The sequence below is a fragment of the Taurulus bubalis genome (genome assembly GCF_910589615.1).
Source record: "Taurulus bubalis genome assembly, chromosome: 1".
Lineage (NCBI taxonomy): Eukaryota > Metazoa > Chordata > Actinopteri > Perciformes > Cottidae > Taurulus > Taurulus bubalis.
The window spans coordinates 30,384,293-30,528,471 of NC_136589.1; the positions used below are offsets into that span (position 1 = coordinate 30,384,293).

The window sequence follows — 144,179 nt, forward strand, 5'->3', positions numbered from 1 at the left end:
TGCGAATATTCCAACGTTTTTGCAACATTGTTGCCGTGAACGCAACTTTAACATCGCCCCGCTGCGAGACATGAGCGTCGCTAATATATCAGACAAGTTAAATGCGTCAGTGTTGAGAAAATGTATCGGCTAATTTGAAGTGCTTCATCACCCAAATCAATCAGATTATATTTACGAATAAATATATACTTATGAGGATATATGTACTGTATGCACGTATGAATCATGTACTATATGTGTGTATATTTAGTTTGAATATGTGTATGGGCGGAAATTGTGTGTGATTCTCTGTATTCTCATCACGATCACCTTAATTATGTTCGACAATAATGATATGTATGGTGTACTAATAGCACTTACATATAATTATGAGTGCTTTCAACACATCCATAAGTCTCTTAAGAGCTAAATAAACTTAAGAACAGCGGCATGCAGCGGCTGATGGTCTGTGTCTGAGACGGGCGATCAGCTGCGCCTGTGGTGATCAATGTCCGCGGCTCGAGAAGCTCTCGTCAATAAATGATTTCTTGCCGGCAAAATCTATAGCGCCGCGTACAGGAAGTCATGATAATGTAAAGGATGGATCCTGGCGATCTGAAAGAACTCTCTCCCTATAAAACTAATATAACTAATATCGCTCCTTCATCAATGAGGAAGTGAGCTGCCTTTTTTGTCCGTGGGAGTGGCCAGCTTATCCAGTGAATTTCAGTAAGCCTGCCCGGGAGCAGGTTTAAATTTTTGGATGTGTTGCTATGGTGATTTATCTAAGCTTGCTTCGAGATACCGAGAAAGCCTGACCTACGTCATCTTATCCTGACAATTAGCCCGCTAACTCAGTAAGCCAGGTACGAGAAATAGGGCCCTGGTTAGTGGGAATGCTAGCCTTGCAAGTTATATATTTTGGACAACGGATGCCCTCATATTAATATGAGTATAATGCAGTGCAAAATAAATGGGCATGGGCAATCTAGTTGTGTCACTTGGGTTTAATGTAGTCCCACTTTGACTTCAGATGAGAAACACATTGAAACACTTAGAATGTGGGGCTATCACATATATATTTGAGGGAAAACACTATTGATATGCGTGTTGTTTGAGAAGTGGCCAAGTGTGGTAAAGCAACTAATACTGCACCATGAACGGCTAAATTTGTACTTATAGGTTTGCGATTTGGTTAACCTGACCCTTTTACGTTTGGTGTAAAGAGAGTTTTTGAGCTGCAAGTCTGTGTAAACTGTTACACCGTCTCTGTGTGCGTACAGTATATCTTGTTGGGTTCGCAGCTTGGCAGACATCTTTTTGCAACATTTGCGGTCTTGCATTTCTGCATTAATTTCTGGGAGCAGCATCTACATTCCTGACTGTTGGTTCAAAGGTCACGTCACTTTGGCCCTCAGGGGTATCTCTCAGACAGACACACACCCTGAAGTGGAAATGATAGGCATGTGCAGCATATCTTTAAGTGCATAGTTTGTTCAAATGATATTCTATTGTAAATTACCGATTAATTGTCCATATTCTGCTGCAATTTGATGAAGTAAGGGTAAACTTGCATGAATGTCGACAAAGAACAAGTCCAGTGTCTGGGAGTTGAAATCCCCAGAAGCACTGGAGCAGCGTTAAAGTAAGATTAGGCAAGCCTATCCGTACTGGAGAGCTCAAATGTACTGATGCGACTGAAATAAATGTCGAAGTGGACATTACCACCTGTATAATAGGGTTACTTTTGACACGGACATCCGTGATCAGTACATGTATGCGATTCAATAAGAAAAGTGACTCAAAAAGCTTGACTTAAATGAAGACAAAAAGCAACAAACAAAACTATTTCAGGACAAAACTATTGATTAACAGCTCTGTGTTTATCTCAGCTTTTCACACACACAGTTTACAAGCACCCTTTATTTGACAAGCCTAATCTTTACCAACACAAAAGTGACAATAAGAAGGCACAGTGCCCTAATTAAATGGACTTTCATTCAAATTAACACACACTCTCACTTTCTCTCTCACACACAACCCTCTGATGACCCATTAGCCGCACAATGGCCAGAACAATGTGTCACAGAGACACACACACACACACACACACACACACACAGTTCTCCAGGGGGTAAAGCTGGGTTTAGATTTAGGAATGTCATATAAGTGTGTGTGTGTGTGTGTGTGTGTGTGTGTGTGTGTGTGTGTGTGTGTGTGTGTGTGTGTGTGTGTGTGTGTGTGTGTGTGTCTTTCAAAATCTCTGTAAACACTCTCTAGATAAGACAACTAGTTGCATATAGTGAATCTCTCAGGGTACTGACACTTTCATCTCCCTATATCTGCAACAGCCATCCCCCCCAACCCCAAAGAGCTGCACATTTACAAGCAGATTCGTCACTTATCTCTTAAAGCTCTTATCCAGGGCTGCTGTGCGTCCTCCCCTCGCCTTTATCTGCATTTGACCCTGGGCTTTTTAGCGTGGCAGGGGTGTGAAAGTCGGTTTGACCTCTCGGGGTAACCTCGAACACAAATCACGATGTGCTCCACAAAGCGCTGAGACAGAGAGCCTTGAGCAAATGAGCAATGACCACAAAACTGTAACCTTTATCTCTCGTACAATGAGCCGTTCTCAAGCGGGCTGCTCCCACACATGTGAGATCAAAGTGTGTTATTTCAATGGGAAAAATACAGCCTCCCTTTGAGAAATAAAGCCCAGCTCTCTGGCATTTTGCGCGGCTTCTTATAACGTGTACCGCAATGACAAAACTCCCCCCGCCCCAACATTTGATTGCTTTCTCAAAGACAAAAGGACAGGCAGGAGCTCTGCTTGTATCTGTTGCAAGGCTTTGGGGTAATCTGGTATTGTCGGAGGGCTTCTTGAGGCCTTGGGGTCATGCTCTCTACATCTCTGAGGAGAGAGATCCTCCACATCCTTCCTGTGTGTGCGTGTGTGTGTGCATACTGCCCCACACAGCCCACTCTCTTTGCTCTTTGACTCCAATGGCCATATAAGGCAGCCAGCACCATGGAAACCGCAGGGCTTGAATAGCAGTGTCAAATCCCTGTAAGCACACACACACACACACACACACACACACACACACACACACACACACACACACACACACACACACACAGCCCCCTCCCCCTCTGCACACATTCTCCTCCCTCTCTCCCTCCCTCCCTCCCTCCCTCGCTTTGCTTGATCTCTCTCTCTCTCAACACACACAAATAGGTTGGAGGAAAACAGACAAGGGGAAAGAGCGGAGAGGAGAAAAAAAAAAAGAGGCAAATGCTGAGAAATCCAGCCTGTCTCCGGCTGTGGCCATTTTCTTCAATCATAATTTGATTTGTGGACTCTGAAGCCTGAGAGAGACCGAGGGGGGAAGAGAAGCACCCGTCCCTTCAACCCCCACCTCCTGTTTGCCTGAGCCATAGGGAAAGGCTTTACACACACACACACACACACACACACACACACACACACACACACACGAAAAGCAGCACACTGGGCTAGGCCGCAAGTCATTAGTTCTTGGTGGACAAGCACTGACAAAAGGCTGGGGGAGAGGAGCCCGCATGAGTGCCTGGAGAGCAACCACAGGAACTATGGAGGGCTGAGCAGACAGACACTCTGCTGCCTTCTTGATTTTTTTTTTTTGTTATGGGAAGGAAGCAACGCGGAAGATATCGTCACAACCGAGCACTCGTGCTACAACGAGCAGGGAAGCGAGAGCGATCACTTCCTTGTGTTGAGGATCTACTTGTGTATTTTGGAGGCGAGAGCAAGGAGGTCCACGTCGCCTCGTCTGCTGCCACTGCAGCCGGCGGCGCCCCGAATAAGAAGAAGCCCACGACCACATGAAAGCGATGTTGTTGTTGTTGCGTGGACATCAACTTGTTTTTGCGTGATGTGGGATGTCTTCATTGTGGGTCACAGTGCTGCTGCCGCGGGCAGGATTATGGCAGAATAGGAGAGCTGTGTCTGTGCTCTCAGACTCGCTGGATGGAAGGAAGATCTAGAGCAAGAAAAGGATTTATTTCCCAGTGGGGGAAGCCATAGCCACAGCACATTAACATCGAGGTAAGCTCGACATCATTTTTAGAGGGATTTAGAGGTGAATTTTTCGGTAGACAGCTGCCTTCTATGATCGAGGACAGATTGAGTGTTAGGGGTGCTTTAAGAGGGACGGTCAAAGCCTCTCCAGGCATGTGCTGAGGAGAGCTACACAGAGGTCCTTTTTCAGCCATTACTGTTGCTACAGAGAAAGAGAGAGAGAGAGAGAGAGAGAGAGAGAGAGAGATTTTCACCTCATGTCATTTGCTAGCAATTCTTGTCTGCCATTGCAGCTCTCTTTTAGGAGAATGTGTGCAGCATATGCTTGACTCATTGTTTTTCTGTGGAAGGTTCCCCGGCTGGAGGTGACACCGGTCGACCGGCTAGTGATCCAGAAGGCTGCTCTTGAGCAGGAGTCTGTCGAGAGGAAAGGACAAAACAACACAGAGGCTGCGGGCTGGAGAAGAGAAGATTTAAATCCACAGGCATGCAACACTAAAAGTTGCCACACTGCAGACTGTTTCCAGGTCATAGTGGAGTGGGAGGAGACTGAACGGCTCTTTTTTTTTTGCCAAACACCCTCCTCCTAAATGCTGTAGCCTATTTTATTTCTCATTGACACTGGCTTTATTTAGCTTGAGGACTTATTTTTTATATTGCATGCTCAAAAGACTTGCCAAATGAGAGCACGGGTGAGCAGATACTACTGATCGTCTCCAGGTGAGGGCAAACACAGTCTGGACTTTTTCATATTTATGTTACCTTGACAGCAGCCAGACATCTTGGCTGCCTGTCCCATTTTCTTCCGCCGTGGTTCGGTGACCAAGCGATGGCCATGGTGAGTGGGGGCTGGGGAGATCCTAATGGGGGCACCAACGGGCTGGGGGACAAGAGCTACCTGAGGGGGGAGGAGGAGGACGGCTCTCCGCAGGCGGGAGGCAGCGACATGGAGGCCGGAGACGATGACAAGTCCTGCGTGGTGGACTGCGTGGTGTGCGGGGACAAGTCCAGCGGGAAGCACTACGGCGTGTTCACGTGCGAGGGCTGCAAGAGCTTCTTCAAGAGGAGCGTCAGACGCAACCTCAGCTACACCTGCAGGTGAGAGGGGCATCATGGGAAATGTGTTTCTTCTGTTTAGTGGTCTGATAATCCTTTTTTTTTTATCGTGCTGAAAGCTGAACGTGTAGCCAACAATGTTACCTAATTTATAGCCACACAAGCGACGGGGAGTGTTAAATGCATTGTTTCCATGCGGCTGCGGTGTCTAACGTAGTTCTTACAACGTGCAGTTGAGTCTTGTGTAGCCTAAATTTGAATATGCCTTCTTTTTAAAAAAAAATGAAATATTGCTCAATGAATCATGCATAAAGAAAAGTGAACCGTGTGCAGATCTGTTACAGTTACACACGTGTGTCTTGTGTGGTAAATATTATATGTGTGTGTGTATGTATGTATGTATATATGTATGTATATATATACACACACACACACACACACACACACACACACACACACACACACACACACACACACACACGTGATCATTTGCAGCCTTTTCTGTCTTCTTATGATAGTACACTGAATATAGTTTGTGTTTTATACTCTTGGTCAGATAAAACAATATGTTACCTTCAGCTCCAGCAGGGCAAACGATGAATTGATTAATTGTTAAATTTGTGGCAGGTTTATTGTCAATTGCAGCTTTGCTACAGTATGTTTGTAAATCATGCCACACACGGAAGGAACTATGCATAAAGATGTCTCTAGTCTCGCGCTATATCCACATCCAAAAAGTTAAAATTAAACAAAGACGGTTCATGGCTCTATACATACAGTTTTAAGTTCCATATTATGAGTTTAATCTTTGTATTTTTTTATAATTGATTTTTATCATTCAAGTCTATGGACTGTCAATAACTAGTGAAACAATTAAAAATGTTCAGAGCCCATGTGATATCTTCACATGGCTTGTTTTGTTTGACCAAAAAAGTCCCACATGTAAACGTTACATTTAAAATTATATAAGAAAAGAAAAGCAGCTGCCAACACATTAAAAACAATGAGATGCAGAGAATATTAGGCATGTTCTTCTTGAGAAAAGAATGAAACGATGAACTGATTATCCTAAAGGTTGCAACATTTTTTTTCTTCTGTTGATTGAGTTATTGATCAAGTAACAGTGAATGATGCAATCATCTGTTTTCTAAGCATGCTAAAGTTGCCTGTGGCCTTATAGTAAATCTGATGCAATATTAATGTTCAAGAGCACTTTAATAGGAAGTGAAGACTTTGCATCACTGAGGAGTAAAGCAGGATTGGTTCCACATCTGGCATTAGGTTTGGATAATTTTGATCATCGGTGAGAAAACCAGCGTAAAATCAGAAAACCCCTCATTATGGTCTAAGCAGATCATGCAGTCTTGACACTGCATTAGTACAAAGTCATTCATTTACGTTCCTAAAGCTAAAAAAAGTTAGCTAACAACAACACCTATAGTCCGTTAATCAAATGTTTATGTTCTCAGGTCAAACAGAGAGTGTCAGATTGACCAGCACCACAGGAACCAGTGCCAGTACTGTCGACTGAAGAAGTGTTTCCGTGTTGGCATGCGCAAAGAAGGTATCTGTCCACCCTGATTCATAAATCCGCCATCCATTTTGATCCCTTTTGAAAAGGATTGGAGACACTGTGGGACACATTGTCATTGTACTTGTGCAGTATTGCAAATACTGCAATTGAATTGATATACAAAAGTAATTGATATGTCTTCAGTGAGCAGTTCCATTACTTCAATCAGCTGCTCTAAGAAGATACAAACATTTGCCTTTGTCATTATCTTGCCTCTTCTGCTCCATAAACTCCACAGTGCGGAGAAAATGGCACACATGTCTGCTGGCTTGGCCCTATCATGGCTAAGCAAGCCATGCGTGTCAGCTCAATGCCATGTACTAAGTGGCTTAATCTAGTGCCTGTGTGAGAGTGGCTGAGAGGGATGCTGTGCTAAGACACCTGTGTCCCAGAGCATTAAGCCTCTGGTTGAAGCCGCAGAAACCCTCTGCCATGTTGGTTCGATCAGTCAGAATCCAATATGGTGATTTCACCTGAAGTGATGGCACCCGTACTGAGGCATCATTCAGCGTCATGGCGATAGATGCACAGAAACCAATCATGTAGTTTAAATGAAGGTTTGTGATTTTAAATACAAGGGTTTCTGATGTGTCTCATACTCGCACATCGTAAAGTATGCTAATGAGACACATTATGGCTCTTTGGCTCTGTTGGCCACCTCCACCGAGAGGTCAGGGTCAGATGCAGAGCGGCATTCCTGGGCCTGGAGTGGAATCAGTGTCTTGCTCAAGACAAGATGCTTACCACATAAATTCACATCCCCAAATAGACTTATCTGTAATCAATAGTCTGCCCAGCTGTCTTGGTTTTGCCAATAACACTGTCGATGTGGTTTCTGCAATAGCATGTTGTAAATCTCCTCCAGAAGGAATATTTTAGAGATTTAAAATTTGAAGGGAGAGTGAATTCTTATCTCAGAGTCTTTGTTTTATTTCCATAGATAACCTTCATCTAGGGAAGAAGAATATTTCTCCTCACTTTCATGCTGCTCTTGAGGAATCAGTATTGGCTTAATTGTGCCTTTTTAATCTTGAAGAATAGTTTCCGAATTGAGTCGAGTCTGTCTGCTGATAATCTGACATACACTGCTGGCTGAACTCAGTTTTAAGTTTTTGTTCTCTCCGTTTTCTTCTCCAAATCCCCTCATATACCTCTCCTTGTCCTTCGCCCCCTTTTCTCCTCTCTTTATCTACTTCACAACCCCCTTTCTTTCATCTCCTTCATGTGTCCTCCTCTCCTCCCCTTTGTACCCCAACCAAACTACAGCAGTTCAACGCGGTCGCATCCCACCTCAGCCGAGCCTCAGCCCCTCCATCACGCCAATAGGTGGCGCCAGTGGCCTTGGAGGTGGCGACTTCTATAACAACAACAACAATGGAGGAAGTGGCGGCGGTCAGCCGGTGTCAGAGCTCATTTCCCAGCTGCTGCGTGCCGAACCGTACCCCAGCAGTCGATTTGGACACCAGTACAACCAACAAGCCGGTCCAGATAACGCCATGGGGATTGATAACATCTGTGAACTGGCTGCCAGGCTACTCTTCAGTACCGTGGAGTGGGCCAGAAGCATCCCTTATTTCCCTGAGCTGCCCGTGTCAGATCAGGTTCGTAGATTAGTTTTGATTTCAAACCTGGTTTGATGTGTTTGGGTGTTATTTCCTTGTTATCAGATGGTAACAGGATAGGTTGTGTCCATCAAAACATAAATATACAATGACTATAGTGAACATTCAAAATGGATGATGACAGTGAAGGTCAATATGATTAACACACTAACAAATCTGCAGGTGGCTCTGCTGAGGCTGAGCTGGAGCGAGCTGTTCATCCTCAACGCGGCCCAGTCGGCCCTGCCACTCCACATGGCTCCCTTGTTGGCCGCAGCCGGCTTCCACTCCTCGCCCATGTCTGCGGAGCGTGTGGTGTCCTTCATGGACCAGGTGAGGGTGTTCCAGGACCAGGTGGATAAGCTGACCCGGCTGCAGGTGGACTCTGCAGAGTACAGCTGCCTCAAGGCCATCGCGCTCTTCTCACCAGGTGATTGTTGCTGCCCTTCTGTTTTGAATGGTAAAAATGAGTGCAGCTGCGGCTCAGATTAATTTATACTTAGTCTCCAGCATCTCCAAAAAAACTGGATCCTTTATTTCCCATAATGCAACTCAATAGCATCTTTCATCAGACCCCTCTGCCCCGAAAACTCTCAAATCTTTCAAACGTAACATAAAGCTTTATGTTAGAAATGTGCAGACTCCAAGTCTACGGCGAGAAAAAAACTGAAGACATCACTGTCATCAACAGGGTTATGTTTTCCCACTTGACAAAGTTCCCGCAAAGCCACAGAAGACATTAAACAACTGTATTCCCAGGCTAGGTATGACTAAGTAAGACTAGAAAACTGATCGTGATGTGCAAAATAGCTGGCCTGCCTCTCTTATAGACAACCATGAAAAGCACATTACAGGCCAGTAAAACTATAGATCTTAAAATTAATGAGTATCCGGAAAGCCGCAGGTAAATATGCAACTTTGATCTGGGAATTCACCCACTTTGGCACCATCTCCTGGTTTATTACTGAAAATGCAGTAATGCACTATGTGCTGTATAATTTACTGCTGTCACTGATCATCAGGCAGCACTGGGCATTTTAAGATTTTGTTTAAATAAACTCTGATGATCAGGGTTTATAGGTTTGACATGTTTTTCTTTTTATAATGTAGACATGTTGAGGCATTACATGTGAATGTGTTCCCCTCATGGGCATTTTATCACATCTGCTGGGATTTTAACATTCCTCTCGGTTCATCACGACTCTTTATGTAACTCGCCCACACGATTAAGTAACCGCCTCCTACTCTCTCCCGCTCAGACGCCTGTGGTCTAACAGACCCAGTCCACGTGGAGTCTCTGCAGGAGAAGGCTCAGGTGGCTCTGACAGAGTACGAGAGGATGCAGTACCCGAGTCAGCCTCAGCGATTCGGACGCCTGCTGCTGCGCCTCCCCGCCCTGCGCGCCGTTCCCGCCAGCCTCATCTCACAGCTCTTTTTCATGCGCCTGGTAGGAAAGACACCCATCGAGACGCTGATCCGTGACATGCAGCTCTCTGGAAGCTCAATCAGCTGGCCGTATGTCCCAGGACAGTAGCCCCCTTATGGACGAGGTCCCCGTTTGGGATTAGTGACGACAAGGACCCACAGGAAACCTCCTGACTCATCACTATCCATCTGTGTGGTTAACAAACTGCAGTGCCAGCTGGCCGTCATATGTACTGTACTGTAACCGCTCTATTCCCCCTCATGAAACAAGCCCTCTGTCTCCATGCGGGCCTCCAGTGAAGAGAGGAGCCAGTGCCAGGCTGGATATGTCTTGTTGCCAGCCCAGTCGTTCTGGTGCCAGGCCTCCGGCCAGAGAACAGCTTTTCATGCTGGGCTCCGATATGGCCACCACAGACAGTCATGTCACCACCCACATGCCATAATGACTAAAGACGCTGCAGTTTCATGTAGAGAGCAGCAGCACCCTGCTACAAAAACATCTAGAGGACAAAACTGTGCCACCGCTGAAAATCAGCAGAACATTTTCCCCACAGTGGGCTCATTTTCCATGGCTCACCATTTGTGATACAGTGACCTTTTTAAATCACAAAACTGACAATATGACAATACCGTATAATGATTAGAATGGATCTAATTGAACAATGGTGAACTGAATAGACGACAAAGTCAAGGCTTCATTGAATTCAGTGCTCTCTTGGCTCGGCACTGAGGAAGAAGCTAAGGAGCCAATCAAATGGAACCGAACGAAAACAAAACCAAGGAAAAATCACCAAAGTCTATCATATCATCCTCTGAGATGTTTTTTTTTAAAAATAGAATGATTAGCAAAGAGAGAAATGGACTCTTGTGACTGCCTGACCATCAAGTGAACAATGCATTTAAATTCATTCACAGGGCTCACTGTTGTTACATGAGAGTGGAGTAATACCTCAGTAGACATCAGAATGCTTCAGTCTGATATTTCCTAAACACAAACCTCTGTAAATGTTGTTCACCAGAAACCGCCTTCTTTTTGACAACTGCCTTCTTATTCATTATGAATTTGGAACACATAAAATATGAAATGAGCACCACAAACATTCGTCTAGTATCTTTTAAAAAAAAAGATCCCCAAAGTGACTTCCACTCTTGTGTTTGGAATATGAGTTTTGACTGACTGAATAAGGAAAATTCAGCTATCACGCATTGTTTGGATCACGTTTTATTATTATAATTATTATTGAGAAACGGCAGGCTGACATTAACTAAACAAACAACTCAAGATGTAATAATTAGTTATAGTTGGTGGTGAGAGTTTATAACTGACACTACTAATTAAATACTAGTTTACGGCGACCATTGCTGTTTCTGGGGGCATTGACCCCTTGAAAATGTATTGAAATGTGTATATATATTGAGGCCAACTTTGTCTTTTTGCATGTTCAAATGTTGTTTTGGATCTCTGCTAAGTGGAGACTGTTTCATTCTTTTACATTATGTACTTCAAGGTTCATTTAAATATTGCTTTCACTGTTAGCGCCTAAATGTTTTTTTCTATATGTATTTACATAACAATACCTCTGTCATCTGTTTAGATGTCAAAAAAGAAGTTTATCTTCATACCATGTCAGCTGGTATGACAGAGAGATGCTCTGAGTGAGGCTCTACTGTTATGAATGATGTGAGAGATACTGTAATGGAAGAAAATCTGGTGGAAAAACTGCACTTGGAGGATATTCAATGCCAAAACATTACACTATCTGTGTGAGTTAAAAGGAGATGGGCCCTGATTTGCTGGTTGACCAGGATTTACCTCAAAAAGGTAATTCAAGAGGCGAGTTTACAAAATCACAAGTAAAAGATTATTCGGAAAGAACAAAATCAACTCCAAATACAACATATTTTAGCATTTAGTGTTTTTAAACACAAAGTGGAAGGCTGTAACTCTGCTTCATGATCTGCCGCCGGGCCTTTTGGAAGTTGTTTGGATATTCTTCTTTGAGGCAACAACTCACACAACTTTGTCATTGAGAAAAAAAAAGAAGATAAATATGCTATTAATGTTTTCTTATCTTTGTGTTACTGAGTTTTTGAAATTTCATGTGTATGGCAACGTTATTAAAAGAATCAAAAGATGACGATGTGTCTTTTATGTTTTTGTTTTTGCAAACTACTTGAAAAAGTGTTATTACATCTGTATGAAGAATGCCAAATAAACACTGCAACATGTACCATAAATGTATGTGTTTTACTGAATGTGAATTCATCTTAACTGCTCATTCATTTAAATAATGTATATTCATATCCTCATTCACGACATTATTTCTGTATAAAAACTGACATTCATTTCTTACCATACTATAACATTCTGTAACAATTAAAACATTCATTGTAAAATCAACACAACAAATGCACATGTTAAAGCCATGTTGTTATAACCACACAGAAACATATCTCTATTCAGACAGGAATTGACTGACAGCTGCAAAAGTAATACAGAAGTTGTAAACATTGGGGGGGGGAAACAGTAACGGTTCATTGACTGAGGTCGGTTTGAGGGCCATGTTGGGCCGAACTGTTTCACAATTCAAATAGCAAAGCAGTAAAACTGAAGACAAAGTAGAGGATACATCCTTCTTTCAGGTTTAACCTGTCAGTGTTCTTTCTCAGCTGTTTGGACAAATTTTAAACACTAACAAAGACCTTGGTCAAAGATTTTCACCAGACGTTTGATGTGGAAAAGTTTTTTCCGAAGCTCTTTGCACTGCTTCTTCTTTGCTTGATAATCTGACGTCTAGAAGAAAAAATAAATTGAAACAAGCCCATATTAAAGGATCAGTTCACTCCAAAATCGAAAATACACATTTTTCCTGAGTAACCCACAACTGCTCACAAAAAGACACTTGAGTAATCGGGTCATGATTTCTGGACCTTATGTACCAAAATGGGTTATTTCCTGTGTTTTGTCTTAGAGTTTACGGCCCATGTTAGTTGCCATTTAAATTTGATACGGTTTTAACAGTTGAGACACAAATACATGTGACCTTCGGACAGAGGCCAGCTGTTTCTCCCTGCTTCCAGTCGTTATGCTAAGCTAAGCTAACAGGCTGGCTGTAGCGTAATCATAATCGTACGAGAGAGTGGTATCGATCTTCCCAACTCTCGACAAGAAAGAGAATAAGCATATTTCCCAAAGTATGTTGTAACGTAATCGCACATGTTGATCCCACAGATGTGATTCCACTCACCCTCTTCAGTACTTTCAGTCGGTTATACTCGTCTGCCACACCCTGAAAAATGGAAATACAAATGATTTCACCGAATTGATTACATAAACAATGTAAGACAATTATGATACTGTAGCACAAAAGTGAAGTGCGGCTGTGTTCTTTCTCATACTGAGGATGACCGAAGTGGTTGAGATATCATTGAAACAGCTGTGCCTCTATATTCTCTTGGCAGTGGGCCCTGAATCTTTCCACTCTACAATCCTGCCTTCTTCTTTTCTCTACCTGGTACTTCATGGAGTCCTCGTCCAACATGTCCAGTTCTCGGCTCAGTTTGTGCATCTGGTCACTGATGTCATCCATTTCGGCACAGAGGCTCTTATAGCAGGCCAGATCGGAGTCAAACTCCTTCTTGTACTGCCGGCGCTGCTCTTCTGAAGTTATCTCTGGGTACAGCCTGGGGTGGGATATTAACATGACAACATGACATTATTATTACATTTAATCTATTATAGAGGCAGTCTGGCAAAAAGCGAAGGGGGCTTTTATGTCAGTCTTCTTTGCAATTTTTAAATTAAATAATTTAAACCATTGGCCAAGTTGCCTTGAATGTAGTGATGCTTGATAGTATTTGTATTATTAAAGTATTTTCTTCAAAAATAATATGAATACTCGTTCAGGGCAGAGCACATTCTCTTCATTAATATTGTGATTAGTAGGAATACGTCAGTAAAGCTTCCTCTCAGATTGGTATTACATTCTTACATTTGCGTTCAACTAAGGCTTATTTTTTTAAATTACACTGAGCTTTTCTTGCTTCAAATAGCCAACATAGCGTTTTCCTGCCCTAAACCACAAATACATTATATATATATATATATATATATATATATATATATATATATATATATATATATATTATATATATTATATATATATATATATATATATATATATAATTAACATTCTATTATTTTCAAGGGAGAACAAGTATCTGAATAAGCAAGTAGACAATCTACAGATCTTCTACAGTGAAACTCAATGAAATAAAAGTATTTCAGCTGGATTACTCACTTTTTGGTTTGCGGTCTGTAATACTTTTTCATCATTTATTTTCTTAATTAAAAAATAACTTCTCTTTTAATTTGAGTTTCATGTTGTATTTCCTGTTTTTTGCTTTAATTAATTATGGAAAACCAATTGGCCCCTGTGTCGTATGTGCTGTACGAATAAACATGCTTTGCCAAAATACCCAGATGCCAAACACACCAAGATTGCAGCATTGACTGGCAGCATAGTCGCGGCCCACCTGTAGAGGTAATCTGTGTGGTCCCCGTCCAGCTCATTGGCAGTGTCTCCGGTGGTGTAACCAGTTTCATACGGGGACTCCATCCTCTCCTGAGCAGCAGACCTGGGCACTCGGCCCTTTCTCTGTTCCTTCTCCACACGATAAGGAGGAGGTTTCCTGATGCTGTCAGCGTCGTCTGAGGAGCTGCTGGAGCAAACCGGGACCCTGCTGTTCTGGTACAAAGGCTCTGCGGCCCGATGATTACTGTTGTCGGCAGGGGAACTATGAATAAGCAAGACAAAGGTATTACATGATCCATCGTGTGTTTGTGCTTGATTGTCTGCTGCAGCTGCATTAATTTATGTCGTTTTTTAGTTTATGTTCAAGTCAAATTCAGTTGTCATGCAGAGCAAATAGGGCTTGAGTGTATAACATGTATATATTTGGAGATTTAAGAGCTCGAAAACACTATCCTCGCAAAATATTAAGCTGCAGGCCACATGCAGCTGAATACTTATGAAATCAAGAAGTGTTTTCACTGAGCTGAAGAATATTCCAGGCAGAAGAAGCTCTATAAAAAACTCTTCTCATCATACATTTTGTTAGTGGACATGACACCAGATGGCGAGTGCTCACTTAAACCTATGACAAAAAAAAACCAATGTTTAGTTTGTTTTTCTAATTAAAAAAAAGTGGTGTATTATTCTAAATGGCATTTTTCAGGAATAACAGATTTTAATTTAGCCTCACCAGTTTGTCATAAGACTCATTTATCAACCTCTCACATACAAAAACAAAACAATGAAGAACTAATCTGCTCTGTTCTGTGAACTTGAACAATTGACCGAACATCATCAATGTTAACAAAAGATGGAACGTAATATGCAGAACATTTCCTTGAAATTGCAACTCCCTCGCCTATTGTGGAAACAATGTGATCAATGTGATCAAACCATAACAGCAAATGATCTAATTTAACATCCCCTAATTTGGTTTTGGTCCACTTCTTGTTCCACTTCTTCTAATATAAAACAATTAGGGCTTTCCCCTCTCGTCAGTGAGTCGACTAATCAGCTGTGTTGGTCTCCGTCTAATACGATTTCTTTAGTAGATAAGGCAATTTTTCTTCTTTTTTTCATGCTGAATGACTTATTTCCGAGAAACCTCTGACACATTTCTTGTTAACACAAGATTCAAAGTGGTGCTTTTGTGTGATCCCATTAAATAAACATCATCAATAAAATCATATGAGGTGTGACTAATGATTTGTTTGAGGAAAGCCGGAAAAGCAATTCCTCATCACATATTAGTTAGAACTTTAATGAAGATCAAAATGAGACAACAGATCACAAGAAGTATTTGTTTTTTATTATTATCTCATAACTGTCGGGAGAGCAGCCAAACATGAGGCATCAATCCTGACAGGAAGTAAGATGAGTAGATTTTAAGGTTCAGGACAGAATATTTTTTTAACACAATCCTCCTGTGCTGTCCTGAGGGCTCTGCGACCATCCCTCACCTTTTGTTTTGATAATTTCCCTCACTGTGAATGCTAACTGTTCCGTTGCTGTAGGAGACCACGCTGTTCCCCGCCCTCAGGTCAGGTGCTGCTCTCTCCGATACAACAACAGTTGGCGCCTGCTGAGTGCTGCGCACCTCTCCAACAAGGTTCACCTATCAGACAATATCAAGAGACCAAGATCAGAATCGATTCATTTAATATCGGACTTTGTTCCAACGCAGTGCAGATCATTTGATTCCAATCGTGCAGAAATGCATCAGACAAAATCAGAAAATACCCAATATGTATTATTCTGAAACATAATGCCATATATAGCAATTAGATACATGTGAGAAAGTCCTCAAGAGAAGTCAAATGCATTTGTATGCTGAAAAGAAAGAAGCTTTTCTGCACTAAATCTGTCACAGTGAAGTACAGAACTGGAGAGCTCTCTGCACTCAAAAACACTCAGATGAGAGAAGCACACACACACGCACACACACACACACACACACACACACACACACACACACACACACTAGACTTGGAGCAGAAGTCCATTCCCGCTGATCAGTGTCTCATCTCAAATCCTTTCTTTCAACAACTATCAAAACCAGTTAATTGGATGGAAACACACAAAACCAATTGTATGAACTGTGTCTGACATAAAATGCATGTGAGCAGTGGAGGTGTGTGTGTGTGTGTGTGTGTGTGTGTGTGTGTGTGTGTGTGTGTGTGTCACCATGAGCACACTGAGAAAGGTTGAGCCAGGAGTGAAATCAGTGGAACAAACATTTCTGGTGTTCCATGTTTCTGTACTATCAGGTAAACATGCAGCAGAGCACAGCAGTGAGGGAAAAGCATTGCAAAAAATGCGTGGTCATAATAAAAACTCCTCCTAAAGAGAATACCAAACACAAAAACTGCATTATGTCTCATGTAATCTACTGTTACACTGTGTAATGCATCATTAATGACTTCTAGTCTTTGACCTATTTCTGGATCGGCCCCAGTGAGCTGATGCAAATGTCTGGAAAAAGCAGCCTGTGAAATAGATCTCATGAATGTGGAGTTGGTGGATGATCCTCTATGTGGAAACAAACTCCCAGAAAGATGCAGGGAATCTGGTACAGAAAGGTGCTGTGACAGCCACTGCGTTGTGCAATTCCAGTGTTTTTAATTCCCACGCTGTTGAGTCCGTGTTTTTGAAAGTGACACTTTCTACTCAAATCCAAAGTACTGCGACAGAAGACGGAGAGGGGGAGATTTTAGTTTCCCTTTTCATTACATCTGGATTAGTAATTCATTGATTATCAAAACCGTTGATGATAAATATAGTTGATCAATCAATAAATGAATCAACTAATTGTTTCAGCTCAAGACCCCAAAGTGATGTCCTCACTTGAGAATCTATAACTAGCAATAATTTTACGTCATGAAAGATCATCATTTAATAATCATGATAATCATTTATCAACTTTAAAAATTCTGTTGATTTGATTTTAAAAATATATTTCTTCATTGTACATACACCATTCTAGGATAGTCAATCTGCAAGGAAGAGCTGCACACTTAACACCTCATCACTTCATCATGTTTATAGTCCTATTTCTGTTCTCCTCTTCGACTTGAGGGCGGATTTCTCATGTTGATCAATTGTAATTGGACTGTCCTGTTAAATTCAATCAACATACAATTTTCAAACATTCTGCTGTGTTTGCTATGAATCTCTTTATCCTTTGCTCTCAATTACCACTCTTTTCCTAGTTCTGTTAAATACGAATTAAGCACAAAACTCAAGGAAATTACTTCTTTGCCAGGAGTCTGATCTGCGGCAGACCCTTCGCATACTGAATCATTTAGCGCCACCACAGTCTGGAGGGATTCACACAGCAACACTGAGGAAACTCAACCCTTTTTATACATTATACATGCCACATACATTATATATGCCTCCCTGCAAGGCAAGCATCTTCACTGCAATACAAGAGTGCCCCAGAATAGGGCCTGCATCTCGATGAAGTGACTCGCTTCACCCTTTGCACTGAGAGGCAGTATGTAGGCCAAGGCCTCGCTGGATAAACTGATTGAATATGTTTCTTTCCTTTCAATAACGAGTTATGGTGAACATGATACATTCATAGTACACTACGACTAGTAGATTATTCACTGCTAAATGCCACACTAACGCTGTGAAGTGCAAACCGTACAGCTTTCACAGAGCTCTACAACAGCATACCTGCTAAATGCTGATTTGAGCACTGATGGTCTGGGACAGTGACTTATATATTTATGCTTTATGCATCCATAATATCAAACCTTTACTGTCTTCTGAAAACAAAGATTTGGAGTTGGAATAAACTACCAAAGCTGTCATTTTTCTGAGGAGAAAAGTCATTAAAAATCACCAAAATCATGAGTCATTTGAAACATTTGAACAATGACCCGTGCTGTCAACTTTATGGTGAACGGGTCTTATGTGTGGATATGTTTTCTTTATGTTGCCACACCTGCCAATTCCCACAGGATGCTTGGACACTTTAATGCTCTGCCTCAATCTGTGCATCTGTAGCATTTACTGTAGCTTCACCTCATTTCCAATGTGACAAAAAAAAGGTGTACAAAATGTATGCAGCGCATAAACAAAAGCTTATCTAACCCACATCATGACCGCAAGCAAAAAAATGTGAACTGCCAAATTGCTGCAGGTCTTGTGGGCCCTCTGGTTGGATGAAATTCCAAATCACCAGACAATATGTGTACGGTAGAGGGAATCTAAAAGTTAGGAACAAAACTTTTATGTGGATACTGTACTTGTCTAATGTTTTGGATTGCAGATATGCAAATGGTGAACAGGAAAGGTTTGCCAACAACAATCAATTTGAGCTCTTGTTCATTTTAATCTTACACAGCATCTATTAGACTGATTTCATCAAATACTGCTTTTCTTCTTTGGTAAAGAACACAGTGAATCATTTACAACCTTCTTTGACTGGTTTCAAATGCTTAAATTGATCCTTAAACGTGTGATCATGACTGTGTGCAGGAAAAGCACGTGTGAACATTTCTGCTCAAACAAAAACAAAACCTGGCTCTTAACCATGAGCTAAATTACGATGAAAGAGTCTCATGACCTGTTTCCTTTCACAGGAAACCATATAATGTTGCTTATTGCTAATTTGTAAATGGTGTCTATGCAGCTATTATCACTAGTCTGGTTAATGATCAGTCAGAGTGATACCTGGGTGTGCCAAAGATAAACAGCAACGCTCTCTGACTCAACAGCAGCAGGGTAATGAGAGTTTGTGAGACCAAAAGGTCACTAGCAAGAACTGAGAGACTTGACATTTTGTGTATATTGGATTTTGTTGTGTTATCTGGCTGGAATATAGAGAAATAAATATAAACCACAACTCTTTAGTGGACTTACTGTAATTAGTATATTATCTTAACTCAAACATTGACACAACACAAACCACATTCATCCTCTCTTAAAATATCATGAAGAAAGAAATCATGAAACATAAGAGACATTAATCACCCAATCCTGTACATTCTGGCTCTCTGTCGACCTGACCAGCGCCTCGTCCCAGTAGATGTTAGCTTTGCCGTGACGCCAAATCTTGCAGCGGGTCTTGTAGGCGTAGTAAGCAGACAGGGACAGGGCCAACACCACCATCAGACCCAGCACTAAGGCAACCGCCTGACAGAAGAGGGAAGATTATAGATTTGTATAGAATAGATTAGAAGAAACTAGAATGAAATAGAATAATCCCACTAACTTCCTCGGGGTCCATGTAGCAGTAGTGGTGCAGGTATTGATTGTACATGGGGAACCCCCCTGGAAAACCGGCCCCCACGCTGCCGCTGAGGCTGGGGCTGCCCTGGATGTTCTGGCACATCATCAGCATGGGATTGTACAGCATACTCTGAGAGCTCTGAGACATCGGGTTCACCCCGATCACAAAGATGATGTCGATGATGCCCTTGGAGTCAAAAGAAAGGCACATTTATTCAACATGGTCAAGACTTTCTCTGTAACATTCAGAGCATTAATATGGCCTAAAACCAGGCCGGCCACGTGTGCCTTTTAGTGCATGTGAGCTTATTAGCACTGAGCTAATATGCTGTTAATATATATTTTTCACATACATTAACAAATGGATGTAAATAATTGGTATATGAAAAGGGTCGCTTGATGAAACCACACAGAACTATAACCTTAATATGTAATTTTAGTTACCCTCACCTCAAGTGAGCTTTTAAGCACCTTTCAGCTCATTGTTTTGATTTTCTGTCCTGAAACTTTGTTGTTTTCATTCATTCACACTCTACGTTTTTCTATTCTCTTATAATCATAATCACTACCTGCTCAGCACTAAACAACAGATAGACACAGTTAACAACTAGCTGTTGAACACAGTGGATCATTTAGCTGCTGAAGAGCCGGATATTGATCTCAGAAGTTGGTGGAGACCAAAAGTAGAGCTAAAAGGACAGTACTTTTTGGACCCACATTCATTAAATGGCTAGAAACACAACTTCAAATTCTTCTTTGTATCTTCTGGATTTGTAATAAGCTGCTGTAATATTTGGTGAGACTTACCTGAAGGACAGCTAAGATGAGATCACAAATGAACACAGTGAGGTAGAACCTGCAACCCCTCATGATCCGAGACCGTGAGAAACTCCCCACCAGGAAGCCCAGAGAAACTAGGAAGTTAATTGCTGCCATGGAAATCATCGCCGACTTGGCAGATTGTGGCGTCATGTAGGAGCCACCATAGCCGTAGCTACCTCCATAATATCCTGACTTCATCCCTGCGACCGCCCCTGCAGCCCCGACACCGTAGCCCCCGAAGCCCCCGAAGCCCCCGTAGCCGAACCCATTCATGTCCCACACCAGAGTCGAAGCCACGAGGGCGAAGATGAGAAAACACATGAGTACTGTGGCTCCTTGGAAGGTTTTGACGAAACCAGGAGGAGAAAACCAGCGGTAGAAGTGTTGAGGCTTCTCCTCAATGTAGTTGGAGTCAGGCGGGGCATTGTAGGTGTAGGGGACATTCTGGCTCTGGGGCGAGTGGATGCTCCTCGGGGGATAGTAGCTCTGGGAGTTGGTGCTGTAAGGCGGGCTGTACACAGGGGGGCTGTCGTAGTACCGAGGCTCATACATGGTTTTGAGGGTTTTGCTGTAATTTCACCTAGAAGAGGGAGGGGGAAATTAATTCTAGAAAAAATGGAAAAAAACAATTTCCATGTCATCTCTTCACGTCACTTGTACATGTTTCATCAAGCCTTGCCTACTACTCATTATATGAATAATTTCTGTCACATTCATTGAATGTGCTGTAACTCCGTTACGTTATTCATTCTGGTCACATGACATCTATTGCTTCTGTCCATCCGGGGAGAGGGATCCTCCTCTGTTGCTTTCCCTCAGGTTTCTTCCCCTTTTTTTCCCTGTGAAAGGGTTTTTACTATCTTTTTGGGGGAGTTTTTCCTGATCCGATGTGAGGTCCCGGGACAGGGATGTCATGTGTACAGATTGTAAAGCCCTCCGAGGCAAACTTGCATTTGTGATGTTGGGCTATATGAAATAAACTGAACAAAATGACTAAATTGAACAGCGGCATTAAAAGGTATTCAATTATATGTTGTCTCAATCCTCTGGAGTGATGCCTTCAAGAGTAACAAATTACTAATTAATTGACACTTAGAATTGAAAATATGAATGCAGAAAAGAAAATGCTCCATATGCCTGTTTGTTTTGTTAATTTGATGTTGACAGGTTTTTAAGCACCTCTTTGCCCTTCATTCACCTCTACATCCCTGAACCCTCTCGCTGGTATCGCTGACCCACGCTTCATTACTCCAGAGGAACTCAACCCAGCAGCTTTCAATAATTCAGAAAGAAAGCAGATAAGAGACGGGCAGACCCACATACATGTATGTTACCTGAGAGCACCTGCTGAGTGTCAGCCAACTAAGAGAAAGGGGAAGCTACAGGAGAAGCCCAGTCGACTGTGGCATATTTTTGTTTTACATTTTTCTCTCAGAAAGCAGAAAAAACAAAAGTAACTCAATGTGTTTCTTTTGATGGGATAAAAGCGCATCAAAACTAACCAAAATACAATTCTGAAATATTTAGCTTTTGTCCACTTTCCACTCCAAGTTTAGGATCTGATCAACACGTTAAACGTCCATTTTTAATGGAACATCTTCTTGAAACATCCAACAGATCAGACAATGGATTAAATGAAAAAAGAAATATAACTGCGACCCTTCTAAACGCGTAAATAATTAAATAATCCGGTATAGGCTGTCATAATACACAACTTACTTCGCTCTGTTGAAAGCGTTCCTCAACTTTGCTCCCGTCAGTTGATCTCATATCGCTAATCTCCTGTCCAACAGCGCGGGGTCCTCTTTATACTTCACCGACGGTCGTAAACTGAGTCATTTCTCCTGATGGAGACTTTCCATTAAATGAAACCTGCGGAGCGGCTGTGAGCCTCAGCAGCAGCACAGTTCACCCTGCTGACCCGACGGCTGCACGTGCTCTCTGGTAGATCCTTTACAGACTATTGTACCTTCAAATTAAAGATTAAACACTGCATCACGTTGAGTATACTCTATTCATGTAATACATTGGATACGTTTAAAGTTCATGAATATTTCAAAGCACAACATATAGTAGAAGGTTTACTCTAAACAACAACTTCATTGAATTAATACTTACTGGCACAGCACTTGTGATAGGTTTGTATAACACAAATGGCTTCATGGTGTGTGTTTGTACTGTCTGGTTACCGAGCTTATTTACGGTTGGTTCAGACTTGAACGCGGAGCAGCTAGAATGCAAAGTCTTGATTTATAGGGTTTCAAGGGATGTCGGTCCAGAAACAAGCAAAGGTATCCACAAAAACACGAGGCAGGATTTAAGTCAAAGTGCTGCAGACTCGTCTGATAAACACTGTAAATTCACAAGGAACAGAAAGGCTTGTCCACTCACTGATGCACAGATGAACTGGCCCACACAAAGGGGAGCACACAGACTAAACACACAATAAAGGAGGGCGATAGCGAGGGGCAGGTGACCGCAGGTGGAAACTAAAAGGGCTCGGCAGACAAACACACAAGAGCAGGAAGTGAAAATAGAGACGAAGATGAGTGTACCAAAATAAAACTGGAAAAGATAACAAAAAAACAAAAAAACTAACCTTAGTGCAAGAGCACTCCACTTAATATTACACCTAGGAATTGTATCTATTTATTTTTTTCTGAAGCCAAATGGAAGTATATTATAAGATGAAGGCAATAAACCATGGACATTTAGGAGGTATGAGCAAAGCAAAGTAGCCCACATAGGTAGTAAGATAAACTAACTGTTTACTAGGGATGGGTATCGTTTGGGTTTTTTCCGATACCGGTGCTAAACCGATACTTTTAAAACGATACCGGTGCCTAAATGGTGCCTGAACCAATACTTTTTTATTGCCAAGGCAATTTTTTTTCTTCAAATTGAACAATATTATTAACTGTTTAAAGTATACTATAGATATAAATAAATAAGTACATACAAAACACACTTCAAACTACAGCTTCAAACCTTTTAACTTCAAACTATAAAAATATATATTTAAAAAAAGAACAGACACCAGTCCAATCAGGTGGCCTGATGGGACCTTGTGCAACAGAACTCAGTCACTGTTGGATACGTCATCATTAATATCAACTGGAGAGATTTGTTCCATCAAGCCGAGGACGGACGTTCAAAAGCTCGTGCTCGTGTCTCCAGCGATCTCTGTGTGCGCGCACTGTGTGTGTGAGCGCTGGAAGCCACGCCCCCTCGAGACCCGCTCTGCATGCAGGCAGACAGAGAGCAGGGCAGCGAGTGTGCTCTGATCCGCGCTATTTTAATAATCGTTTTTAGCGTGCGGGTACCGCGCTACCTTTTTAGTATCTATATACCGTGCAACTTTACAGAGTAGTAGTGTGAAAAAGTAGTGTAAAAAAAAAAGTATTTAAATCGGCTCAGGCACCGGAAGGAAGCACCGAAATCTGCGTTGCTTTTCGGTCCAGTAGGTACCGGACGTGTTGGAATCGGTGCCATACTGGCACCGGTTCTCGGTACCCAACCCTACTGTTTACACAGAGTCAAAAATATGTTGTTGAGAAAACACAAAATAACATTGACAAAAGTGCAAATACGAAACAGCAATATATGTTTGTAAAAAATAGCCTTTATCACACAAACATATGTTTTTAATAGAAATTGCAATCACTGACAGAAATTTGATTTAAAACATACACTGAATCAACATGTTGTTCCTCCGTGGTGACACAAATGAGGAATATAACGAAAAAAACGTGAGATAGCATGTAGTGAAAGTCATACACAAAAGGAGTGGAACATTTAGCCCTTATAATGTTGTAGCTCAGGTGTTATAAACCAGGTTTCATGTCATGCTGACGCTGATACAAAGATTGTACATTATGATTTCATTCAAAATAAATATATATTCAATACGATCAATATACTGACGAAAAAACACACAAAAAAGTGACAAAAAGAAAAATCAATGATAGAAAAGGTTATTTGTTTTGTCCGCTCATCGGGTGCTGCATGTATTTCTCTCTGTTCTTCTTCATGTCCGACCATTTTCCATGTATTCCTGGTCAAAAGTGCGTATTCTGTTTTTGATGTGACTTAATTTAGCTTTTAAATAGTCACAGCGCTCCTTTTTCTCTAGGAAGCCAGGATCCTGTGAAAACACACACACACACACACACACACACACACACACACACACACACACACACACACACACACACACACACACAAATCAAATAATCTATTGATTAATGACAGCAACCTCTATTACCTAAGTGTGTCTTTTTTTCTTCTCAATCTCTTTTCCTCTTCCTCTGTTAACTGTCGTCTTGCCTGATTCATTCTGTAATGTAGCTTCTTTAAATGAGAATTTCCAAGTCAGTTTCATGGTGGAAGCAATATTATTTGCATCAGTGGACAGCTTTATTAAGGACAAACAAATGTTACCTGGGTGTTTGCACAACAGTAGCAATTCTTTAATTGTTTGAAAGTGAGCAGATGAAAAACATGATGGGACTAGTGCCCTCACTGATTAACAAACTTACACTTTTCTTTTGCTGATACTTCTTCAAAATGCTTTGAATCCTCTGCCGATCCTAAATGATAAATATAATATTTACAAAAATGTTTTGCATAGATTGTGACACAAAACACTCATCCAATGTATCACAATTGCATTGTGGAGAAATAGACATGTTTAACATGTCTGTGCAAGGAGACCTAATCATGACCTTTTCACCCCAAATTATATCCCGGAAGCCCATCACAGAAATGATTTATACGGTTAATGGACATGATTAAATGAAGGTTGTTTTACATTCATCTCACCTCTTGGCTTTTTCCATCTCTGGGGAGTCGTGCCATCATGGCATCCAGCTGCATGAACTTATCCAGGGTGGTGCCGATGTCTCTGTGGAGGTCCTTGTATTCCTGATACTGGTCATTGAAAACTGCTTTGTATTTTTCCTTTTCTTCCACACAGCTGATCCCTGGATACTTTCTGTTGGGAAGGATTTTAGGGAACATGAATACGTGGCAAACAGTAAACAGTATATATAACTTAGAATATTAACCATGCATAGTTTAAATGTTCACTCACATGATGTAGTCTGCAATGATGTGTACTTTTGGGGTGTATTCAGACACCACGGCTCTGTTCACACTGACGGGATTCTTATGGACTTCAGAAATGAGGGCATTTTGATTGAGATAATCCTTACTCAGAGACTTATCTTTTTCATCCTTGAATGATATGTGCTTTGTTTTTTGAGTGGTTAGTGGGATGGACTGGTGAAACTCCTCCTTTGGCTGAAGGTAAAAGACAAAAAGGATTATGGAAACAATGTGAATTCATTATTTACTGACTATACACCACTGTGTGCCTGTGTCATCAAACACTGTTTAGTTTTGACAAGCTAAGCCTCTGAAGTTGCATCACCTCAGCTGGGAGATTAAATCATCATGTTCACTCCTGGCCTCTCACCCTTTCTTTTTTTTTACATCAAACCTATTGCCTGACCATGCTGTTTGTCACCTATAGGTGGTGGCTGTGATGCTGGATAACATGGACTATATTTGCAAACAGTAGTATGTTTGCTGAGGCATTTCCGGTGGCACATCTCAGATGCTGGGGCACCTCCGAGCTGCTGGAGCAGTCACCACTACTTTAGAGGCAGCACTCCCGGCACCTACGAGTTGCCACTCATGTGCCACTAGTTTTTGAGGCAGATTCTACTATTTGTGGCAGCTGCCTCTGTTTGGGAGACAGGTGCTGCAACTTGCTTGAGGTCCTGGAAGGTATAATATGTGTGAATACATTAAGGTCCTGGAAGGTATATATTCCTACGTCCCAACTGACTCTGTTTGAAGTGCCGCTGTTTTGGAAAGGTTCTGCGACAGTTTAACCTTTATTTGTCGTTATTTGACAATACATTAAGGTCCTGGAAGGTATGACTGTTGTTAGTTGTAAAAGAATAATAAAAAATGCCGAGTTGTGCAACCCAACCCTGTCTTCTAAAAATTACAATCAACATATATTTGTGTTATTGTTTTTATTTTCATGCTTTCCCGCTGAATTTAAGCATATTTGAATTTCTAAGCTCTGCGGAGGAAAAGAAACTAACAGGATTCCCTCAGTAGCAGCAAGCGAAGAGGGGCGGGGTGAAGCCGGTAACGGGGCCGGTCGCGCTGGGTACAGTCTTCTCTGAGTCGGGTTGTTTGGGAATGCATCCCCAAGAGGGTGGTGAACTCCATCTAGGACATTATAATACGGGTAGATCAAATCAAGCATTCTGATTGGTTGAGAGTGAGTCACGAGGTGTAGTTTATTCAGCCATAAAGTACTGTACAGCCTGTTTACATTTAGAGCGTTCCATATCAGTGCGCACTTAAAAATAACAGGTAGATTTAAAAAAAACTTAAAAGTAATAAATAATAAAAAAAACAGCTCAAATCAAAATAAATAGTGTTAACTTAGTTGTCATTTCAAGCTTGACAGTTACCAAACACGTTCATGTAAACTTTGATATTGTAACGTCCGCAGTAACGACTCGCATACGTTGGTTTCCTTAACTTGCAGGTTTATTGCTTGAGTGTTCACAGTATTGCAACGGGGCTCTTCGCTAACAGTAACGTCAGCTCAAACGGAACAGCTAACAAGCTCACGTAGCATCCCCCACACTAGCATAACGAACGACAACACAACGTCACTTCCTCCCTAAAATGAGATGAGGAATGAAAAGGGTTTGACCACAAAATCATGGTAATTTCTAGTGAGAGATAATTACGTCGGTAATTTCCTGACGCGAGGCAAGTTCTCTAAACATCATGGAGGAGAAAAATGACGGAGAAAAGACGGACAGAAGCAGCGAGAGCACTTCTTTACATCGGTGGCTGCGTGTCATCCTCCACCCTGCTTCCAACCGGCCTGGTCAGGCAGTCCCTTTTATAGTCCCGTATGTGCGTCCCGGGACTATTTTCTCTGTCGCTGAAATGCGATACACAACGTTTGGTGGCTACAACTATTTTGTGCTGAAAGGGAGCTTACTATTACTATTTATAAAGTCGCAGGTACCCGTATTATAAAAGCAATAAGGTACTTGAGGCAGTACTGTGTCTACAATAATGTACAGTTCAAGGGTTTGCCGGCCCTCCGCTGCGCGTCGGGCCTAACAACTCCCTTGAACAGTACATTATTGCACGACACAGTACTGCCTCTCGTACCTTATTGCTTAAGTATACCACTGCAGTCAACTCAGCAGACACTCGGATCTTCGTGGTCAAATCACAGACACTGACATTTCAGGAAACACATTCAAGCGAGCGGAGAGATCCACGTGACACAACATCCGGTTTTCAATTCAGATGTTTTACAAAGTAAAAGTTCTACGTCCCAAAATCTAATTTCAAAATATTTAATAACATGATAACATGTTTTAACTTTTTTGGATGTAGGACTTTTACTTTGTAAAATATCTGAATTGGTACAGTTAAGATGTTTGGATGTGTTCTGAACACATTCATATCAGTCAATATTTTGAAAACCACGTGGATCTCTCCGCTCGCTTGAATGTGTTTCCGGAAATGTCAGTGTCTGTGATTTGACCACGGAGATCCAAGACTGTTACCAGCGGCACTCTCAAACAGAACCTTAATGCATGACAAATGAAGGATAAACTGTTGTGGAACCTCTCCAAAACAGTAGCAGCTGCAGCGGGAAGTAGTGGCAGATGCCTCAAACAGTAGAAACTGCCGCAAAAACTAGTGGCAGCTGCCGCAAAGTTGTGGCAACTGCCGCAAAAACTACTGGCAGCTCGTAGGTGCCGCGGCACCTGATAGGTGCCACAGGAAGTGCCTATACGAGGTGCTGGTGCCACGATTTGAGCTTGCTCCTACTGCATTTCGGCCATCTGTGTAAATTTTCGTAGCTGAAAATGTACTAGGCACAACATTAAATATACTTCTGTAGAGTCTAATGCTTTAACATATTGGATTGGATGTGTAATGGATTGCTGGTCATAATTGGGCTAATTGAATTGGATCAGATACCAATGGCCACAGGAGCATATCTATGTTAGGGTTTTATGTTCCCCAGCTTACTCTCCTCTTAATATGACTTATTAACGAGACCTTTCACAGGGTTTTATGTTCTCAGCACCCACATACAGCTTATAGCCTACTGATATACTCCTCAAACCTACTCCCTCAAATTTGTTTCCTTTCTTTTTTCTTTAGACATTGATACAAACTGTATTTGAAACGTGAACACCCTTCATTTGTAATTGGAACCATAGGACCTTTATAAGAAAACCCATAGGACAGTGGGAACATAAGGATGACCTCAGAAATCTCGGGTTGTCGCTCAGCCATTCAGTACAGACTAAAATATCTCAACAACTCACTAAACTAAGATGGTAAATATACTAAAGTACATGCTCAACATGGCATGTTAGTATTGTCAATATGAGCATGTTAGCACACTAACACAAGCCTTTAGCTCAAATCACTGCCGTTAATAAAGCCTCACAGAGCCGGTAGCGGGGCTGTAGACTCATCTTGTTAACCTGCCTCTGGGTAAATGACATGGCCTTCACATAGTTGTGTTGATGTTGCTATAACATTTTATATTGTTTTCTACTCAGAGTGGTGGAGATGCTTGAATATCTTGTGCATTATTAAACTTCTCCCTGTAGATTCTAAAGACACAGGCAGTAGCAACTTTGTATGGATAGTAAATCCACACTAATGTATTTATTATGTTTGCTTGGTGGTATTAGCAAATGTTTTTCAGATTACGTTCCGCTGAAAAAGCATCACACACGTGGTTGCAAAACCGGAACGTCTACTTCATATTTAACTCGTCTATTTCTGGCCAACTCATACAGAGAGGACTCCATGGTCAATACAGTTAGGAAAAACACAGTTTACAGCTTTGGGACGAATCCTGGTTGACTGCCAGCAGAAAAAAGATGACATATCAATACTGACAAATGGCATACTCACTGGACATTATCCTGACTGACTGAACATTTTTTATTGGATTTGATCTTCCACTGTTGTTTTGGGGCTGTCGTTGGCTCATTTGCAATCAATAATAGTATCCCTGACTGTTGTCAACAATAAATAGGATGTTTGATATGTCATATATACTTAAAATAACTTTGAAAGGGGAGCGTGTGTGACACAGTAGCACAGATAGAGTAAACACATGAAGGAGATAAAACATGTCAGAGCTGAACATTTACAAAAGCTGAGACCAAAACCTGTGAACACTTGCACCCATAGCTCTCCCCTGAATTCATGATCACTTTCCAAATCCAGAGAAATGCAACTTTTGAATAAGACACTTCATTATTTTAATGAAGATGATTTTCATCCCAATTTAAATTTAGAAGCGTTGAGATTTTGACATTGGATTAATTACCTCTACCTTGTTCTCAAAGTACTCTTTCTCCCTTCGTGCAGCCTCATGCCTCCACATCTTCAGACACACCAGGAAGCTTCCCAAATACATTGCCATGTTGATGAAGATGCACGCCGTTCCCGCCATCTGTCCCCCATCAACCCGGCACAGATTGGCCATGATGGGGTTGACGCCTATTGTCGTGAAGCACAGCCCGCCGCGGTTCAAGTCGTTCAGGTAGACAATCCCGGCTGCCATGTAGAGCAGGAACAGCGCCACGTTGATGAAGGCCTCCGTCAGAGGCCACCAGGGCGCGTCAAGGAGGATAGTGCGATAATACATGGTCAGTCCCATCACTAAAAGAACGAGGGTTATAATCCAGGTAACTCCAGCTATAGCCAGTACAAAGGGAGTCATGGGGCCTCTGTAGCTGTATCCAGACATGCCTTGCCCATTGTTATATGCACCGTTATAGAGTCCGTAGCTGTTGGACCACTCACTGTCTTTCTGGATGTACGCGATGACGCAGGCAAAGACCATGCCTCCAAAAAGAAGCTGAAGTCCCGCAAGAAGTCTGAGCAACCCTGGCCAGGATTTTAAATAAGAGTACTTCAGGTTATAGACCTCCAGCTTCTCAGCGTAGTACTCTGCAGGGTGGATACTGGTCAGGAGAGATTCCTCTCGTGGGGCCTGATACAAGAGATCATCAGAGGGGCTCTCCCTTAACAATGGCTGATGAGAGTTCTGGCTGGAGTTGCCAAGGGATTCACCCCATTTCCTGCGATCCCGCAGGGGACTTACAGGAGGACTCACTCTGCTACCATTGGGAAGGATCTGGATCTTACTGGTGCTGGCTTCAGAGTCATTACAACTGTCACTTTCCTTTGTCCATTTATGGATGATGCCTCCCCATGACTGAGGGATGAAGGATTTCAGTCCGTCCTTCATGCTACCTTTACTGTCCTCCTTCTCAGCATACGGTGGAGTGCTGGAAGTTTGGCCCGTGGAGCTTGTCTCACCATCCTCTGTGCTATTATCTGGTGTGGGTGTGTGAGTAACCCACACAGGCACTGGTGGACCACTAATGGAGTTTCTCTTGCTTGAGGAGGACTCAACCACACTGCCAGGGTCTTGTCTCTTGAATTTGCTGCTCAAGCTTTTCATGCTGCAGGCTGAGTTTGGTGATTCATTGAGAAAAAAAGAATCATATAGTCCTTATGAGGCATGGATAGGGAGAAACTGGGAAGAAGATAGATACATTATTAGTTGTGTATAATAAGCATAAAAGCATATGTGTCATAATGATATACTGTAAAGCAGTGGCGGGCCGTCAGGGCCTGCTAAGCCTTCTCTGCTTGCCTAAACAGAATCACAAAGTTATACCTATTTTATAATTTAAATGTTTTTATATATTTATTGTATTTTTATTTCTTTCATAATTAAAAGCTATAGCTATTTTATAAAACATTTTTTTATATTATAATTATTTTCCCTACTAGCTTATTTTCTCATCGCAGATTTATGAGCATAACACTTGTATATCACCTTCCATTTACCACTCAAAAAAGAGACATGATTGTAAAATCCTGATTTTACTTCCTCCTCTCAGTTTAAGTTATTAAGTCAAACGTGTCACCAAACATTTCCCTATTTACACAACCAGCAGATAACGGCGCAACATGAGCATTTAATTAGAGTCTTGTTTGTGTCCACCTTGATGCTATAAGTCAAATATTCACTTTTAGCTCTGTTTTGGTTTCAAACCACTTCTTTGGGAAATATTTGTCTCTTTAGCTGCAGAATGCTCCACTATGTTCACCAGCTGGTTGCTCATTGTGTCTGTCTGCTGATTGTTGCTGAGCAGGTAGCAGCCATTTTAATTAATTCTTGGTGCTTTTTCACTGGAAACAGCAGCCTTCTTTGTCTGACGAGAACAGTGAAAGTGAAATAAAACAGTAAAGTTTGGGGTTGAAACATCCCTCACACAGAGCTGAGGAGAGCTGCAGAGACAGGTGATAATTATATGTGAGTTCATAATATGTTTTGCATAATATATTACACATAATCTGTGTCTGTTATCTGGATATACCAGGTGTTGCAGGTAATGCATACAGACTAATGCAAAGACCCATGTTATAGTTCAGATAATGTATTCTGATACAGATCACATGTTAATACCAGGTGGAAACCTAGCCAACCAGCTAGTATTTGATTCATTGTTAAAATAAAGATATTCAACATAGCATCTTTAAAGTTGTTTGACTTTCCATGTGGTCTGTTTTATCATGATATGAGCATGCTGTAAGACTTATCTTAAGGGTTTGCTAATAGATTTTCATATTGAACATAAATTAAGGAAGTGTTTGGATGGTCAAAATACAAATTCAAAAACACACAAGTGTTGTTTACAGCAGAACTACTCCGAGAGGGACCACAACACGACTACAGTACAGCTCGAGCTCGACTGATAACAGAGTTTAAGGTACGCTCACAGCAAGCTGCTGCATGAGCGTTTGATACACAGAAAAGTGGCATAATAACACTGAGCATGATTGTCTTTAAGACAATAAAAGAAATTTCAAAAACAAACTTCTCTTACCGGTTTGACCCCAGCTTGTGTCCCTAGTCATGCAGATGGACTTTGAGCGGCTGTTTGTAAGCAAGCAGGAACTGATACCTACTGTAAAATGGCCGGCGTGTGCACCAGGCCCACTCAGCTCTTCAGTCTCTCAGGTGACTCACTCCCAGTGTTAGACGCTCAGTTCCACACACACAGGGTGATTGGTCAATTGTGTGTGTTGAGAACTGAGGAGGGAGTAAAAGCTCAAACATTAAACCTGAACCGCTCCTGAGCTGGTGCTGACTGGCACTACTAAGTTAATCTGTGGGAGGGAGAAAGAGAGAGAGGCTGAAACTGTTGACATTCATAAAAACAAGGAGAGGAGGGGGTGAGCTAACCCAAAATGATGCATGTAACCCACAACATGTGCTTTAAAAGAACCTGGATGGACAGTATTGCTGCTAAGTTCATATTGTCGTCACTTTGTTGATAAATTGAGAGTAAAACATGAACAATTGACTCCTTCTGTGCACATATACAAGTCTCGCATTGGCCAGTGATACTTTATGTATGACAGATACCACTTAAAACATTCAGAACGAGTGGATTTCCCACAAGATAACACTAATGGGTTTGATCCATGTTATATTCTATATCTAAGATCTGTAAAAAAAAAATACTGCGTTATCATCCCGTCAGTTATGAAAAATGAATTCTCCTCTCAACTGTGTCATATTGTGTTGCTGTCACAGAGGTAACTGGAGTGTTTGGCACTAGAGGGCAGCAAGATCCTGTGTTTCTCACTTCGATGATTGATCGTCACCTCTCTCCCCCTCTCTGAGTTTGCTCTCTCTCTATATCCCGGTTACAGTATATCTTTCCCACTTACCTTTCCTCTGCATTTTTATTTCCAAATCTGGCTAACCCGGTGAAAATCTATGCTATATGTCTTTTGGCCTGGTTTCTTTAGTCACATATAAAAAATAGAACAAAATAGCAGCTAAATTCATAAAATCGACCTTGATATTGAGATATCATTCCATGGAGCAAAGTGTTGTTGTTATTTTCATTCTAACTGTCTCACTGAAACATTGCCTTTAATATTGACAACATATGTTCTGTTTATTAAGAAATATTAAGGTATCTGACTCCTGCTGTATGTGACGTCCCTCTGTGTCAGCTATTCTTCCAGGGCAGCACCGATTTTCATGTAGAGAAAGCTCAAGGCAAGGACATCTGTAGTGCCCCCCCTCTCCCCTCTCTCCCCCCCCCCCCCACACACACACACACACACACACACACACACACACACACACACACACACACACACACACACACACACACACACACACACACACACAGCAGTACTCCCAGTCAATACAACACAGTAAAACATAATGCAACCCACTTTCTCCAGTGAGTAGAGTCCCACCAGTGGCCTTGGCCCGGGGCTGGCTCATCTGTTGTTGCTGTGCATGTCCTCTACTGCCGGCGTGGGTGCCTGCTCAGCTGCAAATGATATGCAGAATAATTTATATCAATGTCAAATGTCTCCTCTTTTTGGAATTAAATTTAGCACAGATATTTGTACAACTGTTATCAAATGTATTATTATAAAAGACAGATGTATGGAAAATAATAAGTAAAAGCAAATGTTTGAAATGTCAAGAAATATGCTTATTTGCTTTCTTGCTGAGCGTTACATAAGACTCTCATATCTGTACGATCAATATGAAGCCATAACTAGTACACTTTAGCTTAGCTTAGCATAAAGACTGGAAACAGCTAGCCTGGCTCTGATCAAAGATAAAACAAGTCTAATGCCATGCACATTTTCCCTGAACGCTGCACCACGGCTTCACTCAACTCGCTTGGAACTGTTCCTTTTTGGCCTTTTCCATCAGCATTGGTGTTTGTACTAATGTTCGAAAGGTGCATACAAATCAACTTGCTTTGACTTGCGGATAACATCATTTTTCCATTGACCTCCATGCACTTGACATTTTAAAGTGGCTTTACAATGTTTTGCTTTTGCAAACACTATATATGGTGTGATGCAATAAATAGCCTTATATTCCTTTCAAAGGGGTCAAAATATCAATCAAATCAAACTTTGAGTGCATTATTAAATCGTGGGTGGTCAAGCAGATTAGGCAATATTAGGCAATATTGATTAATGTAAGTCTTGGCTGAATAGAGAAAGTTCATCTTTATAACTAATAAAACAGTACTTGATGTGAAAAGTGATCATATAATCTCTAGCCGAAATTATGCTGTCAAGTGGAGGACAGATGGGAAGCTATTTATTCATTATGTGTGTGTGTATCCCAGTGCACATATGTACATACACAAAGAAGATACATGCATGCACACTTTCATGCTTAAAGTCCTGAAACATGGCTTGAGGGCTCAGAGAAAAAGGCTCTTTTCTTCCTTCAGAGCTAAATGAAGCAGGGAAGCTATAACAGCCTCCAATAGACAACCTCCTTTGTATCAGTTCATTCTGCTTCAGATTTCAGAGAGAGAAATGAGTAACGGAGGAAGAGATTCAGATGGGTGGATCGAAAGAGAGAAGTGATGGATGCTGATAGAAATTATACTCAAAACACATTTGTTGTAATAAAAAGGCCCTTCACACCCACTCTCGACCACTAGAGCATTGTCCATTAAAAAAGGCCCAAACCAAGATCAATACTCCTATTCGCTCTTATATCCCCAAGTGTATGCCAAACCACGTTAGCTGAAAGTGATAGGGAGGGCATTAAGCATAATGCAGCAGCTAGCTATTAGCTCCCAGGGCAGACAGGGAGAAAAGTGAGGCCTAATAAATTCAATAACTGACTTCCCCCTGTCTGCCACAAGCACACTCTCAGATGATCCTCAACAACCCTCCCCTTCCCTCCCCTGCCGTTCCCAGTCCGAGGGTCATCTTCGCTCCCCTGCAACCTGCCCCTCTTGTCTTTTCTTGCTCTGGATTCATCTTCAGTACCCTCTAGGGGAGATGCCTGGTAATTGAATTCCCCTTCGCTTGCCTTTCACACCTCAAACACAAGAATAATAGTCACTGGATGAATTAACTGTGCTCATTAGGAGACGGACATTATTACAGCAGGAAATACTGGGAAGCTCATTTGTTCAGGACATTAAATAAGCTGTGGATAAACCGGTCATCATTTACTGTTTCACTATGAAACATTCTGATTGGTGCATTTTTGAAACCACACATTATCCTTATCATATATGAAGTGACAAACACAAAATGTATGAAATGCTGCTGTACTATAGGGAGGGATGATGTGCACAGGAGCATGTATTTGGGGTTGTATAGCAACAACGACAGGGTGACTGACTCTGCCACTCTTGTGGGATATCGGTCTGCTGCCAAGTCCCTCCTGATTTGCTGTAATTAACCAGGCTGAGCCTTGTTTGTGCATGTGGACATGAAAAGTAGCTTGTTATTTGATCATTAATGGCTCAGTTCGTGCGTGCGTGTTGTCTACAGCCCATAGTTCACCTTGGAACAGCGCCTCAGCAGCTGTGTGTCCTCTGGAGCGATGTTTATGTTTATGTCAATACATCCTCCTGTAATCATGTTTTAAGGTGTCCCTGCCTCACAGTCTTCCAGTAAGAGACATGTGATGTCTGTATCTGACAACACATGCGCCAACTCACCTTTTACTGTCACAATTGGCTTTAAACTGCTGTCATTTCACTTCTCCTTGAGGTGGACCTTGTGTGAAAAAGTTTTCAGATTGCGGATTATGTGGATTTAATGAAAAATAAAGCACAATAAGTTATTTCAAATTAAAGGTTTGTCTATTAGATGGCAAAAAGAAGAAGAGAGTTGTGGTCATAGCTGAAGATAGTCTTTAATGATTTGACCTTGGTGTCTCTCCTTGCTAGGACAAAAGTTCACCTGCAAAATGAAGGAACAGCAAACAGTTTACAGAGAACATGTCAAACTCATTTGCCATCCATTAAAAGTTGATTTATTCCAGTGCTACTACGTACATTATGCATCATGTGGCAGTGTACACAGAACAATGATTGGGTTACATTTCTTCACTTGTTGGTTTTTTTCCCACTCTGTTATTGTTCAGTAGAAGTGTGTTCTGATTCCTGCTCTATGAGGAAAGCCTACTTTTCAGGATAATAAAAGACTCTGGGATGCGTTTATCACTTTGACTCATCTACCATCATCAGAATAACATCATGAATGTCCCTCACTTCACTACAAAATACTGTGCATTTTTTATTTTCTAGTGGAGAAAATTGGGTCTCTATTAAATATTGGAATGGTGTTTTGGCAGGACTTTGTTGGTGACAGGATAAGGAGTGAAAAAGAAAACAAACCTTTACAACAGGATACAAAAACAACAGAACCTGATTATACCTCCATCAGCAGAAAAAAGTGTGAAATTAATAAAAAATAATCTTTAATTTGACAGAATTTCAAATCCTTTATACCCGTTCTCAATGTTGTTTTTCTACTACCCTTGCAACATGCTGTGCATTGCACCCAGCTACTTTAACCCCCGCGGTTCACCATTTGTCCTGTTTACTTGGCGACATCTACAATGAGGTCATATTTACAGGACACCCACTCTTGCTGTTCAACCCCCCCCCCCTCCCCTCTGGGCCAAAACGAACGTGTCAGTAAATTAGCTATTGCTCTCAGCTCGTTTTTCTCGTCTCGCCTAACTCCTGTTGCCTGGTGAAGGATGAAGTCCTTAACACCAGCACCTTCACATCTCTCTGGGGAGGACACTTCAGCATCTGTGATCTTTTCTTGTGTAACTGAATATTACACACTGAGTGCAACATGGAACATCAGCTGGCAGTTCCCCTGCTTCTTCCTGTCAATTTGTTCGTTTTTTCATTCAAACCACTCAAAGGTCTTTGCTGCAGGCAATTTGGGAAGCCTCTTTGCATGTGGGGGACTGATGTTCTTAATGACAGATGACAAATGTGAGGCTGAATGTAATGAAGAGATGCAAACCTTAGATCCGAAAAGGCAGGTAAGGCCGTAATCAAGCAGATAGTCGTCCATTAGCCGTCCTGACTCATTGGAGGACACTGATTGAAACGGAGACTGTAATGGCATGATAGATCCCTTCATACTGGAAGGGTGTAGCACTGTACGAGAAGTGGCTGGAGGTGGGGGCTGTAAAGAGTCATGCTTCATCAACTCAAGTTGAAAGAAAAAAGCTAATACTCATGCTTGATTAAGTTCCTCTCATAGCAAACTGAATATGTTCTTAAATGAAGTGCTCTCTGGTCAGTCCAGAGCCTGTGGGAGAGTGATCTCGCTCACTGTCTCACAGGGGTTAGACTTTGCCCAGATTCAACCCAAAGCAGCGTGGAAATAATTAAGATGCATCAAATAATAATGATCCTATTTGTCGGTTAGATTAAGGGGCCATAAAAATTACTTTTAGCACTCACATCCTTTTGGGACTCAGATTATCTACCATTCAAACTACTTTTGGACAGCATGCTAGCCCTTTAACCTGCTGACTTCCTGATCTGCCTTTGGAAAGAAATTACTTTAAAGATCCTAAATATTTCAGAACACACTACTCTTGGATGCTTCAAATGACATGCTTTTGAGATTTATGAGCAACATTTTCTAATGTCTCCTCTAACAAAGTGAATGTGTTTCAATGTCTTTTCTAGAGACAACACAGAGGCCATATACTGCAATATTAACGGAATAGTTTGATATTTTGGGAAATATGCTTATTACTTTCTTGCTCAGAGTAAGATGAGACAACTGATACCACTCTCCGTAAATATATGAAACTAGTGCGAGCAGCGGCTTAGTTTAACATAAAGACAGCAAACAGTATGAAAACATCTAGCCTGGCTCCGTACAAAGGTAACAAAATCCACTTGCAAGCAACAAAGCTCACAAGTTAAATGTGTCTAATCTGTACAAAAAGGTTGTGGTTTTCTGGAAGGCCTATTTCCTGGAGTTGTGTTGGCAACATGAGGTTGCAGGCAAATAGGAGACTCCAGGAAGTGACTGCACTATTTACATTTCAGGTTTTTTATTTCTATTATATAAACAAGGTTGAATGTGTTTTTTAAGTAGCTAAGCAAAGTGTTCCCCGTGTTTCCAGTCTTTATGTTAGGCTAAGCTAATCAGCTGCTAGCAGTAGCTTCATATTTACCATCAATCTTCTCATCTAACACTCGGCTAAAATTAAGAACTGTATTTCCCAAAACTATTCCTTTTAAATTTGGAACCCATTCATCAAAGCACTTTTTCGTATGGGATTTTTCTTCACCTCATTTTAAACAGGGAATGCATTGAAGAATCACATTACTGCAACTCTCTAGGTTCTGCAACTATAAAAACCCTAGGTATCCGAATAAAAATTTTAAATAAATAAAAGAAAAAAAGTAAACAATCAAACAAAAATAAATGTAATAAAAGAAAAAAACATTTAATCATGTAAAACCATCAAGCCATCTGAGGAATTGTGTTCCATTGTCATTTTTGCACAGAACCATGCAAAGGGCAGGGTTGGCTTCTCCGTTTGACCAGTGATGTGTGCCAGTGTGGCCGTGTTTACCAGCAGACCTCAAGCCATGCCATTATCTGAAGACCACAGGAAGCTCTAATTAGTGGTGGCAAGAAAGGTATACTCGACCTACATATTTCAATAGTTGTATGCAGTATTGAGCTAAAAGTGAACTCGTTCTCTGACAAACACACACAAATATTCTCTTAGTTGGCCTCACTTTTGCTTAATCTCTGAATTTTTTCATTTCTGATGGTGTTAGTAGAAATAGAAGAAATAAAATGTTTCAAAACATTTAGATTTGCTGTGTAATGGAGGCAATGTTATGCATTACATTAAGACATTTTCTTAAAATTTTTGGAGAGGAATGTATCTGAAAAAGGAATGCAATGCTGTATTCAGACTGTTAACATTGTAAAAAAGCTCTGAAATTAGTAATTAAATAACCCTCTACTATTTATACATTCAGGCACTGAAAAATCACATGTCAATATGTAACTAAAAAAGATAGTCCCTCTCATTTTCCCTTAGTAAGAACAAGGAGGCTTAAACCTTGAAGTTGGCAACTGTGTAAATGTTTCCTACCCAGTAGTAATGCCATATGCATCCCCTTTGCTCTTCTTTTGTGTGACAGTTCCTCCTTCCCCTTAAGTGCATTTTCAAACACTGACCTCAAGTCAGAGCTTTTGTAGCCTCGTCTAAAGCTTTCACCCTAACCTATGGGAAAGAATCCGTGACACTAGTCTTTTGGAAGGGAAATCCAGTGGTTTGTCTCGCTCTCCTCACCAGACAAACGGGTAGACAGACAGATGGGTGGAAGGATGTCCTCCATGGCCTCAGAGGACCAGCAGGTGAGCCGAGGCTCCACAGACCAACTTCCCCCCTCGTGGTTAAGGACTCTCCGGTGTGATAGCCAGCTCTCACCCCAGCGACCCTGAACTCAGTAATTTTTTAACTATACAAGGGCTTTTACAAAAAAGCTAACTTGAACAGCCATACAATGGCTAAAACATAAACCATATCTCTACTTTATCTCGGTTTTTCAGTCATTCAATTTTTTTTCTTCAGTTTTTCTTTTTTTGGATGCATTTGTGTTTTCTTGATTTAAGTCTTTGTTTGCTTTTCTTTGTTGTTTTGGAGTAGCTCTGATCCTGTCATGTGCTGTGCTGAGAGGTTCAGTCACAGAGGAATTGGTTTTGGGATTTGATGACAGGGGAGAGAATAGAGGCATGGATCAGATCCGGGGTCAAGATGTGGATTCATTATTAGTCCAGACATGGACTCGCCAGTGGTTACAGGGACGGCTTTGGACTTTGGATAGGACAAAATAAGGTGACGAGTTGGTTTGGGAAAGGTGGGACTCGAAGGTGATTGCAGTGGGTTCGTCAAGGTTATCCGCTATCAGAGGAGGTGTGTGGTGCTGTGGAGGGAGAGCGCCGCCTACGGGCGGTGGAAGTCCAGGATCGCTCAGAGCGTTCAGAGCGCTCTGAGGCTAGTGAGGCGGGCCGGAAGCGGTGAACGAAGCCGTCCAGGAATTCCTGCTGCTGCTGGGTTATGGCTTGGGAGATGAGGCAGGGCAGCGCCTGCAGGCTGCCCGTCACCGAGTCCAGCTTGTCCTCCAATGTTCCGATGCGCTTGTCCAGCTCCTCACTGCGCTCCTGCAGCTCTGACACCAGGTCATACATCACATTCTGGGTCTAATGAAGGAGAGAAAGTAAATGTGTTTGGGGAGGTGCAAGAACAGGAGGACAACGAAGGAAGAGGAGGAGGGCCAGACAAAGGAGTGAGACACAAGATAAAAATCTGTTTTACAACATAATATGACAAGGAGAGATGCAACAAATTAATTGTATAGGAGGTGCAGTATGTATACATTGCCAGAGAAAATAAACTTTCATGTCAGAAATTACAGTCTGATTCCAACTTGCTCAGTCTAAAGAGAAGGACAAAATGACAGGAAGCAGTGTGAAAATAAGCTGTATAGTTCCAGCAAGTCAGCATTGATTTTATCTTCCACCGTTTCACAACCAGCTTCTCCAATCCATTTATAGCCTGAGAAGGTCTTTAATGCATTATGTATATGCTTTACACAACTCATTCATATAATGAAACGTGTCTGCATAATTTAGGCACTTATTGTTCCACAATGGATGCAATATGTCCAGTGTTAGTGTATGTTGAATCAGCATGTAATTCATCTATTCAAACTATGGGAATTGTATAGGTTAGAAAATATAGAATAAAATGTACAGTATATATTCCTTTATTTATTATGACAAATGTAATGCCACGTGACATACTATTTAATGGTCACCAGCAGCACTTACAAACTATATTATTAAGGCCTTTTTCAGACATTAGTACTCCTCAGAAATCCAATGGTATAACCCAGAAATAAAAGGGTTTACTTCACCATAGAGCTTAACCAAGAGACATTGAGCCGTTGATCTACTGTAGGGTGTACACAGATGGATCTGACCATCGAGCAGTGTAAGGGCAAGTAAACACACATTAAAGGAGTTGGCCTCAGAACCTTTTAAAATACACACTGGAGTGCAAATGCCACCCACATCAAATGAGGCTGCAGTCATGCACCTCCCTTTGAACCCCCTCTCTGCTCTGCTCTGTTGGGTCAGCTGATGTCTATACAGCAGGACAGAAGCTACCGAGGCATAGCTGCATTCACCTTCTTACAGCCAGACACTGTTTACGGTGTGCGTTAGGCTCAGGTTACTCAAACTCTTACACTGCCAGAAGATGTTAGTGGGAACAGGGATTCAGTCCGTCTTGAGTTTGATTTGTTTTTAGTTTAATATCAACACACTAACAGTGAAAGAATACAGCAGAACTCAAGGATAGCTGCTGGTTTCCATTGTTGTCTCTCGTGATTTCAGAGCTCAAAGGCACACACAAATGAGGCAGTTGATCTACATTGAACAGTAAGACGTTTGGTTGATTAATCAAAGCCTTTTTCACAAACAAGTAGTCATGTGATCACCTAAATATTGATTCTAGCCATTTTAAAGTCACATCAGATGGGAGAATTACCTTTGCTAGGTCCACCAAGGTGTTGGCCTGATCATTGAGTTTCCTCTGCTCCATCTTCACACTGCGCAGTCTAGTGGAGGCCCAGGGAGATGGGAGCAGGAAAAGGAGAGGAGGAGGAGGTGGACAAAGGAGAAGAAGAGTGGAAGAGGGAACAAGGGAATAGAGGGATGTTTGCAGGAGTGGGGCATAGAGAGACGGGTCATTTGGGGGTGTTGAAGGGACAGAGAAGGCCAATAGGGAAGAAAGGAGGAGGAGGAACAACACATTTTTATCAGCCTTGCTCTCTCACTGAAGACATTTAAAAGAGAGGACTACCTGCATGCGTCATAAATATATGTACTTTACATATCTCTATGTATACATATACTGTATATAGAAATATATATGTATCACACAAGCATTCCTGGTCTTTGTCAATGCAATGCCAACCAAAACATGCAAAATTGCAGAAGCATACTACGCTCATTTAGAAAAAAAGAAAGAAATGAAGACAGTGTTTATCATGTTTTATCTGAATTTTTCTGTTGTTATAACAATATGTTTTTTTTTCATATAATAGTGCAGTGCTTTAAGTAGCACTCTTTTGTTTATTTATTTATATTTATTTTCTACAGTCTGAATAATGAGAGATCATCTTGTTCCAACCCGAAAATAATTTGTTTCTCAAAAAGAGGAAAACAATTCTCAATCTAATCCAAAAATGTATTATTACTATGACAAAACATGATGCTTTTTTCCAGCAAGAATGCAATATGCTTCCATACAAGAAAACCTCCATATACATGTTTGAAATCAAAACATTCCCATTTCTTTCCACCCAAAAGTAAGACATCAAAAAAGAAAACGATGACATGCCCTTTGTCAGTGCTACACACAGCTCAGTGGTAAGACTTGATATATAAACACACTGATCATTCAGTAAGCGTGCGGTGACTGTGAGGGACTTGTGCACAATGAAACGTGAGTCTTTCAGTGTGTGTGTGTGTGTGTGTGTGTGTGTGTTTGTGTGTGTTTGTTTGTGTGTGTGGATGCCACAGATAAAAGATGAAGCTTGTCAAAAATAAACTGTCTAATGGCACAGCTGAACATACGTCAACATAGGCATTTCGGTAGCACTTTATAATAATTACACGCTATTTAGCATTAGTAAAGCATGAGTAAACACTTAATTCATCATTTATAAAGCATTGTTCCAAAATGAACACTCATTAGTAACTAATTATTATGCAATTCATAAACACAGTTATAAATGTTTCTTGATTGATAAGCATGGCTATTATACATTTCATGATTGGGTTTTCATACTTTATAAATGATGGATTTATAAAGTATGAATATTATTATTCATTATTATGAATAATATGTAAGTGCCAGCAAACGATGAAACATACTGAACACTCGCGCCACTGACAGGCATCTTTATCACTTTGTGTTGTGTCTATTTCCCTTTTCTGTTGAGAAGATAACTGAGACTTGGGTTAGCTTTGAGGTACTGCTTATAAATGCTTTGTAAAGCAGATTGTTTTCACTTCAGTGAATCCATAATTTATAAAGTATGAAAACCCAATCATGAAATGCTTAATAGTCAAGCTTATTAATCAAGAATAAAACATTTTTTACTTAACTGTTTTTATGAATTGCATACTAATGAGTGTTCATGTTGGAACACTGCTTTATAAATGATAATTTAAGTGTTTACTGCTAAATAGCGTGTAGTTATTATAAAGTGTGAACCGACACTTCAAATAACTTGTGCAATGATACATCGGACATGTTTTGTGATCCCTTCAACATTGTGTCTCTTTATCTATAATCAAATACATTAGGGCCTCGTAAGAACTGTTAACGCTGATGCAAATAATGTGTCATTGTTAGCGGTGGCATCACACAGCCATCATTTGGATGTGTGAGAGGAAGAATTTCCCTGTTCTGCAAATTATGAGACAGGATGACATTCAAGGGCATTTATTCATGTGCAAATCAGTATATTAGAGCAGTGTGAGACTGCTCACTTACGGCTCTATCTTTGTGGGAAGCCATTTCAGCCCCTATGTTTGTTATTCCTTATGGCTGTCGAAGAATAGGGGCTAAAAGCTAAAACTACTTATTAGTGAAACGCATTGTGAGTACAATTTATTCTTCAAAACCACAACCTGTGTTGTGTCTCGTCTTTTTGTGCTGTCACATGCAAGCTTTCACATTTGATCTCAAATAAGGATAAAACAAAGCAGAAATCAATATTATAACATCAAACATTTAGACCTCATTAAAATTACATTATATTACATTACAGTGTGTGTGTGTGTGTGTGTGTGTGTGTGTGTGTGTGTGTGTGTGTGTGTGTGTGTGTGTGTGTGTGTGTGTGTGTGTGTGTGTGTGTGTGTGTGTGATTTCATGTCATCACAAAACCATCAGGAGTGTAGGATGAGTTCTTTTGATGCAGGTTAATATAGCCTCCAGCTATATTAATCATGGGCACCATTATACAGTACATCAGATGATTATGACCCTCTGACCAGACCAACAAAGCTTCAAGCTCATTCTGTGCATGATGTTTTTTTTCTTTCACACGTTCTCTCCAGACAACCTTCCACTAGTGACACCGGTGGCAAAATGTTGATGTTATTTTTTTCGTTTCATTCCATTCAAAAGGGGAGATGGGAGGGAGAGGGAAGTAAATGGAACATTGAAGTAAAGAAAATAATAAATAAAAACAATTCAGCATCCAGCATTTTTTATTTATTTTTTTGGTAACAAACGCTTTTTTCATGCATGTCAAACGCAGACATAGAGAGAGGAGGAGGATGTTGAGGAAACAGTAGGAGGAGGATACATAGAAGACTCAACTTACTTCTGAGCTCTGCAGTGATAGAGCAAAACAAAGACAGAACACAGTACAGAGTTTTAACCCCACAACATTCACGAAACGAGTGAAACCATTACACTTCTCACTGTAAGCACAGGGTAAAGGGGGTCGGAGGGAGAGGGAGACGGGGAGGGGAACAGGGAGGTCGTTACACTAAATTGCAGTGTGTGTGTGTGTGTGTGTGTGTGTGTGTGTGTGTGTGTGTGTGTGTGTGTGTGTGTGTGTGTGTGAGAGTGTTTACATGTGTGTGAGCATAGCAATCATAGGAAATGGTACTCTTGAACATTGTATCAAACTCTATAAATATTCTCAGCTACAGACACATTTATTAGCAATGCAACTATTGATACATCTTAAATATCATGTACCACAAATAACATTAAATGAAATCACATGGATTAAACATCTTAAATACTATATTTTTTTAAATAACATATTATAGTTTGATTCCCTCAGGGTTTGGGGTGAACAACACACCTTTTTCTACACATCAGGTAACACAAAACAAAAGCAGTGCAGGACTTACTGGTGAATGGCTTGGAGAAACTTGCGCTGGTGTTTCCGCACCTTGGCGTGATCTATCTTCTTGACCAACTTAGTGTGTTTGTAGATGAGCCATGTTTCCCTGAGTACATTGGCAGCTGTGTTCTTTACCTGTGAAGCAAGGTTGAGAAAGACATGAGATGTACAGTAGCTTCTTAAAGAGTAGCGGCGGCGCTAGATCAAATATCCAACAGGGGCATTCAATTGCAAAGCATTTTTGGTTGAAAAAAAGATGTAATACACAGCGCTGTGCCATCGGTGTCTGATTTAATATAGAATATATACAATTCCGTTTATGAACTTACACTTATATTTTATTGAATATGTATTAATTACCTATTTGTAAAGGATTTTTAAATGAATGCTAATTTTAAATATATTTAAAAAAAATCTCACGTACCCCCTGGAGTGCCTTCATGTACCCCCAGGATGCCCTAAACAGTGGCGTTTTAACTTAAGGCGGATATCTCATTACGCATGAGATATCCGCCTTAAGGAAGTGCAAGGCTGCAAACCTATGTGCGTAATGCAGCGTTCAGCCTCTAAAGACTATACAATTTACACAGCCTGAAGAAAAAGGAAAATCACACATATCCACCTGTTATAAGGGGTCAGTCATTTCTGTTTTAAAAGGTAACAAAGCCCCCAAACAATTCAGCACCCTGTTGTAAAACACAAAGTAACTAAACACATTGGTATACTGCGACTCACTCGTTTGCAGAGTTGTGTGTCCATCATGAAGTTGTGGACATGTTTCTCAGCCTTGGTCAGCTCCAGCTTCCTGGCTACAACTGCAACCACCAGTGCAGTGCAACCAGCTCCCTTTTGCACAAAGACATGGTCAAACAAACACAGCAACATTGTGTTTGTGAGCTTTCAAATGCTACTTTACTACATTAATAATGATTACACAAAAAGAGAAAATAAACGAGACATAGCAGCTTAAATTCATGAAATGTCTTTTCACAATGACAATATAGTTGACAATTCATTTTTTTATTTTTTATTATCGATCACAAATTGCAACTTATATCAACTCTATAAAAGTTACCCGAGTAGAATTATGTGTAAAGTTATCTCAAAGCTGCGGTTCTGTTTGCAGTAGGTTCAGTCATGGTCAGAATGTAGCTGGCAGCGAGAACTGAGGTTTAGTTTCATAACCGTTGCAGTTGTCCTGTGAGAGTGGTATGTGTTTATCTGAGTGAAGAACTAAGAAACCCACCATGATCCCTGTAAGCAGACACACGCCTTTCCCACAGTATGTGTGTGGTACCATGTCCCCATAGCCGATGGAGAGGAAGGTGATTGAGATGAGCCACATGGCTCCCAGGAAGTTACTCGTCACTTCCTGTTTGTCGTGATACCTGAAGTGATGAAGAGAAGCAGAAATGGGATATACACAGTGAGTAAAACCGCACAAAGTCTCTTGAACGTGAGCATGCTGGAGAATGACGTAGTGCTGTGTGAACAGAACAGCAGTGGTGGGTGGAGGAGGTGGAGGTGGTGAAGATCGAGGAGGAGGAGGAGGGAAAAAATAATGGTGCAAGGTGTTACACCTGTTTTGTAAAGCCAGTTTAGCACAGCATATAAAAAAAGTTCATTCTGAGTAAAAAAAAAAAAAAAACACTATAAGTCAAATTCTTCTTTGGCTTTGGGTAATTTCTACCTGAGACAGTGTAATGGAGAAACATGTTTAATGGGTAGGAATGCAGGCAGAAAAAAAGTACATAGTGTACTTTTTAAAAAAAAAAAATAATTGATTGAATGATTTTGGCAACATCACTGAACATTCTTTATGTTCAGTGCCAATATGAAAATATTTGGTGAGAAGAACGATAAGAAGGGGCAAACCACTTACTCTTGTCAGACATTTGCATAGAAATTCCAACCTTCACCTTTCACATGTTTCAAATGACAAAAAGAGGGGTCGTGTCGCTTTAAGTGACTGGATAAAGAGCACCGCAGGTCAAACTTGATTTGAATATGACAACCAATGTAATGACCGAGCATCCAAAAATGCACACACTGCTGCAATAAATCAAACTAACAATTGGCTTATTGGTCACGGTTTGCTGCAAATCTTCCACCATAGAGTTTACGCTGCCCCCCGGAAAAAGGTTTGGCAATGCAAATCATCCCTTCAAACATTGCTGAAAATAGCTGACAGCTATGCTTGAATTGTCAGTCCAAAGGCCCACAGTGCATATGCAGAGATATAAAAACACACACACACTGTACAAAGCTGGATTGATGATGACATTCCCATACCTTTTGCAGCAAGACAAAAGTCCATCACTGCCAAATCTGCCTTATCCACCCTCCCTCATTCAACTTGTTTAATTATTCCCAATGGGCTGTCTGGGAGGAGATCAGATTAGATTTAATTTTGGAGTTAAAATCAAAAATTCATTAAACACTATGAGACAACATCTCGCCAACATCCTTCTGACAAGACAACATCAATGGAGTCTTATTTCTTTGGATTTTGTTAAAGCTTTTCTCAGGGGGATTCTCTCTGGGCCAATCATGAATCCCTGAAGACTTTGAGCTATCCAGTGGTGGCCAAGCATGTGAACTAAAAATGTCCCCAACAATCACCTTTAATTAATGGAACAGTAATTAATTAATCAATTAATCAATTAATGGTACAGAATGTCTTAAGTTTTTCTTTCCAAGCAAAGGCAAATGCTCGCTCCTCCAAGACAGTTCATTGTCATCAAATATTCTGCAAGTTCTTAAAACTCCCACTCTCACAAATGTGTATTCATGGGCAAAGTAACTAGGAGAACTTTTATTTTTTCCCTCAGAATGACAAAAAAGTGTGCAGTCAGTGGGTTTCAAGCTTCTTAGATGACATGCAGAGAAGCAGTCTGTGCAATACCATGCAGGAATAAAAAAGATGTCTGCATCCTGCATGCTTCAAAACCAGTATATTGAGAGCGGGGGAGCAATGGAAAACCTGAGATCCATTTAGAGCTGAAACCACCTCTGATAAATACTTCAGTATCACCAGGTGGAAGGGAACTGTACGTCTTCGTGGACAGGCTTTCATTTGTAAACATCGGGGTAGGATTGGATGAGTAACAAAGGGAGAAGCTCATTGAATTTGACACCCCTGTCTCTTTTACCTGCATCCCAACACTTCACCAGCTGCCCTTTGATAGCTGCCAGGGGGCTAAACTTGATCAGCTGGCAAAACATTGTAATTACAAGTGACTAGTAGGTTAATTCCATTCATCTTGTCATTAAGGTGAGTAGGGAGTGAGTCGTGTCTTCACACCAGGCAGAAATATGCTGCACCTTTGAGATGTATTATTACAGTAGCCTGCTGTGGTAAATATACCTCCATAGATATGCTTTGACAGAAATGCAGGAGGCATCTTCTTTTCTTTTCTTTTACAATAAAATCATTTAGAGAATGCTTCCTGTTTTATTATCAATTGTTCTAATTAAGGAAATATATTTTCAACACACATATTTCAATAATTCTCTACGCAATATGGGAATAGAGACAGAGGCTGAATGGGGAGCTAATCAATAGCATTTTAAGGCTCTCAATATACTGTGTCAAGTTTTGGAATAGCATGGAGAAGAGCTGGCACCACTTTCAACCTATTCCAGGACAACAGGTATATCCCCCACTGTTAAATTCTCCCTGACAGACACTCTGCAGCGAAAGCATTATCCCGAAATCAATTGCTCAAATATGTTTTTATCCACTTCTGTATTGTACACAATAATTCTGTACATCCAAATGAGCTGTAAAGCTATGCGTCTGTGGGGGGTTAGAGGAGGGAGTACAGCACGATTCACACAACATATGACAAATAATCTCTATGGCTCCATCTGCAACCAAACAAGTCACCAATAGGAACAGGTGACAACCACCTTCCTCGTCCATCTCTTCAACTTATCACTAATGTATCAACACTGTGATGTTTTCTGTTTATGCGGACTAATGAAAGATTCCCAGTCACTTTGTTTCGTAGATAAGCTCATGATACATAATAAATATTTGCCTCTTTCTGCAACTCCAAATGATTTGAACTGAAGCAGTCAGTGAAGTGTAGACTTTCAGCATTCATTCAATGGATATAACAAAAACACTACATTATCAGTTTTGGAATTACATTTTTACACATCATCCCAATTTTCAGAGGCTCGGATGAAATTGGACAAACTATAGTTGTGAATCTAATGATACGTTTTAGTACTTGGTTGCCTGAAGTCTAATGCTGCGTTCACCCCAAACGCATTGCGAATATTGGCAATGCTTTACTCGTGTGAGTTTACTCACTCGACTTTATGTGGTTCATTTGCTTCATTCGCTTTATTCGCGCAGGAAATGGGGCGTGGTTTATCTCCGTAAAAACAGTTACCATTTCCCCCATCCACGATGGAAATAACCACTAGATCTACTTTATACTTGTTGTGGAAATTCCACAAACGTCGGAACATCAAACGCCCTCATGTCAGGGTTCATAATATTATCCGTAGACCCACAACTGCATCTGAATGACGGCCGCTACCAGCGCTACTTCAGGCGGACCAGCAGCAGTTTGATTCAGCAACGACAGGACGGCTGTGATGACGGGTGGAGCTTATCAACGCTGTTTGGCTTACGTCACGCAAATTTTTCGCCCGAGTAGAAATATTTCAACTCGCAACGTGCCATTCCCGCCGCGTTATTCGCATCATTTGCGCCGCCCGGCATAAATTCGCATCATTCGCGTCTGTGCATTGACTTTGCATGTAAAATACACGTGCAAATAAGTCGCAACACAATTGGTGTGAACGCAGCATAACGCCCATATACAACACTAAATTAGTTTCCTCCCTTGAGATGCTTTGCAGAACTTTACTGCAGTTGCCTATTTGTGGATCTGTCTGCCTTCAGTTTTATCTTAAGTAAGTGAAAAGCATGCTCACTTGGGTTGAGATCAGTTGACTGACTTAGTCATTGAAGAGTATTCCATTTCCTTGCCTTGAGAAGCTCTTGGGCTGTTTTCACAGTATGTTTTGGGTCATTATCCATCTGTACTGTGAATTGCCGTCCAATCACTTTTGAAACATTTGGCTGAATCTGAGTAGATAGTATCGCCCTAAACACCTGAAAACTCATCCTGCTACTTCTATCAGCCGTGACATCATCAATGAACACCAGTGACCCTGTGCCATTGGCAGCCATACAAGCCCATGCCATAGCACCACGTCCACCATGTTAACCAGATGATGTGGTTTGCTTCGGATCAGGAGCCGTTGCTTTCTGGTGAAGTCTAAATTTCCCAGTGGTTTGCGACCTCTTATAAACCTTCAGTACTCAGATTCATGAAGGCATCTCTTGATTGTAGACTTTGACAAAAACGCACCTACCTCCTCCAGAGTACTCTTAGCCTCAGTATTTATGTTATAAAGGGGTTTTCTTCACTAAGAAATAATTCTACTTTACATATCTTCCGTGGTCTTCCGGGCCTTTTGATGTTGGTGAGCTTGCCAGTAAATTCCTTCTGTTTAAGAATGTACCAAACTGTTGATTTGGCCAATCCTAATGTTTGTTTAGTTTTTTCAGCCTAATAATGGCTTCCTTCACTTGCATTGACACCTATTTGGTCTGCATGCTGAATGTTCCCTGGATCAGCTACCAAACTAACTCCAGACCTTTTTATCTGCTTTTTATCTGCTTAATTTTTCATGGAATAACGAGGGAACAGGCCACATCTGGCAATCAAACCATCTGGCAAACAATTGTCCAATTACTTCTGACCCTCTGAAAATGGGGATGACTGTGTAAAAATGTCTGTAACCAACTCAAACAAATATTGACTGTTTCTGTTCAAATCATTTGGAATTATGTAAAGCGGCAACATTTAGAACAGTTGTGTCACAGTCAAAATACTTATGGCCCTGACTGTACCTGTGCCAACACACACACACACACACACACACACACACACACACACACACACACACACACACACACACACACACACACACACACACACACACACACACATGTTTTGGAGGGAATCACCTCACATACATTCTTCTGTGAAACCGGCAGAACACGATACTTCAATACAAGAACAACAGAAGAGAGCTGTTTGAACACTCCTGTGTTTTGTGTCCCTAAAATACATATCTGTTAGGAGGAAATACACTTTTAATATCAACTAATACATGCAAAACCTGATTCTACATCTATGTTTCAAACTTCCTTGAGAAGAACCACAACCTCGCCTCTGTTTCTTCTTTCCTATGCTGGGCAGCTGTCACAGTAAAGCTAATGACTTCCTCCACATTCAAAAGCTAACCATCTGCCGCTATCGCCTTCGTACAATAACAGAACTTCCCCTTTCCTTCCTGCATTTTGGATTCATATAAACAAAAACTAACTCTTTTCAACAAAAAACTCAACTTGTTGATATAAATGAATTTGAGTGCTGCGATAACTTGGGGACAAATACATTGGGTTGCACCTCAGGGAGTGTGTTAGTTACAGATTAAATTCAAAGAGATGATGATGACCTAATAAAAAAAAAAGGCTTGCCAATGAGCTAAGCAAGCAGCATCCGCACACTCCAAGTGGACTGTAACAATTTGATATGTGCATTTTATAATGTATATAAGTATAAACAAGAACACATCAAATATAATAAGCCAATAGAACAATGTGTCAGGGCACAATACAGGGCAGCTTAACATCAGCATGTTAACATTGTCATTGCATGCTAACTTTAGCATTTAGCTAAAAGGAACAACTGTGTCAGAGAACCGCCTGACAAAGCAAGTATGACTTTTTGTAAGTATAAGCACATATGGCACTGTTTGGAAAGTTACAAAATGCTGATGGCAGCTTGGAAAAAAAAGGTGTATTTATCATACCCCCTTGAATCACCCTACATTTACACTCATCCTTGTTCCCTGGTTCTATACAGCATGTGTGGACACTGAACAAGATCAACTAAGGAAAGGTTTTATTGTACTCTAATTGAGTTACACGTTTTACTTCCGCTTCATTTGAAAACATATATGCATGGGGAAAGAGCGTATTATCTGCGGCCAACTTTATCTGCTGGCTTTGTGCCTGATTTCAATTTTCAAACATGATAATCAAACATGGAGAGGTGGTCTCACAAGGTGTATTGTCATTTTACTTTAGCCAAATAATATAAATATAAACCAAGAGAGACCCAACCTCTTGATTAAGAGCAACTTAATGCATTATATCTGTAGCAGGGAATTACATAATTGTGTTGCACCAATAGGATTGCACTTTAATAATTATAAATAATGTATTGCTGCCAAGCAACTAAACTGTGAATCAAAAAGTAAAGACCTGCTTGCATTAGCTGACTTGCAGATTTTGTAGCCTCCAGGTCTCCTTTGCCAGAAATAATCAAGTGGGTGTATTTGTGATTCTCATCCATTTTAAAGACGCTGGATGAAAACTTCCAAAGAGTGCTCTACACTGAAATTAATAATGAGATTTCCTGAATGTCAAACTATTACAAATAAAGTAAAAGGCGTCAGCGACCATAAATCCTTGAAACAGTCTTGTGGCACTATACCTTTACAAACTTTCATATCTCAGCTGAGCACTTCACAAAGTCAGGCCTTTTCTGTCCCTCTTAATCTATAATTCCACTGGACAGGAAGCTCCGTTCACGAAGCTCTTTATCTCTTAAATTTCAGGGCTGGAGGATGGTTATGTCTCTGGGGTTATCAGATAGCGAGCGTCCCATTACAGAAGTTTCATTGAATTAGGTGGGAGACACATGCAAACAACTCAACAGTGAGTCCCCGTAAACAAGGTCACAAAAATCCCCATTTAGTCTTAAAAAAAAACATTTTTCTCCTAGATATGATATGCTCAAGGGTCTTCATCACATACCAAGTAAAGTGGGCAGAGGACCCGCATTTGTTGCCGCAAAACACATGGGCATTAGGTTCATTTGATCCTATTCAGGTGCCCCACAGAATGCCTGAGTTTCCATGGTTTTTAGGTTTTAAGTCTTCATATTCAGTAGGGATTTAATTTCTAGCAGTTTTCTTCTCCTTTGTTACTTCGTGAGACACATGGAAACACTAAACAGAAACTCATTCTAAATCTGACAGAACACGTCTAAAAGTCGAGATGAATGATAAACGGATTTAGTCAGCCCTGATTCTATATCAACTGTTTGATATCTGTTTTGAATCAATCTATTTTAATTGTACACATTTTGTTGGCAAAGAAAAATACATTACACCACTATTTTAATAATATCAGAACAATGTTTAAGAAGGTAACAACTAAATATGAAATATTTGTACTACCATTGCCTGAAAAAGATGTGAGAATATATTTGCAATAGTGTAATTTGCAAAAATGTAATTTGCAAATAATTCGTTTGGACCAATCCTTTTTAGGTCTACTAAGACTAGCATTTATTCTTTTCTTACATCCCTTATAAAAGCTTTATTGTAGCTCTAACATCAAATCTATTAATAATATATTTTAGTCGAGGTACTTCTACAAGTTTGAGGGGATGCAGTACTCACTCACAAGTGAGCAGAAACACGAGTCCTGCAGTTTAACAGTGTAAATAAAAACATCGTAAGGAACCTTCTACTTTAAGATACTACCACATGTCTCTGAACAAAGAACCGCGCTGGTTTGATCTCCATCGCAGATCATATCGCTGGTGATTAAAACTTCCACATTCTCTGTTATGCAAACATGCTTTGCGGGCTCTGTATATGACTTTGCCATAGGCTGCAATCAATACTATGCCTTCAGAGCGTGCATAGTTTAAAAACAAATGATCAGATCAAGTCATCAAACCATAGAGAATCCACCTGTCCTTGAGGTTGCAGCAATTTGCATAACATTCATCTGACTTTGTGGAAGGGATGTTCGTTTTTAAGATAATCTTGTGAATGATTCAGTTTAAGGCAAAGGTGTATATTACTGTAGATTAAAAATGCATAGCAAACTGTACACATTTTACTTTGTGATCCTTGGGGCCCACTTTTAGGTACACATAGAGTTGATTTGAAGTCTCAGCGTGTTCTTCAATGTCTGACAGATATTTGCCATCAATTGTGAACATAAATGCTTTGAAATATTGCATACATTTCAAAGTTGTCATCATCAGCCAGGAGGTAAAGGTCATTTTTGTTGCAACCCACTTTGTGGCATTCTAAATTTTAATCTAAATACAAACTACGGTAATAGAAACAGCATTGGTTGCATGTTACAGCCTGGAAACTGGAAAGTTGTCAAAACTAGCTGAATATTTGATGTGAACCTGTGGTTGGTGTGAGAAAGTTTAAGTTGCATCGGTGTGTGTTTCTCTGGTTAGACAATCGGTCTGTTCTTGGCTGCTGCTGTCTAAATCCAAGCAATGACACATGTCAGACCTTGGTGTAGGTGTAGCTGACTGGTAACTCAAGCCTGATAATCCGGTGCTGCGCTCTGAGGGAAAGTCAACTAAATTTTCTGAGAGCTTGTCTACGGGTCCTCACCCGAGCAAGCGAGGTGAGAAACAGCAGTCTCACATCACCTCGAAATAGAGCGTTTTGTTTCAGATAACAGAGTTAGAACAGGAGCGGAAAAGAATTAGATAACAGTTAAAGAGAAAAAGGAGCGAGAGACCAGGGAGGCAGGCAAAGCATGCGAGTGTGTAACTAAGTTCCGGCCGTATTAGGCCTGCTTGTTATGGATAAGGGAAGGCAAAGGGACGGGGCCCCAGTAGTGAGGAGAGATGAGGAAAAACTGCAAAGCATGCCACGTTAGATGGGTACAGTAGGAGATCTGCAAAGGATCAGTCAGGAGTAAGAGAGAGAGGGAGAGGGCCTTATGATTATGAGGGAGAAGCCAAAAGGATCTTAGTTAAGGAGCTTAGTTGAGGTAGGTTAGCTCTGAAGATAGGCTGTATCAAGAAAGAACAGAAATCGGTCTAGTGACCAGCATTGAATCCATTCTACTGTAACATTAGCGTCCCTCCCAACTCCACCCATCTCTGTCCCCCTGGTTGTGTGTCTTTCATTCGCCCCATCTAGGCATTTTCCAGGTAGACTCCGTGCTCGTCCAATCCCACACCGTACTGCTCTTTGATTGGCTCAGGAGCGTGGTCAATGTGACAGTTTAACGGCGCGTTTAACAGATAAGTCACACACAGCACTTTGGGAAACAAGCGCCTCTTTTTTTTTCCCCACTCATTTTATTTATTTAGTTACCTGGAATGATGGGATGGATAAATAAACATGAAAATGTGTGTGCTGTTTTGATATTTACCAGAGGAGGGGGCGCGAAGGGAGATGACGACATTCAGCACAGAACACACTCCTTCTTCCAGAGTGAATACATTTAACTGTCAAACAATGGAAACAATGTTCTCATTTACCTGCCGAGCTTTGAACTACATAACATTACTCATATATAGTTGGCGCTCAAAATCAAGCTTTATAGTGCTAGATAGTAGGACACACCCCAGAACAAAATGGCATTAGCTAGCACTCAAAACGACTTGACATTTGTCCTCTATTTGCATAATCAGACCTTCTTTTGGCTACAGGAGACAAACTGTCTTCCCCTCTTGAACAAAATCTTTGGGGGAGAAGCAACAAGAGTCTGTGGAAAACCATTATAGCACTGTTCAATTAATTGTGTGAAGGGAGTCACATAATGGGATGGTAATGTGTGAACACAAAGAACAGAAAGGCTTTTGCTCCTCGACAAATCTTTGGAGTTGCTGCTAAAAATATTTTTTGTGCAATATGGATCTATAACAATTGCATAAAGACAGGGAGAGAGAAAAAAAGAGAAAAGACAAATTGCCCTCTGGCAGATTCATGAAGGTGACTTGAAGGAGCTGCTCTATTTTAGCACAAATGTCCTCCTCCTCCTCCTCCTCCTCCTCCTCCTCCTCCTCCTCCTCCTCCTCCTTCTCCTCCTCCTTCTCCTCCAGCCCCTACCAGCCTAACACACAATAGTTAGCAAAGAGACGCTTGCTTCAAAGTGCTGCTTACACCGTTGGTCTCTGCTGTGCTCCTACAGCCACTAAAAGCCGGTTTTCTTAGCAGAAGGATGGTGCCACTTTCATGCCAACTAGAGGGCCTGCCTATCCTCTTTTGCCATACTGAGTTTGGAAAGGATCATCGATTAGTTGTTTTAGACTGGCTGACCCTGCTCCACACGACCACCCCACCCTCCAACCCCACTCAGGGCAGCAGTGGCGCCAGCTCGGTGCAAAATGATAAGTTGTTGGGGTTTTTTCCACGGCTAGAGAACGAGGACTCACATGGTATCCCTATGGAGCAGCATAGTGGGGAAATAGAAAGTACAACAAAACATTATACAAACACACACACACATGCACTCACACACACTTACATGTGCATGATTGCACTTAGGAGCACACAGATCCACCCATCTGAACTCACATGTTATTCTGAAACCAAAGGACCAACGGCATGCACTGCTCATGGAAAGTGTGTCTCAGAACGTGTGTGAGAAAACCAAAACTCCGTTAGAGATTCTGTGCTTCTCATCGAACCATTAATTTAAATCCCGATTTCCAAATTGAACCCAGCACTTTGTAGGATTAGGGATTTGCAGTGTCAGATATCTGTTCTCGTAGTTTTTTCTGGTATAATTCATTTGGAACTTCTGTCTTTGATAATGAGATACTAAAGACCCAATACTTACAATAATATCAATGTTTTGCCAAGACAGTCATTCTATTTAAAGGAATAATTCAACATTTTGTCAAATACATTTGCTTTCTTGCCGAGACTCTCAATGAGTAGATCAATACCACTCTCATGCCTGTACCATAGCTCAATATATAGCTAGATCAAGTAACCTTAGCTTAAAGCCTCGAAACTGCAAACCTGGCTCTGTCCAAAACCATCTCAAACTAACCAATTATCACTTTTTAATTGTTGTATAAACAATAGTATAAAAACAACAATTTTTAAAGTGGGCTAGGTACCAAACTATTTCTGGGCTGGGATGAATTTCATGTCTTTGTGATAAAGGTAAGCTAAGCGGTTGCTGGTTCCAGCTACATGTTTGCTATACAAACACAAGAGTAGTAATTCTCGGTAAGAAAGTAGCGTTTCCTCCAAAATATCGAACTACTAGGCTGTGAATAAGAAAGAGAGATAGCAAAAGCCATGAAATTCCCAAATTCTAATTTATAGTAACCTGCTGATCTGGACTGTAAAGAGACATCACTAATAGTATACAAACTAGACCGTGTTCCAACACTAAGTTGAGGTGAGTTAGTTAGTTGTGTTCCGGAGGAGCTAGTGTCAAAGGTCAGCTGCTTCTTTCACTGATGATTCAACCTTTGAGGTTAAAACCCACCAACCAACAGCTGAGGGTCCGAAAAGGGGCGTGCGAGGAGGGGGTGTGGGGGGTTACTGACAGATGTCAACACGGGGTTGGGACGTAGTTAAGAAGAGAGGTAGAGGAAGGTAGGGGAGGTACTTAGTAATAGCAGGTTAGGTGAGCTGCAGGAGGACACTGAGCATCCGTAGTCAGGGCCTGGCTGAACGCCTTCACCAGAGCTGATGCTTGACTTTAATACTGCAGAACATGTACAGGTTTATATTGGGTCTGACAAGAACTGCTGCTACAGATCTTCCACTCTCCACCCACCCTACTCAAGTCCCCCTTCCACTCCAACTATGCACAAATGACTTTGAAACATCAAAGCTGGCATTAACGTCTCATTTCCCTATGCAAATGAAAAACGAGAAAGGGAAAAAGAGCTTTTCGATTTTTCCTGCCTCTTTCATTTTCTGTGAGAATCGTTGCTGCCCCCTTGAGACGAAGCCCGATGCTCAGTTTTGGGGAGAAAACGGGTAAGGGGATCCTGGGGGCTGCTCTCCATTACCAAAACAAGCCATTCAGCAAACAAACAATTAGACTCATGAATTATGGACAAGCCATCTAAAATAGCAATAAAAGTGGAGAGTCGTGGAGAGATTGCTGAGCTAATGAACGTATGTCAGGGTGTTTTACAGCAGTAGTACAGTACATGGCTTCCTGTACAAATTAACAGCATGTATGTGTAACCTATCCTGATTCCATCTCAACTCCTTGGACCAGTGCAGTTGCGTAACTAAAAACAAGGTAACAAGGGAGTGAAGGAAGAAAGCTGTCTAGTAATCCACAAGAATGTGCATCAGCCATTTTGTTTTCAATCTTTTCCCAGCAACATCCATTATTCACAACCCTGTGTTTACCTCTCACAGACGCGCACAGTCCATGCAGCAATGATCCAGGAGGATATACTGAACACCAGCAGAACAGTTCCTGGACAGATGGTCATGAGGGTCTTCATGACAAAGCGTGTGTTGAAGTTGATCTTGTTGAGGGCGCCAATGCTGCGAGATGAAGCGTCCGTGAACAGCTTGCTGTGGAGTAACATGACCCTGCCTATCAGGTAGAGTCTCAGGAACATGGGGATGGAAAGGATGATGTCCACGTCAGCATCGGCCACCGACGGCGTGTAGGTAAAGGCCAGCCGTGCCGTCCAAGTGAAGACGTACTGGCCCGGGATGGGATGGATGGCACACACCAGCAGCTCCAGCACGATGAAGAATATCCGCTCATACGTCATGGCTATCCTCCAATCGTCCGCACCATTGTCGACCATAAACAGCTATAGAGAAACAGACATACACCAAGGACTTGCTTTAAAATTATCTTGAAATCTCAAACTTTCAATTCTATTGAACCCCACACCTTCAAATTGTTAATCATTACAACCACGCTAAATCAAACCCAGATATTATATTTTAAATTCTAGTCAAGATCTGATAGTCATGCTCAATTAGATTCAAATGTGCATAAAATGAAGGGAACATTTTTGCATTTGGTGTAATGCTGTTGTCATGAAAAAGTGGAAACCAAGATATTAATATTTAATTTAACTCTAAGTCTGATGCAGATTCATCAAGCAACAACAAAAATAACATATACCCAGATGCAATAAAAAGGCTGCAAAGAAAACCCTGGATAATATCAGAGGTTTGGACAACAGATTCATTGCATTGTTTTTGGGTTACATTAAGAGAACTTAATAATAATGTTATATGTTTAATTTCTTAAAAAGATGTGCTATGTATTAACCGTGTCAAACAAACATGATGCATCTGTGTACAGTCCTCTTGTGTGTAGCATACGTTATAATATAATACATGTATATCATGAATGTATATATTATTGTGAGCATAAATTAATTGTTCATAGCAATAACCGTTTAGCTCAATAAAAGCAATATTTAAATTGTTTTTATCTCGGCCCAATAGTCAAATGATAAATCCCCATTATCATCATTATTACACTGTTCCCAAAAGCTGCTGGTATAATGAATAAAACAACATTATTTTGTATGTGTTAAACTCACCTGGATTTCCCGGGCATGGTACATTATTATAAGACCAAGCAATATAACAGTGGAAAGGCTGATAAGGCATTTCAGTGCAAATGAGTATGAAGATTCCTATGGTGAGAGAAAGAAAAACAGGGAAAATATATTAGAATTAACATTGTAATTGAACACAATTAACATATATACAAGCACATCTTAAAGGAATAACAAGATAAATTGTTCCTTGAATTCATGTGTATATTTAGCCTCAAAATATGGCACAGTCATTATTCAACTAATGATTTCTGTCTACATCAACGGAGCTGAGGTGGAGCCAGTGAACAGTTTTAAGTTTTCGGAAACACTTGAAAAAACAACCTGTCATAGGTATCACACAACTCTATCCTAGTTGTATTTCTTAAGGAAACTTAATCTGGCAAAAATTCCTGAGCCTTCTTAACTTTTAGGAGGAGCAATAGAAAGCACCCTGACTGAGTTGTGCACAACCCAGGACAGGGGGGCTCAGTATTAGGCGATTAAAAGTGCCCAGAACATCATTGGTACCCGTCTACCAGTGTTTTTCTTATGTAGTATAATGGGACTACAAATTTCATTTTGTTGCGCAACCCTGTTGTACAATGACAATACATAAACCTTGTATGTTACTGCTCAGCAACATGGTGAAATGAGGTAATTGAGCAAAATAGATCCACGCAACGGCCGAGTGTATTTATTCTTACTCATAAATTTAAATCTGGAAGTTTTACATTGAAAAGAAATGCTTCTAATGTTAAACGAATAGCATAAATATCCAAATGTAAACACATGCATATGCAAAAGTATGCCCACAAAAAGTACATACTGTTCTAGTCTCTGTCACACACACACACAAACACACATACACACACACACACACACACACACACACACACACACACACAGTACTTATTAGCCTAAACGTCTGAGAAAGGGAGACAACCAGATAATGGGGTTTTGCACACAAACAGCGCAGTCAGGATGTTGCTATACAATGCAGCTGCAGGTGTAGGTGCAGCCTGATATTATCTATACAAGCTGTTCTCCACCATCTAAACTACCAATTAATCAAAGCCCAGCACTAACAGGGGGACTTTCCACTTAATGGTAGGCGCAGAAGAGGCAAGGCTAGCATTAGCAGGGGGGCCACCACAGTGAGTGCTGCTGATGATAAATAGGCCAGCTGGATGCCAGCGCTACAGTGTTGTATTTGAGTGCATGTGTGTGTACACAGGAACCATAGATCTAGGAAATTACAACCTGTACAACACAAGTCCCCCCCCCACCCCTCAGCCCCTCCCCCATGTTGGTAAAATGCCATTTGATAAATCAATTTAACAGCCATGGTATAAAAATGCACGCTGCAGCAGGCTAATGACCGTAGGGTGTTTATTATAATAACTACAGAAACAAATGACAAGAACAACAAGTGGAAATATCGTTTGTAATTGTCAGTGTGATGACAGTGAGAGCTGTTCAATATTAGTCTGTCCTTCGCTGGTCTATATTACAGAATGTATTTTAAGCTATCAACTAGATTGCTTTGCCCCTCAGGTCGACGACAAGTTCTCAAGACGTTCTAATGTCTGAAATTGTTTTGAGAAGTCCCTGGTGAAATAACATTAAGTAAACCAATTAATCCACCTACCAGAGGTTCAAGGATTTTTCAGTCCCAGTGCTCACTGCCTCTTAACGTGTTTCCCTCCTTCAGGGCTCAGAAAACCTTCGCTGAGCCTCAAGTGCCTGCTATGCAATGTGAAATAAGATGGAAAATGGACCATCCCCAGCACATGCTACTTGTCTGATGTGGAAGGGGGAGGTGCTGTGCCACTCAGATATGAAAGGTAATTTAAATTCAAGCTTAGGTCAGCATGAATGAACTAAACCCCACAGTAACAGTCACAGACCAACCTATTACTTTCTTAAAAACCCATAAACCATCCTATAAATTACCCCGCCAACTTCATTATACACACACACACACACACACACACACACACACACACACACACACACACACACACACACACACACACACACACACACACACATTTACAAAGTCAAATACATCAGACACAACTCCGAAAAGTTAAATCCATCCCTTACAACAGGAACATTCCAGTGGTTTTGTACGTTCTGGAACAATAACTACAAATGCAGCTAATGCTGATAAGTTAAAGCATACCAAAGGCTTTTAAATGCCAAACATGTGTCAGCTGACATGCAACAAGTATATATCATAAATGAATCTCAAACTTTGGATGCCTTTTTGAAGCTAAGTTTTAGACTCCTCGGCTCTGATGGGTTGTTTTTCTCCGTGCACGTTGGAATCTTGCTATTTGAGCACCAAGAAGAGGCAAAGGAACCAGTTTTTTTCACATATTATCCGTTGTATAGGCTTTTTTGTAGGAGAGACTACATCTGTACTACAAAACAACTTGTCCCAGATGTTGTTAGAACCTGTTCTTTTGAACAGCCTTAAACTATTACCTATCACAGACATGTTTAAACTCTGCTAATCCATTTCAGGACATAGTCAAATATAAATGAAAACCAATGGCTGCTTGGAAGGTGGTAAATACATGCAAAATGTTCTGCTGTGCTTTATACCATAACCTGCAACAATGTTAAATACTTGCAATAATAAGATGTTAAATATATTAATGTTAAATATTTGCAATAATAAGCTTTGACAATCATCACCCAAATATGTGTTTTATCATCTTTCAACTCTTTTGTTTTGGTTATACAGCCTGCAACTTTAGTTTGGTTCATTCTTTCGCTTTCATCAACATCATTTATAGCCACATAGTTGTTTTTAGTGACAAGCTCTAATAAACTCACTGTACAGGGATAGCCCATTGATCCAACGGGCTATTATTCCAAGTCCCCAATAATCAGAAAAATGTACCATTGTACCAAAAGCCCATTTGTTTGAGAGCCCGTGCTCCCGAAAACAAACGGCAATTGTTCTGAAGGCCCATTGCTCCAAAAATACACATTCTCCTTTCAACAAACACATGGTTAATTATTCATTTAGAATGACGTCATTGGACATCAATATGTTTGTATTATTGGGGTCTTGAAGTAATGGGCCGTCAGAACAATGGCATGACACCCTGTACACTGCCGAACCAGAACCAAGTGAGTGATAGCAGGTGAATAGGTCCATTTAGCAACTAGCTGGAGAACAAGCAAAGTGAGCAACTAGCCGGGGAAACAAGCAAAGTGAGCAACTAGCCTGAGACCAAGCAAAATGAGCAACTAGCTGGAGAACAGGCAAAGTGAGCAACTAGCCAGGGAACAGGCAAAGTTAGCAAGTAGCCAGCGAAAAGGCAAAGTGAGCAACTAGCTGGAGAACAAGCAAAGTTAGCAACTAGCCAGGGAACAGGCGAAGTTAGCAACTAGCCGAGAACAAACAAAGTTAGCAACTAGCTGGAGAGCAGGCAAAGTGAGCAACTAGTCGCAGAACAAGCAAAGTTAGCAACTGTGACTAATCATATACTGCAGGGCACAGCAATGTCAGCTCCCAAGCAAACATCCTAATGAATATTGTAGAAGCTGGTTTAAGTGCACTAAGACTATATAAATTAAAACAGCAGATGTGATTGGCTGATACAGAGGGACAACAAAATGTCTAGGGGTGTTGACCTGGTCACCATGGCCCTGACACCAAGCTGCCCTGCTGATGGTCTGGTTTAAGAGCACATGTCCAAACGTGTGCTAATGTCTCCATGCTTATCTGCTAAAAGATGCTGTTAGGCAACTGGAACGTCATTCCCATCTTTTATTCCTATTGACCTTTCTCTTCATCTCTGCATCTCTCTAGCTCTGCCTAAATCTCCATAAATCTATCTCTCTTCATTCCATTTCCTCTGCTATCCTCCTCTCCATCTCCCTCTGCTACTGCGAGCTAGTGATTTCAAATGTTGGTATCACAGGGAATGACAGACAGCCACAATGGCACTGGGAGTGGAACCAATTCTTTGGCGAAACTCCATTCTGATGCCAAGGAGAAAGTGGATATTTAGGAAAAACAACTACAAAACCAGGCCTTTTATTTAAGAAATGACTGAAAACTAAAATGTCATAGATCACGTGACACTCTTTTTAATTTGTAGTTGTGCACTATTTCTATCACCTTTGTTAGATAATGTATGTCAGTGTCTGGGCTAATAATCACGTTTCATGAATGTGACAGCTGCCAATCCCACACAAATCATAAATTAACAATAGCAGTGACAACACACAAAGCTCCCACTCATGCATCACACACATGCACAACCTACCTTAGTGTAAACCCCCCATGACAGTTCCGTCTCTGTCACCATGACAACAATCCCAAACATCCCAAAGATGAGTGCGTAGTCGCTGAGTCGCTTCCGCTTCTCAAACAGCGCCCTCCGGTGGCCGAGCCTGTAGCCAATGTCCCTGTTCTTCTTCTGCGGCGCCCTGACTCCGCCACGCCCGCTGCCCTCCCTGACCAAGCTCTCGTTGGATGCCTTACTGGGGTCTTCGCCGCCGTTGCCCTTGGACACCACCACCTCCAGTCCAGAGCTGTGCAACGTCTGCAAGGGCTGGGTCTCTGAGTCGAGCTCCGCGAGGTTGCGGCGCGACGAGGACGCCAGGCTGCCCACTAGTGGTCTCACCACTCCGCCATTGTACTTGCAGGTGTTCATGGCTATCTGAGGGAGTCGGCCACTGCTCTCGGAGAGGGAGGGCTTGGATCCAGCATGGCTCAGCTTCTTCTGCTCAGTAGTGGCCTGTGAATTAGGAAGAAGAGTGGTAAATACAATACTATCAAATCAAAAAGAGTCAGAAGGTTGAAGAGACATACACATGTTTAGACTTTAGATAGCATTGATGTGGGAGTTACATCTCTGTGGCTCTGGAGAGGGCACAGAAAGGAAGGATCTTGAAAAACAATTTGGGTTATAAAAGCAGACAGATTTAGTGCTCAGCTGGACATGTGGCCAAACATACATACACCCAAATACCAACAATTCTTGTTTGAAAGTCTTAAATACTAATTTTTCTTGAGAAACATATACTGAGAGCAGGCAACGGACACAGGGTTGTTCACTTTGATTTTAAGTCTGTGTTAGAAAGTGTTGAGAAAAAAACAGGAAATCCCAATCAGTTGAAAACTGACTTTATGTTGTAGTATGTTTTCCGTCTTTTCCTTAAAGAAAATGGCATCAAAATTGAATGGCTCAAAAACAAATAAATAATGGATGGACTTTGATGTATAAATAAAACCATATAACCAATAGTGGACCCTACAAAGTGCAGAAAATGTAATCTTTGCGCTGCACAAATTTAGATATGAATGATTAATGCTCGCCGTGACCCTGTTACCTATCAGAGAAACACTCTTCTCCTGCAGAGATTAGAAGTGGGCTGGCCAAAAGAGAATGAAAAAGAAGAAATGTGGACTTTCTCAAATCAGGCGTACCACAGAGACCAAATGTGAGGTTCCCCCTAAGAGGGGGAACAAGGAAAAAAGGAAATCCATTTCCTTTAAAACTCCAAGAATTGTGTGTACTGTACATAGAGTCTGTTGAGGTTAGGGGCAACTTCGGGGCAAGTTAAAAAAAGAGTGAACCATGTATGTATTCACACATAACAATCACGTTCAACAAATATATAGTAGTATATTATATTGAGTATAGAATGTATCATTTGAACGAGATAGGAGAGAATACATTCAACTTGTTTAAATTATTTAAATTCTCTATCACCTGTACAAAATGTTAAATTGTTTCTTTTCTGACCGGATGCCATGCAGATTTTTCTCTTCTTGCATTGAGTCGTCCATCATGTCTGCTCTTTTTGGCAGATAGGAGTGAGTTTCTGTCCCGGTTGCACAGACAGAAAATGTTCAATCCATGCAGAGGCTGTAGAGCAGTCACCCCAGAAGCATCTATCTGCCTGTCTATCCTCTGCCCTTCAGAGACTCGGGCAGATTATCATAATGGGTTATGAAAACTTCACATGGAACAGTGCTTTTCCGAAACAAGTCGGGGGTGTTTGATAGCACTGCTGGTCCTTTTTATTAGCCTTGACAAAGCATGCCTAATGCCTTTAAATGTGCTAGTGGGAATAAAGAAGGGCGGCCCTAATGGAAATTTACTAACTCCAAGTCTTGTGATGTTATCGTCTTGCGCATATTGTGGCTCCATGAGAACAGGACTAAAGGTTAAGGATTAGTGCAGCCATAGTGTTTCTAATCCCCTTTTCTTTATTAAATTGTTTTTTAATCTGTGCCATTAGGACCCCTTTAGACTTTTCAAGACAGTGCAGTGAGTGAACTTTAGATTTGAATGACAGGAAATACTGTAGAAAAAAAAGCTGATATGGCAATAATGGTCAAGCTGTTGTTTTTTATTTGAGGCTAAAAATAGAACGGGGAGTGCTGGATTTTGCGTATTTGATTTCAATTCAACAAATTAAAAGAACAAAAAGGTCCTTAAAGATGTGGGTTGAATTAAATGATTGGTTCCGATTTCTTTACTTTTTTTTGTAATTTTTTTTTTTGTCAACAAAGAGATGCAGTAACAAGGAGTAGAACCCCTACATATTTTATGGTTTTCAGTGATGCACAACTTTAAACAAGTTCTGACACTCATGTTTTGATTTTCTCAGCATCAGGAAAGGCAAACACAACTATGATTACTTAATATCAATATAAAAAATATCACTGAATACTTAGACAGGAGACCAGCAGCAGTCCTGGTGCATAACATTATCCAGATGCATAATAAATCAAACAGGTGTACGCAATTAAACTGTACAGTTAATTTTAGTAGGGTATTTTAATATGTTTTTTTAAATGTGTATAGATCTTCAGCAGTGCATAAATAGCTTGCTTTTTTCCTGCATCAAGCTTCACGGTAGATCCGCCTGCTGCTTTGAATGTGTTAAATCTCCAGCATAACTTGAACTGAGCCACTACAAAACATCATTATTCTTTTGGTTTTGAGTGTCACAACATGATGTCACTTATTGTCAGAAGAGAATTTCCTGCCTTTGTGTAGGAAGTAAATACTCAGAAGCTCCTGTTCTGAGCTTTGAGTATTTTTAGACTCAAGCAGTCAAACTTTCAGAGTGGTTCTGAGAAGCTTGATATGTAAATTTGATTCCTGGACTTTAATATCTTTTAAAAAAAAAAGCTATGACAAGTATCTCAAACAAAGGTTGGTGAATCTTTGTAGAAAATGTTCTTTTGTGAATTTATAGGACATGAGTTTATTTTTAGTGTGTATTTTACTCTTGTCTTAACACAGTCTTGAAGTATTGTGGTTCAGCCTCTTGCTCAAGGTGGGAACCACCAACCCATATGATTAATAGCTGACCTGCTCTATCACCACAGTTTATGACACACCAGCAAGTTAAAGAACGTCATTGTTCATATTGACTCAAGGTGTGGAAAACTCTGAACTCTGACTAAGCATGACTGTACTGTAAACGATTGACAGCCTACTCAAAGACATGAATCCTCCCTGCTCTAGACTGAACACACACAGCACTCCCTGTATTTGCTCTCAAGGATTTCTGCCTTTTTAAAATGAACACACATGATTAATGTGATTGACAAATTCCTTTCAACTCCCTAAAACAATGTATTCAAATACATATGAAGCCATTTAAAAGTAAATCTCTGGATTCCTCCATTCATGAAGTTAGAGTGAGGCAATGGTAAAAAAAAAAACACAGGCCTTTTCTTAAACATAATTAATCTCCCTTTTAAAAGCATTTCTATAAATTGTGAAGAGGAATGCTTAAAACAAGACTCAATATACCCCTAATAGGGTTTCCGATGACAATTGATCAGAGTAAAAATGCCAAGAGCCTGAGGTGTAAAAGGAGAACGTCCCAGGAAGTGTTGTTCCATTAAGGTAAATGAACGGAATTGATTATGGACACCACGAGAGCAGGGCTGCTGTTACATCCTCAGCTTTAGTTACTCGTTTCTGGTGATCATCAGTCACGAAACAAGGTCAGGACTGTCCCACCAGTCAGTTTGTATGAACGCCGACTGTCTGCATTTCTAATCAGGGAAAAGACTGAGCCTAAAGAGAGACAAATAAGAGAGAGAAGATCTGTACAGGCACATTGAGTAAGACAAAATACCAAGATGTGTGCCTGACTTTTTCCTCTGTAAAACTAAAGAGTCCTTCACAGACTTTGTAATGTGAGTCCTCACATCACATTCCAAAGCCTCAAAGCAGCCTCAATCAATTCCACACACTCGCCCACTTAGCCAGCTACCAAAGCTCTGTCACTTTTCGCATTTCCCCTGCAACCCGACTAAAGAGTGCTTTGAAAGGGCACGGCGGGCCAGCGTTGCCCTTGTCGTCCCCTGATGCCCCCACAGAGGAGACGTGGGGAGGCTGCTTGTCCAGCCAACCGACGGCCGGCTCAATTTCATTTTGAATGGTACGCAGCATCCAGGCTCTATGAAATGGAGCCTCATAATCAAATTGAAAAGCCTCAGTGCAGAACAGTTTAAATGAAGGCAACTCTCTGCCTTGCTCCTCTCACTCTCTCTCTCTCTCTCTCTCTCTCTCTCTCTCTCTCTCCCTCTCTCTCTCTCTCTCTCTCCGGCCCGCTCAAATCTAATAGAAAATCCACATTCTCCGGTGTTGTGTGGGGCTTCTGTGCTGCAGTGTTAGAGGCACATATACCCTGAAGATGGAATTGTGTATTAGAAAATCAAGTGTGTTGAATTCTCCGTGTTTGTTGGTGAGTTTGTGCATGTGGGTGCCAGTCTGTTTAATTATGTGTGTGTGTGTGTGTGTGTGTGTGTGTGTGTGTGTGTGTGTGTGTGTGTGTATATGTGTGTATATGTGTGCATATGTGTGCATATGTGTGCATATGTGTGCTAGTTGAACAAGCTGAGCCTCAGCCAGGCACCGGATTAGGTCGAATATTGACGCAGACAGTGTGTAGCAACAAAATGAGCACGAGGGTGTTGAGAGGCAAAATAAGGCAGAAATTGCAGAAACATGAAAGATGGAGAGGGTGAAAGAGAAAGAGATAAATGAAAGAGAGGAAAGACAGCTCCCAGTGGGTGTCTCTGCCAGCGCCTGGAGTGATTGAAAGCTGCAGGCTACACTCTCCAGTTTGTCCCTGCACACTAGACGCTGTCACATTTCTCTGACAGGCCAGCAGGCATCAGGGCTCCAACGTCCATCCCTGACCAGCATGAGGATCATTACTCAGCGCTGGTAAAGACGGAGGGAAACTGGAGGCTGCAATTCCACATTCATAGAAGAAAATCCTCCATCAAAGCTCTCTGTGTGCTGTAGTGACGGAAATAAACAATGTCTATTTAATGCAAACATGTTAGAGCATCTAATGCAAGAAAATTAATGTCATAGGGGTACATATCATGTATCAGGGATATCAGCATATTTCTTTGTCGGAGAAATTTTGAGCCTCTGCATGCCGAGTCTTATCACCCTATACTTCTTGTCCTTATATCTCTGAAGGGATGTCTGCTGTTAAATAATGGCTGCTTCTGCCCCTCTGCTGGATAAGTCAAAGCTTTTGTAAGTGTTTCATGAAGACACGCCAGTCCTAGAGATTGCAGAGGCAGCCGACGATCAAAGAGTTTTCACAGAATATTCTTACGCTGACTTCACATGTGTGTGTGTGTGTGTGTGTGTGTGTGTGTGTGTGGGACAAGCCCAAACACTTCTGTTGAAGCGCATAGAAAACACATTGCCAAGTGTGTTTTTGACCTCATACATTCATTCAAACTTTTTCAATCCTACATCTACTGAATGATTTTGAATATTGCCCATGCTCAGTGTGTAACATCAGGAGTTCTAGGACAGACCAAAGTGAGCACATGACAATTTAGGGAGGCACTCTTGTCATACAGCTGGCAGGTCATATAAACCAGACGTCACATCCAGGGGTACTCTTGGTGCAATTAAGAACTGTGTAGCTCTAAGCTGTGCAAACATCACACAATACAGCAACTGTATGTTCATTTAACGTGGATACTGTGATGTGAGATTTGATATTGTCTGTAATATGGTTGAAGAGATATATAGGGCTGTCACATTTAACATGATATTCAAACTACAGTTAGAATGTGGAGGAAAAAGGTTTGATTTGTAAAGTATTTGAATTCAAAATTATACTACCAAGCTCTGCTGAACAGATAACTATGGCACCAAGCTATCAGAGATCAAATGTGTGGAAGCATTTTGGATTTAACACCATAGATGGGACAATTGTGCAAGGCAAGACTGTTACCTGAGATGTTAAAATGCAATTGCCTTACAGTAATGGTAACTTGTCACTCAAGTGAGTTAACATGGGATACTGAGAATAGTTGTTGCTGCTGTATTAATGCTCAGAATTTGGAATTCACCCTTTTTTCGTACAGGCAATAGTTCTATGATAAAATAGCTAACTTGTTGCTATGATTGTTCAGGCTGGTTTTTAGTTAGCCATTATGGTCATAGTCATCAGCCATTCATTATTCACAAAGATATTGCTTGCCAACACCGACTTGAAGCAGGAGACAGGACGCGGTTTCTTTTCAATATTCAACTAAACCCACAATCTTTCCCTCGTCTTAACCGAGGTGTTTTGGAAGCCTAAACCTGAAAACACACAAACACACACACAAGACACAAACCCCTGTTTCAGGGGTCAAAGTATTGTGTTTTGAACTAATGCTTATTGATAGTGGCAGGGTCAAGGATATTAAATAACCCCAAGTCTTACGACCACCACCTTAAACATCTCAAATGCTCACCGTCATTCAGAGAATACGATCAGGTGCAAATGACAGTGGTCTGCAACGCAGCGTCCATTACTATCAGTGGCCTTATTGAAATCTCCAGACGGAAGACAACTCCGCAAGAGAATAAAAGACAACAATACAATCAAAACATAATAAATTGTGACAAAATAATGAAAAACAAAAAATTGAAATCCAGCTCTACACTGTAGTCGCCTCAGGGAAGCTATAACCTTTCAGTAGGCAAATAACTAGACTTCCAATCTGGGACAATAGCAGTAAGTCAGAGCAGAAACAAGATGCTATCCTTCATGTTTAGTTCAGTGGCATCATTTAAAGATCACTGTCACTATGAGTCATCTGAAACATGATATAACATAATTATTTAGTTTTTTGGGTGTGTATTTTACAGTGAAAAAACACAGTAATACAACAGAAAGCCATAGAAATACTGTGAGAGACTAATATTACTATATGCAAATTACAATTTTAAAAAAAGTCTCCCCCTCATGCTCTCCTCATTTTAGAGAATAACAATGGAAAAGTAGGCAAAAACAAGACACAACCTCCATGGAGAAAAAGGACATGTACATGCCTGTGGGGATGTGTTATTGTTAGGACTAATAACGCGCTGTGTTCAACAGAGACAGAATGCTATTATAATTAGGACCCAACAAGGTTACTGCATGTGAACCTGTGTGAGTGTGCGCCTCATACACTAGGTCCTGGGGAGATTGGAGTTTGAAGTGATGGGGGGTTACTTTCCCTGTGGGACACACCCTACTGCCTCATTGGAAACAATTTTCATTTCCAGCAAATTAATGGGGCCTGGGCTGTTAGAAACCTGATTTGTAGATCAAGGTCATAATGAATGGACTGATCCTGGTAGCCAAAATTCATTAATCATTAATTAATTCACACATCAATATTTTTGGTCACGAGTACATTCACACAAAACGCAAATATTATGAAAAAGGGATTGGCTTGCTTTCATCGCCATGAATGGGTTGCTTGCCGTTACAGAGGTTTGATCAGCCTGATTTCACAGAAATTTTCAAAATGTCCACAACCTCTGAACAGCACATTACGTGGTGGTGGCAAAATATAGTGATGGCACCAGGAGACTGAAACCAAATGTCAGCATTGACTTATTTTAAATTACGTAGGCCATGAGCGATGACAGCAGTGCATAGCAGCCGTCGTGAGCTGACACGCTAAAAAAATCTCCCATACATAACTATGTTTTCATTAGTGTGTAATCGCCTGAAACAAAGAATCGTTGTGGTTTCGTAGCTTGGAATGAGCCCTACATCTACACAGGGAGCGGGTCCTCTTCACTGAGTCCGCCATGTTGAAGCTGTGTGAGTGAAGAAGGTGGGGGCCGACCTCTGAGCGAGGAGAACCATCGTAACCACGATTTTGGCAATAATGTTGATTATAGCTTTAGAGAGCTGATTAGTGCGACATTGAAATGCGGTCATGGTCTCATTTCCAAGTACAATGTCAAACCTCAGGAGCAGGTTTTATGGAGCATCAACATCATCTCTGAGAATATGTGATGTGAGACATGATATTGTGTCATCACCCATCTAACCTGGAATAGGATCTTTAAAAAAATGTTTAGAGCAATTTAATATTTTTAAGTTAAGTGCTGGGTTCTTTCCCTGCATTCCAAAATAGTGCTTAAACCAGCCCTTTGCTCTTTCAATTTTAAAAATTGACATTTTCTAATTTTGTTACTGATAGAAATAAATTCTGTTGCAAAATGAACAAAACAGAATGTAATACAAGGCACAACAATGCAAAGATTTCAGGAATCTGACAGTAACTTTTCACAATGGTGGAACTAAAACTAATGCTTTATGATTAAACAAATAATAATTAGGATACCAGCTTTATCAGAATAAAAATGTTATGTAACGACCTCCAATTAGGAAAATCTGGTCCATTCGAAAAGAAATTTGAGTGGTCCCAACCTTTTCACACGCATGTGAAATAGCTTAGATGTTCTCTTCTCTTGGAAACCCGCTGCTTGGACTCTTTGACTGTTGAGTCATTTATGAGCGTGTCAGCTCACGACTGCTGCTCTGCACTGCTGTCATCGCTCATGGCCTAGGTAATTTAAAATAAGTCAACGCTGACATTTGGTTTCAGTCTCCTGGTGCCATCACTATATTTTGCCACCACCACATAATGTGCTGTTCAGAGGTTGTGGTCATTTTGAAAATTTCTGTGAAATCAGGCTGATCAAACCTCTGTAACGGCAGCAACAGAAACTTTGCTGTGCAAACTTTGAAAGTTGAACAGTTAGACCGGCCCGCAGGATCTCCTCCAAGGGTAAATAGTGGCCGGGCAACAGAAAGGATGAGATTTTTTCTCGTTTCTGCCACTTTGGATTTAATCCAATAAACAAACTATCAAAACATACACAGAGTAGAGATCTGTAAATCTGCACTCGATTACTCTTCCTCAACGACCAGATGTGTGTCTCAGTAAACATAAATTAAATTGAAAGAACTGAATTTGAATTAACTCAATGTTGAAATATACGTTTCTATATTTCAACATTAAACGTTCAAATAATGTTTCAGAGTCATTTTATTCAATGGATGGAATGGAATTCAGTCCCAAACTAAAAAATTCAATTTAAAATTATGCTTCTCAGATTCAAAGTCTTTTAATAATAATAATAATAATAATAATAATGCATTTAATTTATATAGCACTTTTCATGGTACTCAAAGATACTTTAGAAAACATTTTTAACATTACAAGAAAGTTATACAATAAAAATAAATTAAAATAAATATGTGTTAAAATTCAGTTACTAGTGACACATAGCATAGTAGTGAATCGATGAGATATCATACTCGCACACAGTTTTTAGTAATATGAACCTATTAGAAAGAGAATCGTTGTTTTTGAGAGAAACAGTGATGTCTATACAAAAGAAACGGTAGTATATGAGAGAGTGTAATTATGTGTTTGAGGACAAAAACCTAAAAGTGGTGAAAGTGTGTGACCAACAGTGTGAGAGGGTGCGACTGCAGCCACTTCAGTGTACATTTGTGTCACGTAGACACCCTCCATTGTCATTGGCATGTACAATTATCCTCTCATACTATTATGGCAGAGTGTCACATGAGTGTGAGTATAGCTGTGTGTTACAGAGAATAGTGCATATGTAGTTAGTGATTGCACATTTAAGAGGGCATAATAGTGTGAAGGAGAGTATGGTCTAACATTATGATGTTGAGAATAAGAAGGATTTATGACCTAAATGGCCTCGCATATCAATACTTCATCCCACTTATCAAAACAACCAATAATGCATGTGGTCAGGGACAGAAGGCCTACACACACACACACACCATACCACAAAAGCTTGACATATAGCTTATTCTATGTGGACTCAGAGGACTAATTCATCTTCATTAGGTGACTGGTCCCCTGGCGGCTATTTGACATCCCAACAGGACCACAGTGGCCATAAATTCCTCACAGAGATTATCACCCTTAATGCCTCATAACCCACTCTACAAACCCACAATGTCATGACCGCTCATAAAACTTCCTTCACTCTCATGAGATCCAACAAAAGTATCAATGTATAAATGCTACTGTCTGACAACTTCTATTTTCATTGCGAGGTGATTGTAAGTCATTTGAAAAGGACCCCTTTGTAAATTAAGGCAGAGACAGTTTCTTTCTTTCCCTGAGGCAAAAACATCAATAGAGGAGAGAGAAGCCAGGCCAACCTATAGCACGGGACAGATCGATAGCGTGACAAACTCAGTAGAGATTGACTGGAGAATTGCCTGGAAACATCCTGCTTGAGGACACGAGAGGGAGAGGAAGAAAGTGATGAGGAATCAGAAGGAATTCTCTTTTCTTTAGCATTTGAGGTTTAAAGTGAATTATCACCAATATCTCAAATAGAAAATAGGAAATAAAACCAATACCTCATGAAGCAGACAGTATATGTTCAACATTCTAGTGGTAAAATTTCTGTGACAAGATGAAATGAGAAGATATCAGGTTCCGTGGCTCCTCCACACTAACAGAAAGCCCTTACCATGTGTCACCCGGCTCCAGCGAGCTCAGACTAGTGCAGCCGTGTCCTAATTGAATATCCTTATCTGGATGTGAACACCCTCTTTTCTCTGGTGAACTGAGACAAAGGCCAGTTGGAAAAACGGCACATTTGTATTATCACACAGACACACAGACACAGACACAGACACACACACACACACACACACACACACACACACACACACACACACACACACACACACACACACACACACACACACACACACACACACACACACACACACACAGATATGGTTACTGTACTTTACTGCACCACACGTAATCTTGTTTTTATGTAGTTGAACCATAACCAGACCCCACTCTGTGCTGTACTTCTTTAATGCTACTCAATTACGTCTCACATGTTTTTTTTTTTTGGTTATAAAATTAAGTGCAGCAGTTTCTAATGCCCTGTGGGCCCTTTAGTGTAAATTGATTCTATTTCTAAAAAGCCCCCCCAGTCTGACAGAAGAAGAAGAAGAAGAAGAGGTGGCGAGGGAGCAGAAACGAAAATAGACTCTCAAAGAAAGAGAAGTGAAGAGATGGAAGGCAGCTTTGTTCGTGAAAGGGTTAAAGAGAAAATAGCAGTGACAAAAGACGAAGTGCGCAGACCGCTGGCCCATTAAAGGGTAAACAGTTGAAGGGAGGCTGATAATGGAGGCAGGAGTAGCTGTATAGGAACTACAGCACGCTGGGAGCCGAACACCATAGAAACCGCTAAACACGAACTGGAGAAAAACAGAGGGAGAGTGAGGGAGGAAGTGAGGTGCTACATTTCATATTGGCACCGTGTGAACAATCATAAACCAAGATAAATCAAAACAGCATTCATATTGTTATAAAATCAATGCAACCACATGTTCACACCCATTAACGCATACTGTGTGGCACTTTCACCCTCTTTGGAAACACGACGGCAGATGCATAATTAAGCATGGAGCCCCGATGTTGTGACTCAAACAGAGGAAGGATGGCGATTCAGTGGAGGATTCCTGAAGAAGAGGCTCTTCCACATGACTAGAAGCTGCAATAGAGGCAATGTGACCTTTAGCATCTGCAGACAAGACAGTGGCATCCACATGATAATGATATACTCAAGCTTGCCTCCCACTCATTCACTCGCTCGCTCGCTCTCTTTCCCTTACACACAAACACAGGTACAAACGAACATGTACGGTAAATGTGCACAAACCACATGCAGCAGAACACCTATATACCACAAATATGCCCAATGGAACAGATGTTTTACTGCAACTTACATCGCCTAGTCAACCTCAGAAGACCCTCAACATATATCAGTCTGTTGCTGGATCTCCATGATGGCTGTTTTATTTTTTCCGGCTGGGTGATTTGAGGTAACAGAGGGAGGCGGAGACAAAGCTGAAGAAAAGCAGCTTCATTCAACTCGTCTGCTGTTCCTGTAAAGCTTCTGTGTTGGAGAAGAGCCACTATGCAAAGCACACGCATATGCACACAGTCATTTATAATAATAGGTATATAATGTATATACCACACATATAGTAAACATAAATACACAGAGGCCTCCTGATAGAGCTTGGGCTAAATATGAATTCCCATTGTCATGTGTTTTGTTTGTATAAAGGTAACAAATTGTAGCATTTTCTATAAACAGCTAAAGGCAGAGTAGCTCTGACTAGATGCGGATCAGCGAAGGCTTTTTGTTCCTCACTGAATATTTATCAGTGGCCAGAGGAGGCTGTGATTGAGTTTTACAGGGGAACGGTTGTGTATCATGTGCTGAAAATTAAGTAGTACAGCAGCTCAGGGGATCAGCAGTCAAACGCTGACCTGAAGGCATAGAGACCTGATAAGAAGGAGGAGGGGGGAAAGTACGCAGGAGAGCAGGGAACTCACAAATAAACACGCATGTATTGATATGCACGACGAGCGCACATACAGACCAAACACTATCTGTATAGAATTTCACAATGGCAGGAGAAGCTTTCCAAACTTGCATTTTCAAGGGCAGGCTGCAAACGAAGCGTTAGTCGATTGTGTGAGCAAAGTATGATGAAATCACACATCTCTCACATCTCGTTACTGCACTCTGCACTCCCACCAAACACAGTGTTTAACAAACATTCGAAAACAGCCAGCAGGCAATATTGAAATGACTCAATGAGCTTGCACGTCTACAATATCATAAAAAATGTGGAAAGACTGGTGCACACACACCTGCAACTTCACACACACACACACACACACACACACACACACACACACACACACACACACACACACACACACACACACACACAGCATTGTGATAACAAATATCTGCTTGCAGCTGCATTACTCATACTCTCATACTCTTTTGTGTTGTGATCATGTCCTAACGCAGGAACAGCCTCAGATCAATAACCTAATTAGCCATAAAGCATATGCATTGAGGTGATACAGTATATGCCTGGCATCCCTTGGCCAGCATCTCACAGGAATTACCATATAAATGAACTGCAGCCATTTATAAAGCAAAGAGCCGTCGTGGGGACTTGGCAAAAAAGAGAAATTGTGAGTTACAGCACACATTAGAAAAGGGAAACATCGTGAGAGGTCGAGCCGTCAGGTTACAAATTGCATTGACTGCTGGCAGAGCAAAAACATCTGCCATGCTGTGACTCTACCCGCGGAGTAAGTACGCAGCGAGGCTCACAGCGACTGAGGAAACCCCCTAACACGCTTTCTTTCCACTCTTTGTATTCAACTGGACTGCGAGTAATTCAATACACCTCTCCTTGTGCAGGCTCACTCAAATGAAACGCCAAGCGAATGAACTATATCAAGTGGAGCACTATTTGAACACCACTTACAGTAATATCAGTGTGTGTGTTGGCTATACTCTTCACTATGTGTGTGTGTGTGTGTGTGTGTGTGAGACGTCGACATGCGTGCAAACCCATGCTGTACGTGAGTCGTGTGGTAAAGGTGAGTATGAAATGGATCGTAAATTCAAAAGATTAATCTTGTTCTGCACATAATTCTTTGACCAAACTCAACATCCCTAAGAGAGACCGCTACAACAATACAAGGCTGATCTCTCCATAGCAACACACATGGTAACGCAAATCTATTTCAGAGCAGGAGCGCAGTGTAGCACTTAAACACAGCGCACACAAAAAAAAAATAGGGAAAACAGCAATCAATTATTAAAAGAGCTTCATGTTCATACTTACTGCTTGTGTGTTGCCAGCTGCAGCCAAAACTGAGAGGCTCCCACAGCCAAGAAATACCTCTCTTCATACAATTGTTATCTACAGCAGAGCCGCTGAACAGAGGATGTGAACTTGGATCTGCCCCTTGTGTGACATTTAAATTGTTAAGTGAGGTGTGTTTACTTTCAAGGTGTTGGCTGCCCTGTCAGACTTGAATGCAGAGGGCAGTGGAAACATGGACGCCTAACGAGAGAAAAACAGGGCCTGTAACAACAGGAAGATGACCGATAGAGAAAGTTTAAATCAACATAATGTTTCTCCTGGCATAAGTTGCAAGTAAATCATAACGCTGTAAGCAGATCTGTCAACATCAATTGTTCCGAAGCCCAAGCACTCAACATTACCTCAGCGTTATAAAGCCAACAAAAACACATAGCTGATAAGATTAACTACTTTTCTCAAGAGCGCCGGCAGCCCAATTACCTCAGCATTTTCCTTAATCTAGATTGGAGGAAAAAACACAAGTGCTCGGGATTTTACTTGTAATAAACGATCTTGGTTATAGGAAAAAAATGAAGACGACGTGTGTGTGTATGTGTGTGTGTGTGTGTGTGTGTGTGTGTGTGTGTGTGTGTGTGTGTGTGTGTGTGTGTGTGTGTGGGCTCACACAAACAATGTGATGGGAGGGGCGAGAGATGGCAACAGGCTTTATATTTTTTTCATTCCTACTTTTACTTGATTTCTACATTTGCATCGAGTTTCTCCCCAAAGAATCCGTGTAAATCTTGTTTTTACCGGAGATGTGCTAATGGTTTCTTGGAAAAAGTAATTCGGCATTAAAATGCCAAAAAAAACTGACTCATCGACTTAAGAAATCTTAATCGACAATTACCAAAACCACCAATTAGTCAACTAAACAATGAAGAGGATGGAGCAATACAAATCATTTCTGGCCCTGGATGGCACCAAATCTGACAAACAGTAGTCACCAATCAGGTTTCTGCTTAACAGGACGTCCTGGTACCCTCAAAATGCAGCTTTGTTCAAAACAAGAGCAAATCCACCGGTGTTTATGTACTATAGTCCATGCAGGAGATATCACCATAGCAGTAAGTGGCAGGCATTAGAGTACTTACACAGCCTATCACAATAGAAGCAGCAATGCACCTTTCAAAGCACAATGTTATTGAGGCAGGGCACAATATCGTACTACCTGCCATCAGTTCAGTGGGCCGGGTATCGAGTTTCAGGGTGTGCGGCGGGATACTGTAATCGTATACACTTTATCAGGCTTGTTCTGTCACAAGTGTTTTGTTTAGGGGATTTCAAATGGGAGCGGAGGCAGGGACTTGAGGGTGAGTCCATAAGATGTAACCACAATCCCGCAAATATCCGTGAATGGATAAGCGTGTCTGGCCGTATCAAAATACTTGGCACGGTCGGATCTGAGCAAGTGGAAAAGGTTTGATGCTTAGCACAGTCTGTCCTGGGAGTACTTCTAAGATTTGTTTTCCTTTCAGATTTCCAAACAGTTGTATTATAAATAAATGTTCAGTTTCCAGCCGGAGTTGTACAGTTGTTTTGCCATTTGTATAATTTTTATGAGAGATATATTTATATAAGAGGTCTCTATTGCACATTGTGTTAATGTCTGGTTCCCTGCTGTATACTGACCATTTTTTCCAGCTTTTTGTTTTCTTTGGGCCGTACCCATCAGAGACACCCATGATCAGGTTGAAAAAGACAAAAATAAATCTCCCAGTATAATAATGAGAATGGATTTAAAAGACATAACGATCCTGAAGCTTGTTAAAATCCCAGATGCCTTAAACAGTAATGAGTATTCACTGGGACTATTTTACGACTTACCAAAGACTCTTTGTACTAACGTTTTACTCTAGTACAATATGGGCTTTTATTCTCAAGTAATAATGGTGTCACAACATCCTTATATTCTTCACAGATATTAATAGTTTTATGATTTTTTTTCACTTTATTGGTGATGCACAATATATGACACCATTAACTTGATGTATATATGATGCAGTTAACACATCAGATTAGAAGAAACACTCTTTCATGGACTATAATTCTTATACGATGCTCTAACACAAAGTGGCAGACCCTATTTCTGGGGTTGTGTGTCTGATCAATATTATGGAACTAGAGGATAACATTGTCCCTCTTCATAATTCACCTCATGTCTTGGGTTTAGCTTCCCTCTCAGCAAAACAGCCTGTGACTTTAACTTGAAACAGGATGGTGGCAACTTTAAGAAGAAAAAACTACAACTTTCCCTTTGGGCATTTTGGTGTTCGGCTAATGCTCCAAAATTGAGCCAAATTTAGAACAGTCATGTTAAGGTGGTTCAATGTACCACGTTGTGCTAATGGTGCCAGCTGAGCCCTGTGAAAACAGCTGCAGCATTTTAAAAAGGAGGCTGATGCTCTTATTTAGATGCTGCACCCTCATCAGTGCCTCCCGCTATTTCCCCTTTTCTATCCTGCGATATAAAAATGTAACATCTCCTGCACCTGGAGGAAATGCTAGAGGGGGGAAATACAAAACAACAGTGGTAGTCATTTGAAAATATTGAATCATTACTTTCGCAACCAAGATGAACACCTGTTCAAATATTCATATGTGCAATGGCATGAGCAATACTTAGCCTTTTTGGCCAACCAGATGTCTCAGGGGAGATGACTGGTGGCACTTTATATTCAGTTAATTCCCTCTCATGCTAGCAGCTAGAATCAACAACAGTGTACTTTAACATGTTGCAGTTTGATTTTTGTGGTAAATCTGCATGATCCAAAACAATGTATTCTTTAACTCCGAGCAGCCAGAGTGAACATTAAATTCACTTATTTATCATCAAAATATTAGCTAATGTACACGATAACGATTTGTCATGCTTATTATGAGTTTTCCGCAAGCTAGACAAATGATCAATTTATAATTTATATCAAACTGCTTTACGCGTGTTCTTCTTTCTCTCTGTTCCTTTAACACATGTATGCTGACCCACACCTTCCAACTTGTTACCACACTTTTACTATGATCTAAATGTCTGCAGGGCTATGTTAACTTCTGTTAGCTGATAACATCCCCCCAAGATGTTTTCATCCATGTTGTCACTTAGAATGTTTTATTATATTATCTAACATTATTGTCATCTTGATTTTGTTAGATGTAATAAGTCCTAGGTTGATGTCTTTACTTCTATTTTTACACATATTATATACTACATATATTACACTGTATGGGTGCAGTTCTCCAAGCAGACATTCAGCACATACTGGATAAAATAAAGTAAGTGTGAGCACCCTTCCAGGAGCTGCTCACACTGACAGGTACAGGCCTAACCGTTATGTCAGAGCTGTGTCTGGAAGCCAAGATACTGAAATCCGCCCGCTCAGAAACCCCTCGGTTTAGTGGAAACAACACATGATTTGTTTAATTCAGCTGCTGGGGAGCGTCATTACAATATTTTCAGTGGGCTCCCCAAAACAACACCGCAACATGGAACAGGTGTGTGTGCGCGCGTTTGTTCACGGACACGTTTGTGCGTGCGTGCACCTATTTGTGTGCCCAAATGAAACAAATGCCAGGTTAGATACGATATGTCACGCATTGGGCTACATATGCGGTAGTTACATCGGCGCTTTTGGAAAAGCTGCCCAATACTGAATGACGATTCAGTATTGAATCGTCATCCCCCCCCCCCCCCCCCTCCCTAACATACATACATACACATACCATGCGCGTGCACACCGTACACATAGGAGAATGTGATAATCAAAATCATATGACAGGCGTGGTCATTGAGTGAAAACGTTAAGGCCAGTTTGTTTTTGTCATTAGAGCCTATTACACTCCGATATCGCAGGAGAAAATGTGAATAAATCTACCTTATGGAGGTCGATGCGTATCCTCTCCTCTCCTTTATGCGGGCTCTCTGGCCACAGGTGATAGCTCGAGCCGTAGTTGGGGCTGTCTTTGCTGCTGTTGCTGCCAGTCGCAGACGAGTTCCCCGCGTATGCCTGTTGTGTTACCGGGGGTGTTACGCGGGAGTCGCGGCTGTGTGGCTGCGCCTGATCGTCTTGCGCGGTGATCCTCCCAGACTTATTGCGGTCTTGTTCACAGTGCTGCGGACGCTGGGGACAGAGCCCCAGTGCGCCTTTCCGCTGCTGCTGCTGCTCTTGCTGTTGCAGCAGTGGAGCCTGGTGAGTCCTACATAGCTCTCCTGAGCCGCTGGCGCAGTGGTTGATAGGCAAGCTGCTCCCCACCAGTAGCTGTTGCTGCGCTCGTAATTGTGGGATCTGTTGCTGCTGCTGCTTTTGCTGCTGCTGCTGATGCTGCTGCTGCTGCTGCTGCTGCAAGTCCTGAGTCTGAGACTCGAACGCTCTCCTGTTAGCCTCGGTTGACTCACATACATTTAAAGAGCGCCCTTTCTGCGAGTTTGCACGGGTTCCTTCAGGGGAGGGGTCCCTCTGTTGGAGTTTTAAATGACTGTGCTGTTGCTGCTGCTGCTGCTGCTGCTGCTGCTGCTGCTGCTGCTGCTGCTGCTGCTGCTGCTGCTGCTGCTGCTGCTGCTGCTGCTGCTGCAACAACTGCCTGTGGTCTCGGTGCCCTCCTGCTCCTCCTCCTCCCCTGCAGCGTTCCACGATGCTTGCTTGCTGGTAATTATTGGCACTCCTTTGGAGACGATCTCCCCTTTTAGATTCCCGGGAAAACGGCAGAGAGGAGGAGGACGTCGTTGGTGGCGGTGTTATAGGCGGCAGAAAAGGTGGGGAGGGCTGCGGTGGGAGAAGATCGGCAGGATGGTGATGGTTTTGAGAAAGGCTCGCCTCCTGCTCGGAAAAACTGCAGTGGCAGTTCGGAAAAACAGGCTGCTTCTCCAACTGCGGTGGTTGCTGCTGCTGGAAACCGGCCGGGGCCCAGGGATCCTGCTGCAGGTGCGCCGGCTGCCCGGTGCTGTGTTCACTGGTTCGGTGTGAAGGTCGCTGGGAGGTGTCGTAGCTCGCCAGAGGTAGAGGGTCGCCGCTGTGAACAGGTCGCCGAGAGGGCTGGCTCAGACACGGGAGCTCCTGGAGGCTCTGGCGCTGAGCGGCGGTGGTCGAAGTGCGGTCTCGGTGGTGAGAAGAGGGCGGGGGCGGCAGGCTGAAAACAGGAGCGACTGGGTCTCGGCTCTGGTTGCTGCTCGCTTGCTTTTCGTCGGGGATGTGGTGCTGATGGACAGCTCCCGCGTACCGATGCCGCATCCCCTTGATCGCCTCGTCTCTCTGTGGTTGCTCCTTTGCCGTGCAGAGCTCCGACACCCGTTCATTGCGATCGGTCCCAGCAGAATAGGACCGACTTGTATCATTGGTAGGTTTGACCAAGACCTGCCTTAAAACGTCACTGTAAAGCCAAAACACCGCCTTCGACGGAATATCTGTCCATCGCCTGCTATGCGTACAGGTTGCAGCGGATCGATCACTCTTTACGGCTGTTACGGTATTACAAGTATGGGATTATTGAGACTATAAATGTGATTAAATCCTGCTCTCATGGTCGATCACCTTAATCTACGGTGGACCCCAATAGATCGATTTTGTCAATGTTGCCATAACCACCCATTATAATAAATCACTTTTACTGCTACGTCACCAAAACAGATCCACAGGCCTGTAAACATTATGCTTTGTCAATATATAACCCGAAAGTCCATTTAATGCATGATTAACTCTAAGTGGTTGTCCTTCTATCCTAGTTATATGCCTAAAAAGTGTCACTATTTCAAAAACCATGAAAGGAACAATAAACACACACTTGATATTTCCACTTGTTGGCCCACAGGAACGCATCAAACAAACAGGGCTGTACCGATTACCTCATGCCATATAGCCTGAGCCTTGCAGTCTGGTATTTAATAATTCAGCAGAATATGCCTGGTTTTGTATTACCACGCAGAAATATTAAGAATGGGTGCTGCATGCAGAGCCTGCAGTCGGCTCGCAGCCTGGTGTGTGTGAGCCGCTGCTCGCTGCTGTTGCATGCTCTCAGTAGAACATGGTGAAGGCTTCACTGTCACAGCGGAGAGGAAAGCGGCTTTGGAGGCAGAGAGAGAGAGAGAGAGAGAGAGAGAGAGAGAGAGAGAGAGAGAGAGAGAGAGAGAGAGGCTGGGCGCAGACGGCGCTGTCCGTGGTGCTGAAGGAGTTTTGGACGCACACCACTAAAATAGACGTGGTGTCAAGTAGCCAGAGGATGGACACTGTCCATCACATGTCATTTCGAAATTTCTCGCAGTTGTGAGGATTAGCAATTTGATAATACATAACTTGAATTAAAGGATACATTATTATCTTTTTTTTTCATTCTGTCTAATTGGTTTGCCACTAAAACAAGACTAAAATGCACATGTATGCATTGAAGAAGTAACATTCCTCCTATCAATCCTGGCTATAGGGGAATTCTGCATCACTAATCCTGCTTTTGTTTCCCTGGACATGGTTTACTTGCTGAGCTGTATGTGGAGGGATATTAAAGAGCTACTAAAAAAATGACTAACTAAAAGATCCCCCTTTCATTTAGTAAACTCAGACTGCTGAAGCTGCTCAAATTATGTGGCTTCAGCTGAACTTTTTTGAAGTTTGGGGGCAATTTCTAACAGCAGTTGCTTGTGGGTCTTGGTGCAAAATATGGAGTTAGAAAATATAAAATATACAACCATTTTGTAATTCTACCTGGAAATAGATCCAAATGAAGTGTAGATACTTTCAGATATACTTTCTCTGTGTAACAAACCTTATAAACAACTTTCCTCTGGTTCATGTTTGGTCACTGTATGCTTTTGTCTGTGGAATGGACCGGGGAATGTGTCTCTTACAGTTTAGTTGTGTCTTCACAGTCAGTTTGGAGATGAGAAGTGTACCCATAGTCATCTGAGTATTGTATTAGGATAGACTTTGCCATCTTTGCTCTTTCATGCTCCATAAAAATAAGTTAGTTTTGAAAATATGAAAATATGAGCATAGACAAAAGAGATACACCATTTAAGTACAAGAGAGAGAGAAGTTGAGGCTGAGCCAAAGAGACAGGAGGGGATGGAGAGGATGAGAGAGCCAACTTGAATATCATAGCCATTCTTAATAAGTAATAATCCTTTCCTTAAAGCTGGTTCAGCCATTTAGAGTTGTGATGAGTCTAAAGACTGCAACGGTGGCATACTTTGCCTAACCACTGGAAGAAAGCTGAGGTACACTCTGTTTTATAGCCACGTGAAGTACTAAAGGAATTTGGAGTGGAGGTCTGGCCAGGGCTGCATTAGAAACCTGATCATTTTCATTAAGTAATTGATCACTGTGACCTGTGTGAGTTCCTTGGCAAGATGGAGTTTCATTTGCTAGTTTGGGAAGCATTCCACATTAATAATTAAATCAAACTTTACAACTCTTGGACACACACAAACACTCACTCACCAACCGACTATGAAGGCCAAAAGCCCACATTTTCTTTCCGTCTTGCTTTCCCCACCTTACCCCCTCTCTCTCAATCACCCCCATAACGACGGCACAATATTTCACTCAAGCGGCCTCTTTCTAGTAAAAGCTGCCATCAGAATTTAGTGCCTCTTGGATTGGTCCCATACTGCCGTCAAACGTGGCCCGTCTAGCCATGTTAAAGCATAATGTGCGGCTCTGCCTTGATGGCTCCTGGACAGAGAAGCAGCAGAAGATCTGTGGCACTAAAATGCTAGAGGAGGAAACATTGAGGAGCCCAATGGCTGCAACACGTAACATGGGAAGTAGATAAGAAGCCTTTAATTACAGAGAAAGAGAAAACCAACCAGGGCAAAGCAAAGAGATGTGCAAGTATGCATGTGTGAGAGAGAAAAGAGAGAGAGAAACTGATAGTGTGCACTGTGTGTGAGAAAGAGAAATCGGACCGAGTGGGAGAGATATCTAAAAAGAGCAGGTGCACCAACACAGAGTACATCAAAAAGGGTTCAATTGAAAAGAAGAGGAAGATAGAAAATGTGTTGTACTGTGAAGTGAACCAAAATTAATTACACACAGGTACAGAGATTAGACTATTATCTTAGCACAGAATCATCTACTCTGAAAGATAAGTCATATGTGTTTCTTTAATGAAGATACTTAGGGCCTCTGAGTCGTATTTCATTGTTCTTGGCATCTTGACTTTATAGTGTGTAATGCACCTGGTTTTAATGACTGTTAGTCTGAGCAGTTTTACATTTGCTTTGACAGAAGACATGGCTGGGGTTCAAACTAGAGTCCATCCACTTATTAGACTGTCTCTCTAGCTGCCAGACCTCCAGACTGTCCTGATGATATTAGCAGTGAAGTTTCTGCTCCCCTAACAATGAACTACAGTCCATGTTTGTTTGCTCTCGTTGTAATGATCACTGTCATGTAAGTGAATCCATATCTTGTTGAAATAACCCAGGTCACTGTCCCTCCGTCCACAAAGACAGACGCACATATACATTTCGAAATGAGATTATTTTAACAATAGAGAGCTGCTGTGTTGTTGTTTTTAACTTTGTAGTTCCTACTCAAGGGTTTCCAAATGGAAGATCTAAGGATAGAGGCTGTCATATGCAAATCTATTTAAATCTCTGACACAAATCTATGATCTTGGCTCTGGAAACCAAATTGACTTGGGTATCGTTGCTTATTTATTCTTAAAATAGTGTGATGTATTAATAAATCATGGCCTCCACTGTGCAATTTAGACAGAAAGAGCTTGACTTCTTTCAACCCTGTCTCCTAAAAATTACGTTCCCCCAGAACTAACACGCATTCTCAATTACGTTTGATCAGAAACGTACCTCCGCCCTGATTATGTTTGTGTTTGACGTATTACAAATACGTTGATTATACACGTATACGTTGATTAAACACGTATGTTGATTATACACGTATTTTTGTTTTATTGTTTTTAAGTTTGTGTTTGACGTATTACAAATACGTTTATAATTGTGTGTTTGTGTTATTGTTTTCTTGCTTCCCCGCTGAATTTAAGCATATTTTAATTTTTAAACTGTGCGGAGGAAAAAAAAAGGATTCTGGTCAAAGTAATTGAGAATGCGTGTTAGTTCTGGGGGAACGTAATTTTTAGGAGACAGGGTTGCTTCTTTTAGTCTGTCGATTCACTGCATGTCATGGCTATGGCTGTCATCTTACTCCACTATAACTAACTGGAGTGATTCCACAAGAATAGAGAGTTTGGTGCTGCAGGAGCAACGGCGAGCCTTGAGCCAGTGTTAAGACCAGTGAATAATGTGACACGTATTCAGCTGGGCAGATCAACTGGCCTGCGTAAACGCTGATATTCTCCGCACATGATAAACAACCTGCGATCCTAGAGATAAGAGACGAGTCGTGACTCAACCTGGGCTGCGGCGTCATCGAACACTCGGTGCAGCCAGTGTGAGATGATAATGAGGGCATGCTTGAGACAGAGCGTCTGAGAGATGCTTGCTACCAGCCACAGCAGCGGCAGGGCCCTGTGCCCAATGGTGGAATTTATCTCTGACAGCTAAGATCATTAGCTAGTTCTGCTCAGGCTGCTCAAATGAATAAGCAGCTCTGCCATTTTTCAGGGAAGAGGCAGGTATAGGGAGAGTCATTGTTAAATATCAGCTGGCATGTTAGCTTCCCAAAGTCCCATAAATGAGTGGAGAGGCCTGCACAAGGCGGACAACTGTGATGAAGGGTTTTCTATTACCGCCACAAGCAAAGCCAAGGTGCTGGGAATGATAAAGTGGCCTGTGCAGGCAGCAGCTGTAATGCACGGGCATGCCAGGTAACATCCGAGATGAGATGAGATCCCATTGAAGGAATAAGGGGATGCTCAAGAAGCATCCAGGGTAATCCTGACACACAGCCATAAGCTTAAAGCAGCAGAGGGGTGAGTGTTCTCATCCATCTCAGAGGATGAACAAGAGGGCAATTAGTCACCAGAGTCCACACAAAAGGACCCCCAGCTCACACAGATGCCGCCACCTTGTTATGGTCGTTTCCTCTTTGGCACGCTAAAGAAAAGGCTATGACAGCACAGTTCTATTCGTTTACTGCAGTATTAGATTTGCTGTGTTTTTTTATTTTGAGATCAGAAATGGCATTACCAGGATAATATTATCGTCAACGGCACCTATTTTCACAAGGAGGAAAACAAATATTTAGAAGTATAGACAACATTTTCATATAGAATTAGTTTTTTTATTTGATGGCTTTTATTTGACTCTTTTATCTCTGTGAGACATGATCTCACTTGCTTTAAAACATTGTACGTCATAGTCTTTACTACCTCTAATCACGGTCTGGCAGTGTTAATGCAGCAATGACATAGAGGTCTCTGCTGGTTGCACATGACGTCTTCTTTGCTAGCACAACACACACCTGCCTTGTTTTCTCCGACATGGCCTTTGCAGAAACATTGGACCATCAACTTCTGTTCACACAGCACAATGATGTCACTGCATTAAATGGAGCAGTATGATGAGGGTAAGTGAAGAGGACAAAGAGAAAGACATACAAACAGAGGAAGATCCATGTATAATGCAGTCCGATGTGTGTGAGGTAGAGGTGGCTATGACATTATGCTTATGTACGTGTTCAAAACATGTGCCTGAGGGTGTGCGTTTGTGCATCAACGTGCACATTTGAACACATGTGCATACCTGTGTGGGCGGATGGGACCAGCTTTCGACAAGAGAGGCTCTGAGAGGTTTGCCTAGTTGTAAAATATGGTGATGAGAGATAAAGAGAAGAGAAAGCTCATCACTAATGCAAAGGTTCAAAGACTCGGTCCCCGTCTCATCATCAGAGCCGCAACAAACACAAAGGAGATGACCAACTGACCCCCCATATTTACCACCAGCAGGCAGAGGTGGACCGTACACTCTTCAATGAAAAGCATTAAGAAACATCCCTCAGAAACAGTATCAAGAGCACACTCACCTCACACCATCTGCGCAAGGACAACAAAGTTTCAATTCTGTACACACTGGTTACCTTCCAGCGTAATTTAATGCTGGGAATATCCCTTTATATTCCACACTGCACACCAGTAACACACCATGTATGTGTCCTCAAGGTGTAGCTGTGTCAGATAAGGAAATTCATCCCTGCAAAAAGAAAGTCGTGCTCTAGTGCTGTTAGGTGTGACAATGCAAATGAGTTGGGCTATAAAAGGTTATTAGCTACAGATATTAGAGCCTGTAATTGCATTTTCATCATGCAATCTTTTCACACCCCTCTTTTTTTTAAACTAATACTGATAGAAAAGAGAATGAAGGGAAAGGGAAGGCATACCTTTTATCTGATGGAGGTTGAACACGCAAGCTCTCTCCGAGCAGAAGGCACATCAACGGTGATTATAAATGACAGCAAGAAAATCAATAGTCCCCTACTAAGAATAGGGCTCTCCCAGTCATTGCAGTCTCCTGTCGCTTGCAGCATGGAATAACGAGGAATACACGCTCTGAATTCTTGCAAGCACATGCTCCGCTTATTGTTACAGCTATTGGCTGCTCCCTCTTCTTTCCTTTTTGTGTTTTCTCCCCATGTCCTCCAACTGTTTCTGCTCTGAAAAAAACCTGGCTATGTAAAGTCTATTTTATTTTGTTATTCCGCAGTGAAATCTCATTCCCAACTCTGTGTCTTGAAATGAATCATTGGAGGGGCATTTAATAAGATTTACAGTAGAATCGGTAAAACATTTTTGTAATTTAACGATAACATAAAATCTGACATGGTGTGGGTCTCCTAGACAACAAAAAAAGCTAATGGGAGCTGTGACAAATCAAGAAAAACACTGGAGGGGGGTGGGGGGGGGGGTTTATGACCTTGTGTGTGCGCTGACGTCCCCCTTCCTCCTCCCTCTGAATTGATGCGGGGATTCCTGATGCTATTTTTAGAATCTTGGTCATGGAGAGCCGTGCGTGGGTGGAGGAGAGAAAGGGAAGCAGGAAGAGAAAGAAGAGGAGGGAGACATGGAAGAGAAGAAGAGAAAGAGGAGAAGGGGGGTGGGGTGCATGGGGGGTTCCCATGCGGACTGCAGCAGCATCAACACAAAGCTTCCCACTGTGAAGGCTTTGAATCGTGACCAGACAGCCAGGAAAAGCAGAAAAGGGAGCGCCGTGTCATTTTCTCCAAACAGAACGGTACCGCTTTCATTGATTCAACACGATTTCTTTTTGAAACCAGTCTTGAATTACACAGCTCTTTGTAAAAAGATGGTGGGGGGAAAAAACATTTAGAATTATAGAGTATAATTATATTGTGGAAAATGAGAGGGATTTGAGGATGCTGATCAGGCAGAGAGTTCAGTAATTAACCTGTAATGGCATTTAGTTTTATAATAGACATTTAAAACACTTTTCATAGCTATTACTCATGCCGGCCTATTTTTCATAGATCTTTGTCATAAATTCATGATTTTAGACCCGTTATGTCCATAACCCTTTACTGAAAGAAATATATTAATTTGTTCTAAACCTAAATTTAAACTGCATAAACATGCACACCTGATGGGGTATACCCATTGTATCTATGATAATACCCAGTGCTTCTGCTTACCATTATTCAAAATAGATATATTAAACCTTTTAGATCTATTTATCTCCTCTTATTATAGCTGAACAATGCCGACCATAAAACAGCTTGAACACTTCCATTTCTCTTCTACAAGAACCCAATTCAAATGAAGACATACAATTAGGCGCACACATTGAAATCAGGAGGAAAGTAAAGGGACGCTTAGCATATGGGGAGGGGTTTTATTATTTATCACCAGCTGACTATTTTTAGCCCCTACTGCCGTGTTGGCGTCGAGGGTTTCCGGGCACATTGGTGGCAGGTTTCCCCGTCACCCGCAGGTCACACGGCGGGGGGAGACCCAGGCATACCATACCGCAGAAACGAAGGGAAAAAAAACCCAGGCATCAGAGAGGACTCCAGCTGGTTGAATTATTCACTCACGCACTTAATCAGAGGCTTATAATCACTGAGAGAAACACAAGCAGCCAAACTGCTGCAGAGGGGGCATATATATAGTGGTCCATGAGATGAAGAAACCAAAATTACAAACCAGATTGTCCCGAAACCTTAAAGCTATAGCCACAAGCCATCAGACAAAAAGCACACCTGTGACCGCATAACAGCTAATTAGAACAAGACATCACTGCTCCAAACTCATATATAGCCAGTCGTGTATAGGCTATTTAAATGTTGTTTACCACGACCTCATCTTTTCAATATTGTTTAATTCCTAATTAACTTGAACATCTAGAGGCACATTTTATTTTCCTTGCTTGTTGTCTGGCATTTTAAGTGGACTTTAAGTATAAATGCATACATTGGCTTTAATGTTTTAGGTTGCATATTAAATGAAGCCACAGCTGAATTAGAAACAATGAACACATTGTATACTATCTGCTGTTTCATCATCATTGTGTCATTTTGCCTACAGAATTGTTTAAACTTCAGGTCCATTGCTTTGGATCTCAAATGCTTAAGGTGCTTTGATAGCATCCGGTGAAGTGGCCACCTTTCCTGGATATAAACAGTTACCTTGCTGTATTTCTACAAAAATAATTAGCCGCAACTTTTGGACATTAGAAACATCAGGTAACAAGAAATTATATTTAGTTCTCACCATAGAGACGTTGGGCCAACATTGGTGTGAAAAGCATAGCTGAAAGGATCTCGAAAAGTACACTCAATGATGCCGTTTTCCCTCCTAAATAGGAGAATAAAGAGCGGAGAAGAATAGAGCAAAAGACATGAAGAGAAAAAGATGGAAATTGAGAACAATAGGAGACTCTGAGGTACTAGGGGATAAAAACATGGTTGTGTGATTGAGTGGGAGATGTGGGAGGGAAATGGGAGGGAGGGTTACATGATAGAGCATAGGATATGATTGGAGGGGAGCAAGAGAAAGAGCATATAGTGGATGGGGTAAATTCAGATGTTCTGTGTGATAATGTTACCCTCCCTTCCACTTGGTGGGGTGTAAAGCCACTTTATCTCCTCTTTAAGGGCTATAACTGGCAAAGCACAGCGGGGGGGATTAGTTTTAGCTTCTCTTTACTGCCAAAGTGCCCTCGAGGTGGAGAGACAGCATAGTCTGTCCCGTCAGTTTGTCCTCCATCTACTCTGCATGGATGTCTGGATGTCCTCCACTCTGCCCGCCTGCCTGCATTTCTTCTCTGTGGTGTGTGTGTGTGTGTGTGTGTGTGTGTGTGTGTGTGTGTGTGTGTGTGTGTGTGTGTGTGTGTGTGTGTGTGTGTGTGCGTGTGTGTGTGTGTGTGTGTGTGTGTGCGCGCGCGTGCGTCAATTTGTCTGTCCGTCTTTGTCTGGCGAGCTGTTTATGTCTGTGTATTATTTATCATCTATGTGTTTCTTTACCTGACCGCATCCCTCTCATGTCTCACTGTATGTTGACGCTGCATGCCTCTCTCTGTTTGACTACCTCCATTTTGCTGGACGTCTCCACTGCTCGCTACATGCCGGGCCGTCTGTCTGCTTCACTGCCTCAGAAAAAGTGGAGAGAAAGCAGGACTAAGCCCCGCCCAAAAGCAACGTTACTTTGTTATTCACGATGTAACCTTTCTGCAATAATTTTACATTTTTACTTAGATGTGGCTCATTTAAAATGGAACTGAGGAAAACGCAGAACAATGACACAGACACAGTTGTAATAAGGGAATTAAATCAGCTTAAGTTTAATTTGTAACAAGGTCCGTTCATTTATTAATTTAACTCGTACATATCTAGAATCAAGTGTTGTAGAATGCAGCTCTAATTTACAGCTGACGTCATAACTATTAGCTATTAGCAGCATTGTTTTGACCTTCAAGGGACACAGTGGCATTTAGAATTTTGCTCGGTAGTATTTTTTCACCAAGTCCTTAAGGCTACACAGTATTTTTAGCAGACAACCACCCTGGAGATTCACTGTGACTGCGAGGATTTCATCTTTTTTCCACTTCAAAATATCAAAATGTGCATACAAGCAAAATAAAGAATTGTAGAAAGGATTTTAGACCTGCACACATGTATTCTGATCTATTATATTGATTTCAATTGAACATTGGTAGTGTAGCAGCATCAGTAGTATAGTTGTAGTAGTAGTTATTGTTGTTGTTGTTGCTGTTGTACTATAGTAGTGTAGTAGTAGTAGTAGTAGTAGTAGTAGTAGTAGTAGTAGTAGTTGTACTAGTAGTAGTAGTAATAGTAGTAGTAGTAGTAGTAGTTGTTGTACTAGTAGTAGTAGTTGTACTAGTAGTACTAGTAGTAGTAGTAGTAGTAGTAGTAGTAGTAGTAGTAGTAGTAGTTGTAGTAGTAGTAGTAGTAGTAGTAGTAGTAGTAGTTGTTGTACTAGTAGTAGTAGTAGTTGTACTAGTAGTAGTAGTAGTAGTAGTAGTAGTAGTAGTAGTAGTAGTAGTAGTTGTTGTACTAGTAGTAGTAGTAGTAGTAGTAGTTGTACTAGTAGTTAGTAGTAGTAGTAGTAGTAGTAGTAGTAGTAGTAGTAGTAGTAGTAGTAGTAGTAGTAGTAGTAGTAGTAGTGTAGCATTTAGAATATCTGCTTTTTAATGTGTTCTGTTGGTTCTATGACAACAATGACTAGAGGTAGAATAATCAGCCTAAAAAGGCTTAAAAGGAGGGTATTACTTTTTATTTGTTTAGCAGTTTGCAAGCCAGCCTGAACACTTTAAACCCTTTTTTTTTTTTTAAATCAACTTCAAAATATATAGCTATTTAATCAAAAACTGGTCTTTTATTTACATAGAAATTCACGTGGGGGACATTTAATTTGTTAGGATGTCCCTTATTAAAGAAAATGCGTTTCCTAGACATAATAACTATATCAGCTTAATAACTGGACATAAAATAATGCGGACAAAGTTAGTTGCCTCAAGTGCAGGAGCCTCTTCCAGACTGCTGTGTTTTGGGCCGGATGCTGTTTGTTGGTAATGGGCCAGACAGATGTGCTTGCTATCCATCAGCCCACACCATCCTCCATGTGTCACTAACAGTCTATTTCCCCGTGGTGCTGCCTCTCTTTAAAATGTGTCATTGTATTGTTCTGATTTCTCTCTCTTCTCTGGGGAGTGGAATATGATTTCACAGAACATTAAGTGGATGGTATCCAAGGGAATAGTGTGGAGACTGGGGATGGTGGTGGTGGAGAGCGGCAGTGATCTGGCCTAATTAAGCCCCCTCCCTCTCTCCATCTCCCTCCTTCTCCCCACGCTCCTCCACCTTCCCTTCCCTCCCGCCTTACACCCCCTCAATCCCTCTCTGATAGGTCGTGACTTTCATCGTGGAGTGTGAAGGGCGAAGGAGTACTCCTCAAATTATAGTCCGCCTGACTTTGGGATGAAAAGGATTAGTCTAGCGGTAGCCCGATCAGCCATGCAAAGGCACACACTTCAGCATCCTGTCTGTGTTTAACCCTTTATGTCATCTATAAAAACACAGAGTGAGTAAATGGACATATTAAGCCATCAGAGCGGTGAAGGCTTATTCCTCCATGGTCTTGATGGACTGAAATTATATCAGGCGATGAAGCCACAAATCAAAGCCCTTCACTGCATCCAACCTTCTTATGTACTGTACAATTCAATCTCAGTTTATGATGCTCCCCTTGCTGCCTATATAGTTGGGGATTACATATATTTCATAAGAAGGCTTAAACTCATGTTTCCTAAATGGCTCTGACCCAAGTATCACTGCACGGGTGAGTGGCGCCACGGGGGTCAAAACCAACCTAGTTTTCCCTCCATTCTGCACAATTATTAGCCAATTGTTTCCCATCATTAAAAGCATATAGGGTCCTCCGCAGTATTGAGACCGAGAGAGGTCACGCTCGGACGATGAACTCAAACCCATATAACACATATAACTGCACCATTCAAATGACGAATGACTGAGTGTGTTGGCGTCACCATCACAGAGAGGCGGAGGGAGCAGGAGGCAGGGAGTCCCGCAGCTACAACACATGCCCCCTCCTGCTCATCGGGCACGGGGCTCAGGCAAGGGTGATTGATAGCAGTGCCAAGACAAGATCTCGTCAGGGGCCCAGTGCACAAGAGTGCCTTGCAGAGCAATGATGACAAATCACTACATAAGACGCTACATAAAAATCGAACCCGGCATACAATATATATATATACATAGCACATTCCAAGCTCCCTTTTCTTAACCTGTAATGTATAGTGATTGAAATGTGTTTCGCAGTCCATTGCCGCAGACAGTGATGAATGCCAACAAGAAATAGAGGGAGAGAGGAGAACGATTAGGGGAAGAGGGGTGATTCAGTTGTGTGTGTGTGTGTGTGTGTGTGTGTGTGTGTGTGTGTGTGTGTGTGTGTGTGTGTGTGTGTGTGTGCGTGTGCGTGTAGACACACTATGGGATTCAGTGAGAACATCCGCTGTTGAATGGTTTGTAGCTGAACTTTTTGTTTTTGTCACTTATTTAGATATACATTTTTCATTATTTAATACATGCATGTGTATGCATGTATTTGCAGCTTTTCCAATGGCTCAGTAAGTGCCCACCATGTTTCATCGTCATGTGTCTAAGTTCATCTGTTCTTTTACACTTCTTGATTTTGGCTTTTAAAAAAATTATAAATGCAATTTGTAATGTTAAGATTGGCTTGATCTTAATACAGCTAAAAGTGGTCTACAGGGCTCATTACACTAATGCTAGATTGGCAAAAATGTACCCTAATTCTGATCCGTTATGTCCTCGACGTAAAGGCCAGCCAGCAGACCTGTTACACATGTTTTGGCTATGCCCGAAACTCTCCACCTTTTGGATAAGTATTTTTAAAGCTTATAGTGAGATGTTTGCAACTCAATTTGACCCAGACTCAATTTGCGCACTCTTTGGCTTAACACCAGAGGAACTCTGTACCCGTTTACCAAATGAAGCCAATGTGGTCGTGTGGACTAATGTGGATCCCCTATCCGTCCCATAGCAACAGTGAGCAGCCCCCGCTCCCCTTCCCCTTTTTTTATTTGAATTTAATTTATTGTAATTGTGTTTTCTTGTTTTCTTTAGCTACTAACCATTTTATTTCGTCCATGTAGCTTCTCACTTTATTATTTGAAGATCGATTAATGCAATTATTTTGATATTATGTCAACAGCTCCGTCAACCTGAATGTACCTGAATTTACCCAAATTCCATAGCCTGTAACCCTATAGTGGGTGGGTGTTGTGGTTAGGGTCGGGAATGAGGTCTTCAATTTCAATCTGTAATTTTCCTCAGACATGCGTGAAGCCTCTTCCCTTGTGGGATAAAAACTGTGAAAATCAATAAAACATATTTACCAAAAAAAACATTGGCTTCATCAAGCCATCAATGCTATTTTCTAAGTCAAATGGTCACTTGACTTTTAAAGCAAATTGTGATGCATGTAAATGTATGCATTTACACTTGAAACACAAAGTGGACACGTGTGCTGTTACATGACCCATCACATGTCATACTCTCCAAAACACATGCACACACACGCACTGAAGGACCCTTTTTTCAAAATGGTGGTGAATTATTAGCAAATTATTTATTTTTATAAATAAAATGCATTATAAAGTCATGTAATGCATTTGCATTAAAATGGCTCAGTTAATATAAATGTGGAATAAAATGATTCAAATTAAAAGTAATAATTTCATCTTCTTATTTTGTCTTTCAAATTTTGTATATTAAAAAGATTCATTCAAACTTTTCAAGTTTTCTATAAATGTTTGCTTAAATTAATTGCCAGATCATAATAACCACTGAAAAAGTCTATTCATATTCTCATGACGCACCCCGGCCTTCATCCACATTCCCTCCTATGTGTGTACCGTACCTTGTTTATGTGGACTCACATACCTGCATGTGCGCACACATCAACAACGACCACCGCGGTGCATTGTTAGCCGATTAAATTGACGTCACAAATCTCCCAGTAGCTGATGAATATTAGATGGTTCGGATCCCCACCCAGGCAAGAGGCTGCACACTCAGCAGTGAAGTGCTGCCTGCTGAGACCAAACCCCGGCGCTGCTGAAAGATTCCCTTGCAGTTGTGAGCGGGATGCTGTATAATTGTGGGTGGATTTCATGAGAGTGAGAGCATGTGTGTCCGTGTGCGCGAGTGTGTGCGAGTCCATATTTGTGCATTTGTATGTCAGAGAGAAAGAAAGAGGGATGACGAAGAGAGGCGTTCATCCCCATCTATCTCCATAAAGTCTCCAATTGGATTTTAGGGCAGTTGCCTCTTCATCATTCACTGCAATGGCTTGTATTCCAAAGCCCCGGCTGTCAGAGGAGGATTCCAAGGCTTACATTTTTTTTTGTTATGTATGAGAAGGACAAGGAGGGGTGAAAAGCTGAGAGATCAGAGATTTTGCATATACATATGGTGTGTGGCCTTTGAATACACACCACGCATGTAATTGGCTGACTGTATGGGCAGACATGCAGCTGGGCATATGAGGATGAATAATTGAATATTGAATTACTCAGCATATATTTGTCACAGGACAGCTTCTTTATCCACTTTCTCGAAGCCAAAACCTGGGATTTGAATACAAACATTAAAACAAATCTGAATCTCAAATAGATTGGTTTGACACATATTTTAAATGCTAGAGACACACTAAATATAATGTAATGTTTTAGGACACTATAAAAAGGTTTGATTAAAAGAGAAATGTTTGTAAAACTGCACATATTTTAAATTTTGATAAATTATGAATGAAGCACACCAAATTCTGACTTTTTAATTTGTAACAAACAATTAGGTATGTGGACATTTCTCAACATAGTCAACAGAATTTCTGATTGGGCCTTTAAGAGAAGAGTTAAATAGTGAGGTTGTTTTGACAATGTTCCCACTACGTCAAGTCAGTCCTTTTTTTAGAAGCTGACTAAAGCTCTTTGCTGGAGATTTTTATAAGCAGAGTGGATATACTGAGAGAAAATATGTAATGAAACAGAATCCATATACTCCATATAATGTATTTAACACTGTGTAGTTAAATTTTGATTTGTTGACATCGTTGCTTTCATTTATTTTGACATCAAAAAGAACTGGACTTGAGTAATTGATGCCGACACATTACCAGAATGTACATCTACATCCTGGCATAGACGAACCATACACATAAACAGGCTTGGACTTTTTGAAATGGACCTATGCAATTTTGCAAAGCGCTGTACTACCATGCCGATGCACACACATTACAACACGAGTCTCACACAAGTGCATGTAACGTTAGTGAATGCAATTTTTCACTGAAATGTCATCATTATTTTGCAGAATGGCAGAACAACAAGAGTGAATAGCATCGGCTACTTAACAAAGTAACGTAAGTAATTGTACCCAGCTGAGGCTGAGTATACCTCGTCCCGGCACAGGAACAATCAAGCAACATAACTTGTGCACTCTAATTTGCCAGTTTATCTGATCTGTAATGAAGTCCAATTAAAGGATTTGGTTGATGCATTTTGTTATTTCATCTCTTAATAATAATAATAATAATAATAATAATAGCTAGGATTTATATAGCGCCTTTCATGAAACCCAAGGACGCTTAACAAAGACATAAATAAACATAACAAATGCAACAGTAGCTAGAGGACATAGGCTTTGGTGAAGAGGTGAGTTTTAAGGAGTTTTTTGAAGGTGTCCAGAGATGGTGTGTTGCGGAGCTCTATGGGGAGAGAGTTCCAAAGTGTGGGGGCTGTCACACTGAAGGCTCTGTCCCCAAAAGTTCGCATTTTTGTGTGAGGGATGGAGAGCTGACCCGTGCCTGAGGATCGAAGGCTCTTGGTTGAGAAGGTCGATAACACTCATGTCTGTGCGATAGATATGAGGACTTTACCAACAGCCTGTTAGCTCAGCTTAGCATAAAGACTGGAGACCGGGGTAAACAGCAAGCCAGGCTTTCTCCCAAAAGGTACCATAAAGTCTCTGGAAAGTTCTAATTATAATAGTTTGGCACATGACTGTTTTTGTTGTCATACTTCAGTTGTACGTGTGGCGATAGGTAGAAGCTATATATATGGTAGTACAGCGCTATATATATATATTTAAAGTTGGATATTAACCAATCGTCAGAGCACGACAACGCCACCTTAGGAATTGCACCTAAAGATTTAGTTTTGCCCACAGTATTCAGGACTCAGAGGACACTCAGGTCCATTATACAGAATTAGGCAGAGATGTGGTTCCAGTACAAAAACAATCTTTATTTTAACCACAGAGGTTCACATGTAATGTTAAATACAAACTACTAATAAAAAAACCTTTATTTATAAAAGGGGTATAGGGCTGCGACTTACCAGTGGCAAGGTGGACCAGTGCAGGTGAGGGTCCCAAAAGAAAAGAGGCACCCTAATCACACACACAGCCACACGTGAGGGTCGGAGCCAGGGTAACCTAAACCACACGGCACACGAAGAGAGACACCAACACCCGGAGGCACCACTCCCACCACCTTGGTTTAGCAGCACCTACAGAAACAAGAAACACAATTTACCCAGGTTCTGGTTCTCAAAAAGGAAAATCAAACAAAAGAAAAAAAAGAAAAAAAGGCAAAACAAACAAAATAATTCAGGTTAGCTGATCAGCCAGAGGGGATGACCAGTTACCCCATTTTATATAAACTCAAGGTCAGAGTGGACCTTAATATCTCTTGTCAAACAACACGGTAAAATGTTTCAAGCTAAAAATAAGTTGTTCTATTAAAACAAGGCTGATGACGTCAACCAACACAAAGCTGGGGCACAGTGCTGTTCAGGGCCCTGTTTCTCGTACCTGGCTAAACAAAGTCAAGCAAATGTCCTAATCTCCAGTTTAAATTAGCGAGATGATTGACATCAGGCTATCTGGGTTTCTTCACGGCTGATCCGCGCTAAAACGGTCTCCTTAATTCTAGCCAGACGTCAGTCATCTGGATAAATGCGCGCGCCCGCTCCTCTTCAGGAGGGATAATAATCGAGCACTGACACCACGATGTTCTAACAGTACAATGGCAAATAAACTCAGAGGAACCTATTTTTTATTTCTCTAATGAGAAGCAGGAGATGATCACGAAGGCATATGAGGAAGTCAATACCGTAGTCATTCACAGCAAACGCGTTGCGAATTTTCAAAGTTTTTGCAACATTGTTGCTGTGAACGCAACTTTAACAGCGCCCCCGCTGCGAGACATAAGCGTCGCAAATATAGTTAAATGCGTCAGTGTTGGGAAAATGTATTGGCAAATTTTAAGTGCTTCATCACCCAAATCAATCAGATTATATTTACGAATTAATATATACTTATGAGGATATATGTACTGTATGCGCGTATGAATCATGTACCATATATGTGTATATACATGTGTAGATTACTATATAACTAGGAGTTTGAATATGTGTATGGGCGGATCAGTATGTATGTATTATTCATAATCAGAAATTCAATCAATTGAAGCAGTGAAAATAAATTATGTGTGATTCTCTGTATTCGTATCACGATCACCTTAATCATGTTCTACAATAATGATATGTATGGTGTACTAATAACACCGTCATATAATTATGAGTGCTTTCAACACATCCATAAGTCTCTTAAGAGCTAAATAAACTTAAGAACAGCGCGGCATGCTGCGCTTGTGGTGATCAATGTCCGCGGCTCGAGAAGCTCTCGGAAATAAATGATTCCTTGCCGGCAAAATCTATATCGCCGCGTACAGGAAGTCATGATAATGTAAAGGGTGGATCCTGGCGATCTGAAAGAACTCTCTCCCTATAAAACTAATATAACTAATATCGCTCCTTCATCAATAAGGAAGTGAGCTGCCTCATTGTCCGGTGGGAGTGTCCAGCTTATCCAGTGAATTTCAGGCTGTGTTGCTATGGTGATTTATCTAAGCTTGCTTCGAGAAACCGAAAAGCCTGACCTACGTCATCTTATCCTGACAATTAGCCCGCTAACTCAGTAAGCCAGGTACGAGAAACAGGGCCCTGTTCAGCGTCAGATCCGGTAGGCCAACGCCGTTAGTCCGACACAGCCGTGAGCGAAACAGCCGTGAGCGAAACAGCCGTGATCAAACGGCGGTAGACAGGACAGCCATAGACAAAACAGTCAAATAAGCACAACCCAACCGTAGGCAAACCTTGTAGGTAAAACAGAGCCGTAGGCAAAACAGCAGCGCTCTTTCGATGTGAGCAAGTTAGCGGTAACCACTTTGTGGCAACGTTCCGATCGAATCCAGCCAACAGTCCTCAATCAGGCAATATTCGTCTGTTCCAGAAGGGGATAGGAGGCCATGTAATGCTGCCGCAGGCGGCGACACAGATCCGCAGGTGAGTCTCCTGTGCAGGAGGAGGGGAGCCCAAGAGATCGTCTGCGACCGTGGCGGAAGTCCAGCAAACCGGAAGCGGGACATGCGTTTGATGTCAAGGCGGGAACCAAGGGAATCCCTGTCACATTTATATGATGCCCGCCCATTGTGATTGGCTTGTAATTAAAGGGATGCGCCGAGGCCCAGCGAATAATAAAAGCTCCCTTCTGCTACATATATAAACAATCAAACTAGTATGTGTTAATTAGTGAGCTTTAAAAAGGTGCACAAAAGACAATTTTGTTACCTCTGAAGAGAGCCAAGCTAGCTTTTACCCAATGTTTCCAGTCTTTTCTTCAGCAAAACGGCTGCTGGTGGTAGTTTTATACTTACCGTACAGACATGAGTGGTTTTAAACTCATCCAGATGTTCTGCAAGAAAGAAAATCGGAATATTTCCCCAAATGTCATGCTATTCCTTTAAAGTGGTAATCTTCAAAATGTACATTTCAATAAATGTCTATTAAGTCACTTTCTATCAGTGGCGGGCCGTGGATTTGGCATCTACGCCTGCTGTCTGTTTAGTTTAACAGCTGATGGCGGCACGGGATGGCGGCACGGGCGCAAGCTTTGTGGCAAAACAGATGCTAGAAGGCCTTCCCACATAGTTAAATCAGCTCTCGAGTCCATAGAGAAACAGAAGTGAAATGTGATTGGATGAGCGCTGTTAGCCAGCAGCCTCGCAGCGCCATGCAGCAGGCTCAAGCTGGAGGCTGAAGGCAACAGAGGAACATAAGAGGTGTGCAATGAGAAAATAAGCTAATAGGGAGAAATAATTATAATACATGTAGTGCATTTGTGGAAAACAATTAAACTATAAAATAGCTATAACTTTTAATTATACAAATAATATATATATATATATATATATATATATATTATTTGTATAATTAATATAATATAATAATTATAATAATAATATAATTTAATATATATATATAATTTATATTTATATAATTTATTATTTATATATAATTTAATATAATTTAATAATATAATTATATATATATATATATATATATATATATATATATATATATATATATATATATATATATATATATATATATATATAAATAAAATAAAAAAAGTTTAAAATGTTTTCATTTAAACTGTGATTCTGTTCAGGCCAGCAGAGAAGGCTTAGCAGGCCCTCACGACCCGCCACTGCTTTCTATCACTGTAAGAGGTAACTCAAAAGTGATTGAGTTATGGCCCAGTGATATTTGTAATATTAAGAACTGGCTATCTCTGGCAACCTTCACAGAATACATGCTGTATTTTAGTTTTTCTCCATTGCATACACACAACCATTTTGGGAAAGCATAAAATGATATATAATAAAGCACTGGAGTGTTTTTAATACAACATAGTTTACAGGTAATGCAGCTTTAGACAGCAAGGTTAGCAACCATGCTAACTAAATATTAATAAATACTTTTTTGGCAATATTTTGTTAGTTAGTGAATCAACTAAATATTGCAACAGGCCCCTGTGAGCTTGTTAGATGACAAACTGGAGCTGTGTACTGCAGTTTATGTGAGCTCCAACTTCCACACATAGGTGTCATCAAAATGTATTCATTCAATTTAAATATTTACATTTTTAATGCAAACCAAACAAGTGTAAAACTAATGATGCCCACTCAAAAGACTTTTGTATGGGACACTCTCCTGAGAAGCGGTATAGGAGTACCAACACGTAGCCACAAGTACAGAAGGTTTCTACCTACTGTAAGACTGTAAAGTGTGACATCATCAAGCAAGCTTTGCTCAAACCTTTACTCCACACACTGCCAGAGGAACACCCTTGTGGTTACATTGTGTGTTTGTTGTCCTCTTGTTTTTAGCCTACTGGGAGCTGCAGCACACTTGGTAAAACTGCTAGACTTCGGTTTATACTTATATTCAAATTAAAACACTTTTTGATTCAAGGATTTTCCTGTTTTATTGTTTTAGATGTTGTTTTCCTAATTCTCAATTTCCCTTCGCAAATAAGAGAATCCATTTTTAGTACACAGGCACGTTATATTTTCTGAGAGAAAGGTGTTGATGAATTTACTGGAAGTCTCAAATAAACACTATCCAGCAAGTCACATTCTTTAATAATAAGTAAGTAGCTTCACAGATTTTATCATAGCTTTCACGAAAAATAACAGCAGGATTGGTCATTTTTAAAATGCCTAAAACTAAACAGCTAAAAACCAAAGCAAACAAAGTCATGCTAGTGCCATTACATTATATACACCTCAACAAATCAACAGATCATTATTCCCCAACTCTGAAGTTCCAACCAGCTGTACAGATCTTTATAGTGTATTTTGGCCACCCGCAACTTTACAGTTTAGGTTCACACTCGACTCTCTCATCAGAATTGTTTTCAGCAGAAGTAGGACGAAAGCAGCTACGAAAGGACAATACAACAAATCTTGAAGGAATTTAAAGAAAACACCTACAGGTAATAAACGAGTGTACACCATCAATGTTTATTGGGGAAGTCAGCTGAAAGGGTCTTCAGTGGAGCTGTTGAGGGACGCAACAGAGATGTTTTCTTTAGGCTAGTTTTCACTTGTGATTTTGGCATTAGGTCTACTCAGTTTGGGATTTGAGTTTAAAATGTATAGCTTGGACCTGTTGAGCCCACTTCTTTACAGAGACCAGCTGGCTCCATCGTGGCATCATGGATTACGAGAGGAGGTGGACTCTGTGTTTACACCAACGGTGCTTGTTGCCCAAAGATATTGAAAGTTTATGGACAATATTTTCCCGATGTCAAATTTGGATTGTTAGGCCACATTAAACCTTGGCCACATTGTCTGCCCAGACAATTGTTTTTGTTGCTGCTGTTAACATTCCTCTTAATGCCAATTCAAAAAAATGCACTACTTTTTAGTTTTGTTAGTCATGTTTTTCTTGTGTTGCATTTTGTTGTGCAACCCTGTGCTGCTTAATGACAGTAAATGATCCTTGAATCCTTGTGTTCTTCACTTTTAATGACAGTTACACTGGGACAGAAGTCCCCTGTAATGTACAGTGCTGTGCCCATTACTATATGTAGGCCTACTTTACATCTTTTCATTATTGTATGTACCCCTCCAGTGCTGGTAAGTGGTATGTATATATGGTGAAATAAATCACAGCAGATTTATAGTAATACTACAGGACTCATAACCACATTTTCCCCCAAACGTCCAGCTTTGTTGCTCAGTAATGATCAAACTCTAAGGGCCATTTTCTAAAGCGTTACCCAAAAATGTGCTTATTCGGATGTGCTGAAACAATGTACTGTACATATTCATCATCACTGTAAGATCACCTGATCTATGTTCCCATTACCTTTACAAGTAAACGTGTTCTATCAATTTAAAACAAATCTATAATTTAACAATTAACAGTGCATTCAAATATCTATAACATTGCCTCTCAAGGAAATAGTTTACAGGTTCAAATTTAAACTTAACTTATATTAAAATGCATCCGTGACATAGTAGAAATCCCTTATTCAAAGACACTGTCAGGCCTCAACTGTAAAAAGAAAAGATTGGCACAACCTAATTAGCATATCGAAGGATCTACCCAACAGATGGCCTTGGATTATATTCAAGACTTGGCTCAAGTTAGTGCGATGGAAATGTCTGACACAGGAACTGCCTCTCTGTGAATGGCTACTAGATACATGTTATAATCATGAATAGACACTTAACTGATCTCCAGGAAAGGTTTTCTTTGGACACCCTCCAGTAGAGGCAAGCGAACAGTTAACTTTGAGTACGTTTGTGTTCTGTTAAAAAGGATGTTTCAAGACTGAATCAGTCGGCCTGTATTGACTCAGAGAGGGTAGTGTCCATGCCTTTGCCAACAATTATAAACATTTTGATACAATCCAGACATTTTGAAGTACTTCATCGACTTCTCGAGCCGCGGGCATTGATCAGCACAGGCGCAGCTGATCGCCCGTCTCAGACACAGACTATCAGCCGCTGCATGCAGCGCTATTCTTAAGTTTATTTAGCTCTTAAGAAATTTATGGATGTGTTGAAACTTTAAAGCACTCATAATGATATGACAGTGTTATTAGTACACCATACATATCATTATTGTAGAACATGATTAAGGTGATCGTGATAAGAATACAGAGAATCACACACAATTTATTTTCACTGCTTCAATTGATTGAATTTCTGATTATGAATAATACATACATACTGATCCGCCCATACACATATTCAAACTCCTAGTTAAATAGTAATCTACACATACTGCGTTTGCTGTGAATGACTACGGTATTGACTTCCTCATATGCCTTCGTGATCATCTCCTGCTTCTCAGCAGAGAAATAAAAAATAGGTTCCTCTGAGTTTATTTGCCATTGTACTGTTAGAACATCTTGGTGTCAGTGCTCGATTATTATCCCTTCTGAAGAGGAGCGGGCGCGCGCATTTATCCAGATGACTGACGTCTGGCTAGAATTAAGGAGACCGTTTCAGCGCGGATCAACCGTGAAGAAACCCAGATAGCCTGATGTCAATCATCTCGGTAATTTAAGATGGAGATTAGGACATTTGCTTGACTTTGTTTAGCCAGGTACGAGAAATAGGGCCCTGACCAGCCAGATGGTTTGTTGCTCACAACCATCTGAAAAGCCGTCATTGAAACTGAAATGTCAATCAAACTTTTGCCGAAGCAAGTTGGGAGAAGAGTGAAAACATCTTTGCCACTCTTCTTTCAATAAATAAATACTCTCCAGTTCTGAACTGATGCTGATGCAGCATTTAAGCTAGCCTCTCTTTGCTGTGTTCACATTACGAGCAACACAGCAACAGGCTACAAGTCATTTTCAATGCAAGTCAGTGACATGAAGCCACAAACTGATGCCCAAAACTTGTCGCGTGACGGTCTTCAGATGTTTTTGTTTCACCCTGTTCCGCTACATTTAAAAATATTGTTAGCCAGTTCCTAAACAACATAACCCAACTTAACATTGGCCTGCAATTCACACACCCGACAAGTCTGAACTTGAATGTTGGCGTAATCGTAGAGAATGTTAGCAAGCCAGTTTAAACCACACATGTAAGGATGACAACTTAGCTGTAAGATGGCATCACATTTCTACACTTTTGGCAAGCTGACTCAAGCCCCTTGAGCCAACACATTGCACAGCAGTCTGCCCACTGAATGCAGAAAGACAACACTAATAAACCTGCATCAAACTCCCAGTAAACCAGTAAACAAGCTGACTCCAGTAAATGTCAGTTACTGGTTTAGTACCTGTAATTTAATCATTGGATTTCTCTACCAAAGAGTGTAATATTACTCGTCACTAACCCTAATGCCATCAACCAATCATTCAGCCCTAACTCTCACCCACCAGCAGGCAGCTGCATTTGAAAAAGGTTAAAGAGCAGGACATGTGCTTTAAAACGTGAGGTGAAAGGTGCAATTTTATTTCAATAGCTCAAGATGTTAAAGTCTAATAAAATCCCACATCTTAAATCAGTGAATTCTTGCTTTGAGTCCGAGTGGTGCGCTGGCTATTCACAAAAACTGACTCTGGATTTGACCCAATGTTTTTACTTGCTGAATAAATGAAAAAGACATGAAACTGAAGAAAGGAGGAAGTCCAATACGTCAAACTCATTAACATGCACATTAACATGGAGTTGGTCAGGCCCCAAACATCACCTTGTCTAACGCTTGAAGAGAAACACACAGGCTGATGGAGCTCCTGCATTGCATATTGATGAGTGGGACTGGATAGGATGACAGAGCAAAGTGAAACCAGAGACCCTTTGCAGAATGAGACGGGAGGGAGACGGCGACAGTGGTGGCCATGATGGTGTGATTTAGCATTTTAACATTATCACTTAACAAGACAGGCCTGGCACTCGGTCCCAGAGTAGGTCCAAGGAGAGCAGGAGGTAAGAGAAGGAAGGGAGGGAGAGAAATAGAGGAGGAAGGAGGGAGGGTGCACTTCTACTTGAAACTTAATTATGCATGCAGGCAGGGCAGCTAGAGCGAAAGAGAGGAAGGGAGATGGATGGAGAGAGGACCCACCTATGCAGAGGGACAGGGGCAGGTGGAGAGGAGGGGGAGGAGGGAGGGCAGAGGAGATGCAACTGAGTGAGAGGTGGGTGGGGGGTGTTTCCGTAAGTGTGTTTGCCCATTGTGTCGACTAAGCTGCACGTTATTCTTCTGATCGGTAAATCGAGTCTGATCAAGGAAGGACAGTATGAGGGAACACAAAAATAAACAACGGTTATTATTCAGTATTTCTTCCTCCAAAGACACAGACACATCAGCATGGTACCATCTATCAAGACGTGTGCTCAGCATTAGATAATAAATGACAAAAATATTAAATGGACGGCAAATAGTTGTGGCAAAGACAAGAAATCACAGTCCCAAATTGTAATTTTATTCAAACAAGGATTGTTTACTAAAACAAAGACAATTTATATTGAGAATTATCTGGTATCGACAGTAATGTTGTACCAGTGCAGAGATCTGCTTTTAGGCTCAGTCAGAACAGAGTTTACAAAACCAGAACTCCTAATCAGTATGTTTAGCCATACAAGGAAAACGACTCCGGTTTCTAATGACTCAATTTATTCATATACAGCATAAGGAACATATATAGAGAAGGTCACACATCTACAGCTAAAGCAAGGACAACAAAGCTAAACAAACGGTTGACCAAATGCTAACTTTTCAGAGTCCATGATGGTGGAAGCGACCATATTAGATTTTGTAGGAGAATAGATTCAACGATTATGTTTTTATTGAAAATAATACTTGAAGGCAGATTATAAAACTAAAGACTAACTTTTAAAAGTGTTATGTTTTTCGTAAAGTAGCAACACAAGATGACTAACTTATGCCCTACCTTCAGGTTCAGGTGAACCCTCTTTAATGGCAAATGTATCAGCGAGGAGCCAAACCCAGAACCACTAAGCCTCTGTATTCATAAATGGGTCTGCTGAGAGAGGCTGTGTTTCAATTTCTTAAAAAGCTACCTCACTGTACAAAGATACTGCACCTGCTGTTGTTCTATTCCTCAGGGCTGAGGTTTCCCCGAAGTCACTCACTCACACACACACACACACACACACACGCACATGTACACACACACACACACACACACACACACACACACACGTGTGCTCCATAAAAAAACAAAAACACAGAACCTGCACAGACATGCACATTCACACCTCAACTTGCCAGGAGACCCCATGCACTCTCGTTCTGTCTTCGTCACACACCCTGATGGGTGGAGAACTGGAAGCTAAACAAGCAGCTTAGCTTTGATTACTTAAAGTGTATTGAATGGACGGCTCATGTTTTAACAGCAGCCTCCCGCCTGAGATGGACCCGGCTGATAACAGCGACAGGAGGATCGAAGGAGGCAAGCCAGTGATGCAGTGCCTGTGTGCGTGTGCGCGCGCGCGTGTGTGTGTGTGTGTGTGTGTGTCAATATACAACACACTTAAGACATTAGTTTATTTGGCAGCCATAATGACGACATATTTTAATACTGCACCACATTTAACAAAAAGTGATAGACAGCCATAAAGGCAATGATTCCTCCACTATGTCATTTAACTCACTAACAGTGTTTTACCATTACACCAAGTATAATCATCTCCTACATCCTAAACGTCTTTAAAAACTGTACATCATTGAAACAGTGCACCGCACCTGCTAAGTACTCCCACTCAGGAGTTTTTTGTCAACGTTACATCAGCTACAAACAGGCCAGTCACACATGAGTGTATGGAGGGATGAGACGGAGGGAGTGGTGGACTGTGTGTGCGAACTCGAAATACAGAATGCATTTGTGTATGTCAAACACATAATTTGGACAGATGTGCATGTACAGATGCACAAACCAGCTGAGTCTTGATGCTTACTCCAATCAGGCTCAACTTCATGAGACAGCCGTGAAGACAGCATCAGAGTAAGAGCCAAGCTGCATAAGTGGACGTGTAACTGCATGACGTTTGACTGCCAGGTGAAGTGGCGTCACGTCAAACTCATGGTCAGGACCGTTCAAGGATTACTTTGAAAGTTAGCAGAGGATTGATAAAGGGAAAAGGTGCAGGAAGGTACAACAATTATGTTCATGTAGTGAGTATTGATACAACATATTGCGATACATTGTGATTTATTATCATTATTTCAAATCCAAATTATGCACTTTGTCTATTTTTCCACAAGGTTTATCTCAGTTTTTTTACCATCTTCCTGCTAATCCTGCATCTAGTGGAGTGAAAAAGCAATTGTTGCCAAAAGGTTTGATTTTTATTTGCAGTATTAATAACTTATATGATAAAAGGAGGTGGCGGTAGGTGCATAACATTTAACAATGAACATTTAACAATAAACAGAGTGCAATAAATGGGAGCATGGATATTTACAATTAAATCTACAGTAGAATATAAAATTAAATTAAAAAGTATGTTTAAGAATATATATATATATATATATATATATATATATATATATATATATATATATATATAAACTTGGTTATATTTTTAATCCATTGTAGATTACAGAACAAGAAACTGAAAATGAAATACAACAATTGTCTTTTCAATGAATCTAAAAAAAAGAATTACAAAATTGGACTAAGCAGACTATTATGAAACTATAGAATGAGGTTTAAATGTATTGCTATGGTTCTGGCTTAGTATCTCAAATGCAAAACAAACAGAGTCTCAATGATTCAGCATGCAATTCCATCAGATTTGTCTGTGAGCAGCAGTGTCACATTATCTGTGCTGCCCGGTGGTATTCAGCTCTACAGCTGCAGAAAACTCGCCTGCAGTCGACTTAGCGGCTGCTGCTGCCACACTGCCCTCTACCAGCTCAGCTCTATTAGTTCAGCTTCACCACCTCCCCGTGAACCCCAAGGTTGTGGCAAAGTGGTAGTTAATGTATCTGTATGTGTGTGTGTTTGCTGCATGTGCTTCTATTCTTTCCCTGGACAGATTAAGCGGGTATAATGACATGCATATGGAGGACTGTATAGGGCGAGAAACTAATTAAAGAAGTTGAGGTAATAATTGGCTTTGGTTCAGAGGCCAACCGCTATGGGAATCTGGGAACATTTAAGTAGTATAAGAATGAAACAGAAAACTGACACTATACTTATATGGCCTATTAGAACATAACTTACAAAATATTAATGAAGACCCCCAAACGACAAATGATAGAGACTAAAATAGCAAAATACTTTAGAGGAGCCAAACGTGTGCCATTACACAGACAATTGTACTGCAAAAATGTAGATGGAATGTAGAAATAAATACTAAATGGACAATCGGAGAGGATGATGAGGATAATATAAGACCACAGATGACCTCCAGCGATTTTCTCTTTTCTGTACCACAGCATCAGTCTTCAGAGTTAAACATATACAGAGTACAGAGGTTTTGACACAGCTCTAATAGAGCTTTATTATGAAATCTTAATTTATGTGCCATAGTAACAATGCTAAAGATAGTGAACAACTGTCCCCAGGCATGCAGCTATGGGAGATCAGAAACAACAAGAAAGCCCTTTTGGTGACTCTGTCTTCCTCTCCCTCGTCCCCTGGGAGTAACGTCTAATCATACAATGCTTCTGAAGCTGCCGCTGCTGGTCAGGCCCTCTAAATGTTGTCATGCAAGACAAAGAACAGTCTCATCACTGCCGGCGATGTAAGATGTTGCGAATAGAAAGACAACCAAATTGCACAATATATGGGATGATGTTAGGGGGCCGATTTACTAGACATAGATTAAGGATTTAGGCCTTGACTATAAAGTGTGCATCAGTGGAGGTATTCTTTGTCTTTTTTTGAGCTTTCAGGCTCATGAGCGGGACCACATATATTTAGTTATGGAGTCAAAATAGCCTCATCATATGTTCAAAGGTGATCAATGTGAAGCCATTGAGGCATTGAGCGGGGCTGCGAAACCAAGATTTGACGTGACTGCTTGTGCTCTATGTGGAAAAGGGAAATGTGTCATCAGCAAAGGACACAAAGCCACATTTAGCACCTTGTGTTTATGTATGTTGCAGGGGAAGGAGCTCAGCTATTATCTGTACTTTACAAGTTTACATAAAGTCAGGGAGGGAAAGGGTACTAAATACTCAGATGAAGGTAAAATTAAAAGTAGGCATACTTTGAATAATAAGAGCTAATATTAGAGCCGCTGCTTGTGCAACAAGCAATATAAGACTGTAGTCTTATATTGCTTGAAAGGAAATAGCCTGACACATAGACGCAACAGCAGAATGAAACGTCACCAAAACAGACAGCACAGAAATGTAAGGCCTATTATGTAAGTAAATGCGGTTACTGTCAAAAGCAGCAGAAAGTGCCCACACACTGGATCCACCACCCGTGTTTTAGTTTTCAGCATGTCAAATATAGCTTGATGCACCTTGATAACTCACATTTGGGTGTGTTTGATTCGGGTCACTTAAGGTGTTTGACCTTTAGTGCTCGCCAGGTGGCGCAATAAGTCAGTGATTAATTAAGGTCGATGCCACCTATTTACCGAGCTCTGCCCCCCTGCGGCCGCAGACACACCTGCAGCGTATTATCTGCTGCAGCAGCCAATTTATGGAGACGGGTCTGATATCAGGCCCACGGGGAGAATTGGTTAATTACATGGATGCATAATGTTCATTATGTACAACAGGAGAGCCCAGTAGCTAACTTTTTTTGACTTTGATGACAGATGTGGGGCAAACTAAGCTAAATCATTGTTAGAGTTTTTGGCAACTCAATCTTAATGAAGCTAGCTAGCTTGGTAGCTTAGAACTTATATCAACCTCCATGATGCTAATGTCAAAATGTCCTTATAGCCTACGCAGTAGTGTAATGACATATGAATATAGCTAATCTTGGTTTGTTGTCTGCTTTCATTTGTATGTGTGTATTTACGATGAAGTACATATGGTACATGGATGTATTGATGTACCAATGCAGGTCCACCCCCCCGCCCGGCAGCGCCCCTGCCCCTGCCCCTGCCGTATGCCCACAGACCAGAGCCCCCCTGCCCTCATATTATTATTAGCTTTATTTTCATTGGTTGCTGGATTCCATTTTACCCAGATACAACAGATACGTTTTTCTGATTGGCTATTCGTGTAGCCCATTTCTTTTTTTTGATTGGCTGATGAGTGGCACCTCACGGCAGAACTCCAGGGGATTCGGGGGAGACGTGCGTGATTCCTCCATGGTGAGGGCAGCGCGACCAGGTCATGTTTGCGCGCTGCGGCACATTAAATAGCCTAGAGTTTTTTTTCAGCATGAGAAATACGATGTGTGGCGGGAGGGCGTGACTTAAGACCGAAATGCGTGACAGTCACGCTCAATGCGTGACACTTGAGAGCCCTGAGACTGGAATGAGCGTTAGCTAGCTAACGCACCTGGCCATAAGTGTGTTGTTTAGCTGTTAACAGAGTAAATCTACTCCTGTATGCAGTACTTTTTAAATGGCACCAAAAAAACACATTGATAATGCCTTCCTTATAATTAGGTGTGTCAGCTTCAAGCTCTGGTGTTGTGCATGTTAGCTCAAGTTAGCTCAAAGTTATTAGGCTATTAGTTATACCCGTGCTTTTCCTGCTATCACAAATCAAAAACCTCTATTAAAAAAAAAAGACTCTAAGACAATAACATGCCTTTGTAGTTCCTTTGCAGCAATTTTGCAGAAGACCAGACACAGAAGAGAGAAACAATGTATGTAAAGGCATGTGAAAGTTTAGTGAAAGTTCAAACTTTGGCATCTGAAATGTTACTTCATACAAACCTGATAAAGGTTTTGGAGGACTGGAATGTATATGTGCAAGTAAATGTGTGCCCTACAAAATACAATCATTACATTTAGAAATGTAATTTGGTGTTGTCGCTTCATTGATTTCACACATAAGCAGAGTGGATTAGATGTGTTTGTTACATACAGCAGGATGAATTTCATAAGCTTGCAGTGTACATCTCATTTTAGAGTTTTAAGTTTCAGTAAAGATTGAGACACTTCATGCAAAACAAGATCCTGTTGCCGTGGATTGGTTTGACACAACATCTGACAGATTTTTTTACATAGAAACATGCCTCCAGCACTAATAATAATGAACACACAGACATGGCTATGTCAGTCTTTACTTCTGCTCCCACACACAAAATAAAACATACAAACGTGCCTTAATAGAAGAGTATAGTCATGGTCTTTAAACGGGTTTTCCAGGGCATGATCCCACCCCTGCCCCACACACACACACATGCAGAATATGAACATGAAAACATGAAAACACACACATAAACCATAGTATGTTGTGCTACAACACTTTTACTGTTGAAAACAAGAGCACTGAGAGCCATTTCATTTACATGCAAATTGACACCCACCGGTCCACCACAACACACTCTCCTGCCTGGCATGTGTGTGTGTGTGTGTGTGTGTGTGTGTGTGTGTGTGTGTGTGTGTGTGTGTGTGTGTGTGTGTGTGTGTGTGTGTGTGTGTGTGTGTGTGTGAGCAGTGTAGCTGCTCTGCTGGCACTCAGTGAAGGTGTTTTTCTGTCCTGCTGCTTTTCCTGCTCACTGAAACTCGACACAAAGAGATAGAAAGACAGAGATAGAGGCTCTGATTTCAGCTTCCCTATTCAGTATAGCAGCTTTTTAGTTGGCGAAACCGCCATAAACAGGAGCCATCAAAGAGGCCCCATGCAGCCTGGTGTTTGTCATATCCTGTTAGCTCCGTGTAATGATGGGCTGGGGCCTAGAAGTGTCCTCTGATCAGATTGCTCCTCTTGTCACAAGGAAATAAAGGATCACTTGAGGTGATTGAGCATTTTACAATAATGATCTTTGAGAGACTTATCATTACAGCAGGAGGGGAAATGTGGCTGTAATGATTGAACATGATACAGTTACATTGGCATTTAACGGTAACACCCCCTGAGTTGGCAGAAGAACCAGCTCATCATCAGTGTCAACTGTGAGAGGTGCTACTGTCAGATAAGGAAAAAGCGGTGCAGAAAGTACACCGTTTGAATCAGATATCTGTCGCTCTCTGCTGGTTAATGGGTGGCACTGCATACAATTTCCCCATTAAATCACTTCCTGCTCTCTTTGGCACGCACACTATAAAATAAGGCATGCATGTTTTATATACATTTTTGGTTAAACTTGATTTGTGTTTATTTAAAAGTAATTTTCTAATAATTGTAATTATTTGGTTTGGTTTTAAATGGCTTTATACAGTTTTTCAATTTACAGACGAATTTTCTCAAAATAACTGTATTTATGAATTATTATTTTGTTATTGAAAACTTTCTCCATGTATTTAAAATGATTTGTTTGTCTCTAGAATAACTTCCATTGTTGCATGTTCAGCTGAATAAAAGACTGTCTAAGTTATGAGCAATGAATTACCGGTAATTGGAAGCGCATAAATAAACACACTTTAATTGTTCTCCTTTAATGAGTACCACATATCTATCCTGGAAAATTTCAGGAAATTAAATACCTGTAATATATAGTGTTCTTTTTTTATGAAACTGAGAAAATGTAATTTCTCTGAGCTTAATGTCTCAAATGTCATAACATCCATTATTGTATTTGTGTTGCTGAATGCAGGCTCAAGGGCACAACTCAATACAAACATGAATATTGTTTGTGAAGGTTGAATCTATTCCATGGCCAGAAGCAGTTTGCTAGATATATCCAATTGTCATAAACATTATCAGAGTGTTGTACTCCCTAAGTATCTGCAATTAAAAACCTTCCACACTAAGTTATCTGTTTACAACTTGATTTAAATTTAAAATTAATCTTGGGGTGTTTTGTCTGATAACGCAGCTAAAAACAATTACACAAAAAACAATTGTACGCACAACGCAATCCTTCCCTCCCCAAATAAAAACAATTAACCAATCAGTCACTGTAGGCTGATTTAATTTGCTATTAAGCTTCATTTAGTGAAGGCTGCCGTATAGAGTGGCAGATAATCAGCAACACATTTGATTATCCATTGAGAGAATTATACACTCCTCAGCGCGAGGAACAAGCCGGTTTACAAAGATTTTTTCTGTTTTTATGGAGCTAAATGGCTCGGCCAAAGGCCTCGATCCAATTTAGCTCTATTGGAGAGAGCACCAGTGTATTAAACTTCACTCACACTGTCGCATTACCCAAGTGTGGGTCTTATATTTCTGGAATGCAAGTCTATACTTGCATTCCAGTTTAATTAACTCATTTGCAATTTCAAGGTTAATTTCTCTGCAGGTTTAATTTTTTTATTTAACAATGGAAAACAGTGTTATTCAATGTTGATTGGTGCGTGGCTGGTTAGTTTACTTAATCAAGATGTATTGAATAAACTAACTGGCAATATGTATAAATATATATATATACTGTATATATATTGATGTAGTTATCCCAAAGAATTTTGGTTGCAATATTGTGACCTTGCGTTGATAGCTTTGCTTTGTTTATGGGTGGAAACACTTCACAAAACAGCTGAGGAATAACAGATAACAAATTAGCCCTGATAAATAATCATCAAAAGCTTTATTACAGCGTCATCTGAGGGTTGCAAACTTCTTCTACAGTGATACAGAAAATAAATTATATGAACACAAAATAAAGAACAATTTCAATTTGAATATTTTGTGTTATAAAACAGGTTTTGTATATAAAACCTGCGACCATTTAGTTTGCCCTACGGTATGGCACAGAAAATAATGTATTAAATATCATCAAATGTCTATAATTACTGATTTGTAGTGTTTGCCAGAATGCTACATAATTGGAAATATTTCAAAAGCATTCTTCTCCAGGATAAGGAAACTTGCTGAGCGCAGGTCAGAACATTTTAAGACTATACGGTTATTGCATGACAAGTAGCGGGCTACATCTAGCAAAACTGAATCAACTCTTTCATGCTGCATCCTTTCTCACAGCAAATTTCTGATATTTTTCCAGCAGTTCGTCTAACTCGAGAGGACAGGGGGTACCAAGAGAAGACACCCTTCTCCCCGTCAGATTCGGGAGGGATGTGGACCGTCTCCGTAGCCTGGAGCTCCTCTGCGGAGGGATCCTGGTCCCCTGTGCAGAGGACGTGGAAAGACATCTGGGATTTAGCCTTGGAAATGTATACTATTGTGCTTAAAATTTCTTGTTAAACTCCAATGAGAAGAAATAGATTGGTTTGGAGTTAACTCAAACAATGCATTGTATTTATTAAATTAACAATTTAAAAATATGTATGTATGTATTACTGGATAAGAGGTCAGATATTTAAAAAGATCAAAAAGAAAAGGAATGTTCTCAAAACGGTCTATAAATGTTAAACCACAACACAGACGGTTTAAGTAAGTAATGGCCTTCAATCAATGCACCTGATATTTGAAAATATATCATAAAGTACTTACAATGAGAGGTGTCTTGATGCGGCCCAAGTTCTACGTCCGGGATACTTCTCCTCAGCCGAGAGTTTCCACAGGACGACACAGCCAAACGTATTAGCTCTCTCCCACACATCTTAATCCGCTCCTGTGCATGAACCACACACACTGCAGACACCAGTACCACCATGACAGACACCAAACATTTAGCAGCAGACATTGTATGATTATTATTGCTCCTCGGTTGGTCAGAGTGGACAGTTAGATGAGCGGTGATGTTGGGCGTGCAGAGAGCAATAAAGACGTTTGGTGACTTATGAGGTGAGCTTGAGGTGGTTTATATAGTCAATGTCTGTTACGGAGCGGTGGTTTCAAAAATGCTGAGGCCACAGAGTCTTTGAAAATATGTATTCAGCCTTGGCAAAGGAAAAGCATGTCCTGATATTGAGCTCAGCGTAAGTGATGCAAAGTCTTCTCAAGGCTTAAACTCTCATTGAGATTAAAAAAAAAGAAAAACTGGTCTGACAATGATCTATGGCTCAGTCTTAAAAACATCAGAGGTATTAAGTGAGACATTTTCCGAGTTGTTTATGCCATTGAGACTCATAAAACATTGTACAGCTCTACGGGTCGACTCGCAACGGAGGTCTGAGTTGGTCATTTGTTGACAAAAGTAGATGTGAACGCTATCAACCGCATGCTTACTGATCTTAATGTGGTTCAAGTAGTTTTGCAGTGCATGGAGAACAGGCAACTGAGCACAAGCCCAGAGGCCAAAATATTAGGGGCCACTCAAGCTTTCACCTACAAAATGTCATTCATATCAACCAAGAAAAGTTTCACAATTACCAAAAAAAAATTAAAAGGGGCAAAACAACCTCAAAGACACTCATAATTATCACAAAGAGACACACAAACACAGAGAGATGCGTAACAACTACAATAGAGACACAACAACAACAACAAGATGCTAAACAACTATAAAGCCTGTGTGTCTTCAAGGGCTCATTGTCCCATAATCCAGTGACACTGAACTATTTCCCTTCAATATGAGTTGCTTTGCCTTATCTTGAAGGATGGGAGTTAATTAGAACAGAGTGTGACTAGCAAAAAGATGTCAAGGATATTGACGCAACTATTCACACACATGGTCACCCCAGTCCGTACTGTAGTTGAATAAACAGCCAGCACTGTTTCATAAACATAACTGTTTCATGAATCCAGCACTGATGAAATTAAATTAAAGGTGGCACTTTAATGTCATAAATGTACTTCTGGCAATGCTTGGCATTCTAACCTCTAATGATGATATCCTTCACTGGTAAGCAGTGACTACTACAGAGTAGGACAGTGAATTGAAAACTGCCTTACTTGTTTATTTCTCTTTACGATACCATTGCTGCTGTTATTAGGGCCCTTGCACCGACAACGTTTGTGATTCCTCTGTATGTTTGTTACATGTCGAGAGATTGACAATAAAGGTGTCTTAGACTTTTGACTTTTTCCGTTAATTTTTTCATGCTAGATTCTAACGAACTCCTCCTCTGTAAATCATCGGATAGACTTCAAATTTGGTCAGTACAATCTAAAAGAACGTTGTGAATAATAGTTTCTTGTTGTTTAATGAAATGCTGTTGCCGTAGCGACGAACTCTCCACTATAAAAAACAAAGATGATTTTGAGGGACTAACAGAACCAAACATAGCACACACATGTAATGTCCGAAATGTAGTTGTATGATATTATTTTAATGCTTCAAAATGGAAATTCACACAGTTTTCGCCCCCTATGACCGATTGACCTGAAATTTGACACACATGTCCACTTGGGACTGCTCTACAAAAAAAGTCCTGGAGAGCTTTAAGCTCTGCATACTTAGGTTTTCCGGCATTTTGAATTGAGTAAAAAACACATTTTTGACAACATTTTTTTCAACTTCTTACAAAATCTGTTGTGGATCGTTGTTGGTTCAATGTCAAAAAGTTATCAAAGGTTAGTTGATATTTCATTGTGTTCAGAAGAAAAGGACCAATGTACTTCTGAGGGGAAAATTCGACAAACTTCGACAACTTCACCTTCCGGCTCAGCTCTCCATTTACTGGTCGGTCCAACCCTCATCTATGGTCACGAACTCTGGGTCGTTAGATAGGGAAAGGAGCTCGGACATCAGGAGGGAGCTTGGAGTCGAGCCGCTGCTCCTTCGTGTCGAAAGGAGTCAGCTGAGGTGGTTCGGGCATCTAGTCAGGATGCCTCCTGGACGCCTCCCATTAGAGGTTTTCCAGGCACATTACATTTCATTTAGCTGACGCTTTTATCCAAAGCAACTTACACTTTTGCTCTATACACAACTGACACAGCATTGGGGAGCAATTAGGGTTTAAGTGTCTTGCTCAAGGACACAACGACACCACCAACCCTCTGATTGAAAGACGGGCATGCTAACCACTTAGCCACAGTCGCCCCCACGTCCAACTGGTAGGAGACCCCGAGGAAGAGCCAGGACACTCTGTGTGTGTGTGTGTGTGTGTGTGTGTGTGTGTGTGTGTGTGTGTGTGTGTGTGTGTGTGTGTGTGTGTGTGTAGGTGTGTGTGTGTGTGTGTGTGTGTGTGTGTGTGTGTGTGTGTAGGTGTGTGTGTGTGTGTGTGTGTGTGTGTGTGTGTGTGTGTGTGTATGTGCGCGCATGTGTGTCTGCGTCAGTCCTTTGCCTGGTGTCCTTCTTGACTGTATCTATTCTCGTCCTTTTAGTCCTGGCTGATTCACATGAGACAGCCAGAATCTCTCAGAACTCTTAAGTTGTAATTGATGCTGACAACACGTTTAAACCCCTGGCATCTTTACCATTACCTTATCTGTTAATAGCAATGGACTTCAAGTTCCACTTCTATCAAAGGGAATGTGGATGGTCATGACAATAGTTATGATAATACAAGAATGCTACGCATAGCAAGGAATACTCTTTTTCTATTTTTCATATTTGAAGGGTCTTGAGAACATACATATTCTTATATATAATTCTATGTGTTTTTTAGGTTTTTCAGCCTGTTTGTTGTTTTGGGGATATGTTTTGTTGCCTTTTTACGCTTAAAAGATTACGACACAATAAAATATTGACACATTTATGGAATTTGCACACAAAAAAAGATTGCCACTGAGTAATACATTGTACAATAATTATTTAAAAGTAATACAAGTCTATGAATTGAAAATGTCAATAAATAACAAAAAATATCTTTAAAGTGAAATACATATCATACATATCATGTCCTTCTTGTAGGACCTTTTGTTTGCACAATGCAACGTTTACTTCATACAGTTATGCATGTTCATGCTCAAGAACTGTCAAATTGCTTCTCAGAATTCAATTATTAGGGTACCGTTGTGTCAAAACAGAAAACATGTAAACAGAAATTCACTTTACTAAACAACCTGATATGGATTCCTGGATATGGACAAAGTGCGGCGCATGCAGACAACTCGGAAAATAAGGAAGCACGATAGTTAGAGTATGCTATTCTGAAGATTCCCACATTGAACATAAATAGTCTTTGTAAATATACAGTAATTATGTTTCATATAGGTGAGGTCGAGGTCAAATGATTCACAGGGCTCTGCCTTTGGGAATTAGTGGTGATCAGTGGAGGTGCAGGCTGTTCCGTCATGACCAGAGACGCAACACATCTTCTGTACATCTTCACATCTTCAGTACAGGGCTGGTATCAGTCATGAACAAATAAATAACTTATTTTTGTTCCCTTCAATGTTTCCAAAAAGCATCAGAACGGTAAGCAGATCTACAGCAAAAACTTTCTTCAAGAGAAAACTATATTAAGTAAGTAACCAATATGGCCCGTTAATTATGTTTGGATGAGATAATACAAAGCTCTCTGGTATGGTGCCAGGACAAGAGCTGGATTAACAAATTTAGCAACAGCCAGTGGGACACTGCAAGGACTGTTTGACTACAGGACACGGCTATGCTTGATCCTGACATCGACAAGAACACAGAGCTCAGTTCTTCATTCCCTGCTGACATCATGCCAACTACTGACATGTTAGAGGTTGTACTATATAAGTGCCTCTGCACATAGCATGAAAAGCAATGTTTTTCATGTACCTGTCTTATCAAATTGATCTCCCAACAATCAAACAGAACCTGATTGTGCACACCTGATCAGATTATCTGTGCCACCAAAATAGCACAGTACTTGATTGACTTCTGCCCTTGTTTTACCAGGCAGGAGGCGCAAGTGCAAATCCCGGTAATCCTTGACAACCAAATTACACCGATGGTCTTGATCGCTCAAGACACACCACCTGCTGTACCTCTCCTCCCAGTTAGGTGCTGTCAAGAGCAGGCAGAGTGACTGGACAGAGAGAAAGCTGACACATGAAGCATGGCACATGGAAGATAAGTTATATATTTCTCAGGAGCATGTCAATTTCCTTGCATCAAAAAAGTGGAAGAAAATGACTACAATCTACCATGGTGTTGAAAATGGTTGGTATTTAAAAGAAAGTCATACTGTTTGTTTTGCGGAGTGTCAAGAATACAAATTAAATTAAATTGTAAGAGACCATATAGTTATCCAAAAAAGTGAATTAACAGCACTTCCAATGTGAAGTATCACACTCATGTTAAAGTGATTTACTTTGCCTCTTTAATAATGTTACTACTTGACCTCCATGTGTCAAACATCTATTTCAGTTTTGCCGGAATTACTTGCGGCCGAGACCTATTCTTGGAAATAGACAACAAGCTGTCCAATGGGAGCATCTTGTCCATTTGACAGAGGAGTCATCACCCATAGCGTGCAAACAGCACCTACTGTAAAGCTGAAGCTTAAAGCTTAAGTCAACTTGCTGTTGCCTCCATTCTCCTCTCCCCTAGATGGTTTATCTTAAATCCCATAGACTCAGAGTTGGAGGCAGATGGGGGTCCTACAATATCCAGACCCTTGAGTGGTAAGGTAATTTAGGGTGAGCGAGATCGCAGCTAGTGGGCAGCTAAATCTTCGCTCTCATGGATAGTTTGCCTGCCATTGGGCCGATAGTGTATCTCGTCATCAGACTCCTCTGCCTGGGGTTCAAAGCAGTTGTCAAACTTAAGCCTCAGACGTTTCTTGAGTTGGAAGCTGCGCTCAGTGTTTGAAAATGTGTATTCCTGTTCCTTCAGTTTTGCGTAATAGTCAGAAAACTTGTTGAACAGAATGGAGATGGGCATTCCATTGAGGATGATGCCGAAAGAGATGCAGCCAAACGCCACACAGCGGCCAAGATAGGAGATAGGGACGACGTCTCCATAGCCCACAGTGGAGATACTGACCTGTGGGAAGAAAAGAGTAAAGTGAGTGAGTTTACATGCATGATGCACCCCATGCTCAATCCTCCTGTGCTGTTGTTTTAGGCTGTTTTACATTTAACATGAAGGGCTCATCCTCATGGTGCCTTTCAGTTTTCCTGAAAACAACCCCTTGGCCATGGAGAGTCTAACAATTAAAAATGTGTCTTGTAATGATCAGTTACCGTGTTGCAACGTTGAGAATGAACAGGATTAAATAAACCTCCAAGAATGCCCTGCAACACTCTCCATCTCTCGAATGCAATCGCTATGTCTGGCCACAAACAAGACGTATTACAACGTATTAGAAGGGATTAGACACATATAAATTAACAGCTGCCACCAGATAAATAAATCCACATGTCCCTAAATGAGAGTGCATGACCAGAGCCTGACCAGACTGATGATGTACAAGTACCCTAGTAATTAAGACAAAGCCAGTACAATTTGAGGATGTTATTACTACTATGCTGAGCCACACAACAGATTTCAGAGGAAATAAATACTAGATTGTATTTTTTTTTATCATAGCTTGCAGTGTTAGATTAACACAATCCAAAGAAGTAGTGGATCCTTTGAATATGACTTCCTGTTCAATGCCTTAGATACTAGATAGCTAAGTAGCAAAATATACTGCATCATATGATTACACGGTCAATTGCAAAAATGTGCCTGACACAATTCTATAAACTATAATTGAATCTGCAACTTTTTTTGTATTCAGAATGTGTTTTCTCCAATATCTTGTCTCCAATATTTTCCACTTTGCCAATAATTAATGGTATCAATAAAAAACTATGATTGGCCATCTTACATATGAGTCCTTTGTTTTAGTAGGACGTCTGGAAAACTTCCAAGGCACTCTGATTTTAAATAAGAAATCCTTTATTACATCATAAGTCTTCATCAGGGTATATGATATTTTTAACTTAAAATCAGAGGACCTCGGATTAATTTCAGGCTGCCTACTAATATCACAGACTTCTTTCTTATGTAAGTTGGACAGTTAATATTTGTACTTGATTGCGCCATACACAAACAGAAATGTAGAAACAACAAGTACTTGTTTTACAGTGAGTTACACTCTGTCACATCTTGGCTGGACACAGAGGTATAGAGGCTGGACACAGTCATGGGGTAATCAAATCAAATGCCTTGCCACAAATCTGCTCACAAGAGGAAACTGATGTTCTTTAGCAAAATGTGCATAATCACAAAGAGTGAACAACCACCGAGTGTTCCAATACCCATACTACCGTAATGTTTAATATGCCAGAAAAAGATTTTGTCTGTGCCAATTTAAAGTACATCAAATGCAGTGTGCCAAAAATACCAGGATGTCATACTACATCCGGTCGCATTTTGCAGTGTATAAGCAAGCATGTTTATGCTAAAGTCTTTGCACAGTGGATATTTTTAACAATTGGGTCAATTGTTTTGATAATATCGTAAATCACAATTAAATGCATACTGCATGCAAGAGTATGTACTTTGTCAGGGTAGCTGCAGTACTAAAACCCAGTGAAGGTGAGAATTCACAATTTTTTGTACAATCTCGTCATGGGTTCATTGCCTAGTGGAGCAACAAAAATAGCTCAGAACACGCCTTTGTCTAGCTCGGTGCACTTTTGTCTTGACTGACTAGGCAGGCAGCACAAATCATTAGGCCTAATCCTTTACAACTAAAATGCACCACACTGCTAGATCTTACTGACACACCCCTACTGAGCTCGATCTCTTCCGCCCAGTCAAACGGAAGAGCTTACCAAGGATCATAACCAGGCCAATTGATCCGGAAGAATCTTAAGACGCAGCCATAAGAGCTTGTCGAATCCTCTAAATGCTGCACTCCAAATTCTAATGCAGTCTTGTGAAAAAACTCCAGAACCAGAAATTTACTGAATGTGATGTTGGCGTTTATCCTACTCACCGCAGCCCACCACCAGGCATCTGGTATGCTGCTGAATGGTGTCCCAGGCTGATCCATCTCCACAGAGTGCATCAGAGCAGAGAAGGTGAAGATGCCCATCGCAATAAACAGAAACAAACAGCAAACCTAAATAACGACACAAGAGTATACGTCAATAACAGCGACCCTTTCAAATTTGAAAATCAAACAGCAGTACAGTAGTTGCCAAAAAGAAGTGAGACAAGAATGACACATATGCTTGTTTGGATACAGTTGAGGTTTTTCCTTTAAAGAATAAATTTGTTTCATATCTGTTTAATTGATCTCATCACAGGTGGCCGTACTAAGGGAGAAAAGTTGTAAATTGGATGAAAGAAAAGAAGAAGAGCATCCTTAATACTTTGTCTATGGATATAAAAACCTATTATGGTGTTAAATGACCGTTTATCCCCTCAACTTCACCACTGACAAGCGTCTTGGTGGCTACATGAAACGTCATGCTTTTCTTTCTAAAATAATTAAAGTTTCAGTCCTGAGCCAATCTCGGAACCTATCGATCGGACGACGGATAAGCCTCTGGAGGTAATGGGCTATATTTCTGGGGATCCGGTGTCGCCAGCGGATATCCGGGCCAAGACTTACTTTTCCGTGCTCATTGTGTACAGTTTGATTAGCAACTTCAGATGCAAGACTGGAGTTGGAGTTGAGAGATGACATGTAATACCCTATTGTTTTCTAAATAGACACTGTCTGATGCACTGCCCCTGATGACTCAATTCCAGGGATTATTTTCCAGGGTTTTTTTCCAGCTGAGGAACATCTCCAAACTTAGGGAAATGGTGTCGCAAAATGATTTGGAGCTGATCATTCATGCATTTGTGTCTTCGCGTTTAGACTACTGTAATAGTTTGTTTTCATGTCTGAACAAGAAGGAGCTGTCTCGTCTGCAGTTAGTGCAAAAATCTGCAGCGAGAATTCTGACCCGCTCTAATAGGAGGACACACATCTCCCCTATTCTTAAAGCTCTTCAATTTCCTCTAGGATCAATTTTAAAATTCTGGTTTTATCTTTCAGAGCTTTGCATGGTCAGGCTTACATCAGTGATCTGATCCAGCCTTACACCCCAGCTCTGTGGATCAGAATCTGCTGAGGGTTCTGCGCACTCATTTCCGGAACAGAGGAGACCGATCTTTCCAGGCTGTTGCTCCCAGGCTTTGGAACGATCTTCCGCTCTCTCTGCGTTCGATGGAGTCTGTTGACTCCTTCAAAAGGAAACTTAAGACCTATTTATTTGTTCAGGCTTTTGCTTAATTGTCTTGGGGCTGCTATGATTGTCACTGAGTTGTCTTGGCCTTTTTTAATTTAAATATGTATGTACTTCTTAACTGTGTATTGTTTTGTTGTAATTATAAAGCGCTTTGTGACCCTGGTCTGTGAAAGGCGCTGTACAAATAAACCTTACTTACTTACTTAAATCATCATCAGACAATAGTCGGTGCGTTCCAAAATTGCATTTTGACCAATTCTGCCTCTTTTGCTCTCTCGGGACTGTTTACCTCCATTCAATCAAAGCCTGCCCAAACGTGATTGGTCAATACAACTTCAAACTCCTAACCCTAATGCTTCCAATACCAAAATATTGTTCCGTTGCCTACATATTTCATATATGAAAACAGAATCTGTTGATAGAGATTAGTTGGCTAAAGCTAAAAAAGCCAGTGTAAACAATAAACTTCCATTAATTGATTTTTTTTTTAGGGAAACAAGATCAAAACATAACATTGGCATGTTATCAGCTTATTAAGTTGCTCTGATGGCTCATTAGCCAAATGTTGCAGGCCTACACATCCCGCTGTTACGGAGCAACAGTAGAATTCATTTGGACTTGTGTTTTTGGCCCCCTGACAAATATAAGTCCAATATTCACTTTACTTTTAGCTCTGTTTTGGTCTTTACCAATCCCCGAGGGAAATACTTGTCATTTTAGCCACTAAATGCTCCACTATGTTCACCTGCTAGCAATTTACTTTGCCTGTCTGCAGTTCGGTTTGGGGCAGATAGAGCAAAGCTAAAAACAGATGAAACAACTATGATAAGAGCAGTGAGACGAAAACAGTAAAGTTGCAGGCTGAAAACAAAAACAACGATCTGAAAGAAGTTAAAATGGGTGATAATTATGTGTGTTCATCACTACGAGTTTCCTATACGATTAGTCATGTGATCCACTAATAAAGTGCTGATTATAGCAGCTTTAACTCTAGCATATATATGAGAGTTACCTGCATTTCCATTGTTTTATTTGTGCAATGTGCCATCAACGAATGTACTGTTTTTGTGTTTCTGTGTGATTTGTGTTGTCCATACCTGCTCAGAGCACTGTCGGATGGTAAAGCCAAACGCCCTCATGCCTGTAGAGTGACGGGCCAGCTTCAAGATACGGAAGATGCGCATCAACTTGACAACCTTGAGCACCTTGCTGATTTTACTGACCCTTGCCATAGCTTTCAAATCTTCCTTTGCACTGACGTCTTCTGAATCCATAACAAATGTCTCAAACATGATCTGGAGGAAGTAGGGCATCACAGCCACCACATCAACAAAGTTGAGGCCACTCTTCACAAAATGTTTGATGTTGGATGTTGTGAGTAACCGCAGAAAGTACTCCAAGGTGAAGAAAAGGATGGAAGATATCTCTATCCACTCCATGTAGGTTTTGCCAGCAAGTTTGTACTGCCTGAGTTCATTTACTGTATTCATTGTCATGGCAACGATAGAGATGAGCACAAAGAGACTGGAAAACACAGCAAAGGCTTTGGCTGACAGTGAGGAGTAAGGATTCTCCATCAAGTCCCAGAGGATCTTCCGAAAGCCTCCAAGAAACATGACCTTGTACCCCTTTTCATCATGGTGAGGCTTGATTTCATCAATCAACTCCTGGTTCACCTTCAGTTGGTCTCTTATGTCGTCCACTTTCTCTTCAAACAGAATGCGGCAGCACCTGAGAAGAAAAAGATAATATATTGTCTATTTTTACAAAAGAAAATAATGCTTGAAATGTACAAATAACAATAGACCAAGCTATACAATACATATACTAAGTATTAAGTATCTACAGCACACCTTGGAGTGTCCTTCAATTTCAACCCCCAGAATGACATCTCTTCCTCAAAGTTGATAGGGCAGAGACTATCCATCACCCACAGGACATTACTGCAATAAAAGTGGAAGATGTAGTGGAAAAACCGGGGGTCCCTGTCAAAAAAGAACTCGTCGTTCTGAACATTGTAATCATCACAGAGTGTCAGACGCTTGACCGGATCATTACAGAGGGCAAGGACTCCAATCCTGGTTTTTGGGTGTTTGAAGACCAAGTGCTTCGGGATATGAAACACCTTTCCACCTATATTAAGGTTGACAATGTTTGATTTCCTTAGGTTTGGTACTGATTTTTCAGGATTTTTTTTTGCACTTTTTTTCTCATCACGGGCATCAAGGTTGTCCATAGATGTCCATGCTTTCACAGAGCTGTCCTGTGAAAAGGGGAACTCACACTCTTGGTCTTCAAGGCTTTTTGTAAAACTCATCTCCCGTTTTATGGTCGCAAAAAGACTGGAGCGACGTTTTTTCAGCACTTTCAACTTGGGCCTTGCAATCTCCATTGTGACAGCTCCTCAGAAGACAAAACAACAACAAAAGTAGTGTGCCAATCAAGTCAGTGAAAAACAATAACAAGAGTATTCCACAAGACCTCCATTCAGCAGAATATTGTCCTCTAAAAAGAATGCTTTCAGGTTGAAATGAAGATAAAGAAAAAGCTACCGTGCTTGTCTCTCAGCATGCAAGCAGATCAACTGCATGAGTTAGGGATTCAGCCTCTTCACTGATTCTCTAATCCTATTGCTGTTCATTCTATCCAAACGCAAGTTAAAAATACTGTTCACGAGGATTAGTGTTGTGATTTAAGGCTTTGAGTTCTGAGAGAGGGGAGGAAAGGCGGACAGAGTGTTGTGATGATGGTGTTGCATTTCTAACAAGGCTACGGAGCTGCCAGTAGAGCTCCAGCGATAGGACTTTTGATTTTAGTCCATACAAAAAAAACAAGCTTAGCTTTGTATTTCAATTCCCACTATTTTATAGTTAGTGTCTATGTTTTCAACAAATATTTCTTAATAATCAAAACCATTGGGCATGGATCACTTTTTAATACATAAAGAGGATAATGATCTTGTCCAAACAAGCAAGTTAAATTAAAGTTATATTGTGTATTATATGACACTGAATGATAATAGCCTACAAAGTGTATGGCCAAACTATGATTTAGTTTACTGAATCTATATCTTAAAACGGGAGTAAAACATGCATTGTATGTGAACACAAAAATAAACATGTAGGCTATTTTATGGCACCTCAAACTATCAATCTCTTTGATGCAAAATCAAGTTCAGATTGCTAAACAATAGTTTAATGGGCATGTAGCCTATTGGATTTCCCCATGGTCTCAAGTGTCCTGTAGGTAAACACAGACATCCCAATCCAAAAACTGGAAAATTGTAGTCTATGAGATAATTAAATATACAAGAATAAGTAATTCATAATTGTGTTCAAAATAGGGCTTAAACAAACAGAGACAAGTAATTGGCTTGATATTGATGTTACACTCTAACGTTGAAATGAGTGAGATGGTAAAACAAAAGGACTAGAACACCGTTTATAATGGTATGGTCCTTGTTTTCTACCCATGACAGTTTCTATGAATGGTATTCGCCATTCACCGGAAAAGGAAGTGGTAATCTTAAATTAAATAAAAAGAGATATATAAATAATGTTATGTATCCTTTTCAATAGTTAGTGACATCAGTGTTTTTAAAATGTAATATCAGTTTATATTAAATTATAACATTTAAAAAAAGAAGAAGTGAGTATTACAGTTGCTATATATCACTGCCGTGCACCACGTGACTTCCTTTCCGGTCTAACCCGACAACATGGACGCCAGCCGCGTGCAGCCGATCAAGCTCGCAAGAGTAAGAAAACCATTAATATGATCTAAATAATTGCATCCGAACGGATAAATGTCTACACGAACAACTCGTGTTTCATACGGTTCCACAACAGCGAAGCTAAATGTAGTTTTATACATTGAGCGGATGGCACGTTGGCTCGTGCTCTCGCCACGGAGGCCCGTCCATGCTACGACCTGCTAGCGTGTTCACTATTGGCCTGTCCGAGACCGTTTGGGCTCTCTTTGTTCACATCAGAAAACACGATTTTACTTAGAAAGCCCCTTGCGTCAATGTAACGTAACGTGTATATTTTATGTTTTCAGGTCACCAAGGTACTCGGAAGAACTGGTTCCCAGGGACAATGTACACAGGTAACGAATTGTGTCTGAGTTAGCGTTTCATACCATTTCATATACAGGGATTATCTTTGATCCGACTTTGGTTCGAGTTAAATTAGAGACACTTTAGTCGATCCTGAAAAGTCTTGCTTTGCGGATGAATACGTTCGTAGTAATTGTTTTCCGTTGAACCTTATTGAAAGACAACTTTCCCCTCACGAACAATCAAGTGTAAAGTTGGGACTTGAGCTCTGCTAAATGGCTCAAGTTTGAATAGTTCAGTTAAACTCTATTAGATAGATAGATGTATACTTTATTCATCCCCAAGGGGAAATATGTTTATCACAGTAGCAAGCAAGGTTACATGGAACAAATATCGGAATGAAAATACTCAATATATACAACAAAACTCAATATATAACAATATCACAAAGTATATGCAGTGTATATAAGTATGTACAGTGACTAACAAACCACAAAAGCGGTGCAAGGGCTATTGAAGTTGATTATCAATTGACAGGAACTGGCCAGAGGTGATTTATTATAAAGTCTAATAGCAGTGGGCAGGAATTAGGGCTGCAACTAATAATTATTTTAATCGGTTGATTATTTTTTCGATGAATCGGATAAATAAATAAAAACATAAAGTTCCAACCCTTTATTCAAAAACTGAAGTGACAGTGCAAAACATGTTCAGAAAGTGCACAAACAGGTTGGTCCTTGAACATCCCTGAGCTGTTTAAAAAAATAAAAATGGACTAACACAAAAAACATACCCATGTATGCTTTACGTCTGCCAAATGTGAGCCCTTTTTACTGTAATTGATCTCCTTGGAGCAGAGGCTGCTTTTACATACCCTGCTTTATCAATATGTATGAAACAGTGGGAAGCTGTACTGCTCCCCTCACATCTGTTTTGACTGTTGGCTAAGCCCAACTACGTGATTTGATTCATTATACTTGCAGCCAGATCCGGCGGTGTGCCGGTTTAACGTTAACGAGTGACTGCGTGAACTGAACCAGACCGGGGGTTACGGCAGGTTTCATTACGTTAATGTTTTTTGTTTTTTTTTTCAAGCAAGACTGAACTGTAACAGAACATAAAGTAACTTTAACGACAATACACAACCCAAACACGTTAGCTAACGTGATAGCAAGCTGACTAGCTTCCATTTAAAAACAAGTTTGAGGGAAACGAAGACGCTGTAGACATCTTAACACTGATTGGCCAAGACTCGACACGCCACATCAAAGATGTTTTATTTTGCTAAGATCACGACCTCAGCGTTTCTCGGTGTCTCACTCCAATCTCAGAAATGCTGGCAGGCCAGTTGCTCTGCTCTTCTTGTTTCTCCGCGACTTATTGACTGGCGTAATCGTGCGACAACGAATCGATCATGAAATTCGTTGCCAACTCTTTTGATAATCGATTTGTATCGATTTGTTGTTGCAGCCCTAGCAGGAATGTTCTCCTGTATCGGTCCTTGTGACAGCGAAGCTGGATGATGGTTAACAATCATGATAGCCTTCAGACTTAATACCTGTGTAGATATGAGAATGGACCACTGCCTTTGTGTCGGATTATACCTGTCCACATATTAACTTCTAATCCTGTCTCTTCATCTGAAGGTTCGTGTTGAGTTCATGGACGACAGCAACCGCTCCATCATCAGGAACGTGAAGGGCCCAGTCAGGGAAGGAGATGTGCTGACCCTTCTGGAGTCCGAAAGAGAAGCCAGAAGGCTGCGATAGGTGAGGAATCAATTCAGCCACATCTGATCGCCTGTGTTCACCATTAGGTATTTCAGTGCAGTTGGCATCACCCAAACTGTTGATCATCTTGAAGAACGCCGATTTAAAGATCGGTTTGGGCTGGTAACTTCAAGTAGGCACTTGTCTTGTATCATTTAATAGAATACATAAAGTATTAATTAATAGATAATGGAAATAATTAGTTGCATCTCATTTGATGTTGTGTTGCAAGACAATGTTTCATGTGTATGGTCGGTGACCAGAACGAACTTGATGCCCAGCAATTTAACATTGCACCCCTGCAAAGTGTTTTCAATGAAAAGTTTTCATTTGAAAATCTGCGTTGTATTGAAGGGTTTTTCCAATGTCCTGTCTTCTGTATGTTAATAGTGTGCACAAAACTTAAACGTATTTCAATACATTTGGATACAAAAACACCAGTTTGTGGACTCAAAATGGCCATATCAATTTAATCTCCAGCCTTTGACGTAGCGTCTACAAAAACTGAACACTAATCTTCTCAAATGGGGGATTATTGCAGAGCATTTTGACCTATATTGTGTTGCGTAACAGTTCATCTTTCTTAGTAAGGGTATTTTTGACCCACTCTAACTCTGAGCCCTGATGTAGGATTGCTTACCACTGGCAAATGGGTTTAATCCAACAGACTATTCCATCTGATAAGCATGGCTGACTGCATGTTGAAGCCCGACTATGGAATAGAACATGCTTGTTGCTCTATGCTTTTACTTGGGATATTTGCAGCTGTAACATGTTACTTTGCATTGTAGTGTTGCAACTAACCAATCATGGCCCACCCCAAAACAAAATCCAAATTTGAATTCCGTTACCTGACCTGACGTGACTTGTGGTTTACAGTGCATTTCAGCCGTGTCCTCGCATGGGTTTAGTTCTGTGGATTGCTCTCTGAGCTGGTCATCAGGGCTGCGCTCTATTCTCGCAATTTCCTCATCAGACAAAAGCAGTCGACAGGTGGCTGAGTTAATAAATGGAAAGGGTAGCAGACCAATCACTGAGTCGCAGTATTGCAAATGAGATTTTAGTAGTTCCCTGCTTCTTTCCTGAAGCATTTAAAGTGTTTTTGTTTTTGGCTGGTTGAGTTGAATGGTTATTTTTGAGATGGTGTGTGACTGATATCTTCTCTTCACAGTGCCCACTGAAGCTGAGAGGTGGAGTCTAATACTGTGAAGCAGAAGACCCCATCAGTTTCATTTGAAATGGCCTTCAATCTCACTTGATCAGATGCTTTGAAATAAATTTGGTTATTAAGATGAGTGGGTGTCCTGTGTTTACTGTGTGTATTTCTCTCCCCCCCACAAAGATTAGTTGATGTTTCTTAAGGTTGCATGTCTGACCAGTTTTTCTTTATAGGTTTTTTAATTGTGGTCAAGGTATAGAGGCAGTGTGACTGCACACATTTGTAAATGTACTGTTGACTTATTCATTCATTATACTAAATATTCTCAAGTTACTGATTTAAACAAAACGATACATTTGCATAAATTGCTTCAGTCCATTTAATTTCAATAGATGCACACTACAAAGCTTAAATGATCTGAGAAAAATGTTTTAAATACCTGCAAAATTAGATAATGAGTTAATTATGATCCCTCCACATAAGTCAGTGAAAGGCTGTTATGTTTAGTAAGTACTGCACAAGAACTACATTGAGGTACTTGAGTATTTACATTCAATCCACATTTCAGATAAAACATTGTACATTTTTTCTTTTACGGTGTTGGTTAGCTTACCCACAACGTTTTTATTTTTTTTAAACATTTGTATTCAATTTCTGAATAAAGCTGAACATTTCCAGACATGATTCCACACAACAGTGATTAAGAGCATTTTACAGATTAACATGATGGCTTTTCTAGTGGTACCCCCCAATATCACTGTTTGGTACATCAACCCATCTCACTTAGTTTAACATAAATAAGTACAGTGTAAAACAAGACCACCTTTGAATCAAATTGTCCAGTCGCAGACTTGCAGATTTTTTTTTTACCCTTTGTGTAAACTTGTTTGAGCTCCCAGGTCACATTTGATAATTTCCTTCTCAGCGGTATATAAAGTAATTAAAATAAACCCCACCTGGAGCTCCTTGGTAGCCGAGTGGTTACAGCACATACCACGTCGCCTCAACCTGCCGGGTTAATGCCAGCCTTGGTACCTTTGCATGTTGTACCCCTCTTTCGCTCTGTCCTATTTCTTCACTGTCCTATCAATTGAAGGCAAAAATACCCACAAATATTCTGATATCTTTACCTCTTGCAAAATACAATTTATATTGACAAATTTAGACATCGACATATCTAATCTGACAAGCTTTCAGAAATGGGTCATTTGGCATAATCAATTCTTATCTTAATTCTTTTTTACTTTCTGTTCTGCAGTTCTCCAGAGACATCTAGAGAAAAGGACGTTTTGATTACCAGTCATCTTGTGCAGGATACATTCTGGCCAACAGAGGGCAACATCACTCTGAGTTGCTTTTGGAGTTCATGTTGACTCCACTGATGTCACACACACAATCACTTCACCCAGTTTTGTCTAGTCTTGAAGGATGAGTTCAAGAAGCTTTTTCCCGGCCCCTTTTTCCTCTAACGTCAACTTGCTTTCACACTTGTGGATGATACAAGTCCAATAAATTAAAGGAAAATCATAACTGATGCCAATTTGGGCTGCATTTCTTAACTTTCCAATGCCTATAAAGACTGAAACCAAATACCTGTTGGCTGCCTGAATTCATGGCTTCATCATCAAAGGTTGGGACTGAACCCATGGAGATGCTAAAGAAACAAGACACATTATGTAAACTGTTACCTTAGCGTTGATTATAACCAAGCATGGTTATCAAAGCATGTTTTCATAGCATGTTTGATGTGACGAATGTGTTGACAATTTGCTGCAATTCTTTCTGCATTTTAAGAAGAAGAAAAAAACAGATGAATTGAGTAAAAATGAGTGGTACATTTTAACCATTTGACATGATCTTTTAAAAATGTTTCCCACCATATTTCATGCAGGTTTCCTTTCCTGTAACTTCTAAATCTACGTTTCCTTCGTACGATTCAGTGTATTAGGCCAATTCCGATCCTGATGATCCTGACCGAGCATTGCTTTGTTTAAATGCAGGGGATCAAATAACTTAAAGACCTTTAGACTAGGACTCTGTAAAATATATGTAACGTCACACATGTATATATTAATAAACTTCTGTTGATGGTGTTGTTTTTTCCAACATGAAGGCTTTTGGGTGAATTCCATCTTGAGGTCGATGAAGGAGCCCTGTGTTTGAACAAGAAAGAAGGACTGTTTGAGTTATGTGTTGGGATGTGGCTGCGATATATATTCTGTAGGTTTAATGACCTTTCATTTTCCATCTCAGTTTGACCTACTTTGCACAGAGCTCTGAATCGACCTATAGTGGACAAAATGATTTATTTTAGTTGTAAAAGCAATACTGTGTATGATGTGAAAGCAGTGCATCTACCAGGCACAACTCTACTACACCCGACTTCTTTGATATGGATATAAACAGTGCTTGGATGAGGAAGTTCCTGTATTTGTTTAACAGCATTGTGAATGTATTAATAAGTAATATGTTTACTACGAAAACACACATATATAAAAAATATATTGACTGCCTTGTGTACACAGTACAGCTGAATTCAGCTTTTTACAGCAATAATTGCTTTCTTTGGTTTACAGACAGCATCACCACTTACAGGTTCAAAGACAGTAAATCACAACTGAGTGGCTTGTACTAGTTCCTGCCTTCTCTTTTCAGTGCTATATAAATTAATCATCAGACCAGTCGTTATGGTTAGATAAGGACAAAATCTTAAGGCACCATCAATTGGAAATGTTTCACTCGAGTGGAAAATAGACGTGCTAAATAATAAGTTTAGCACCAAGACCCAGACTTTTGTTTGTTTTAGAGCCTAGTACACATTTTCTTTTCATAGTTTTAGATTATTTACCATCACATACAGTGCATGTACTGCAGACAGTTTTGCAGCTGCAGTTCTTGAGGCCTATAAACTTCAAATAATTACTGTGGCTTTTACCAAGACAGCATTAACAGGTACTGTGAAAACCAACAACCCACAACATACAGCTTGGCAGCTATTCATTGAATTAAAGTAAGACACAGAGATCAAGACAAAGCATGCTGGCAGTTGAAATAGAGACAGTGATAGAGGCAAGAATGAGACAGAAAAAAGCACTTCCTGACATATCTTTACAAACCTAGTATGAAAAGAGGCTACAAAACAGGATAAACAGCATCTTGCAGAGATCCGCCCACATGATGGCATTCACCTACAGCAGAGTCTACGTCTACTGGTACTTGTGGGCATAAACAAGTGAACAAGTTGCCAAGCAGTCTGTAGTCGACATGCTGCACCCTGAGGAGAAGAACAGCCTGGTTCTGAATATATGATTCACAAAGCTGGAAAGCTTCAGAAAACCTATACCTGCTTCATTCTCTGCCTGACCTGATATAAAAACAGTAGGAGAAAAGGAAAGGGAGATTCCAACCATGTTGTTGGGAAGGCTTCACAGTCAACAACAACTCTGAGCTTGAAAACAACTTAGTCACTTTGCATCCCCTGTCATCATCATTCCACACCTCTTCATCTCTCTGCCTCACTCAGACATATAGATTTACTGGTGGAATGTGTTTACCAGCACATGCATGCCACCAAGCTCAAACACCCGCAGTGGACATGTCTGTCCGTCTGTCTGTCTGGGATCTGCAACCTTATGCCAGACGTGTAGTACCTGCTAATTTGCATTCACTCACTGATCTGTAGTTAAAGCTGGAAAGAAATCTAAATAATAGTGCTGACAGAGAATTTTAGAAGTAAAGTGATGTATTGCTCGTCTGCATGTGCTATCAATGACAGCAATGCTACAAGTATTCAGATCCTTACTTAATGTTTTTAAAATACTGAAGGTTGAAATTAATTTGCAATTCCTCTCAGATCGTCTGAGCATTTTTGTGCCTTTCAGTTCATTATTTTGGTTTTTCTACAACACTACCTGCCCAGCACCAAATGTCAGACAGACAAGTTTGTGACGAGCCGGTGAACACTGTGGAGCACTAACAGCTGAAGAGAGCTGAAGTGTTTTTGAGTTGGTGGAGAACAAACAGAGCTAAGACTTACATTCTGAAAACAGAAACACAAATAAATGCCAATGTTGCTCCATATCTGCTGGATGTGTAAATAGGCAATTGATAAAGTTGATAACACGTTGGAAATACATAATTACAGATGTAAGTATAAGTAACAATGCAAATATTTAAAATGGACAAGTAATAGTCCTGGATTCCAAGTCTTTCTAAAGAAAAAGATCTAAAGAAATATTAGCAAAATATACTTAAATAATCAAAGTACTCATTATGAAGGAAAATACCACCTTTGAGAGTATTATCATATGACCGATGGTTAATGTGTCGACCGGCATTTTCATGCTGAAACTGATGAAAGTGAAACCACTTTTCACCACTTTCCATTCTATTTGCTACTTTAATCTGAAACAATGCATTATATATTATAAACATCTTTGATCCACAACGCAACTAGTGACTACTTGTCAAATGAATGTAGTGGAATAAATGTACAACGTTCACGGAGCATGAAATGGAAACACAGTACTCAAAACTAAGTACAGTAATTGCCAAATGCCTTTCTTCCACTTTATGACAGTGGTTAGACAAAAGTTAGAATGAATATCTAGTCTTGCCTTTTAAAAACTCTGCACAGATTATGATCCCTGTGACAAATGTTCTTCACAGTGACATGATGGACAGCAGGATATCATCTCGCTGTGCTGGTGTGAGTTGGTTCTTTGCGATTGGAGGAGCTTGGCAGGAGGCGGTGGGCCTTGTTCCTCGCATGCTGGTTAACAGGATGTGCAGCAGGGAGGTCATGGAGCTGTTGGAGGGAGAGAGGCCTCTGATTTACACACTTTGAACCCGGCTACGATCAGGGTCACGGCCCTCACATTTACTAACGGGGCCCTTTGGACGCAGAGGGGATGCCAAGAAGATTAGCATCCCAAAGGTAACTAGAAGACATTCTCTCTCTCTCTCTCTCTCTCTCTCTCTCTCTCTCTCTCTCTCTCTCTCTCTTTCTCTCTCTCTCTCTCTCTCGGTCTCGGTCTCTCGCCTCTCTCTTTTTACCCTCTCTGCCCCCCCGCCCCCCCTTCCAAAAAACTGAACTTTAGTACACCCAGGAATTAATTGAGACTGGTGTAATTGGGCTCCAGAAGGGAAAGCCAAGTTGTTACAGCCCGAAGCAATGACGGGAGCTTTAGAAAGGGGAAAAATGCTGAAATTAAAGATTAAAAACCTGCCGTGCATGGCACATTTCTCAGCCAAAACATGATAATTATGTTTACCTGCAAAAGCACAAGGCTTTAATTCACTGCTGTCCAGGAAATAACAGTGAATCTGATCCAGAATGCTTAAATATAGAAGACCTTGAAAAAAGTACAGTTTGAAACTAATAGCTTTGGATGTAGGCATAAAAAGAAACACTTGTAATGTGTGTGAGCAAAAGCTATGAACTACACAAACAAACAAAAAAGAAAACACCATAAAGAGTAGAACTAAGAGAAGACAACTTGAACGATTACTTTTATTGAATGATTTACTTGTATGTAAGCGAAAGTGCAAAAGATGGAGGCTCCATTGTGCGAAGGTCAGAAAAACAAGCCATTAATTAAGTTTGTGAAGGCCCCATCTCCTGCAATGCATGAGGCTTGTAAACAAACTTGTCTTCCCACAAGTCCCTGCACAACAATGTCACAGCACAAACAGCAGGTGTGCAGACAGACAGAAAAGGTGGTGGGCTAAAATACAGGTTCAGATGCTTGGCTGTTGACATTAATGAGGCCGGTTGTGGAGGGATGGCAATGTGGAGGCAGGGTGACAGGAAAAGACGGTTTGAAGCCCTGAAGCACACGTCCTTAAGTAAACACTGTAAAAACTAATCTTTGTGGACTCTGTCCCCTGGACTGACATTAATACTGGCACAGCGTAGCCTACTGACTGCAACAACACAGCCACACATTGTTCCAGAGGGAAAACTGCTTCTGTGGCACTGAGGGCAAATACGATGTGATCAGGCTTGTTTGTTCAGGCTTCAGTATTTCACATGATGAGACCTGTGATTTTAACGTAGCTTCAGGTTCAACTTCTCCTGAGAGACTGAGTAACATTGAGTTCAACATTTAGGGAAATATGCACTTCCGCTTAATTTTATTTCTTGCAAGAGTGGGTTGGGAAGATCAAAACCATTGTCTGTTAAATATGACGCTGCACTCAGCAGCCAGCTAGCTTAGTTTAGCACAGAGGCTAGAATTAGGGGGAATTAGCTATCTTGTTGTTTTTACACTTTGGATTTTGTGCAGAGTAAAGAACATGTTAATTAGTGAGATTTAGATTTAGTGCTAGCAGGTGGATTTTGATATCTTTGGACAGAGCCAGAAGGCTGTTTCCCCCTGTATGCTGAGCTAAGCTAAACGGCTGCTCGGCATAGCTTCATATTTACAATACAGACTAAATACAAAATTTCCACAAACTATCAGCGAGAAAGCAAATTTCCCCAAATTGTTGCAACATGGTTTTAACATATAGATCTGTGTTAAACAGTGGTTGAGAAACACCAAATATATATATTCAGCAGGCCTCTTCAAGACTGCTTGTGAAATATTCCATAATTTATGGCGTTATCTAACATGAATGTAACTTTAAAAAATGTTATCTGGGTTAACGGTTCTGTGGATGTCTGTTTTGTTTCTCCACTGAGTGTTCAGGTATCAGGTGGGACAGATTGTGTCAATTTGAATACAAGCACAGTGTGATTTACATACAGCAGAATGTAAACTCGCTGCACAGCTGGGTCAATGTTTAACAGAAACAAACTTTACTGGAAGATTTTAGACAGAAATATGTACAACATCTTTCCATGACAGATTTAGCATTTTCAACCAATGCACAAAGAATTAGAAAATTAGGCTCTGGAGAAAAGAACACAAAATACCACAAAAAGTCACTTTAACTGGACTAAATCTGCTTCACATGCTAAAGTAATAACAAGACTGCATCTGATAATTTAATCCTGTGACTGTTGAGGAGTCAAAATAAGGTTTTCTTGTATCTCCAAAACAACCTGTTGCCACACTTTCTTGTGAAAACAGACAAAAACACATGGCTGAAAGCGCTTTGTGAGGCCATTCAATTTCAATTAAGATTTGGGTTATGAGATTAACATGGATCAGGGCAGTCATTAGAGACTCAGCAGAGAACAGATGGCCAGAGGTCGTTAACTCAGTGTGGCATCTGATCATTCTTCTAATGCATTATGTCTTCTTGTTAAAAAAACCTCCCCTCTTGTGTCTAACAACAATCACACTTTACAACGCACTTTAATAATGGTACCATTAAAATAAAAGTTGTATATCTAGGGAAATAAACACTCTGGCAGAGAGTTAAGTAAGAAGATCGTAATCACTCTCGAGTTTGTACGGTAAATATTAAGCTACCTCCAGCAGCCTATTAGCTTAGCTTAGCACAAGGACTGTAAACGGGGAGAAACAGCTAGCCTGGCTCTGTCTGATGGGAACACAATCTAACAATCAATCTAAAGGGATATAATGTGTTAATAAGTGAGCTTCGGCTGTGCTGGTAGACAGATTTTGCAAACAAACGTACAGTGCATTGTCCTTTTAAAACAGAAATAAGAGACAAAAGTGTATAATGTCATCAGAAATGTCAGCGCTAAAGAGTGCACAGCTGCTGTGGCACAATTATAGGTCAGATCCCCCACTGTTCTGGAAGAACACTTTGTAATTCAAGTCCTCCTTCATGTTCCTTCTCCAAACCACCAGCTGCTGAGCACTCAACAGTAAGAGGCTGTCTGCCAGTTACACACTTTTTCCCACATTCACAATCAGATCCCTCTTCAGTTCAAGTGCCTCCTCCATGCAACCTGCTTCCACCTCCACTCCTATTAATTAAAATGAACGGGGCAATTCATTTGTATCACTGTGATCAGTAACCTACACCCAGTGGCCTTGAGTGCTCCTCAACACTGTATGCGTGTTTGACATTTCCACAGGAGACCAGGAATTCATGGGAACCAGGCTTAATAACTGGGGTACATACCACCAAGGGGATCATTTATGAGGAGAAAGAGGGGAGGAAATGTGTCCTCTGTAACTCTGTGGAGACTAAACAGCTACTGCTGATCACATCTGAGGTTTGGGTCCATGACATGTAAGAGATGGGTTCTGGAGAGCTCATTTAGCACCCACAGCTGGCTTATTTGAGCAGAATCCCCAGACAATGTTAATATGAGTTTGAGTTATTTATGGCATCATTGCATTTAGCATGGAATTCATCCTTGGCCTTGCTAACTTGTTTTGATCTCCAGAGGGATTTCTATCTGAGCAAACAGAGTACTGCTGCAGGCTTTCTCATTATGTTCATAAATATGTGCTTTTGATGTTTTATGACAAAAATAATTCGATATTTTAGTGTATTTATAATCATTAGTACACTGTTAAAGGATTATTTTGAGAAATACTCGTATTCACTTTCTAATCAATAACACAGTCACATCTACGTGTTTGCTTAGTTGTACGTATTAACAAAGTGGTTGTTGGCGTTCTCATCTGGAGAGTTCAGCTGTGTTGTTGTACTCACGGGGTTCACTCTCAAAGCACAATATAACCAGTCCACTCAGTTTCTCTGGTCCCACTGGATCCTCAAATTCTAAACACTTTGACCCGATTTTACCATCACATCAAGGATCAACAGTCACAAACAGCAGAAGGTCCTCACACACCTGAAGATCGAAGGTCCTGACCATGCTAGCATTTAGCATGCTACTAGCTGGCATTAAGACAATCATTCATTAAGACGTAACGTTGTTGTTGTTTTTAAATATCCTGAGGTAGAATAATCACAACCACAGCACATCATGTGATACCTAAGCTTTACCTCCTGACCCCGAACTCGGCCGTGAACGCAAACATATATAATATTTCATTTCCGGAGTGCCACGTGTCTCTGGAACTCTGCCCTCATGCAGCATTTAGCCGGCTAGCTTAGCATGAAGACTGAAAACAGGGTGAAACATGGCCTGTCCAAAATCAGCCTACAAGCACCTCTAATACTCCATAATGAACACGGTATGTCCCGGTTGTTTAATTTGAACAAACAAATTATTGTAAAACCAACAGGTTAGTTTGCTGTTTTTGCCATTTCCACTCTTTATACTGAGCTAAGCTGACCTGGATGTAGCTGCACATTTAAAGGAACAATATGAGAGTTGTATCGATTTTCTCATCTAACTCTCGGCAAGAATGGGAATTTGCAACATTGTATTTCCCTGACCTTTTACTATAAACCTCAGTTATAATTCCTCAGTGAGCTACAGCTACAGCCTTCAGCCATCAGCTTGAATGGTGTCTTGCATGTCAAACATATTAAGCAAGTTTACAGCAGTTGCGTAACTGTTTTTAAGGAAGAACATACTAAATGTATCACCCAACCACGTTGATATTAAATATCATACGTAAAAGAAAAACATTTTTAATGTCGGATTTGTCCTAACTCAAAAATACTGTAAACCAATATAGATTTCCAGCACCATGAAGAACTGACGGCACACACAGCTGCTGAGGTCAACCACGGTCCATACATATTTACATTATCCAAATTGGGATATATGTACATTCTGTACTTTTCTGCTTCCTGCCAGCTGGGACACTAATTCAGTCCATGAGTGGGGAAAGCACAGACGGAACAGCATGAAGAGTGTGGAGAAGTGAGGTTGTATATGGGTAGTGAATCAGCAGGAGCTTGTGCCTCATGACCAGTCCAAGAAGTAAAACGATCTCATGGTAAACAAAAACTGAACCAGTCAGGCAGAAGCAATGATGAAAACACACTCATCTGTATCATATAACACGTCTGTGCATGTGTGTGTTAAGCATGAGATGTAAGGAATGGAAAAGGAGACAACTGTGCATCGAAGCATATAAGAAAGATACATGCATGTATTAAGTGTGTATATGTGTTGAATTAAGTCAGCTGCACAAACAGAGTACGGAGGCACATTGTCTTTCATCTCGTCTTGTGTGACTGGTTTTGACCTCAAAGAAAAGAAATTGCCGATTGCTTATGCTACCAAAGGATGTTAAAAAAGCAAAGCACACGGAGACCTTAAACGTTTTGGCGTCATGAAAAAGGCTGAAGTCAAACATTTGTGTGGGAACTGAAGTAGTCTCTATATACTGATGCCAAATGTGGACCATCCTTGTCCGAAGACAACATGTTTGAGTCATCACAGGAAATCTCTCATATCCTCCTAGCCTGCTCGCTGTTTGCTCTGAAACCAAACCAGAGGTGAAATGAATCCCACCTCGTCTCTCAGTACAGCTGAAGGCTGAAAGAAAAAGGTGTTAATTTGCTTCGGTGCCATGTCATATTCAGCATGCGGCTGCTGGGACAATAATAGCAGAACAGTCCCCAAAAGAGCCCCAGTGGCAACATGGTCAGGGGTCAGGCTGAACAACCAGAAATGATATGCTCCCGCTTTGCACCACTGGGAGGCAGTAGTGTGTCTTACCTAGCTGGCTGATGTTCTCCATATACTGCAGAGTGGGAACTGGTTCAAGGTTTTTCTCTGCATGCCTGTCTAGTGTGTAGGAATCAGGACCTGTTTATCTGTAACCATGTATGTCTGTGCACACTGATTTAATTCCTTTTTTGACAGTCAGACTTTTCTGTACAATTGAAATCATACTTTATGAAGCCAATGTGATTTCCTTTCAATAGAAATACAGAGAATGTACTCTGCAAATCCCTAAACTCATCACTTTGAGTGAAACAGTTCAAACAGGGACATTGTTACATTAGCAGGAGAGAGGCACCGGTGTAATAATTAACTCTGGCTGCATTCCATTGAGGTGTACCAGTTTATGGGTCCTGGCATTATGCACGGCGACTCCCTGACAAAGCGTTCTGTGACACTTACTGCAACAGAGTACATGTTAATGTGTAACATCTCAACTGTTCATGTTACAAACAGTCAAAATATCTAAATCCGGCTTTGAATAAAGCATCTAACATACAGTACATTCCTGACCACAGTCCCACCAAAAAACTAAAATCTTGTCTAGCTTATTTCTTCATCAGTCATGATTATGATTATCAGTTATGACACCCCTAAAAAGCAGCATCCTCTTGTGTCCCTCCCCAAAGCTCTTTTAGATTTATCTATCCAGTCCATCACGACAGATTTTTTTTCCACAATCCCCATAATGACCTCCATTCACTCACCCTGAGCCCCAGTGATCGTGCAGTCAGCTCCTCATGAATATCTCATGGTATCAGAAATGAACATCCTGGAGGGCAGGTGACATTTGGCTTAATCCAAGATAAGTGAGGTGGGCAGCAGGTGACACATCCCCAAGACATGGTTTATGTGTGATAATGTAATTGGGTGCCCTATCTGAGTTGTAATATTGAGTCTCATTTGGATATTCATATGCTGGGATGAGATGTCATCAGTCTGATAAAAAAAATATTTCCGTAAAATTTTATGCAGCCTTTTTCCTCAAAATGTCCTTCAGTTTCGTTTTCAAAATTAGTCTAAATCTTTATTGGAGGTTTGTTCTTCATATGAATTCAGTTATGCTTTCTGGCAAACACAAGCGGAAAACAAATCAGGGAATATAAAATACAAAAATCTCATAAAATAGTCCCAAATGGAAAAGATCAAAGATCACAGTTTGTCCGTGGGAAGCAGAGCTTTACGGCCTCTTCCCTCTTCCCATCCCTTTGTACATGACTAAGTCTGGAGCTGCACTGGGATTTACAGATGTTTAGTGTTTGGAATCTGGGTAAAAGGTCACCATGCCGGCTAGGGATGGGAGCGGCCATTTTTGGAAATGTAATAAGCAGCTGTGGGTAGGTGTGGATCCAGTGATGATCAGTGACACATGACTGTATGGCTTGAGAGTTTGAATGAGAGGATACAGAGTAGACAGATGCTTGCACATTATTTAAATATAAATAAAAACAATAAAACAAATATTTATTGAATCCATTTATTTAGTCTGTCTTAAAGTAAATCTATAGTCTACTGTGACTCAATGTGACTATTGACCTATTGAATCGTCCTGTTCTTGTTCATCTGTAATTACGATACAATACATATAATGAAAGGATATCATTTATAGCCCACTTTCGACACTTTAAGTATGCAATGCTCTTTGCAC

General features: G+C 40.8%; 8 protein-coding genes across 8 annotated transcripts; 2 read left to right on the top strand and 6 right to left on the bottom strand.

The window, feature by feature from the left end:
• Positions 1–4,868: 4,868 nt before the first annotated feature.
• nr2f6a (nuclear receptor subfamily 2, group F, member 6a) lies at positions 4,869–11,906 on the top strand (the record flags this gene model as incomplete). The annotated part of the gene is made up of 5 exons (XM_079222688.1): positions 4,869–5,137; positions 6,565–6,659; positions 7,935–8,269; positions 8,453–8,699; positions 9,529–11,906. 5 exons carry the CDS (start codon positions 4,869–4,871, stop codon positions 9,801–9,803), a joined length of 1,221 nt encoding a protein of 406 aa, XP_079078814.1. The 3' UTR covers positions 9,804–11,906.
• Positions 11,907–12,386: 480 nt separating this feature from the next.
• Positions 12,387–20,883, bottom strand: LOC306746118 (occludin-like; the record flags this gene model as incomplete). Its single annotated transcript, XM_079228988.1, has 8 exons — positions 12,387–12,488; positions 12,943–12,984; positions 13,207–13,378; positions 14,231–14,491; positions 15,729–15,883; positions 19,252–19,413; positions 19,493–19,696; positions 20,317–20,883. 8 exons carry the CDS (start codon positions 20,881–20,883, stop codon positions 12,387–12,389), a joined length of 1,665 nt encoding a protein of 554 aa, XP_079085114.1.
• Positions 20,884–24,341: 3,458 nt separating this feature from the next.
• On the bottom strand, positions 24,342–30,889 carry LOC306752588 (MARVEL domain-containing protein 2-like; the record flags this gene model as incomplete). Its single annotated transcript, XM_079236368.1, has 5 exons — positions 24,342–24,475; positions 24,870–24,920; positions 25,153–25,324; positions 25,424–25,632; positions 29,753–30,889. 5 exons carry the CDS (start codon positions 30,887–30,889, stop codon positions 24,359–24,361), a joined length of 1,686 nt encoding a protein of 561 aa, XP_079092494.1. The 3' UTR covers positions 24,342–24,358.
• Positions 30,890–40,203: 9,314 nt separating this feature from the next.
• kcnn1a (potassium intermediate/small conductance calcium-activated channel, subfamily N, member 1a) lies at positions 40,204–64,353 on the bottom strand (the record flags this gene model as incomplete). The annotated part of the gene is made up of 8 exons (XM_079227734.1): positions 40,204–40,509; positions 41,861–41,930; positions 45,253–45,380; positions 45,981–46,091; positions 46,492–46,633; positions 58,509–58,927; positions 59,675–59,767; positions 63,964–64,353. The coding sequence occupies 8 exons, from the start codon at positions 64,351–64,353 to the stop codon at positions 40,204–40,206; spliced, it is 1,659 nt and encodes a 552-aa protein (XP_079083860.1).
• A 17,211-nt stretch (positions 64,354–81,564) lies between these two features.
• Positions 81,565–82,968, bottom strand: LOC306752687 (uncharacterized protein; the record flags this gene model as incomplete). Its single annotated transcript, XM_079236482.1, has 2 exons — positions 81,565–82,005; positions 82,141–82,968. 2 exons carry the CDS (start codon positions 82,966–82,968, stop codon positions 81,565–81,567), a joined length of 1,269 nt encoding a protein of 422 aa, XP_079092608.1.
• A 33,055-nt stretch (positions 82,969–116,023) lies between these two features.
• On the bottom strand, positions 116,024–116,733 carry insl3 (insulin-like 3 (Leydig cell); the record flags this gene model as incomplete). The annotated part of the gene is made up of 2 exons (XM_079227805.1): positions 116,024–116,214; positions 116,541–116,733. 2 exons carry the CDS (start codon positions 116,731–116,733, stop codon positions 116,024–116,026), a joined length of 384 nt encoding a protein of 127 aa, XP_079083931.1.
• A 4,773-nt stretch (positions 116,734–121,506) lies between these two features.
• Positions 121,507–127,419, bottom strand: LOC306745001 (potassium voltage-gated channel subfamily V member 2; the record flags this gene model as incomplete). Its single annotated transcript, XM_079227723.1, has 4 exons — positions 121,507–121,836; positions 123,782–123,907; positions 126,125–126,758; positions 126,881–127,419. The coding sequence occupies 4 exons, from the start codon at positions 127,417–127,419 to the stop codon at positions 121,507–121,509; spliced, it is 1,629 nt and encodes a 542-aa protein (XP_079083849.1).
• Positions 127,420–128,715: 1,296 nt separating this feature from the next.
• On the top strand, positions 128,716–132,148 carry rps28 (ribosomal protein S28). The gene is made up of 4 exons (XM_079227794.1): positions 128,716–128,784; positions 129,087–129,134; positions 130,731–130,853; positions 132,025–132,148. Exons 1-3 carry the CDS (start codon positions 128,746–128,748, stop codon positions 130,851–130,853), a joined length of 210 nt encoding a protein of 69 aa, XP_079083920.1. The 5' UTR covers positions 128,716–128,745; the 3' UTR covers positions 132,025–132,148.
• The last annotated feature ends 12,031 nt before the right edge of the window (positions 132,149–144,179 follow it).

Excerpts from the sequence above, each read along its gene's own strand:
- rps28 (XM_079227794.1), top strand. The coding sequence starts at position 128,746 with ATGGACGCCAGCCGCGTGCAGCCGATCAAGCTCGCAAGA. Across the intron at positions 128,785-129,086 it reads AGCCGATCAAGCTCGCAAGA|GTCACCAAGGTACTCGGAAG; the intron begins GTAAGAAAACCA and ends TTATGTTTTCAG. Across the intron at positions 129,135-130,730 it reads CCCAGGGACAATGTACACAG|GTTCGTGTTGAGTTCATGGA; the intron begins GTAACGAATTGT and ends CTTCATCTGAAG.